Source organism: Lytechinus pictus, chromosome 13 (assembly GCF_037042905.1).
Source record: "Lytechinus pictus isolate F3 Inbred chromosome 13, Lp3.0, whole genome shotgun sequence".
Classification (NCBI taxonomy): domain Eukaryota; kingdom Metazoa; phylum Echinodermata; class Echinoidea; order Temnopleuroida; family Toxopneustidae; genus Lytechinus; species Lytechinus pictus.
In genome coordinates this window covers 20,720,954-20,865,132 of record NC_087257.1, presented here as the reverse complement: position 1 = coordinate 20,865,132, position 144,179 = coordinate 20,720,954, and the positions used below count along the sequence as shown (strand labels likewise).

General features: G+C 36.8%; 3 protein-coding genes and 3 long non-coding RNA genes across 6 annotated transcripts; 4 read left to right on the top strand and 2 right to left on the bottom strand.

Annotated features, from left to right (window-relative positions):
* Window positions 1-5,819: 5,819 nt before the first annotated feature.
* LOC135156343 (uncharacterized) lies at window positions 5,820-14,785 on the bottom strand. The gene is made up of 2 exons (XM_064108509.1): window positions 14,433-14,785; window positions 5,820-13,850 (listed from the first exon to the last, which is right to left on the bottom strand). The coding sequence occupies exon 2, from the start codon at window positions 13,572-13,574 to the stop codon at window positions 7,884-7,886; it is 5,691 nt and encodes a 1,896-aa protein (XP_063964579.1). The 5' UTR covers window positions 13,575-13,850; window positions 14,433-14,785; the 3' UTR covers window positions 5,820-7,883.
* Window positions 14,786-15,520: 735 nt separating this feature from the next.
* LOC135156344 (uncharacterized) lies at window positions 15,521-20,077 on the top strand. Its single transcript, XR_010295457.1, has 2 exons — window positions 15,521-16,572; window positions 16,984-20,077. It is a non-coding gene; the product is annotated as an uncharacterized LOC135156344 (long non-coding RNA).
* A 10,872-nt stretch (window positions 20,078-30,949) lies between these two features.
* LOC135156384 (uncharacterized) lies at window positions 30,950-36,930 on the top strand. Its single transcript, XR_010295511.1, has 3 exons — window positions 30,950-31,118; window positions 33,304-33,433; window positions 33,845-36,930. It is a non-coding gene; the product is annotated as an uncharacterized LOC135156384 (long non-coding RNA).
* Window positions 36,931-67,118: 30,188 nt separating this feature from the next.
* On the top strand, window positions 67,119-98,114 carry LOC129275137 (polypeptide N-acetylgalactosaminyltransferase 13-like). The gene is made up of 12 exons (XM_064108658.1): window positions 67,119-67,378; window positions 74,815-75,530; window positions 79,274-79,491; window positions 86,076-86,242; window positions 88,062-88,317; window positions 89,013-89,129; window positions 89,528-89,645; window positions 90,466-90,566; window positions 92,048-92,273; window positions 94,212-94,301; window positions 95,084-95,212; window positions 95,839-98,114. The coding sequence occupies exons 2-12, from the start codon at window positions 74,835-74,837 to the stop codon at window positions 95,986-95,988; spliced, it is 2,268 nt and encodes a 755-aa protein (XP_063964728.1). The 5' UTR covers window positions 67,119-67,378; window positions 74,815-74,834; the 3' UTR covers window positions 95,989-98,114.
* LOC129275136 (BTB/POZ domain-containing protein kctd15-like) lies at window positions 80,176-82,318 on the bottom strand. Its single transcript, XM_054911922.2, has 2 exons — window positions 81,724-82,318; window positions 80,176-80,826 (listed from the first exon to the last, which is right to left on the bottom strand). The coding sequence occupies exons 1-2, from the start codon at window positions 82,229-82,231 to the stop codon at window positions 80,264-80,266; spliced, it is 1,071 nt and encodes a 356-aa protein (XP_054767897.2). The 5' UTR covers window positions 82,232-82,318; the 3' UTR covers window positions 80,176-80,263.
* Window positions 98,115-107,433: 9,319 nt separating the features above from the next.
* Window positions 107,434-117,885, top strand: LOC129271900 (uncharacterized). The gene is made up of 6 exons (XR_010295497.1): window positions 107,434-107,475; window positions 109,945-110,112; window positions 110,904-111,071; window positions 113,093-113,247; window positions 114,565-114,686; window positions 115,533-117,885. It is a non-coding gene; the product is annotated as an uncharacterized LOC129271900 (long non-coding RNA).
* Window positions 117,886-144,179: the final 26,294 nt, after the last annotated feature.

Here is a 144,179-nt window from a genome sequence, read left to right as displayed (position 1 = left end):
GGAACTGTTTCCCCCTTTCAGTTGTATCCTAGATATTTTTGAAAAATACTGCAGAGAAATTTGTAAATAGTAAGTGTATGCTGTCACAAGCAACACATTCAAGCTGTAAAATATTTTTACAAATCTTGGACAAATTTCTCGCACTAATTTGCGCTCGATTTTGCGTAACTTGCATTTTTCTTGTCAGCCCTTATACCCAAATATTTTTATGTTGCATTATTACAAAATCTTGGTAAGAGTCGAATCAGGTATAGCGATAAGAAAAACACGTTACCCCCCTAATCTCTCCCTCTCTCCCCTCTCTCTTTCTCTCTCTCTCTTCATCTTTCCATCTCCCTCTACAGTATAACTCAGTCAGTTCTTTAGATCACAGAAACATTGTTCCCGCGTTCTTTTGAACCCCAAAATATAGACAGATATCAACGTCGACATACCATCGTAGTATTTTCTGGTAATGCGAGATCAAAAACCCAATTATCGGAATATTTTGAGAAGAAACAACGTCTAGCTTCTTCTTCACCATTTTCTTTCTTTTCGTATATTTTTTGTTGGGTCCCCGTGCTTGTGTCAGGGATCAAAATGTGCCTGAGAAAATAGTGCAACTTTATTTTTTTCTTTTACTATTCCCGCTGTTTTAACATGATCCTTGACACTGTGCATACTTACGTCAAATCACATGTATAAGACATACAATTGAGCAAGTATAAAGCAAGTTGACCACATGCATTTCTGAAGAAACCATATACTTCTCAGTAATAATAGATTTTGAAAAGAAGATAACAGATATAAATAAATGTTGAAAATAAGAAAAAAAAAACAAAGGAAAGAAAAGAAAAACAAACCAAAAATGGAGAGAAAGAAAAAAAGATCTTCCTTTGTTCTCTTAATCCTGTGTAATGTCAATATTTGAATAACCAGTAATAATATATTGTCTCTATTAAACATATTGCAAAATTCAATTTAGTTTTATTATTACATAAGGTATATTTCATATAATTTTCATTACCTGAACATGTAAATATTGCAACATCGAATTTTATCCTGTAAATACTTGCAACTATTGACATTCATTCTTTGGACTGCGAGAATCGAAATAGCCAATAAAATCGTTCAATCAAAAGGATTGAAAGAGTGAAATAACGAAGCCCCTAAATAAAGAATTTAGAAAAAAGATAGGAAAGTGGGGGTGGGGGTGGGGTACAGTCCCATATAAATTTCAAATTGTTTCAAATTATTCTATTTCTTTTTAACAGAGCAAAATAAACTGGCAGTATATAATTACAATGACATTTGCAAAATAAAACTTATACAAACAACGTATGAATAAGTTATTCAAATAACAAACTTATGCAAATAACGTTTCGGATACTAATATCCCACAAATTATTATCAGGGGCGTAGACAACGGGGGGGATGAGGGGGATGCATCCCCCCCACCTCACAAGGTGGGGGGGATGGCATGTACAATCATCCCCCCCAGGTTTTGGGGAATGATATTTGGTTACTTAATAAGTCATAATGATGATAATAATAGTAATAATAATAATGATAACAATTATAATATTAATAATAATAATAATTATGATGATGATAATAATAATCCTCATCATTATTGTAATTGTGTTTATTGTTATTAGCCGCATTCACACGGTGAAAGCCAATTCAGACGGTAAAAAAAAGAAAATCTTACAAGTATTTTGTGGTTATCTTGTGGTTTGGAAACCACAAGATAACCACAAGATTAATCGCGCATATTTTGCAGTGCGCGCAATCTCGTGGTGTGGAAACCAAAAGATAACCACGAGTTATTACTCCATGGAGTGATACTGTTTATGTTTTTTGTATCTGTATGTTAATGAGCCGCTAGCCAATATCCATCTATGGATACTATGCCTGTTTCTTTGAGGTAAAAAAAAAAGCATAGTATGTACGTATTCATTATGCTTTATAATGAACAGACATATTGTTATTTGTTTGTTGTTTATGTGTTCTATTCACAAATGGCCACAGAGGCTGTTTTCATTCATAACCACATACCCATATCAAGACAACAAAGACTATACCTGCGTGTACACAGTTGACATTGGTTTTTTTTCTGAAGAGGTGTAACAGCAAAATTCACAGAGATAAATAAATACGTAGTGTGGTTCAATATGCAATACTATGTGTCAGTCTATTCTGTATTCGTATGCCACGGTGTGTAGATCTTGTCGATGTATGTCTGTCAATTCAATGCGCAGTATGTGTGTGGTGCGCGCACCCGTGTGTGTGTGTGGGTGTGTGTGTGGGTGTGTGTGTGTGAGGGTGAGTATGTGTGTGTGTGCGTGCGCGCTTGTGTGTGTTATTCTACCTCATTAAGTATGCATCAGATTGCACGATTTCAAGTTCAAAATTGCAAAAGCTCCCTACCGTGGGAGGGGGGACACCCCCCTCCCACACCCTCCCCCCGCTCGGTCGCTTCGCTCCCTCGCTCGGGTGCTTCGCGCCCTCACTAGCGTTGGCAGCCCAGTCATCCCCCCCAGGTGTACGAACCTGTCTACGCCACTTATCCCACTGAATGCAGATTCCTGTTGTCATCATTGCATACACGTTTACATGAAAAGTATGATGAATCAATATAAACCAATTAAAAAGGGAAATTCATGGAATTCATGTGGTATATTACCACATGACCTTGTAGGTGCATGGTGCTGCTCGCATAATTTACGTTGCAAAGCTTCAACCTGAAAAAAAACATCCATGGCATGATGGCTATGCTATGATTAGAGGAACTTTCGATGAACCTTATAAATATATGATTTTTATTGAATAACAACTCACCATTTAATAGAGTGAATTTTCCATATCATTTTCCCTGCCTGCCCCTGTATAGGCCCTTGAAAAGAGGCATATAGTGGTCAACGTTCATGACGTCCTTGGGGTTTAAATAGGACATTTCCTAGAGATGAGCGAAGTGAGCGAGCAAAAATAACCCCTAAAACAAACAGAAAACACGACCTTTTTAAATTGAAAGAAGTATGTAACGCATTGTAACTTAGCATCCAGAAAATGATTTCATAAAATTTCCCCTCTTTTATCCCCTTTCATTTGTCTTCTTTTTTAAAAACCTATTTTTCTCGGTTGGAGGACTTTTTTGGGTGGGGGGGGGGTTAAATGCCCCAGGCCCCAAATTGTATTTACCCCCATCGACCTATCACATGTCCATGCTATTATAAAGATGTCTCCGCGTACATACCCAATAGAAACAGACATCTCGTAGTGTCACGTCTATGGCGCGCCATCTGTTTCATAAAGGCGATAAACTCAGTTTATCGCCGAAAAACCTAGTTTATCAATCGAAAAACCTAGTTTTTCAATTGAAAAACTAAGTTTTTCGCCGATAAACTTAGTTTTTCGCCGATAAACTAAGTTTATCACTTGAAAAACTAAGTTTATCAAGAAAAACTAAGTTTTTCAATTGAAAAACTAGGTTTTTTTGATAAACCTAGTTTATCAATTGAAAAACTAAGTTTATCGGCGAAAAACTAAGTTTTTCACCGATAAACTAAGTTTTTCAATGAAAAACTAAGTTTTTCAATGAAAAACTAAGTTTTTCAATGAAAAACTAGGTTTTTCAAGTGAAAAGCAGAGTTTCTTGAAAAACTTAGTTTTTCGACTGATAAACTGAGTTTTTCTAGATAAACTGAGTTTTTCAAGTGATAAACTTAGTTTATCGGCGAAAAACTAGGTTTTTCAAGTGATAAACTTAGTTTTTCAATTCTGATAAACTAAGTTTTTCAAATCTGATAAACTGAGTTTTTCTAAGAACGCCATTTGTCCCATAAAGGCGATAAACTAGGTTTTTCAAGTGATAAACTGAGTTTTTCTAAGAACGCCATTTGTCCCATAAAGGCGATAAACTAGGTTTTTCGCCGATAAACTAGGTTTTTCAATTTCGATAAACTAAGTTTTTCAATTCGAAAAACTCAGTTTATCGAAATCGAAAAACTAAGTTTATCGAATCGAAAAACCTAGTTTATCGCCGATAAACTTAGTTTTTCGCCGATAAACTAGGTTTTTCGATTTCGATAAACTAAGTTTTTCGAATTGAAAAACCTAGTTTATCGAAATTGAAAAACTCAGTTTATCGAATTTGTGAGCGGGCGCGCGCACTTACTGCATGCATTTACACGGCAAACAAAGCTGCCGTTGCGATTATTACAAGAAACACAGTATTTTACCACTTTTACCACGTCTGAAGTTAGTTTTGGACGTCAAATTCATCAACGCCAACTGTACTGCTGGATAACTGAAACTAAAGCCAAGGTAAGTTCCAATTATATATTTTTTTATAATACAACGGCAGCCATGGTTGTCGGCTTTCATGGTGTTACTGTTAGTGTTAACAAACCTGACACTCCAACCTGAGCAGCGGATACCGCTGATCCCTGCCCCGAATATCGGGGGAGAACAACGGAGAAGATGATGGTTCGATGCTTTCCGTGCCGCTTGGTTGCTAACCCAGAGAGCCCACACCCGCGAAGCTGCCCGGCGCGGCCGCGGTGTGGATTCTCCCTGCTGCCTGGGTACGATTACGATTCTGCTGCTTTGAGTATGATATTGATAGCTAAGTAAGAAGAACTTTTGTCCATGGTGACTCGATGCTAATGTTGTAACTTAGGCATGAGCGCGAGTGCCTGTTAAGTGTTACCATTGAGGTTATCCAGCACAGCAAGAAGAAAAAAGCACGGAAGATGTATTTCATTTTCAACACTGAAAGTATAATTGATCATACCCAGGCCCGGGAGCGCCGGCATGCTTCGCGGGCCGGCGCCCAGGAGCTCACCGTGTATTTACCCATACTCACAGGACAAGGGTAGATTATGTTCACTATAGTCTATATCTATTAATCTAGCAAGATAAATTGTGAAAACAGAAATTACCACGATGGATGAAGGTCTATCGAGTGGTACATGATGTAGTATCCTGACATCGAGGCACGGACTGGAAGTTGGAACCTCAAAAAAACGAGAAGTTCTCCCAGGTCAGATCGAGCTCACCGTGTATTTACCCATACTCACGGGACAGAATACCTCGTGATACATCTCCTAATTTTTTTCAAAATTCATAACAAAATGGCTGATCGAGACTGGGGTAGCAGGAGATAACTTATTCGTTTTTTTGAGATTCCAGTCTGTACCTCGATGTCAGGATACTGCCACACGATTGACCTTCATCCATATAATCATGGTAAGTGCATAATTTCTGTTTTCACAATTTTCTTTCCAAGTTATTGAGACCACAATCTACCCTAGTCCCATGTCTATGTTTAAATGCACTTTGGACTCCTGGGCTCTGGCCTGCTTCAGGCCAGCAGGCATGTGCAGCAGGCATGATTTTAGCTGTTTCGCTGTAGTTTTTCAGGCAAATTACACCATTATGTTTCATTCCTGACTTTCTGAGTCATGGTACTTTCCACCAAGAAAGTGAGTAAAGTATGAGATAAATAGGTATATATATGTAACATACAAATGTGAAAATTTGGAACGGAAAGTGCACAAGTCAAATGAAAGTTTTAACGCATGTATTAAGAGCCCATTACAAGCGGCTAGGTTCAATGCTTGTATTTTCTGGTAGCCACTTTTGATGACAACAAAGGGCGATGAAATGTCCAGCTCCTACGTCACTCTCAATGGGACGGTTCGCCGATGAATATTCATTGGATCATGTGCATGGGTGTGTGTGTGTGTGTGTATACTATACCGAGTGTAAATAACGAGAGTTTTCAAATGGTGAGTGTGACAGCATTCAAGGTACACGAATGAAACACAGACAAAGGCTTCTACGGGAGCTTCGAGACTTTATTCTTGACTCATCTCATTTCGATTAATCATCTTCAAACTCTGATATAGCTCCAAAAGCTCCGTGAAAACTGTATCAATGAAACATACAAAAAGGCATCATAAATACATTGTATACACTTATGTGTGATCATCTGATAATTCACTCTTTCTTCAAGCAACAAACTAAACAATTATTGTGAAATGTGCTTATAATCTGATAATAAAATGTGTATATTGACACATTGATTTACACAACAATTAGAGTTACCACTATACTATCAATAACTTCAGGTGTATCTTTGTGTTTTAAATATGAAGCTACCATATCTTGACTTTCTGCTGACCTACATATAGTGTAACCTTTCTGGTCATTAATTCCACAAAACAAATCCTGAATTATCTTATTTTCAGTAAACTAATATCAAATTCAGTGAACATACATGAATCTCCTATTCATCACTATGTCATCTTCAAATGTGAGGATCCAATGTATAAGCTATAGACTTGATCTTATTTCTTGCTTACACAATCTTATAACACACATGTGAATGTATAATTGTTATGTAATCTACATGCACAGTAGCTGGATTTAGAACCTAAAATAATTCAACTTATTTTCATCTTTAACATTTATAATTTCATAAAATAAAGACTTCCTATGAGACACTAACCTCTTTGCCTCCTTATTGTATCAAATCAATAACCAGGTTTCCAGAATTCACTGGAACATGGATGATTGTGTCACCTCAAACCTGTCAGTTCTTCCATGTTTACATACAGTGATTGGTGCAATGGAAAACACTGTCCTAGAGAGAACACTAGCTGGCGCTATGTCAATAAATGCCTAGCACAAGCAATATTGATAATGACATATATGCACTGTGCTATATACATGACCAAATGTTTTTATAAAACATAACCAGTGATAAATGTTATATCATCATGGAAATATGAAATATATTAAATAATGTTTCTGCAATATTTCACATCAATATCAAATGAGAAATCATATATTTTTCAATCAACTTTCACAACATGGCTCCTTTAAATTTCACAAATTTACCCAACAACTATGGGCTTGAAAAATGAATAGATTTATGCTACTTTCCGTTTAACGTATTCAACGCATAACATTTCTGGACGTGACATCAATCTGCAAAAGTACCATAATGTTTGCTGGACAAATGCATACAAAGAAAATACAAATTTACCGAATTGACTAACAACGAACTCTCCATTTTACTGTTAATTGAAAAACATCCATTCACAATTGTGTTTACTTACACATGGCTGTAGCCCATAGATACTTAAACTTTTCTCCACATATCAGAAAATACTTAATGTAGATAAATCAACCTTAATAAAAAACGACATTTGTTTTTATCATTTTTCCACGTATCAAAAAATGCATCAACTAGGCCTATGATTAATTTAATCAAATTTGATAAGACCTTTGAATTTAAAATAAAACAAATTTTGACTCAAATACTCTGCTTCATTTGCATAAATTCATTGTTCGATACCATATTTCTCGACAATGGGAATCAGATAAAAGTCTGATAAAAATTTATAAAATGAACTGTTTATATGAATTCTGTCTTTCAAACTCAAGTTACGTACAGTTTTTCAGGTCATAGATACATGTACTTGAATGGCATAAATGGTGAAAATATTTGCCCTGTTAATAACAAATTGTAATATATATGTAACATACCAATATAGATACTTTATTTTACAATATTTTCTTCTATACCTTGATTTCTTTGAAAAATTACAAAAGAAAACAACAATATACATTCCTGTACTTTGGAAATACCAGTCTTGATTTTAGACTCTTGAGTGAAATAAACATATATAGTCTTTAAATTCAGACCTTTTGCTGTTTCAAATTGTATCCTTAGTCTTCAAATTCAGACCCTGTAAGTGGAATAGATAAAACATATAGTCTGGGTTTCAGACACATATCAAATTAATACTGTTCAGTCTGGTCCATTCAAATATTAGTCTATAGTTCAGACCCAATTCAGCGATTTTCTAATTCAAGCGTTCAAGGCTCCTTGGCTAGGAATCTACCTGGTCTTCATATGAAAGTAACAGTACTAGTTTGTGAATAGGGCGATATAAGTAATTCACTGAAGTAGTTCGCTTTCCTGATGCTGCTAGTTTTCGATCGCCTACTGCTACCTTCACTTTGCGAACGCGATTGTCTTCAGATTCATAACTTTCGACGATTCTCCCAAGTGGCCATAAGTTTCGAGGTAACTGATCATCTTTGATGATTACGACATCACCAACTTTCATATTACGACGAGTATGAGTCCACTTCTTTCGTGATTGCAGTTGGTTCAAGAACTCTTTTTTCCATCGGATCCAAAACTCATTACAAAGGTGCTGAACCCTCCTCCAGCGCTTCTTCAGGTAAACATCTTCACGAAGAAACCTCCCAGGTGGTGGCAGAATAACCTTTGTCTTTTGGGTCAGTAGATGGTTTGGAGTTAGTGGTTCTGGGTGGTTGGGCTCATTGAGGAATTCCACAGCCAAAGGACGACTGTTGACGATAGCAGCTGCCTCACAGAGCAAGGTACGAAGCGAGTCGTCATCAAGTTGGTGACCATTTCGATGCAGTAGTGCATCGAGTATGGTGCGTACTGAACGAATCTGTCTTTCCCATGCCCCTCCCATATGACTCGAGGCTGGGAAATTGAACTTGAAATCAAAGTAGTCACAGCCCTCTGTAAGCAGGATAGATGCCACTTTCGTTTGGTCCATTTCCTTCCATGCTTTTGAGAGTTCAGTCGCTGCACCAGTAAAGTTTGTCCCTCTGTCTGATCTCAACTGCCTGATAGGACCACGTATAGAAACGAAACGTCGTAATCCATTTATGAAGGCATCAGTAGTCATTGAATTTAGCGTTTCTATGTGAATTGCTCTTGATGCCATGCAAGTAAAGATGAGGCCATACCTTTTCAACTCTTTTCTGCCTTCTTTAATAGTCCACGGGCCAAAACAATCTACACCACAGTAAGTAAATGGAGGACTAGGTGTAAGCCGATCTTTGGGAAGATCAGCCATCTTCTGACTTTGGACTGGTTGACGGAGTTTACGGCAGGTCACACATCTGGAGATAAACTTGGATACAAAGTGGCTGCAACCAAGGATCCAGTATCCCTTAGCTCGGACGTGGTTGATTGTCATACCTCTTCCCTGGTGAGCTATTTCTGCATGGCAATGGGCAACTAGGAGCTCTGTAATATGACACTGTGGGAGAATGGCAGGATGCTTAAGCTCGAATGGTCCCTCAACCCTTGTCAGTCTACCTCCAACTCTAAGAATTCCTTCAGTGTCTATGAAGGGATCCAACTGATGTAGACGGCTCTTAGACTTGACAAGACGTCTGCCCTTCCGAGTAGCTCCTTCTATGCCACCCAATGTCCGTAGCTCGTCTTCGAAAGCATCTTTCTGAATATGTCGTATGATCTCTGTCTCAGCATTGACAAGTAGTTCGGTGGACAGAGGTTGAATGGCGATCTTGGCTTTATGTGAATCCTTTTGCTTTTCCTGGCGGCATCTCTGGAGGTAAAGCTTGAGACGAAGACAGTTGGCTACTGCCCTCTTGACTTGATGCCAGGTAGAGAATCGTCTGAGTCTCTCAAGATCAAATTTCTCTGCATGCTTGATCGTAGTATGGGAGCGCTTCACCTCAGGGTCGTTCGGAAGAATTGTGCTTTCATCTTCATTCTTCTCATCTTCGACGTCATCCTTCCACAAGAACCCTGGGCCAATCAGCCACTTCGTCATCTCTTGTTGGTCAACTCTGATCCCTCTAGATGCCTGGTCAGCTGGGTTATCTTTGGTTTCCACATAATTCCACTGAGATGGTGATGAAGCATCTCTGATTTGTTTCACCCTATTAGCAACGAATACGTGGAAACGTCTTGTCTCATTCTTAACGTAACCGAGCACAACTCTACTGTCCGTCCAAAAGACTTCTTTGTCGATTGTGAGACCCAGTTCCGTTTTAAGAAACAGGCTTGCTTTGACTGAGAGCAAGGCTGCAGTTAGCTCGAGTCTTGGAATTGTAGGTGTCTTTACAGGAGCAACTCTGGACTTTCCAATAACTAGAGCACAGTGTACATCACCCTTCTCATTTATCAGTCTCAAGTAGGTGCATTGACCATAGCCTATGCTGCTGGCATCTGAGAAATGATGGAGTTCCACCCTCTGGATCGCACCAAAGTTGTTAGGCTTGAAACATCGATTGATTGAGAGACTCTCCACCTTTACAATGTCGTTCTTCCATCTCTCCCATCTTGCTTGGAGGTCAGCACTCAGGGGATCATCCCATTCGGCACCACCTTTGCATAATTCTTGAAGAATTAATTTGCCGGGAAGAATAACTGGAGCTAGTAGACCTAGAGGGTCATACACCGACATCACAGTTGCTAAGATTCCACGTCTGGTCGAAGGCTTCGGGTCAAATGTTATCCGAAACTGAAATGTGTCTGATTCCACACACCACTGTACTCCTAACGCTTTCTGGATTGGTAAGTCATTGTGGAATAATTCTTTGGTTGTTAGATCCTTGGCTCTTTCTGCTTCAGGCACATCTTCAATCACCTTTCGAGAGTTGGAGATAAATTTGTGTAAGTGTATCCCACCTTTCTCACATAACTCTCTTGTTCTCACGATCAGGTCAGTAGCCTTCTCAGCTGTAGGGACCGACTTCAAACCATCATCGACGTAAAAGTCATGATGCACAAAGTCTTTTACGTCTTTTCCAAATTGCTGTTCATGATCTGTTGCTATCTGTTTGAGGCAGAAATTTGAACAGCCTGGCGATGATGAAGCTCCGAAAAGGTGTACTCTCATACGCAGATCACATACAGGTTGTCGATAGTCTCCGTCCTTCCACCATAAAAATCGAAGATAGTCACGGTGATCACTTCTGACTTGAAACTGATAGAACATCTCCTGTATGTCACAACTAAAGGCCACATAATCGGTACGGAATCTACATAATACTCCTACTAGATTATTTGTCAGATCTGGGCCGGTTAACAGATGATGGTTCAGTGCCTCACCGTTGCACTGTGCACTGCAATCAAAAACCACACGAAGCTTGTTGGGTTGCTGCACTCCGTGGTGAGGGATGTACCAAAATGTGTCAGCTTCCCTAGATGAGTTTGGAACATATTCTGCATAACCCTTCTCTATCAGTGCTTGAATCTTTTGAGTATAAAGCTTGTGATACTCAGAGTCCTTTTCAAATTTTCTCTTTAAGCTGCCTAACCTCTTCAAAGCCATATTTCTGTTGTTCGGCAGCTTAGGATGTGTTTCCTTGAAAGGAAGGGGTGTTTCATAGTGTCCATCGTCTGTGACGCGAATCTGCTCCTCCATCAGTCTCAGAAACTTTGTATCATTTTGAGAGTAAGGCCGCTGTGATCTTTCAGGAGCGAAATCTGCTTCTAAGAGCTTGACGACTTGATGAGGTGCTATCTCCTCTCTAACTGTGGATTGGCATGAGAACAAGACTTCGGTAGGATGACCGTCTAGCTGCACCTCCTCAGGAAGGACCTTCACCATGGTACGATGGCTTATACCTATTGGGTCATTTTCTTTACAGTCATGATCCACCATGCCTATGACACTCCATCCCAGATCAGTCTGCATTGCGAAAGGTCCTCCATGTACCGGTGGGGGAATGACAGCTCGAGGAGCAAGTGCAGTAGGACAATCATAGCCTATAAGTAAGGCTATCTCACAATCCATCAATGGCGATAGGTGATCTTTAATGGACTCCAGATAGGTGAGATTCTCGACGACTTCAGGCGTGGGAATGTGAGTTCTATTCGCCGGCATGATATCACGGGTATAAGATGGTGGTAACATAATCTCCTTATCACCATTTAAGGCCCTCACCTTGAGACCTTTAATCTTCTCGCTTGCAACTCTTTCCTCAGCCTTGGACATTGTTGAGAGGAGTAGGTTGACCTCTGTACCCGTAACTCCCATTTTTTCCTTCGTCCTTCGAAGGATAAACGTCGTGTCAGATTGGGTATCAAGCATTGCGTATACCAACAACTCCTTTGGCGTTGAAGTATGGGATAACCATACTGGAACAATAGAAGAGGTTTTTGAAGTATGGGAGCTACTCTTGTTGCTTGATGCATGGGACGAATGAGATTCCTCTGTCTCATGCAGAGAGTCATCTTCTTTAGATTGTCGCTTACTACTCCAATTATCATCATGAAGTGCTGTAGGATGTCTTTTCTTACACCTCGAACAAGTGCTCTTATAGCGACATTCCTTCGATCTATGACCAGGCTTAAGACATCCGAAGCACAGATTACACTTATGGACAAATTTTCTCTTCTCTTCCATAGGCTGCGATGCGAAAGAAGTACACTCTGCCAGACGGTGCTGTCCTTTGCAAAAAAGACAGGCAAATTTCTTCTTGCTTCCTTCATCTTTCTTCTGTACGCCAGTAGATAGAGTCCTAGCTTTAGACGATGGTTTCTTTTCCTGAACAGACATTACTGATACACTTGCTACCTCTGCTTCTTCTACGATAAAGTTCACAAAGACAGGGAATGGAGGGAATGAGTTCGTATCTCTTCTCCATTGAACAACCTTCCGACCCCATCTAAACGTGAGCCAGTCTGGAAGCTTCGACAGTAGCTTTCTGTTCTCCCTCTCATCGTCTAGGTGGTTCAAATGATGTACAACCTGAGATGCAGCAAGACATTGACGGAGAAAATCACCATATCTTCGGAGGCCATCTGAATCCCTTGCACCTATCTTAGGCCATGCATCTAGCTTGTCCCGAAATGCATTGGACAGGACAAACGTGTCTCCATAACGTTTGTCCAATTCCTGTCTTGCGATTGTGTAAGCATGGTCGTTACTAAGGAGTGAGTATCCCTGAACTAACTCAAAGGGACGGCCCTTTAGGTACTTCAACAAGTAGTAAAACTTGTCTTCTGGCAAAATTTCTTTCTTTTCAATGAGCATGTCATAAGCTCTCTTCCAAGCCGGATACTGTAGGGGGCTTCCATCAAAGACTGGTGGCTCTGGAATAGGGAGTCGATTGAGTCGCATCTGGTCAATCAGACATGATGTGAGGAATTCTGGGTCTTGATGAAGCTCTTGTACAGGATTTGCAGGCTCCTCAAATGTTTGTTGTTGTCTAGGTCTGAGATCTTCGTTTGGAATTGGTTTGTCAGCATTGACTTTCTTTTCAACCCCGTTTTCTTGACGTACTTTATCACTTTGAACGTCATCTGTATTGTTGGGTTGTAACTGTTGATCAAGCCATTGTTGACATCTACGTTTCGATGAAGAACTTGACGTAGACAATCTCAAACTTCCTTGGGCGGCTCTCACTCTATCGTATGTTTGTTTCATTAGAACTGAATGTTCTTCCTCTAGCTCATCAAGTTTTGCTTCACTGTTTTCCTCTTTAGAAAGCATCTTTGCAGCTGTAGAAAATTCTTCTTGAGCTGTTATAGCATCATCCGTAATTGCCTGCAGAGCATCTCTATGGGATTTTATGGCATTAACTTCTGCGTCTTCATCTGTAAGAAGAGCCCTTAATTTCGTTGATGATCTTCTCCATGAAGTAATGCAGCTTTTCCATTTCTTTTCTTTCACTTCTAACTGCCATTGCAATCCCTTATTGGTAGGTTGACGAATTCGCTTGTCACCTCCGACTGCTCCAGGTTCAGATAAGCTTTCCTCGCGATGAGTAGACATTTTCAGATGACTTCCATTGATTATAATTGTGAAGACAGACTGACTCTTTAAAGGCGATAGAATTCAAACTTCAGCATGGCGAGAGATTTCATTCTTCAGAATGGGTAGACCTTTCACTCTTCAGAGTGGCAGAGTTTTCACTGTGACAGCATTCAAGGTACACGAATGAAACACAGACAAAGGCTTCTACGGGAGCTTCGAGACTTTATTCTTGACTCATCTCATTTCGATTAATCATCTTCAAACTCTGATATAGCTCCAAAAGCTCCGTGAAAACTGTATCAATGAAACATACAAAAAGGCATCATAAATACATTGTATACACTTATGTGTGATCATCTGATAATTCACTCTTTCTTCAAGCAACAAACTAAACAATTATTGTGAAATGTGCTTATAATCTGATAATAAAATGTGTATATTGACACATTGATTTACACAACAATTAGAGTTACCACTATACTATCAATAACTTCAGGTGTATCTTTGTGTTTTAAATATGAAGCTACCATATCTTGACTTTCTGCTGACCTACATATAGTGTAACCTTTCTGGTCATTAATTCCACAAAACAAATCCTGAATTATCTTATTTTCAGTAAACTAATATCAAATTCAGTGAACATACATGAATCTCCTATTCATCACTATGTCATCTTCAAATGTGAGGATCCAATGTATAAGCTATAGACTTGATCTTATTTCTTGCTTACACAATCTTATAACACACATGTGAATGTATAATTGTTATGTAATCTACATGCACAGTAGCTGGATTTAGAACCTAAAATAATTCAACTTATTTTCATCTTTAACATTTATCATTTCATAAAATAAAGACTTCCTATGAGACACTAACCTCTTTGCCTCCTTATTGTATCAAATCAATAACCAGGTTTCCAGAATTCACTGGAACATGGATGATTGTGTCACCTCAAACCTGTCAGTTCTTCCATGTTTACATACAGTGATTGGTGCAATGGAAAACACTGTCCTAGAGAGAACACTAGCTGGCGCTATGTCAATAAATGCCTAGCACAAGCAATATTGATAATGACATATATGCACTGTGCTATATACATGACCAAATGTTTTTATAAAACATAACCAGTGATAAATGTTATATCATCATGGAAATATGAAATATATTAAATAATGTTTCTGCAATATTTCACATCAATATCAAATGAGAAATCATATATTTTTCAATCAACTTTCACAACAGTGAGTGTGTATAAAACAACGTAGGGATAGGAGTTTATTTAACAGAGAATGAGTAGTATAGTGCAGAAAATAAAAGCGTACAATGAAGTTTTACAGAAGAGGAAATAATATAAATATATGGAGGACAGTGCAAGATGAGGTAAGGCAAGTACAGTGATGTTGTTTTTTCAAAAGTATTAGTAGAGGAAATAATACAAATATATTATTGAGGACAATGTAAGATGAGATAAGGCAAACTTGTGTGCAGTGAGGGTTTTTTCAAGAGGAGATAATACAAATATGGAGGACAATGTAAGATGAGATGATCAAGGGCTCAAGGCAAGTGTACAGTGAGAGCTCATCTTACATTGTCCTCTACAGTCTACATCATCATTATACATTATTTGATAAAACCTCAATGTACATGTGCCTCATCTTACATTGTCCTCTACATATTTTTTTATTATCTCCTCTTTTGAAAAAACCTCACTGTACACTTACCACAGCTCATCTTACATTGTCCTCTTTTTATCTTATCCTTATACATTCTTTGTTAAAACCTCACTGTACACTTAATTGCCTCATCTCATCTTACATTGTCCTCTAGATATATATTTGTATTATCTCCTCCTTTGAAAAAAAAACCTCATTGCAGACTTGCCTCATCTCATGTTACATTGTCCTCTATAATATATTTTTTCCACATGATTTCCTCTAATACTAATACCTTTGAGAAAAAAAATCACTGTACTTGCCTCACCTCATCTTGCATTGTCTTCCATATGTATTTATATTATTTCCTCCTCTGTAAAACTTCATTGTACACTTTAATTTTCTGCACTATACTACTCATTCTCTGTAAAATAAACTCCTACGTTGTGTTATACACACACACACCATTTGAAAACTTTCTTTGTTTTTTACACTCGGTATTGTACACACACACGTGCACACGACCACAATCTAATGAATATTCATCGGCGAACCGTCCCATTGAGAGTGACTATTTGAATTAGTTGATATTTTTGATAGCAGATATTGTTTTAACCAAAAGTAAGGTTTTGTGAGAGAAAAGGATTTCCAAAATAAGGAAAAACAATTATTTCAGAAAAAGGATAAATTATGCACCTACAATGTAGCATTAGAATGTTTTGTTTTTATATGTGGAAACTGCACAGATAGTGTGTGTGTGTGTGTATTTGAGTTTTTGTCAGACGTGTATCAATCAGATATGATTATTTACGTCTGGGACCGACCTTTAACGTCACCATCCGAAAGACGTGACCAGGATTCGAACCTCGAACTTCTGCATCAAATTGTAACTTCCCCACGTATCTTGGATTACAGGCGCACGCCACAACGCCCAGTTGAAATGCAAACATTAGTCTTCTTTCAGACGTTTAGATTTGTCTTTGGCAGAGTTAAATGCAACAAATATGCATCATTTTTTAACTGCTGCAGACACCTGTTCAGACATAGAAGATTATTTTTACCAACAATATTCAATTTATTTGTCAAGTCCATTTAATTCAGACTGTAGAGTCAAATATGCATTACATGTAGGTTCATGATGATATAGAAAGTTATGTAAACTACAATTTCAGTGATATATTTATGGTCATGAAACTGAGGATGTTTTTTCCCTCTTTTTCTTTTAACCTCCTAGATTGAATAAACACAGTTACATTGGTTCTTCGGAGGCCAGCTCAGTTGATTGTTGTACTTATACAATCCCAAGAGGAATTTGCCATCCGTAATAGTTCCTTTTCGTCAACAAGCCACCTGACTTAACAAAGGTATGTTTTATAGGGGCATATGGGTCATATCTGCAAATTGTGCAAGGCTACAAAAAATACACAAAATGCACAGGGGTGAACAATTCTCAGTATTGACGTTATCATGATGAAGTTTACAGTTTTGTAGGAAATTGTCTTCATAGTTTATTTTTGTTCGTATACATAATTACAAATTTTTAGTGTTTTCTAAGTTTGTAGGAGCAGGATGGGGATGCACAACTGACATAGAATGTAATCATGATTATAATCAAAATTGAAACACTTAGTTTCTCAATATGAAAGAATATGTCATTGAAAAAAGAAATGTATTCTACTAAAATTGAAAAACTTAACTTGCCTTATCAAAATCTAAAAACTTGCTTTTCGATATAAAAAACACGTCTCTCATTTGTTTACTTGTTACTGTCGCAGCTTTAATGAAACTTCCATTTAAAAGTTGTAAACAACGGGTCTCCTGGAGGATACAAGCACTTGGGCTGGTACCAACCTACACCATGGATGAGAAGAGGTTTCATATTCAACAAGATGGATTTTCCATTTCTTTCATTAAAAGAAAGAGTACCAAATTCCAATGACTTGGGCAGTCCTTTGATCGATGAGGTAATACAGCTTCATAGATACAATAAATAATTTTTTATGCAGTTCATGCAGGTATATCAAAGTTCAACTCTTATTTTTGGTACATGTATTTCCAAATTCTTTAAAAGAAAGAAAGAACAATCGAATTGAATGAAAAATTAACTTTTTTTTATATATATATTGTATCGTATCCGAACATCTACCCCCTGGACATCCACACCCCGGACATCCACCACCCGGACATCCACCCCCCGGACATCCACCCCCTTAGGACATCTACCCCCTAGGACATCTACCCCCGGACATTTACCCCCCGGACATCTACCCCCCGGACAATTACCCCCCGGACATTTACCCCCCCGGACATCTACCCCCGGACATTTACCCCCCGGACATTTACCCCCCGGACATCTACCCCCCGGACATCTACCCCCTGGACAATTACCCCCTGGACATTTACCCCCCCCCCCCCCCAGACATCTACCCCCGAGCATCTACTCACGGATATTTTGGATACGGGGGGTTCCAAAATTACGCATCATTTCATAAGTGCATGCAGACCCAAAATTGCACAAAAACGTAAATTTGTGTACAAATCCAATGCAAATAGAGTTTTTAGCCAAAATTCATAAATGTATAATTTTTCCATTTACTGATTGAAATCAATTAATTCCATCTTATTTATGGTCCAAATAAAGTCCCCGACAATTTCCATTGAAAAAACAATAAAAAACATAAAGTCCAAAAACAAAGAAATACATAAGAAATTTTGAAAACAGTTAAATACATGAAAAAATTAATGTGATTTTGAAATTTTTTGTTAGTACATTTGAACAGATTAATATAAAGTGTCTGTGTACCAAAAATTAGCATTTTAGGGGCATTATTTAGTTAATTAAAGCAAAATTCTGATTTCATGCATAAATTAGCATAATAAATTAGCAATGAGATTTTTCACAGAGTTTGATCCTGTAGTTTTGTATATTATGCCATTGGTAACGCAGGTGCCAAGTTTCGTCGCGATCAACGGCCGAGATCATAAGGAGGGGGGCTGAATCAGCCCCCCCCCCCACAGTCTTCTTAGGCATCGAAATAGCCTAGTCTATTTAGGTTTAATTCATGTGTAATATCTGTTTTATAAATCTTCCAAATGATACCAAGTATCGTTCAAGTGGGTTTAAAGGGGAAGTTCACGCTGACAAAAAGTTTATTGTTAAAACAGAAGAAAAAAATAATAAAAATATTGCTTAAGTTTTGAGGAAAATCCATCAAAGAATTAAAAAGTTATTTGAATTTCAATTATTTGAGTTGTAACGTCATATTCGGGCAGCATTTCTACATAATGAATTTTTTTTTTCTATACCTTTTCTATATCAAAGGACCAATCATTTTACACCCAAACATGAAAAGAAAACACAAAATAACAAAAATATGTCCTCTGGAACCATTAAAAAATGAAATTCATGCATTTTATATTACATAACTTTATTTGGCAGCTGCTCGTGTGTGTGACGCCACAAATCCAAAGGCTAAGCTTAGAATTCTAATAAATTATTTAATATTTAACAGATTTTCCTCAAACCTTCACCAATTTTTTTGTCTCACCTGCATAGCAGACTTGTTTTGTCCAAGTGAACTTTCATGTTAAGATTGAATGAGTTGCAATTATCTTAACTTTAATATATTTTAAAAAATTATTTGCTTCTAAATTGAAGACAAAGTGAAGATTGAAATAGTTTCATTTGATTTGTTTCAGTAGCAAAAGAGGTGCAGACTGCAGAGCTTCAAAATATTTGATATCGCTATAATATTGTCAGTACTCTATATCATTCTTATCTTTCCAACTATTTTGAGGCCGCCTGAATCGCAAACCCTGTATGGCCAGTTTTTGTTTATGACAAACAATGATGAGGGATGGCTGAAAATCCCTCCAGGTAAGTTGGGGTTTATGTAATTGACATGGTAACCAAATATGAATTTAGTAATTTATAACAGGATGTATATTCCTGAAACAAAGTGCAATTGTTTGATAAATGTTAATTGAATTGGCCACTATTGTAATTTTAAGATTGTCCTTATTGTTAGCTTTACATAGACACCAAAAACAGAGGATATTGTTCCCAACTGGAATTATGATATTACTATGCTATTGTCATATTTATCATCACAATAATGTATCTGGTAATGTAATGCTATCTTAAAGGGATGGTCCGGGCTGAAAGTATGTGTAGCTTAATAAATAGAGTAGAATTCACTGAGCAAAATGCAGAAAATTTCATCAAAATCGGATAACAAATAACAAAGTTATTGAATTTTGAAGTTTAGCAATATTTTGTGAAAACAGTCGTCATGAATATTCATTAGGTGGGCTGATGATGTCACATCTCCACTTGTTCTTTTGTATTTTATTATATGAAATTAGGTTTATTCAATTTTTTTTCCTCCAAGAACTAGAAAAATTGGATTGTCAACTGAATAGTGCATTAAATATTTATTGCTGCAACTTATTTCATTATAAGGGAGACATTCAGACAAGTATGAAATAATGAAAAAAATATGATTTTATGTAATAACATAAGACAACAGAACGTGGAGATGTGACATCATCAGCCCACCTAATGAATATTCATGACAACTGTTTTCACAAAATATTGCTAAACTTTAAACTTCAATAACTTTATTATTTGTTATCCGATTTTGATGAAATTTTCGGCATTTTGCTCAGTGAATTATACTCTATGTATTAAGATATAAATATTTTCAGCCCGGACCATCCCTTTAAGTTTTGAACCAGGATTTGATTTTTGTGGGATATAATATACATGTATTTTATATACACCTCAGTTCAATATGTTTTACAATGTAACTGTACATCTGATTAAGTTTATCTTATTGTTACTTAATAAAACCACTTTACTCCAAAGAAGTATTTTGAATATTGGGTTCTTTCACTATGAAGTATTCTTTATCCCGCTTAATATTCAACCTTTAATGAGAGCTGTGGTAATGAGTTCCATGACATTTGCTCTGGCGACAATTGCTCCGCTGTAAATTCTACACACTATTCAGCTTCAACCCCTAAACCTACCATGAAACCCTTACAACCCTGACCCTCGAAGACAGAATTTATCCTGGGGCAATTATCGCAGGAGCACCTGGTAATCAGATGGAAATGATTGGAGAGATGAAGATTGAATGGGGGGGGGGGGTGGTGGAGATGATGAAAGGTGGGATGGCCATGATGATGAGTGATGGAGTTGAGAAGGGTGGGGACGACGAGTGGATGGAGATGATGAGAGGAGGAATGGGGATGATGCAAGGATGGATGGAGATGATAAAGTTTAGAGATGAGTGGGTTACAAGAGACGAGCAGGGAGATGAGGTGGATGGAAACGATGTGGAAGGGTTGACATGAGGAGAGGTTAGAGATGAGAGGAAGGATTGAGATGAAAGCTGGAGATGTGAAAATGGTTGGAGATGAAAAGGGAGTGATCATCATCAACTTCATCAATATCATTGCCATCACCACACCATCATGATCATCGTCACTATCATGACCATCATAATCACCATCATTATTAATATAATTACTTTCATTATCACCACCAAATAAATTATCATTGGCGTAATGAGCCAAGGATTTTGAGAGGGACAAGATATGGCAGATTGTGCCAGTATTTTTTTTTTTAATTGTGAGCAAGCAAACTTCTCTATATTTTTATTACATAATTTTACGTTTTGATAGATTCTGACATAATACTGAAAATCTTCTCTCTTTTCTTTCTCTTATTATTTATGTTTTGTATTTTATTATCATTTTTTTCGGGGGAGGGGGGGGGGGGGGCTCTTTCCCCCAAGACCTCACCCCCACCATCATCACCAATTTCATCATCACTATCATCAAAATACCCGTCAACACCACTGGCTTCATCATCACCATCAACACCATTACTATCACTATCCTCATCATCACCACCCACCTCATCACCATCACCAGTCTATAATTATCATCTTCACCCACATCATTATCCTCATCACCACATCTTGATCATCATCTTCACGATTATTTCATCTGTGATTTCATACATAGAAACTACATGTAGTACTAAGTATATGTCACATTATTTTTTACCATGCTTGAGATTATACTTTATATGACTTGACTTTATATTATATTCTCACCCAAAAAGGACATTTCAATGATTACTAGTAGAAATCAATGAAGATGATTTATATCTCCCTTATCAAATCAGCGCGTATTGAAAAGCTTTGACAATAGAACCAGAGAATAATGTATTTCAGAACTATTTGTGAGAATTAATGAAAAGTAAAATATCAAAATGCAAACCGGCAGCAAGAGAAGTCATATTTGCGTTAAAAAAAGGAATATTTCTGTTTGTTGGAATTTTTAGAGAATTAGTATGATTAACATCAATCAAAAAGTGGCATGAATATTCATCCCTGCATAAAGACATGCAAGATTAATTTTCTAAATGTGTTGGAAACTACATTACCATGGTAATAACAAGAGGTATCCCTTTTCAGCACTGTTATTCTTTTACCTTTTCATTTTTTTCCATTTCTTTATTCGCGCCCCTTTTCCCTTTTTGCACCCCCTACATACGACCCTGACATTGATACAATAGTAATATCTATTTGATGGAAGCTCCTATACAGTCAGTGCGTCCAAAAAAAAAACTATACACTTTTGAAATGGCTGCCAAACAAAAAAATATATCACTTAGGGGGGGAAAAGCCAATAAAGTCAATCTTCAAAGACACCCATAAGTGTTTAGCGAGCACTCCCCACTATGTTGATTTGAGTAAATAGAGAAAAATCAAACTTGCTAAACGCTGAAGATTTCATCAAAATCGGATGTAAAATAAGAAAGTTATGACATTTTAAAGTTTTGCTTATTTTTCACAACACAGTGTTATGCACAACTCAAATGAGACGGCCGATGATGCCCCTCACTATTTCTTTTGTTTTATCATGACCAGTTTGGTTGTTCAAGTAAATTTCATAAATTATTAAATTGAACTTCAATGCATGAGTGAACACAAATTGTACTTTTCTGGGCAGCATTTTAACTTTATCATGTGGATCTTCATGGGGGTCGGGATAATAGGGAGTGAGATGGCACTTAGTGGGAGAATTAGGTTGATGGAATAAGGGTTAAGAGAACATTTAGCCCCCTCCCTCCCCTCCTGTTGACAGACAGATTGCTATTACATGTGCGTAAGAAAGTCAAGAGCACAATGTTGATTTAATGATAAATAATGAAAATCGGGAGTGGTGCATCAAGTTTTACCTATCAATCATTTATTAAACAATTTATCAATAAGTCTACTCATAATCAATGTGTAATGTGATCAATCAAACATTCATATTTTTCAATAAATTATTAATAAATCAACATAATCAGTCAATATCTTGGTAATCATTCCATGAAAAAACAAGTGGAGCGCCTCTGGCAGTCTCACTCGCATCAAACGATTCACACTCTGAAACATACTATGAAATAATTATTCACAAAAACACCATTCATGTATAATGATACAATACTACGTTCATTGACATTTGACCTTGATCATGTGATCTAAAACTTGTCAGAGATACTTGATTACCCCTATATCCACATTTTATACACTATATCTTTAAACTTTGAGAGGTCATGTGACCTGTACCTCACACAAGACATTCAGTGATATTCGGTTACTCTTACATGTATGTCCAAGTTTCATGAATCAGATCCATAAAGCTCTCAAAGTTATGATGGTAATTCAACAGATACCCCCATATGGCCAAAGTTCATTGACTCTAAATGACCTTTGACTTTGGTCATGTGACGTGAAATTCGCACAGGATGTGTAGTGGTACATGATTACTCTTATGTCCCAAGTTTCTTGAATCAGATCCAAAAACTTCAGAAGTTATGATGGTAATTCAATAGATTATGGCCTAAGTTCATTAACCTTTGAACTTGGTCATGTGACCTGAAATTCGCACAGGATGTTCGGTGATACTTGATTACTCTTATGTCCAAGTTTTATGAACTAGACCAAAAAACTTTCAAAGTTATGATGGTAATTCAACAATACCCCAAATTTGGCCAAAGTTTATTGACCCTAAATGACCTTTGACTTTGGTCATGTGACGTGAAATTCGCACAGGATGTGTAGTGGTACATGATTACTCTTATGTCCAAGTTTTATGAACCAGACCAATAAACATTCAAAGTTATGATGGTAATTCAACAAATACCCCAATTTGGCCAAAGTTCATTGACCTTAAATGACCTTTGACCTTGATCATGTGACCTGAAATTCACACAGGATGTGTAGTGGCACAATATTACTCTTATGTCCAAGTTTCATGAATCAGATCCATAAACTTTTAAAGTTATGATGGTAATTCAACAAATACCCCCAATTTGGCCAAAGTTTATTGACCCTAAATGACCTTTGACCTTGGTCATGTGACTCAAAATTCAAGCAGGATGTTCAGCAATACTTGATTAACTTTATGGCAAAGTTTAATGAACTAGGTCCTTATACTTTCTACGTTATACTGTCATTTAAAAAACTTAACCTTCGGTTAAGATTTGGTGTTGACGCCGTCGGGAAAGCGGCGCATAAGGTCTCACTATGCTTCGCAGGTGAGACAATAATCACTTTCAGTCACAAAAAGTTACATGATGAAAGGTTTTACTAGAAGCTACATATACATTGCCACTACAAGCATACATGGCAGTATTAAAACTCAAGTTAAGGATAGAGATAGAGAATTAAAAAAGACACTGTGGAGACAAAATTATCTCAAATTTACTTCTTATGCCAGGTGTAAATTAATGCAATGAGTCATTATACAGAAAAGATAAATAATATCAAGCTTCTATTTTAGCTTTGTTCCTTTAAAAAATACTTAAATGAGAGAACAAATTGTTCTTTTGTTTTACAAAAACAACATTGTCATAAGTAACAAGTCACACTCTGAAAAAAACCCCACAATAATGATAATAAAGCATGGAGTGGTTTTAAAATGAATTCTCTGTAAACTTTCTAACTAAGTTCTGTCTGAACATCTTTACAAATCAATGGTTATAAAACGAACCCAACATGTATCTCAATAGATAATAAAAACCTATAGATTTTTTCTTGAAGTGTTGATCCTGACCAATCACATACTTTCCATCAAAAACTTCGCATTCAATGAATTGTGCAAGAAAACATAACAAAGTACAACTTTACAACAAAAACAAAAGAAAAAACCACTCCTAGTCTCCTAATAGCTTTTCCTAGTATTTATCAAAAAACGTCTACAAAGACAATATACAATCATGTACAGTAACCAGGGCAGTATTGAGCTCTATAATACCCTATAGGCCAAGATGTTCAATTCACAATGGACTTGGAATAGATTAGTTATTATCAAAGTATAAACACAAACAAAATAATTGAAAGAGTGGCATCAAGCTATAGCTCTTAATATTTCCTTACACCAGATGTACATTTATGAGTTCTTACAAAAAGGATGATGCTTTTACAAACAAAAATGTATTGTAAAGTACAGCTTTTTTTTCATCAATCCTTCAGGGATTTGTTTAAGACATACATCACTATCCTGACTACTCTGAGAAACACAGAAACAATAACAAAAGCAAAAAAGAGAAAATTTGTATTCCATTGAACATAATTTCCATGTTTAAGCCGCTCAATGAATAGCACCATATGTCTACATAAATAATATGCACCATAAAATTATTGGAAAAGTGTATCCTGTCAAAATCCTGATTTATATGTATTTTCATTCAAATACCCTAACCACTTTCATCTTCATGAGGCCAATTGATAATGGAACCAGCCAGGAGCCCCAACAACTTGGAAACAGTCGTGTAAATAACAAATACATGTGTAGTAATATTATGATAATGGCAGATCTTTCATATGAAAGTCATAAAACAATACCTTATTTTTTGTTTCTTGTAAGAAACCAAAAATTAAATAATATGTATGAAATATAAATTGTCAGTTATCAGTTTCAACTTAAACGAAAGAGAGACATGTTGAGATATCAACACAATTCCTGTTTACCAAAGGACAGGTCGTGAAATAAAAATAAGAAAATCTCAGACAATTTTTCATCATCTAAGTTTCCTTTAACATTTAAAACTTTGCCTTTAAAATCTTCAGTGGCAAAACCCCTTTGATCATAGGAGTGGGCTATACATGGATCAAAAATACTTTTTTTGACATTTTAATATGGCAACAGTTTTGATCTATTCCTTGTAATGTATCTCAACATGAAATGACAAATATTTTTTGCCTCGGGTCCGAGAAAAAAGTGTGCCAGGCCAAAATCCAAAATGGCTGCCAACCCCCCCCCCCCCCCCCCAATCAAAGTTTTGCCCACATATAATATGTTTTTTTTTTTGGGGGGAGCAGGCAATTTGTTTTACCTGAAATGATTACTTAAAAACCATTAATTTTGGAGTTAAAAGGTGATTTTACCTACATTTACACATACAATACCCTTTTCAGCCCCAAATTAGGTTTCTTGTGGTTCTTGGATATTGGACGATACCAGTTCCATAATAGCAAATAATTTCAAATAGCTATTTGCTCTTATTCTTCTACTTTGGGTTTTACGGATATTTGCGAAAAATATATTATTGAAAAAAAAAATCTTATTATCCATAGGGGCTATACAGTATACATTGTATTGTACATACTACACTGCATTCATGTATATTCATGCATTGACCATCATGACAAGGTCTGTATATAAACTATAGTGTGATACTAAATGAGTTATTGAGAAATTGAAGATACTGTATGTTTTGTCTCAGATTGAAGACATATTTTGTCAATTATGCTCATTCAGGGGGGGGGAGGAAAATATATTTAACAATGGATTAAAGTCACCCCCCCCCCTATTATGGCACTTACACTGGCTTTCTGATTATGGTAACTTTGCCATCCAATGGTAACTTGCATGGAATCCTAAAAGCCATTGACCAGCGTTACCACATGTGGTATACCTGACTCCATAATATAGGATTAGAATACCAGGTAAAAACAAGCTGCCAAATGAAGATGTGGCTGAAAATATGATGTACATGTATGTACGTACACTACATGATGTTTACATGCAATTTATGTTCATCATCGGGTTACATCATGTTCATCAGCTAACAAGCAATCAAATTCACAAGTCACAATCTAATTCTAAACCTCAGAAGCTCACTACTACATGCATACATCTTGATAAGATGTATTTCGCAAATATCCGTCAACTCAATTTAGAGGAATAAAAGCAATATAGCTATATGAAGCTGCTTACTACTGGTCAACTGGTGTCATCTAATATCCAAGAACCACAAGACGATGGAACCTAATTTTGCTTAAAAAAGGGTCAAAAAATTTGCAAATTTAAGTTAAAATCACCTCTTAACTTTACAAATAATGGTTTAAAAGAACTAATTTTAGGGAAAACAAATTGCCTGCCCCCCCAAAAAACATGAATAGACACCAAAACCAGATAAAATGACCACCAAGAAAGAAGTTGTGGCCAAAACTGTGATTTGGGGGGATTTTGGCGGCCACTTTAGATTTGGGCCCGGCACACTTTTTTCTCGGACCACCGTGACCAGAGACAAATAATATTGTCATTTCCTGTTGAGATAAGGTTAAAGGAATACAAAACAAGTGGAGTGCTTCTGGCAGTCTAGCCTGCATTACGCGATTTAATATAGCAGCAGTGCTAACTTTGAAAACTACTATAAAATAATCATTCACAAAAACACCATTCATATAAAGACATTATACCACGTTCATTGACTATAAATGACATTTGGACGGTGAATAAAACTTGTCAACTACACCCATGTCCACATTTCATTCACTCTATCCATAAGCTTTCAAAGTAATGATGGCAATTCAACAATTACCCCAACATGGCCTAAGTTTATTGACCTTAAACTGACTTTTCACCTTAGTTTTGTGTCCTGAAACTCACAGGGGATGTTCAGTGATACTTGATTACTCTTATATCCCAAGTTTTATGAACTAGATCCATAAACTTTCAGAGCTAGGATGGTAATTCAACAAATACCCCCCAACACGGCCAAAGTTCATTGGCCTTAAATGACCTTTGACCATGTTCATGTGACCTGAAACTTGCACAGGATATTTGGTGGTACTTGATTAACCTAATGCCCAAGTTTCATGAACTACATTGTAGATCCATAAATTTTCAAAGTTATGATGGTAATTCAACAAATATCCCCAACCTGCCAAAGTTCATTGACCCTAAATGACCTTTGACCTTGGTCATGTGACCTGATACTCAGGCAGGATGTTCAGTAATACTTGATTAACCTTATGTCCAAGTTTCATGAACTAGGTCCATATACTTTTTGAAGTTATGTCATTTCAAAAACTTAACCTTGGGTTAAGATTTGATGTTGACGCCGACGGAAAACGGCGCCTATAGTCTCGTTTTCTATGCAGGCGAGACAAAAACTGTTGGCACAGTAAAACCAAAAATCACCCATTTATAGCACACTCCTATTGATAAACACAATGTATTGATGATTTTGATGATTATTCTTGTAAAATAACTTTGTAGATGAATAAGTGGATTCCTTTTCTTTCTCATCACAGGAACACGAGTGAAATAATAAATAATTTGAGAATCGCAGACTTCACTGTCAAACTTTCTCGTAATCCTTTGTTATGCCTTATGGAATTATTCTGATAATATCGACCAATTATCTCAATTAATCACTGCATGCCATGGTGAAGATGATCCCTTCTCTTTGTACTCTACATGTACTATGTAGCTGGAGATTTGTACAAATAAGCCTGATGCTCGTAGATTTGTTCTCACTTTTCCTCAAACGATATACCTGTTGCCCGAACAAGAAGCGCTTTTTGAGCGATGCTGGCAGATCCGTAACAAAATGGGCGCTATGACGAGGGGCTATCTGGCCTTCACAATCACGGGTCGTTGAATGTAAACATGCTTTTTTGCTGATATGACTATGAGGTCAAAACACGATCTCAATCCATCATGGCCCCAAAATGCATTATGATTGGGTCGTGACCACGGCCGACATTCTGCTCACTTCCATGACCATGTGTACATGTAGATCTTCTTGGGCTTGGCAACCTGTGGCCGTGTGGGCATTAGTATTTGAACATTCTCTCCGACTCTTCCTTTGACAGGTCAATGCTTTGAGAAACCCAACTCTTGAATCGCATTTCTCACCACCTAGCTGTAGCACTTTCTCATCTTTTTTTTCTCAACGCCATATATGAGCAAGTTCATTTTTCTATCGTGAAACTCTAAGTTATAGATCCAGAATTATTTGTGTCAGATCTGTCTTAAGCTTTTTTTGGCGAGCATTGCCCTTGCACTTGCAGTCAATGTTAGAACGAAATTCATCCATGGCCATACCCTTTCTCATGGTAGTGATATTTAGTATTCAGTACCGTAGGTCTAGTTTTTCTATAATCTTATCCATAGGCTTTACCAATTCTGCGGACTCCGGCTTGGCTGTTTCGGCTCACCGACAGTAGCTGTAGCAACGTTTTCGACCGAACTTTCGCCCGACGACGCCCCGGGCTGCTCTGCTCAGGCGCTGGTATGGCCCACTCACACGTACCATTGTTCATTGCACCGGCTCGAGTCACCGACGAAGATTGGGTTAACGTTAGGATTCCTATCCCTCAACAAATAAGGTCGCTGGCTAATTTCTTGAATCTTGCTCATAATCTTTTCTATTAAATATACAGAATCATATCTTGTTCTCCGGTCCGGTAAAAAGGGGGGAAAACTCAAAATCAAACTTAGAGCCTTCCAAATCCAATATTCTCCATTTCCAGGGTCGAATGGCGCCCACTACTGGCTTACAGTGAATAACCCTGATTATCGAAATTGAAAAACCTAGTTTATCGAATCGAAAAACTTAGTTTATCGAATCGAAAAACCTAGTTTATCGAATCGAAAAACCTAGTTTTTCGAATCGAAAAACCTAGTTTATCAAAATCGAAAAACCTAGTTTATCACTTGAAAAACCTAGTTTTTCAAATCGAAAAACCTAGTTTATCGAATCGAAAAACCTAGTTTTTCAATTTCGATAAACTAGGTTTTTCGGCGATAAACTGAGTTTATCGCCTTTATGGGACAAATGGCGTCCTTATGGGACGCCATTTGTTCCATAAAGGCGATAAACCTAGTTTATCGAATTGAAAAACCTAGTTTATCGAAATTGAAAAACCTAGTTTATCAGATTTGAAAAACTTAGTTTATCGGCGATAAACTAGGTTTTTCAAGTGATAAACTAGGTTTTTCAATTTCGATAAACTAGGTTTTTCAATTCGATAAACTAGGTTTTTCAAATCGAAAAACTTAGTTTATCACTTGCAAAACTTAGTTTATCAAATAACTCTGTTTATCAAATGAAAAACTGAGTTTATCGCTTGAAAAACTAAGTTTATCGAGAAAAACTAAGTTTTTCACTTGAAAAACCTAGTTTTTCATTGAAAAACCTAGTTTTTCATTGAAAAACTTAGTTTTTCATTGAAAAACTTAGTTTATCAGTGAAAAACTTAGTTTTTCGACGATAAACTTAGTTTTTCAATTGAAAAACTAAGTTTATCAAGAAAAACCTAGTTTTTCAATCGAAAAACTAAGTTTTTCGGCGATAAACTTAGTTTTTCTTGATAATCTAAGTTTTTCAAGTGATAAACTTAGTTTATCGGCGAAAAACTAAGTTTATCGGCGAAAAACTTAGTTTTTCAATTGAAAAACTAGGTTTTTCGATTGATAAACTAGGTTTTTCGGCGATAAACTGAGTTTATCGCCTTTATGAAACAAATGGCGCGCCATACACGTCCCTATTCATTAACTCGCACATTCCTATGGCGCGCCATCTGTTTCATAAAGGCGATAAACTCAGTTTATCGCCGAAAAACCTAGTTTATCAATCGAAAAACCTAGTTTTTCAATTGAAAAACTAAGTTTTTCGCCGATAAACTTAGTTTTTCGCCGATAAACTAAGTTTATCACTTGAAAAACTAAGTTTATCAAGAAAAACTAAGTTTATCGCCGAAAAACTTAGTTTTTCAATTGAAAAACTAGGTTTTTTTGATAAACCTAGTTTATCAATTGAAAAACTAAGTTTATCGGCGAAAAACTAAGTTTTTCACCGATAAACTAAGTTTTTCAATGAAAAACTAAGTTTTTCAATGAAAAACTAGGTTTTTCAAGTGAAAAGCAGAGTTTCTTGAAAAACTTAGTTTTTCGACTGATAAACTGAGTTTTTCTAGATAAACTGAGTTTTTCAAGTGATAAACTTAGTTTATCGGCGAAAAACTAGGTTTTTCAAGTGATAAACTTAGTTTTTCAATTTTGATAAACTAAGTTTTTCGAATCTGATAAACTGAGTTTTTCTAAGAACGCCATTTGTCCCATAAAGGCGATAAACTAGGTTTTTCAAGTGATAAACTGAGTTTTTCTAAGAACGCCATTTGTCCCATAAAGGCGATAAACTAGGTTTTTCGCCGATAAACTAGGTTTTTCAATTTCGATAAACTAAGTTTTTCAATTCGAAAAACTCAGTTTATCGAAATCGAAAAACTAAGTTTATCGAATCGAAAAACCTAGTTTATCGCCGATAAACTTAGTTTTTCGCCGATAAACTAGGTTTTTCGATTTCGATAAACTAAGTTTTTCGAATTGAAAAACCTAGTTTATCGAAATTGAAAAACTCAGTTTATCGAATTTGTGAGCGGGCGCGCGCACGTATTGCATGCATTTACATGCACGGCAAACAAAGCTGCCATTGCGATTATTACAAGAAACACAGTATTTTACCACTTTTACCACGTCTGAAGTTAGTTTTGGACGTCAAATTCATCAACGCCAACTGTACTGCTGGATAACTGAAACTAAAGCCAAGGTAAGTTCCAATTATATATTTTTTTATAATACAACGGCAGCCATGGTTGTCGGCTTTCATGGTGTTAACAATAACAAACCTGACACCCCAACCTGAGCAGCGGATACCGCTGATCCCTGCCCCGAATATCGGGGGAGAACAACGGAGAAGATGATGGTTCGATGCTTTCCGTGCCGCTTGGTTGCTATCCCAGAGAGCCCACACCGTACCCGCGAAGCTGCCCGGCCGCGGTGTGGATTCTCCCTGCTGCCTGGGTACGATTACGATTCTGCTGCTTTGAGTATGATATTGATAGCTAAGTAAGAAGAACTTTTGTCCATGGTGACTCGATGCTAATGTTGTAACTTAGGCATGAGCGCGCGTGCCTGTTAAGTGTTAACATTGAGGTTATCCAGCACAGCAAGAAGAAAAAAGCACGGAAGATGTATTTCATTTTCAACACTGAAAGTATCATTGATCATACCCAGGCCCGGGAGCGCCGGCGGCATGCTTCGCGGGCCGGCGCCCAGGAGCTCACCGTGTATTTACCCATACTCACAGGACAAGGGTAGATTATGTTCACTATATCTATTAATCTAGCAAGATAAATTGTGAAAACAGAAATTATGCACTTACCACGATGGATGAAGGTCTATCGAGTGGTACATGTAGTATCCTGACATCGAGGCACGGACTGGAAGTTGGAACCTCAAAAAAACGAGAAGTTCTCCCAGGTCAGAGCTCACTGTGTATTTACCCATACTCACGGGACAGAATACCTCGTGATACATCTCCTAATTTTTTTCAAAATTCATAACAAAATGGCAGATCGAGACTGGGGTAGCAGGAGATAACTTTTCGTTTTTTTGAGATTCCAGTCTGTACCTCGATGTCAGGATACTGCCACACGATTGACCTTCATCCATATAATCATGGTAAGTGCATAATTTCTTGATTTACCTTGATGTTGGGCATAAAGTATAGAAGACTTATTTGCCCCTCTGCATCTTCTTAGAACTTGTCCTCAGTTATAAACGTAACAATTTCACATGCATGTGTGGGTTTGGACGATTTGTGAAAATTCTGTGTCTGGGTCGAAGCGATTATACTTGGTTATCCAGGCCTTCTCTAGATTTGATTTGAATGAATTTATACTGCTACTGTTTACGACCTCAGAAGGTAGGTCATTCCATAGGTTGATTACCGGTACTCGTTGCGAGAAATCCCTTTGCCTGAGTGTTGAATGTGCTCTTAGCTTGATTATTTTTCTAGAATGTCCTCTTGTCCGAGATTGAGTGTCAAGTTTGAAGAAATTTGTACAGTCTAAATCATCTATGCCCTGAATAATCTTAAACGTTTGGATCATATCCGCTCTATTTCTCCTATAGGATAACGTTGGTAGATTTAGTTTCTTCAGTCGTTCCATGTAGCTCAAGTTCTTCAGATGTGGAATTAGCTTGGTTGCTCTTCGTTGGATTTTTTCCAGTTTTATGATGTCTTTCTTGAGATAGGGGTGCCATACACTACTGCAGTATTCTAAAGATGGTCGTATGATTGACTTGTAAAGTTGAACCAGACCTCTTTCATCCAAATTTGAGAAGGTTCTCTTGATAAGTCCTAAGAGGCGGTTTGCTTTGGCACAAGCTTTGATCACATGTTTAGAAAATTGCAAATTGTTATCAAAGGTTACTCCCAGGTCATTTTCCTCTGTCACTTTTGGAATTACAGAAGTGTCATCTGGTACTAGTAGGTAGCTCATACCTGGATTTTTTCTTCCAATAGACATTACTTTGCATTTCTTCTTGTTGAAAGTTAACTGCCAGTCCAGGATTCGAACCTCGAACTTCTGCATCAAATTGTAACTTCCCCACGTAGCTTGGATTACAGGCGCACGCCACAACGCCCAGTTGAAATGCAAACATTAGTCTTCTTTCAGACGTTTAGATTTGTCTTTGGCAGAGTTAAATGCAACAAATATGCATAATTTTTTAACTGCTGCAGACACCTGTTCAGACATAGAAGATTATTTTTACCAACAATATTCTATTTATTTGTCAAGTCCATTTAATTCAGACTGTAGAGTCAAATATGCATTACATGTAGGTTCATGATGATATAGAAAGTTATGTAAACTACAATTTCAGTGATATATTTATGGTCATGAAACTGAGGATGTTTTTTCCCTCTTTTTCTTTTAACCTCCTAGATTGAATAAACACAGTTACATTGGTTCTTCGGAGGCCAGCTCAGTTGATTGTTGTACTTATACAATCCCAAGAGGAATTTGCCATCCGTAATAGTTCCTTTTCGTCAACAAGCCACCTGACTTAACAAAGGTATGTTTTATAGGGGCATATGGGTCATATCTGCAAATTGTGCAAGGCTACAAAAAATACACAAAATGCACAGGGGTGAACAATTCTCAGTATTGACGTTATCATGATGAAGTTTACAGTTTTGTAGGAAATTGTCTTCATTGTTTATTTTTGTTCGTATACATAATTACAAATTTTTAGTGTTTTCTAAGTTTGTAGGAGCAGGATGGGGATGCACAACTGACATAGAATGTAATCATGATTATAATCAAAATTGAAACACTTAGTTTCTCAATATGAAAGAATATGTCATTGAAAAAAGAAATGTATTCTACTAAAATTGAAAAACTTAACTTGCCTTATCAAAATCTAAAAACTTGCTTTTCGATATAAAAAACACGTCTCTCATTTGTTTACTTGTTACTGTCGCAGCTTTAATGAAACTTCCATATAAAAGATGTAAACAACGGGTCTCCTGGAGGATACAAGCACTTGGGCTGGTACCAACCTACACCATGGACGAGAAGAGGTTTCATATTCAACAAGATGGATTTTCCATTTCTTTCATTAAAAGAAAGAGTACCAAATTCCAATGACTTGGGCAGTCCTTTGATCGATGAGGTAATACAGCTTCATAGATACAATAAATAATTTTTTATGCAGTTCATGCAGGTATATCAAAGTTCAACTCTTATTTTTGGTACATGTATTTCCAAATTCTTTAAAAGAAAGAAAGAACAATCGAATTGAATGAAAAATTAAATTTTTTTATATATATATTGTATCGTATCCGAACATCTACCCCCTGGACATCCACCCCCCGGACATCCACCACCCGGACATCCACCCCCCGGACATCCACCCCCTTAGGACATCTACCCCCTAGGACATCTACCCCCGGACATTTACCCCCCGGACATCTACCCCCCGGACAATTACCCCCCGGACATCTACCCCCCGGACATCTACCCCCCGGACATTTACCCCCCGGACATTTACCCCCCGGACATCTACCCCCCGGACATCTACCCCCTGGACATTTACCCCCCCCCCCCAGACATCTACCCCCGAGCATCTACTCACGGATATTTTGGATACGGGGGGTTCCAAAATTACGCATCATTTCATAAGTGCATGCAGACCCAAAATTGCACAAAAACGTAAATTTGTGTACAAATCCAATGCAAATAGAGTTTTTAGCCAAAATTCATAAATGTATAATTTTTCCATTTACTGATTGAAATCAATTAATTCCATCTTATTTATGGTCCAAATAAAGTCCCCAACAATTTCCATTGAAAAAACAATAAAAAACATAAAGTCCAAAAACAAAGAAATACATAAGAAATTTTGAAAACAGTTAAATACATGAAAAAATTAATGTGATTTTGAAATTTTTTGTTAGTACATTTGAACAGATTAATATTAAGTGTCTGTGTACCAAAAATTAGCATTTTAGGGGCATTATTTAGTTGATTAAAGCAAAATTCTGATTTCATGCATAAATTAGCATAATTAATTAGCAATGAGATTTTTCACAGAGTTTGATCCTGTAGTTTTTGTATATTATGCCATTGGTAACGCGGGTGCCAAGTTTCGTCGCGATCAACGGCTGAGATAATAAGGAGGGGGGCTGAATCAGCCCCCCCCCCCCCCCACAGTCTTCTTAGGCATCAAAATAGCCCAGTCTATTTAGGTTTAATTCATGTGTAATATCTGTTTTATAAATCTTCCAAATGATACCAAGTATCGTTCAAGTGGGTTTAAAGGGGAAGTTCACGCTGACAAAAAGTTTATTGTTAAAACAGAAGAAAAAAATAATAAAAATATTGCCTAAGTTTTGAGGAAAATCCATCAAAGAATTAAAAAGTTATTTGAATTTCAATTATTTGAGTTGTAACGTCATATTCGGGCAGCATTTCTACATAATGAATTTTTTTTTTTCTATACCTTTTCTATATCAAAGGACCAATCATTTTACACCCAAACATGAAAAGAAAACACAAAATAACAAAAATATGTCCTCTGGAACCATTAAAAAATGAAATTCATGCATTTTATATTACATAACTTTATTTGGCAGCTGCTCGTGTGTGTGACGCCACAAATCCAAAGGCTAAGCTTAGAATTCTAATAAATTTTTTAATATTTAACAGATTTTCCTCAAACCTTCACCAATTTTTTTGTCTCACCTGCATAGCAGACTTGTTTTGTCCAAGTGAACTTTCATGTTAAGATTGAATGAGTTGCAATTATCTTAACTTTAATATATTTTAAAAAATTATTTGCTTCTAAATTGAAGACAAAGTGAAGATTGAAATGGTTTGATTTGTTTCAGTAGCAAAAGAGGTGCAGACTGCAGAGCTTCAAAATATTTGATATCGCTATAATATTGTCAGTACTCTATATCATTCTTATCATTCCAACTATTTTGAGGCCGCCTGAATCGCAAACCCTGTATGGCCAGTTTTTGTTTATGACAAACAATGATGAGGGATGGCTGAAAATCCCTCCAGGTAAGTTGGGGTTTATGTAATTGACATGGTAACCAAATATGAATTTAGTAATTTATAACAGGATGTATATTCCTGAAACAAAGTGCAATTGTTTGATAAATGTTAATTGAATTGGCCACTATTGTAATTTTAAGATTGTCCTTATTGTTAGCTTTACATAGACACCAAAAACAGAGGATATTGTTCCCAACTGGAATTAAGATATTACTATGCTATTGTCATATTTATCATCATAATAATGTATCTGGTCATGTAATGCTATCTTAAATGGATGGTCGGGGCTGAAAGTATGTGTAGCTTAATAAATAGAGTAGAATTCACTGAGCAAAATGCAGAAAATTTCATCAAAATCGGATAACAAATAACAAAGTTATTGAATTTTGAAGTTTAGCAATATTTTGTGAAAACAGTTGTCATGAATATTCATTAGGTGGGCTGATGATGTCACATCTCCACTTGTTCTTTTGTATTTTATTATATGAAATTAGGTTTATTCAATTTTTTTTCCTCCAAGAACTAGAAAAATTGGATTGTCAACTGAATAGTGCATTAAATATTTATTGCTACAACTTATTTCATTATAAGGGAGACATTCAGACAAGTATGAAATAATGAAAAAAATATGATTTTATGTAATAACATAAGACAACAGAAAGTGGAGATGTGACATCACCAGCCCACCTAATGAATATTCATGACAACTGTTTTCACAAAATATTGCTAAACTTTAAACTTCAATAACTTTATTATTTGTTATCCGATTTTGATGAAATTTTCGGCATTTTGCTCAGTGAATTATACTCTATGTATTAAGATATAAATATTTTCAGCCCGGACCATCCCTTTAAGTTTTGAACCAGGATTTGATTTTTGTGGGATATAATATACATGTATTTTATATACACCTCAGTTCAATATGTGTTACAATGTAACTGTACATCTGACTAAGTTTATCTTATTGTTACTTAATAAAACCACTTTACTCCAAAGAAGTATTTTGAATATTGGGTTCTTTCACTATGAAGTATTCTTTATCCCGCTTAATATTCAACCTTTAATGAGAGCTGTGGTAATGAGTTCCATGACATTTGCTCTGGCGACAATTGCTCCGCTGCAAATTCCACACACTATTCAGCTTCAACCCCTAAACCTACCATGAAACCCTATTGCAACCCTGACCCTCGAAGACAGAATTAATCCTGGGGCAATTATCGCAGGAGCAAATGTTGGGTCACCTGGTAATCAGATGGAAATGATTGGAGAGATGAAGATTAAATGGGGGGGGGGTGGAGATGATGAAAGGTGGGATGGCCATGATGATGAGTGATGGAGTTGAGAAGGGTGGGGATGACGAGTGGATGGAGATGATGAGAGGAGGAATGGGGATGATGCAAGGATGGATGGAGATGATGTGGGAGGGATGGAGATGATAAAGTTTAGAGACGAGTGGGTTACAAGAGACGAGCAGGGAGATGAGGTGGATGGAAACGATGTGGAAGGGTTGACATGAGGAGAGGTTAGAGATGAGAGGAAGGATTGAGATGAAAGCTGGAGATGTGAAAATGGTTGGAGATGAAAAGGGAGTGATCATCATCAACTTCATCAATATCATTGCCATCACCACACCATCATGATCATCGTCACTATCATGACCATCATAATCACCATCATTATTGATATAATTACTTTCATTATCACCACCAAATAAATTATCATTGGCGTAATGAGCCAAAGATTTTGAGAGGGACAAGATATGGCAGATTGTGCTAGTATTTTTTTTTTTTAATTGTGAGCAAGCAAACTTTTCTATATTTTTATTACATAATTTTACGTTTTGATAGATTCTGACATGATACTGAAAATCTTCTCTCTTTTCTTTCTCTTATTATTTATGTTTTGTATTTTATTATCATTTTTTTCGGGGGAGGGGGGGGGCTCTTTCCCCCAAGACCTCACCCCCACCATCATCACCAATCTCATCATCACTATCATCAAAATACCCGTCAACACCACTAGCTTCATCATCACCATCATCAACACCATTACTATCACTATCCTCATCATCACCACCCACCTCATCACCATCACCAGTCTATAATTATCATCTTCACCCACATCATTATCCTCCATCACCACATCTTGATCATCATCTTCACGATTATTTCATCTGTGATTTCATACATAGAAACTACATGTAGTACTAAGTATATGTCACATTATTTTTTACCATGCTTGAGATTATACTTTATATGACTTGACTTTATATTATATTCTCACCCAAAAAGGACATTTCAATGATTACTAGTAGAAATCAATGAAGATGATTTACATCTCCCTTATCAAATCAGCGCATATTGAAAAGCTTTGACAATAGAACCAGAGAATAATGTATTTCAGAACTATTTGTGAGAATTAATGAAAAGTAAAATATCAAAATGCAAACCGGCAGCAAGAGAAGTCATATTTGCGTTAAAAAAGGAATATTTCTGTTTGTTGGAATTTTTAGAGAATTAGTATGATTAACATCAATCAAAAAGTGGCATGAATATTCATCCCTGCATAAAGACATGCAAGATTAATTTTCTAAATGTGTTGGAAACTGCATTACCATGGTAATAACAAGAGGTATCCCTTTTCAGCACTGTTATTCTTTTACCTTTTCATTTTTTTCAATTTCTTTATTCGCGCCCCTTTTCCCTTTTTGCACCCCCTACATACGACCCTGACATTGATACAATAGTAATATCTATTTGATGGAAGCTCCTATACAGTCAGTGCGTCCAAAAAAAAACTATACACTTTTGAAATGGCTGCCAAACAAAAAAATATATCACTTTGGGGGGGAAAAGCCAATAAAGTCAACCTTCAAAGACACCCATAAGTGTTTAGCGAGCACTCCCCACTATGTTGATTTGAGTAAATAGAGAAAAATCAAACTTGCTAAACGCTGAAGATTTCATCAAAATCTGATGTAAAATAAGAAAGTTATGACATTTTAAAGTTTTGCTTATTTTTCACAACACAGTGTTATGCACAACTCAAATGAGACGGCCGATGATGCCCCTCACTATTTCTTTTGTTTTATATTGTTTGAATTATACAATATTTCATTTTTTATAGATTTGACAATAAGGACCAACTTGTCTGAACAATATAGTATTAAATAATGCTAATTCTACATGTTCAGGGAGGAATTAATCGTTGTTTCACTTGACAAAGAGGAGAAAAATAGAATATTCCATATTTCACATAATAAAATACAAAAGAAATAGTGAGTGGATTATGTCATCAGTCTCCTCATTTGCATACTGACCAGCATGTGCATAACTGTTTTGTGAAATTAAGCAAAGATTTAAAATGTCAAAACTTTCTTTTTTTACATCCGATTTTGATGAAATTTTCAGTGTTATACTTGTTTGATATTTCTCTTTTTATTCAATCCACTATTTGTTGGGATGGACTTGTTCTTTAAAGAAAGGGTATGAAAATAAGGCTGGGCATGAATTAGCCTTACAATTTCTGCCAGTTCTGAGAGGCAAATCCTTTAATTGAAACCTGAAAAATTAAGGGTGTTGTGATGAATTAATGATCAATCATGACCAGTTTGGTTGTTCAAGTAAATATTATAAATTATTAAATTGAACTTAAATCATGTGGATCTTCATGGGGGTCGGGATAATAGGGAGTGAGATGGCACTTAGTGGGAGAATTAGGTTGATGGAATAAGGGTTAAGAGAACATTTAGCCCCCTCCCTCCCCTCCTGTTGACAGACAGATTGCTATTACATGTGCGTAAGAAAGTCAAGAGCACAATGTTGATTTAATGATAAATAATGAAAATCGGGAGTGGTGCATCAAGTTTTACCTATCAATCATTTATTAAACAATTTATCAATAAGTCTACTCATAATCAATGTGTAATGTGATCAATCAAACATTCATATTTTTCAATAAATTATTAATAAATCAACATAATCAGTCAATATCTTGGTAATCATTCCATGAAAAAACAAGTGGAGCGCCTCTGGCAGTCTCACTCGCATCAAACGATTCACACTCTGAAACATACTATGAAATAATTATTCACAAAAACACCATTCATGTATAATGATACAATACTACGTTCATTGACATTTGACCTTTATCATGTATATCTAAAACTTGTCAGAGATACTTGATTACCCCTATATCCACATTTTATACACTATATCTATAAACTTTGAGAGGTCATGTGACCTGTACCTCACACAAGACATTCAGTGATATTTGGTTACTCTACTGTACATGTATGTCCAAGTTTCATGAATCAGATCCATAAAGCTCTCAAAGTTATGATGGTAATTCAACAGATACCCCCATATGGCCAAAGTTCATTGACTCTAAATGACCTTTGACTTTGGTCATGTGACGTGAAATTCGCACAGGATGTGTAGTGGTACATGATTACTCTTATGTCCAAGTTTCTTGAATCAGATCCAAAAACTTCAGAAGTTATGATGGTAATTCAATAGATTATGGCCTAAGTTCATTAACCTTTGAACTTGGTCATGTGACCTGAAATTCGCACAGGATGTTCAGTGATACTTGATTACTCTTATGTCCAAGTTTTATGAACTAGACCAAAAAACTTTCAAAGTTATGATGGTAATTCAACAATACCCCAAATTTGGCCAAAGTTTATTGACCCTAAATGACCTTTGACTTTGATCATGTGACGTGAAATTCGCACAGGATGTGTAGTGGTACATGATTACTCTTATGTCCAAGTTTCTTGAATCAGATCCAAAAACTTTCGAAGTTATTATGGTAATTCAATAGATTATGGCCTTAGTTCATTGACCTTTGAACTTCGTCATGTGACCTGAAATTCGCACAGGATGTTCAGTGATACTTGATTACTCTTATGTCCAAGTTTTATGAACCAGACCAATAAACATTCAAAGTTATGATGGTAATTCAACAAATACCCCAATTTGGCCAAAGTTCATTGACCTTAAATGACCTTGATCATGTGACCTGAAATTCACTCAGGATGTGTAGTGGCACAAGATTACTCTTATGTCCAAGTTTCATGAATCAGATCCATAAACTTTTAAAGTTATGATGGTAATTCAACAAATACCCCCAATTTGGCCAAAGTTTATTGACCCTAAATGACCTTTGACCTTGGTCATGTGACTCAAAATTCAAGCAGGATGTTCAGCAATACTTGATTAACTTTATGGCAAAGTTTAATGAACTAGGTCCTTATACTTTCTACGTTATACTGTCATTTAAAAAACTTAACCTTCGGTTAAGATTTGGTGTTGACGCCGTCGGAAAAGCGGCGCATAAGGTCTCACTATGCTTCACAGGTGAGACAAAAATCACTTTCAGTCACAAAAGGTTACATGTTGAAAGGTTTTACTAGAAGCTACATATACATTGCCACTACAAGCATACATGGCAGTATTACAACTCAAGTTAAGGATAGAGATAGAGAATTAAAAAAGACACTGTGGAGACAAAATTATCTCAAATTTACTTCTTATGCCAGGTGTAAATTAATGCAATGAGTCATTATACAGAAAAGATAAATAATATCAAGCTTCTATTTTAGCTTTGTTCCTTTAAAAAATACTTAAATGAGAGAACAAATTGTTCTTTTGTTTTACAAAAACAACATTGCCATAAGTAACAAGTCACACTCTGAAAAAAACCCCACAATAATGATAATAAAGCATGGAGTGGTTTTAAAATGAATTCTCTGTACACTTTCTAAGTTCTGTCTGAACATAAAGTTACAAATCAATGGTTATAAAACGAACCCAACATGTATCTCAATAGATAATAAAAACCTATATTTTTTCTTGAAGTGTTGATCCTGACCAATCACATACTTTCCATCAAAAACTTCGCATTCAATGAATTGTGAAAGAAAACATAACAAAGTACAACTTTACAACAAAAACAAAAGAAAAAACCACTCCTAGTCTCCTAACAGCTTTTCCTAGTATTTATCAAAAAACGTCTACAAAGACAATATACAATCATGTACAGTAACCAGGGCAGTATTGAGCTCTATAATACCCTATAGGCCAAGATGTTCAATTCACAATGGACTTGGAATAGATTAGTTATTATCAAAGTATAAACACAAACAAAATAATTGAAGAAGTGGCTACATACATCAAGCTATAGCTCTTAATGTTTCCTTACACCAGATGTATGAGTTCTTACAAAAAGGATGATGCTTTTACAAACAAAACTGTATTGTAAAGTACAGCTTTTTTTTCATCAATCCTTCGGGGATTTGTTTAAGACATACATCACTATCCTGACTACTCTGAGAAACACAGAAACAATAACAAAAGCAAAAAAGAGAAAAATTTGTATTCCATTGAACATAATTTCTCAAGGATAACGATGGTACATGTTTAAGCCGCTCAATGAATAGCACCATATGTCTACATAAATAATATGCACCATAAAATTATTGGAAAAGTGTATCCTGTCAAAATCCTGATTTATATGTATTTTCATTCAAATACCCTAACCACTTTCATCTTCATGAGGCCAATTGATAATGGAACCAGCCAGGAGCCCCAACAACTTGGAAACAGTCGTGTAAATAACAAATACATGTGTAGTAATAAATTATGATAATGGCAGATCTTTCACATGAAAGTCATAAAACAATACCTTATTTTTTGTTTCTTGTAAGAAACCAAAAATTAAATAATATGTATGAAATATAAATTGTCAGTTATCAGTTTCAACTTAAACGAAAGAGAGACATGTTGAGATATCAACACAATTCCTGTTTACCAAAGGACAGGTCGTGAAATAAAAATAAGAAAATCTCAGACAATTTTTCATCATCTAAGTTTCCTTTAACATTTAAAACTTTGCCTTTAAAATCTTCAGTAGCAAAACCCCTTTGATCATAGGAGTGGGCTATACATGGATCAAAAATACTTTTTTTGACATTTTAATATGGCAACAGTTTTGATCTATTCCTTGTAATGTATCTCAACATGAAATGACAAATATTTTTTGCCTCGGGTCCGAGAAAAAAGTGTGCCAGGCCAAAATCCAAAATGGCTGCCAACCCCCCCCCCCCCCCCCCAATCAAGGTTTTGCCCACATATAATATGTTTTTTTTTGGGGGGGGGAGCAGGCAATTTGTTTTACCTGAAATGATTACTTAAAAACCATTAATTTTGGAGTTAAAAGGTGATTTTACCTACATTTACACATAAAATACCCTTTTCAGCCCCAAATTAGGTTTCTTGTGGTTCTTGGATATTGGACGATACCAGTTCCATAATAGCAAATAATTTCAAATAGCTATTTGCTCTTATTCTTCTACTTTGGGTTTTACGGATATTTGCGAAAAATATATTATTGAAAAAAAAAAATCTTATTATCCATAGGGGCTATACAGTATACTGTACATTGTATTGTACATACTACACTGCATTCATGTATATTCATGCATTGACCATCATGACAAGGTCTGTATATAAACTATAGTGTGATACTAAATGAGTTATTGAGAAATTGAAGATACTGTATGTTTTGTCTCAGATTGAAGACATATTTTGTCAATTATGCTCATTCAGGGGGGGGGGAGGAAAATATCTTTTACAATGGATTAAAGTCACCCCCCCCCCCTATTATGGCACTTACACTGGCTTTCTGATTATGGTAACTTTGCCATCCAATGGTAACTTGCATGGAATCCTGAAAGCCATTGACCAGCGTTACCACATGTGGTATACCTGACTCCATAATATAGGATTAGAATACCAGGTAAAAACAAGCTGCCAAATGAAGATGTGGCTAAAAATATGATGTACATGTATGTACGTACACTACATGATGTTTACATGCAATTTATGTTCATCATCGGGTTACATCATGTTCATCAGCTAACAAGCAATCAAATTCACAAGTCACAATCTAATTCTAAACCTCAGAAGCTCACTACTACATGCATGCCACTGGTATATATATAAAGTCCTAGTTGTATGCCATGGTGGTCAATGCATGGATATGTATGCAGTGTACAGTTACTACAGTATGTACCATATATTGTACACCGTGCCACCCCTATGGATACCGTAAATTACATTTTTTCATTTGATAAGATGTATTTCGCAAATATCCGTCAACTCAATTTAGAGGAATAAAAGCAATATAGCTATATGAAGCTGCTTACTACTGGTCAACTGGTGTCATCTAATATCCAAGAACCACAAGACGATGGAACCTAATTTTGCTTAAAAAAGGGTCTAAAAATTTGCAAATTTAAGTTAAAATCACCTCTTAACTTTACAAATAATGGTTTAAAAGAACTAATTTTAGGAAAAACAAATTGCCTGCCCCCCAAAAAAAACATGAATAGACACCAAAACCAGATAAAATGACCACCAAGAAAGAAGTTGTGGCCAAAACTGTGATTTGGGGGGATTTTGGCGGCCACTTTAGATTTGGGCCCGGCACACTTTTTTCTCGGACCACCGTGACCAGAGACAAATAATATTGTCATTTCATGTTGAGATAAGGTTAAAGGAATACAAAACAAGTGGAGTGCTTCTGGCAGTCTAGCCTGCATTACGCGATTTAATATAGCAGCAGTGCTAACTTTAAAAACTACTATAAAATAATCATTCACAAAAACACCATTCATATAATGACATTATACCACGTTCATCGACTATAAATGACATTTGGGCGGTAAACTTGTCAACTACACCCATGTCCACATTTCATTCACTCTATCCATAAGCTTTCAAAGTAATGATGGCAATTCAACAATTACCCCAACATGGCCTAAGTTTATTGACCTTAAACTGACTTTTGACCTTAGTTTTGTGTCCTGAAACTCACAGGGGATGTTCAGTGATACTTGATTACTCTTATATCCCAAGTTTTATGAACTAGATCCATAAACTTTCAGAGCTAGGATGGTAATTCAACAAATACCCCCCAACACGGCCAAAGTTCATTGGCCTTAAATGACCTTTGACCATGTTCATGTGACCTGAAACTCGCACAGGATATTTGGTGGTACTTGATTAACCTAATGCCCAAGTTTCATGAACTACATTGTAGATCCATAAATTTTCAAAGTTATGATGGTAATTCAACAAATATCCCCAACCTGCCAAAGTTCATTGACCCTAAATGACCTTTGACCTTGGTCATGTGACCTGATACTCAGGCAGGATGTTCAGTAATACTTGATTAACCTTATGTCCAAGTTTCATGAACTAGGTCCATATACTTTTTGAAGTTATGTCATTTCAAAAACTTAACCTTGGGTTAAGATTTGATGTCGACGCCGACACCGTCGGAAAACGGCGCCTATAGTCTCGTTTTCTATGCAGGCGAGACAAAAACTGTTGGCACAGTAAAACCAAAAATCACCCATTTATAGCACACTCCTATTGATAAACACAATGTATTGATGATTTTGATGATTATTCTTGAAAAATAACTTTGTAGATGAATAAGTGGATTCCTTTTCTTTCTCATCACAGGAACACGAGTGAAATAATAAATAATTTGAGAATCGCAGACTTCACTGTCAAACTTTCTCGTAATCCTTTGTTATGGAATTATTCTGATAATATCGACCAATTATCTCAATTAATCACTGCATGCCATGGTGAAGATGATCCCTTCTCTTTGTACTCTACATGTACTATGTAGCTGGAGATTTGTACCAATAAGCCTGATGCTCGTAGATTTGTTCTCACTTTTCCTCAAACGATATACCTGTTGCTCGAACAAGAAGCGCTTTTTGAGCGATGCTGGCAGATCCGTAACAAAATGGGCGCTTTGACGAGGGGCTGCCTGGCCTTCACAATCACGGGTCGTTGAATGTAAACATGCTTTTTTGCTGATATGACTATGAGGTCAAAACACGATTTCAATCCATCATGGCCCCAAAATGCATTATGATTGGGTCGTGACCACGGCCGACATTCTGCTCACTTCCATGACCATGTGTACATGTAGATCTTCTTGGGCTTGGCAACCTGTGGCCGTGTGGGCATTAGTATTTGAACATTCTCTCTGACTCTTCCTTTGACAGGTCAATGCTTTTTGAGAAACCCAACTCTTGAATCGCATTTCTCACCACCTAGCTGTAGCACTTTCTCATCTTTTTTTATCAACGCCATATATGAGCAAGTTCATTTTTCTATTGTGAAACTCTAAGTTATAGATCCAGAAAATTATTTGTGTCAGATCTGTCTTAACTAAGCTTTTTTTGGCGAGCATTGCCCTTGCAGTCAATGTTAGTTACTAAATTGTAGAACGAAATTCATCCATGGCCATAACATAACCTTTCTCATCATGGCAGTGATATTTAGTATTCAGTACCGTAGGTCTAGTTTTCTATAATCTTATCCATAGGCTTTACCAATTCTGCGGACTCCGGCTTGGCTGTTTCGGCTCACCGACAGTAGCTGTAGCAACGTTTTCGACCGAACTTTCGCCCGACGACGCCCCGGGCTGCTCTGCTCAGCCTCAGGCGCTGGTATGACCCACTCACACGTATTGTTCATTGCACCGGCTCGAGTCACCGACGAAGATTGGGTTAACGTTAGGATTCCTATCCCTCAACAAATAAGGTCGCTGGCTAATTTCTTGAATCTTGCTCATAATCTTTTCTATTAAATATACAGAATCATATCTTGTTCTCCGGTCCGGTAAAAAGGGGGGAAAAACTCAAAATCAAACTTAGAGCCTTGTCCAGGCCCAGGCTAGGGTACGGTCAAATGGCGCCCACTACTGGCTTACAGTAAATAACCCTGATTATCGAAATTGAAAAACCTAGTTTATCGAATCGAAAAACTTAGTTTATCGAATCGAAAAACCTAGTTTATCGAATCGAAAAACCTAGTTTTTCGAATCGAAAAACCTAGTTTATCAAAATCGAAAAACCTAGTTTATCACTTGAAAAACCTAGTTTTTCAAATCGAAAAACCTAGTTTATCGAATCGAAAAACCTAGTTTTTCAATTTCGATAAACTAGGTTTTTCGACGATAAACTGAGTTTATCGCCTTTATGGGACAAACGGCGTCCTTATGGGGCGCCATTTGTCCCATAAAGGCGATAAACCTAGTTTATCGAATTGAAAAACCTAGTTTATCGAAATTGAAAAACCTAGTTTATCAGATTTGAAAAACTTAGTTTATCGGCGATAAACTAGGTTTTTCAAGTGATAAACTAGGTTTTTCAATTTCGATAAACTAGGTTTTTCAATTCGATAAACTAGGTTTTTCAATTCGAAAAACTTAGTTTATCACTTGATAAACTTAGTTTATCAAATAACTCTGTTTATCAAATGAAAAACTGAGTTTATCGCTTGAAAAACTAAGTTTATCGAGAAAAACTAAGTTTTTCACTTGAAAAACCTAGTTTTTCATTGAAAAACCTAGTTTTTCATTGAAAAACCTAGTTTTTCATTGAAAAACTTAGTTTATCAGTGAAAAACTTAGTTTTTCGACGATAAACTTAGTTTTTCAATTGAAAAACTAAGTTTATCAAGAAAAACCTAGTTTTTCAATCGAAAAACTAAGTTTTTCGGCGATAAACTTAGTTTTTCTTGATAATCTTAGTTTTTCAAGTGATAAACTTAGTTTATCGGCGAAAAACTAAGTTTATCGGCGAAAAACTTAGTTTTTCAATTGAAAAACTAGGTTTTTCGATTGATAAACTAGGTTTTTCGGCGATAAACTGAGTTTATCGCCTTTATGAAACAAATGGCGCGCCATACATTCCTTGAAAATCGCAGTCCTTCTTCACTGCTCAATCGTCAAAACACAACTAATGGTTTCCCTCAAATCGGATCCATTTAGATTGTAGACTCATCTCCGGCAATTCCACGCTTTCGTCCGGCTATCATCATTGAAGAGAGTCAAATGGATTCTCTGTAAGAGCCTGGATAGGCAGTCTAAAATAAATTGCATAATTCATGCGACGTGTCGCACGTGAAGTCACGTCTTTTGTATTCATCTTATGTTTTCCTTTAAAAAAAATAAATTTCCTGTAATTTATCTCTTCTTCATTCTCATTTGCTTCAAGTTCTTTTCTCTTTCTTTCTTTCTTTGTTTCTTTGTTTCTTCCTTTCGTTCGTTCTTTCTTTCTTTCTTTCTTTCTTTCTTTCTTTCTTTCTTTCTTTCTTTCTTTCTTTCTTTCTTTCTTTCTTTCTTTCTTTCTTTCTTTCTTTCTTTCTTTCTTTCTTTCTTTCGTTCGTTCTTTCTTTTTTTCTTTCTTTTTTTCTTTCTTGATGGGCCCCCCCATCAAGAAAAAAGAAAAGAAAGAAAGACCTACAGGTGACGTCACATTACAACCAGCTTGCTAATCTCGCGGAAGACGAGTTGGCGGGAGACGAGATTTCTAATCGGTGGCAAACTGTTTATGCTGGTGATTCATCACGTTAGAGAGCAATTTATCCGAATTAGGTTGTAACTTGATAGATCTGAGTTCAATATAGGTTGAGAATGCACTCTTTTTATAGAAACATTCGTGTGGCTACTTCGCCCCCCCCCCCATGATTTGTCCTAGCCCTTGGACAAAATTCGCCCTCAGCTAGAGAAACGTGTCCCCTTCACAGGACATGCAATCATGTACAACCGATAAAAGCGGTAAAAAGGAGACGATAATTATGAATCAGCGGCGGATGGGTTAAGAATGTTAAAATAGAAGGGGCGCAAAGAGCACGGATTGGAAAATAGAATGATGGAGGCGCGTTTCTCTAGCTGAGGGCGAATTTTGTCCTAGGACAAAGGGGGGGGGGGCGCAGATATGAATTTATTGGATTTCACTATATTAATAAGTTTGTTGAATTGTTGATCCTCAAAAATATGCAGGGGGGCGTGCACCCTTTCGCCCCCAACTGGATCCGCCCCAGAGTGTCCCCTAAAACATGCGAGGTAAAAAGTAATATTTTCACAAGTGAAACTTAGCATTTTGCCCCCTTCTCCACAAAGCTTTGATATACTGGAGGAGAAAAAACTTGATCTATACTAATGCAATATTTTTTTAAATCTACTAAGCACTACAGTGCGTCCCACAAAAAACGAAACCGAGATTTATCGATGATTTATCATAACTTTATCGCAAATACAATAGACAAATGACCTACCATTTTAAAGCTTAGAATCTCCTCTTTCATCTGAAACTACTTAGATTATTTCTCATTCACGCATGAGTGAGCAAAAACAATTTAAAAAGGGGATACCAAAAAGTCACTTGGCGGGCCGTATCTGGGTTTTAAATAGAAAACCACATTTTTAAAAAGTTCAATATCTGCTCTTTAATTTGATACCTCAATTACAGAAAATGGTCAGGAAATAACAAAGTTCTGGTTATTTGAAATAAGGCTTGAATTTCAATAATTTCAGAAAATGAAGAGGTTTTACAGGCGATAGCGTTCAAACTCACGCGACACTCCGGTTTGTTGACGATCAGCCATGCATTAAGTCTTTTGTTAACCGTGCGATAGCTTCTGTGGGAAACCGGTGAAAACGCGTTTATTTAATGAAATTATGGAAATACAAGCGTTGTTTCGAGGGAACATAACTTTTTTACTTCTTGATCATTTTTTTGTGATTAAGGTATCAAATAAAAGAGCAAATATTGAACTTTTTAGGCATGTGATTTTATTTTTGAAATTCAAATACCCCCCGCCAAATGAGTTTTTGGTATCCTTTCTTCAAATTGTTTTTACTCACTCATGCGTGAATGAGGAATAATCTACGTAATATCAGATGAAAGAGGAGATTCTAAGCTTTACATTGGTAGGTCATTTGTCTATTGTATTTGTGATCAAGTTATGATAAATCATCGCTTAATCTCGGTTTCGTTTTTTCTGGGACGCACTGTATACAACATTTCATGCACATTGAAGGTACATGAGCTATAGCACAGCGAACATGCAAGACAAATTCAATTTTCAATAGTGAAATCTATGAAGCACTTCAAAACCTCAAAACCATTCTGTTTTGATTTCATTTCAAAGTTTCAAAGGACTGTGATTTGGGAAGGTAATTATTGGTGGTGAAGTATATAAAGTGGACACGATCAGTGGCGGACCGTGACCCGGAGGAGACAATTGATTGGAGGGGCACTGTATTGTTTGTGAACACTGCTGTGCCCCTCCAATGCTTTGTCTCCTCCGGGTCACGGTCCGCCACTGGACACGATGACCCACCCACTACCCCTCCCTCTCTCTTAATTCCCTTCCCCTATGTTGTTTTGCTCGCTGATCTAATCGGGGCAGTGCCCCCTCCCTTCCTCCCCGTTCACCGACTCCGCCATTGTCGCCACCACTCCATCGATACAGGCCCCGATCGAAGTTTATGCACTCTATATTTATTGACGCTTGGTGAAGATCCTCTATCTCAAGGGAGTTCAGAAATGTCAGACGATACTCTCGCAATCACTTAAAATCGGATATGAAAAGAACCCCTATATTTGTCACTAATTAATGACTGGTACGCGTACGTCACCAGTTGTAATTGCCTCGCATTGATTATAAAAAGTCTTTGGAAGTTTATATAGACTGTAAGTATTTCAGTTACAAATTTTGATAGTATGTTGTATTCTAGCAATTCCACTCTTCATCTATTTTTTGTCAGCTATTTTATATTATCCATGTTTCAGTATTTTCTTGTTCCTGTAAACACAAATTTCATGTTGTTGACAGTGATATGTGCTGTACTGGTGATATAAGGTTAGCAGTTTAATTGAATAAAAAAAACACATTTTTTACTAGAAATTGTTGAAGAGAGTTTGTCTCTGTTTCATCTCCTTAGCGATTTCCCTTGCTTTTTGTTTGTTTGTAAATTTTCATTAGAAGCTGCAAAAATGATATGGATGATATTTTTTCCTGCAGTATAGTGTATTCTATTATAGATACCAAATGTATAATTTCCAACATTTTATCTGTGAATATCATTTAATCTGCAGAAATTATACATACATTGTTGCAATAGAGAAAGATTGGATTGAAAAACAAAACAATCAATTTTGCCATTTAGGCCTATCTTTAATATTCATTTTGAATTTGTGAACTTGTTTTTCAGTTTCTTTTCTTCGTTTTACTTTGTTCTACTTTCATTTCGAACTTACAGCCATCATGGTTGATGTATGCTAATGTTCCACTCTTTGAGAGATGGGGGTTCTCACTGCTATGGACGTATCAGGATGATTATAAATAATCACCTAACGTATTGTCTTAGAGGGATCATCTCTTTTAGTAAATTCAAACTGACATCTCACAGCGTGTCATAAACAGATCTTGCGGAGATGGGGTGACCTTTTTTTTTTTTTTTTTTTTTTTTTTTACTCCATTTTTGGTTCTTGTTTTTCTTTTTCCTTTCATACAAGATTAAGATAAATTATGTTTCTCTGGCTCTCTCCCCATCGTCTGAATCTTCTTTCCCAATGATGTATTCCTCCATTTTCTGTGTGTGCTTTATAATCCCTACTGTCTTAACAATTTATTACAGCAGTTATCATGTCATCAGCGTTATTATAAATGTTTTTTTTCAATGTTTTATGCCCCCTCATTTCTCTCTTTTATCAACGATTATTCGATTATTATTATCCTCCTCCTCCTCCTCCTCCTCCTCCTCCTCATCATCATCTTCATCATCGTTATCATCATTGCCGTAATCATTGTTGTCGTCGTCATCATTATTTTCATCTCTGCCATCATCATACAGGCTGAACGCTAAAGAGACAAACAGATATTCACGGACCAATTGGGGATACACCTAAATGAACTTTGACGAAGCTGTTTCAATAATTACAATTATTGAACCAAGGTTGGTTTTGGAATCAATATATCACGCCCATGCACTTGCCTTCCATCGGACAATGCGCTAGACGAGTCCTTTAAACTATTCAAGTAGTGTCATTTGAAACTTCCAGATCAAGTTCACGTTTTACCTTAAAGCTTAACTTTTCAACTCTTCTGTCACTTAAAGAAAACACCCGGTCCCATCGGGGTCACTGAAGATCTTATTTTCTCACACTGAAATGATTTGAGGAGATGCAGAATTTGACTTTGTAAGTTTGTACTTTTCCCTGACGAAAAAGATATCGAAAAAGAACTAGAAACCCTCCCTTTGGTCAATAAGCTCGTTGAATTTTACATGACACAATCACCATGATCACAATCATCATTACCATCATCGTGATTATTATCATCATCGTCATCATCGTCATCATCACCATCGTGATCACTATCATCATTATCATCATAATCATCACCACCAGTGGCGTACCTAGGATTTTTCACAGGGGGGGGGGGGCAAAACCGTCCGCCAAAAAATTTGACAAGCAAAAAAGAAAAAAAAAAAAAAAAAAAAAAGTCTTCAATCACAAATGAAGGATTTCGTACCACAAAAAAAATTGGCAAGCAAAAAAAAAAAAAAAAGAGCTTCAAGCTCGTCAGGGGGGGGGGGGCAATAAAGGTCTTCAAGCTCGTCAGGGGGGGCAAAAAGGCCTTTCAAGCTCGTCAGGGGGGGGCAGGGATACGTCCTTTGCATGGGTTGTGGCTCGTCAGGGGGGCAGACTGCCCCCCGTAGGTACGCTAGTGACCATCAACACCATGCATGATCACTATCACCATCATTATCATCATCATCATCATCGTCGTCTCCTTCATCACCATCATCACCATCATCATCACTATCACCACCACCACCATCATCATCATCATCATCGTCTCCTTCATCAACATCATCGCCATCACCATCAAATGATCACTATCATCATCACCATCATCATCATCATCCTCATCACTACCACCACCACCACCACCATCATCATCATCGTCTCCTTCATCACCATCAATAATTATGATCACTAACACCATCATCATTATCATCATAATCATCATCATCATCATTATCATCATCATCATCATCGTCTCCATCATCACCATCATCATCATCATCGTCACTTTCATAACCACCATCACCATCATGATCACTACCACCACCACCATCATCATCATCATCGTCTCCTTCATCACCATCAATAATTATGATCACTATAACCATCATCTTTATTATCATAATCATCATCATCATCATCATCGTCTCCTTCATCACCATCATCATCATCATCATTATCATAATCAACATCACCACCACCACCATCTTCATTATACTAAAAATTTCGTCAACTCTTTTAAAATCCCTAAAAGTGTTATTTTGTCTGTAGCTTTTTATCCCGTCCATCATCTGGCTAGCAATATTTTTTTTGAACTTGCTAAAAATGTTTTAAGAAACTACAAAGCGTTTGCCCCTTTGCCAAAGAAAAAAAAAGAAGAGAAAAGAAAGAACAAAACCCTCGTGAGAACGGCTAAGTTGAGGGGTTTGTAAGCAATCTCTTTTGTGTCAGATAAAAGCTAAAGTTCGGCTATTTTGCTTGCCACTTTCCTTTGTCACGTTTGTAATGATAGGCCTACCAATGTCAGGTCCTGTGGGTTTTTTTTCTTTCCCTCTCCTTTTGATAAAATTTACTTCAGGTTTGTCAACGATCGTTACAAGGTGTTTTTAATTACTTCAAATAACTATTTCATAATTCGCTTTTGTTTTTCAATGACAATGAACGTCCCTAATCAAATTTTAACTTGAAGTATATTCAAGTAAAGACAAAAGTATTATGTTTTTTTTATAAGAGTAATGGGCATTAAAAAAATGAGAATGGGAAACCGGAATACATTTAACCACAGCGGCGAAGACGATGATGATGATGATGATAATAATGATGGCGCCATTTTTGCAGAAAACATTCGAAGTCGCGAAACCGTTCCAAAATTATTTAAATGACTAATTAAAAAAAGACATAATATTTATGTTCTGCATCTGTGTACAATGGAAAAGTAGAAAAAGGTAAGTACAAGTCCCATAATGCAACTGCCCTACATCTTGCAACCGGAAACCAGAGCGACATGGAATCAATTTCCAAACGGCTGGCGATTTATGGCACATCTCCCTAACATAATAGCCATCATTCCAAATCAATTAGCGGCAGCGGAAAGCAAATGGGAATATGCTGTTTCCTCATAAAACTCACGGGGAGTTCCGGCAGGTGACGATATGAACTTCCCATGTACCCCTCCAAGTCAATGACAAACATGATTATTAGAGGAAGATGAATTATTTTTGTTGAATATCGTTAGAAAAATATAAAATTTGGTTACCAGGAAAAGGGTCGTGCTTTTTCTTTTCTTTTCTATTTTTGAGGAGGGGGGGGGGGGGGGATGGGATGCTTTTCTGAATAAAAAATAATAATTAAAGATTAATAGGCAATTTTTCTGAAAATCTGCGAGCGAAATTTAAATTATCGTTATATAATGGGTTAATAAAATAGGTCCATGGTAAGGAAAAAAAGGTCGATATCCAAGCAAATTCGATTGATAATAACGTTTCATTTTACCAAGGGTAGCCGCTTCAGTTGTGACATTGCTCCACCAGCGGACCATGCTTATCACAATTATCCCCTAAAATGCTGAGCGTTTAGCAAGAAATCACCCACAATGTCAATATTTTTGTATGTTTTGTATTGTTGCTTTACGAACCCACGACCTCCCGTTTAGGTGCATGTCCGTTCTACCACTGAACCACCGTGCCCGGTCATTGAAATTGTAATGTTGAATTATGCAATACGTTTATTAATCTACGTAATGAAAAAAATGCCAGCAAAATTGAACATTCAAGAAAGTTCGACGACCATAAATCTGAACGGCTGAAGGAAATTTCCTTTAATTCAATGATCTATAACAAAAAAGAAAAAAAATCAGTTCAGTCAATTTCACGGGCTGCGGAATGGCTTTGAAAGTGTGTGTGTGTGTGGGGGGGGGGGGGCTGACCATGCAAAAAATTACAATCAGGGTTCCGTAACACAAAGGTTAGCGATTGATCGTACGCTTAATTTTCACGATTGATTGTACATTGTAGTCAATGGAATCAATCGTAGAACAATGTTCTACGATCATTGCTAAGCTTTGTGTTACGGGCTCCAGATGATGATTTTTAAATTTTGTACACGGTCTTTTGAAAAAAAAGTGAGGGAGGGGGGGGGGGCTGAAGCTCAACAACCCCCCCTCCCCCGTTTCTGCGGCCCCTGAATTTCAAATCCATTCAATAAAAAACCCCATCTTTTTCTAGGAAAATTATGTATTCTTCCCGAACCACTATTGGGCGGTGGAAGAAATCTCTTTCCCCCAATCATCATCATCATCTGATGAGTGATATTTACATAATCCGTGTTTTATTACCAGAACGAGGGGTTACGACAGATATGTGAGGGGGCGATGATATTTGAGTTTAAACTCAAGCCCAATTACCATCTAGATGATGCAGCTTTGATCCTCGTACAAATATACTTTCGTATAATCAGACCTAAAGTGACTGATGATTTTGAAATGGGGAAGGATAGACATTTCCGCACTGATTACATTATAAGTAATTATACTTTCAAATATATTCCTGGGGCTTAAGGAGTGTTGGGAATTATACATCTTGCTCTTGAAAAATAATGAACGAGGTGAGTGATACAGCGTTGCACTCCTGAATAATAAAAAGGTTTAAAGTAGTCGAAAACTCATGCCTTTTCTTATCACTTTCATCATGGTATATATATGTGTATGCCTTAATATTCTCCTTTACTCTATGTACCTGTTAATCTGTTACATGCGTTTAAATCGATTTTTTTCATGTTTGTGTCATGTCTACACTATTTCGACTCATACGAAATTGTGGATTGTATATTGATATTATTTCAGCATTAAAGTATCCTTTAAATCTTGTGCTTTTAAAGGACAAGTCCACCCCAACAAAAAGTTGAATTGAATAAAAAAAGAGAAAAAATCAACAAGCATAACACTGAAAATTTCATCAAAATCGGATGTAAAATAAGAAAGTTATGACATTTTAAAGTTTCGCTTAATTAAAAAAAACAGTTATATGCACATCCTGGTCTGTATGCAAATGAGGAGACTGATGACGTCATCCACTCACTATTTCTTTTGTATTTTATTATAGGAAATATGAAATATTCTAATTTTGTCCTCGTTGTCAAGTGATACAACGATTAATTCCTCCCTGAACATGTGGAATTAGCTTTGTTTAATACTATATGGTTCAGTCAAGTTGGTCCTTATTGTCAAATCTATAGAGAATGAAATATTGTATAATTCAAACAATAAAAAACAAACGAAATAGTGAGTGATTGACATCATCGACAGACTCACCTTGTTGTGTATATCACTGTTTTGTCAAAAATAAACGAAACTTTAAAATGTCAAAACTTTCTTATTCAACATCCGATTTTGATGAAATTTTCAGCATTATGCAAGTTTGAATTTTCTATATTTATTCAAGTCAGCATTTTCCTGGGGTGGACTTGACCTTTAAACACGTAAATATAAATAATCCAGAAATGAGAGCAAGAGAAATAAAACAGAGTATGGTCATCATGGTCAAGATGAATTTGACCTTTTGATCTTTAATTCACATAATTTTATCATAGATTTGCAATCTCAGTTCCTGACGATGATTTAGATCAAAGATCGAAATTCTTAACTGAAATAAACTGTCACATGATTCTTCTCGGAGTTCTTAATGGATATAGAATGCTCAAATAACCATGGTAACGGCTGTTTATAATGTGCGATTATCGGTATTTGCATCATGTTTTGTTTATCAATAAAAACATTTTGAATTTAATTGAATAGTGTAAAAAGTACAGGACATATGACTTAATTTAAAGGGGAATCCAACCCAAATAAAAACTTGTTTTTATAAGGAAAAGAAAAATCAGACAAGTTGATAGGTGAAAGTTTGAACAATATTGGACAAACGGCAAGAAAGTTATGAATTTTTTAAAGTTGTAAATATTGGTAATCACTATATCAATGGAGACTTCAAATTGGCCGCATATGGGATGTTATAGTGATGTAAGGCAAGGACTACTCTTCCATGTACTCCAATACATATTATGGCTGAAATTTCACTTTTCCCAAAAGTTTTATTTCAAATTATATTTTTCTTTCATGAGGACATAAACCAATAAACTACCTGGATTATATCTAGATTACTGCCCCAGGGGAATGGATACTTAGGAGAAAACCACAAATCACTGATAATAAAGTACATGGCCTATGGGAAAGTTGTCCTTGCCCCTTGTCATAATTTACTTACTCGGTTGCCAATTTGAAATCTACATAGTATTAGTGATCTCAATTTTAAAGCAGCTATAACTTTCTTATTGCTTGTCCGATTTCTTTCAAACTTTCACCATTCTGTTTAATTTATTTTTCTCCTACCCAACAAAACATTTCATGGCCAAGGCTGGATTCCCCTTTAATATCGATATTTTCCTTTATGTTGATGTTTTTAACATCATTTTCATTATGTGTTTGTCAACATATACTTTGTTTGATTATATTTGAATGTTTGCTTTTTTTATAACTTTTGTATTGTTGTATTTTCTTTTAATCACGGCATCGCTGAAAAACAGCTTTATGCTGATTGCAGTCAATTTATATCTTGTTTTTAACCGTGAATAAATAAAGTTAAACAAACAAACAAACAAACAGACAGACAGACAAACAATTTTACCGCCTAGTTTATATCCATAGTATAGCTTTAACGTTAAAACACCAATTCTCCTCATTGCAATTAAACATACACACGCCTAATTTTTTCAGGGCAATCGTGGGTGTTTTTGACGGCCATTTGAACCAAAAATCCCGGGGTCGTTTCAGACGAAAAGTTCATGACCTAACAAGCATATCATCCTGGATATAGACATGATGATCAAATTAGGGAGAGACAGAGGGAGAGGGGGGGGGGGCAAGAGAGGGAGAGAGAGAGAGAGAGAGAGAGAGGGAGGGAGAGGGGGAGAGATGGGCGGGGAGAGGGCCGTGTAGAAATAGGGAAGGGAGTAGTTTCTTTGTGCCAAGATCACCCCTCCCTCTAGAAAATCATTCTGCTTCTCAGATTTCATTGGTATAAATTTATGACCAATTGGGGGAGGGGTAACTCTTTATTTATTATTTAGTTCCTAGTAGTTTTAACTGGGTTTAATTATTACTATTATTATTATTCATTTTTTAAATTTCTTTATCTATTCATTTATTTCTTTATCTATCTATTTATTTTATCTTTTTTATTATTTTTTTAGGGGGGGGGGACGGACGATAATTGACAGGGGAGAGGGTTGTCATCGAATTTTGACAATTACCCGATACCCCCACCCTTTATGTCATTATGTTGTTGATGACCAGAATTATCAGTTGATGAACCTGAATGATATAACATTATGGATATGATTTGTGATGCGTGTTTAATAACTCTAGATATCAGTGAGCGAAGATACTATGTTAAAACACAAAACAAAACAAAACTAACGATTAACATTGACAATCGTTACCAAACGTCAAACTTCCCGGACAGTATATGTTAATGTGTAGAATTTAATGAAACAAAATCGAGCAAGTTGTTAAAATGTGGGAAACATACAATATACTTTAAGCAAAATACAACAACAACAAAGAGAAGGCAACAAATTAGTTTCATAATTATATGAACAAAAAAAAATCTTTTACGATTTGTTCCTCATGAGCCTCATCTTTTTGAAACCCCCGGGGAACTGCTGCTCTTTACCCAGAGGAAACACCGGAGTAGTGATGTCGCTGCTGAACCTCCAGATGAAGATGAACTTCACCATAAACCCTTCATGATACAGATGGGAAAATGTTGATTGTGATGGCAGGAAAGACTCCAATTGATCGAATTACCGACATTTTTATGCCAAGAATAGACCCGTTGTTGTGCTGTGTGGTTTAACAGATACGTCTGCTCTCAAGGAAGAGAGAGAGAGAGAGAGAGATGGACTTGAATTTCATTCCTTAATATGACAAGAGACATCTCCAGATTATCAAAGATTGTAAAATGAACTTTGAAAATGAATTTTCAGCTTTAGTCCTTTCCCTGTCCATATTTCTTTCAATCTTTCTCCCCCACGCATAGAAAAGAGTAAGGTAGCATTGGATATATCATTGAGTTTTCGCTATTACGATGGGGGCGGATTCTAAAACAAAATATTTTGAAAATGCCCGTCAAATCACAATCATGACAATGAATAGCTGATGGGACTTTGTCGAAAGTTGGTGAACCGGGGCAGTTGATCGTCGTAAGATTCTAAGCTGACGAAAAATAAACTTCTTAAAATCTTCGAACAATGTTTGTTTTATTGATAATTCTGATTTTAATGTTATTGAATTCATTCATTACTTATATAGAACCTAAGTTACACTTTTATATATATTGTTATTCTATATGTTAACAGGACCATGCTGAAAAATAGTCAATCTGAGCTTGTTATCCTGTATAGATATATTTTAATGAATAAATACAAAAAATAAATAAAATGGCAAATGTGTCATTTGTCCAGAGTGACAAGTTCAGGAAGAAACTGCTGTTTTGATTCACCGATTTTCGACAAAGACTGATTTGTCATGAAGTGTTTTTTATAATAGATTTTCTGTGTTGTAAATTCCGTCCCCATTGTGTCGCGCAAAGTAACTGATGTTAAAAATCGAGCACAATACTTATTAGTCTGTCGCTCATCTCCCCCTCTTCCCCCCCTCTCTCTCTCCCCCTCACCCCCTTGCTCACCACCTTCATTCATCAAAATTTTAATTTTGATTGATGGCGTTGCTCGTGAATTGAATTTCTTAAGGGCTTAATAATTTCAGTTTTTTCAGATTTTCATATGAGAGGAATAATGACATATTCGATGTAGGTTATGTGAACAAAAATGAATAGAAAATATGCAACTTTAGAACATAAAATGGATATAGATAAAATGGAATATCGTGCAATTGGACGCATGAAAAATAGAAGGGGGGGGGGGTAGAAGAGAAGAGTTGAAGAGAGAGCGAGAGAGAAGAAGAAGAAAAAAAAAGCAAGTACAGTAACCGCAGTCGGCAATCTTGTACAGATATTCAATGTCGTCCTCCCACATACATTTCTATTAATTACACAACGGGAAGCCATGAAGTATGTTGCCATAGCAACGTATCCTTGTCTGATCTGTTTTTGTGAGTTTTTGTTATTTATCGGATTGCATTGTTTCGTCCCTGATTTTTTAGAGGAGTCACGATTGAGCCACACCAACGAAACCGACTCCAAACCGACCGATAGTATGTCATTGGTAATAACGTAATATATTTGGTCGGCTTGAAGTCTATTCGGTCGTTGTGACTGGGGCTACTCGGTTTTTGTCTATTCCTGCTGAAAGTACAGGGGCCCCAATGACCTCGTTCTCATTACAATCATAAAACTAGTTTAGTGGAAACCGGTATATTGGAAACTAGTTTAACGTGCGATCTTCCAAACTGATTTCCTGAACCGATTTCCATTAACAGGGTCAATGATACATGTTACCATGACAATCTCGACATCGGTAATACATTATGGTCGTTGTGGTGATGATGGTGATTATGATGATGATGATGATGTTGGTGGTGGTGGTTGTGGTGATGATGATGGTTATGATTATAATGATGATGATGATGATGATGGTGATGATGATGATGATGTTGATGATACTGATGGTGATAGTGATGATGACAGTGATGATGATAATGATGACGATGATTATTGTGAAGGCCGTAAAAAAACGAAGACGATGTAATATTGACGTACTTGATTGTATCGTATTGTATTTATTTTCCGTCAATTAAAAATAATAACAACGATAGATATATTTACAATTACAAAGAAATGATTATTAAAAAGACGGAGTGATTATCCTACAACGCTGTTTTACAGAGGGGTCCCTTACATAGATATACATGTAAATATAATACAGGAAAAGAAAAACTTAGTTGACTGACGATAAAGACGTTGACAAAATGTGAAAAAGTAACTTGATGTTCGATCATGATTGTGATGATGATGCTGACAATATTGGAGATAGTGTTATTCATGACAATTTATAGTGATTAATGATAGGAGGGCATTAATCATTAGTAAAATAATTTTCTAAGCTCCAAGGCGGGAAATATAGGCCTACATGTGCCTTTTTTAACAATCCATTTTGCATGTGATTTTTGTACTTTATCATTAATGTCATATTCAATTAGAAACATTGCAATAACATTCAAAATGCCTAAACCAACGTCAGAAATTAACTTATATTTTTGCTAATTTGAAACTGGTAGTTAGAAAGGGGAAACACGTAAATCCCAAATCAAAGAGGGCGTGATCAGTTTTCATGCATAATATGAGTCTGCAAATATAGCACAATGAAAGTCTGATAAATTCACAATCATGCCAACACGACAATTTCTTCACCACTAAACGAAATGGAAAAGGAGTTATGGAGTTTTAAACGTATTTCCAATTCGATGGGTAGGCCTATATTATGTTAAGAATAAGATTTCTTCTGTAATGCTTGAATATCGACAATAGTTTACCTGTCTTAGTGAATAATAATGCATTTATTCAAAATTCGAACTTTACTAATGAAAACTTGGCATAAATGATATTTGCAAAAACATCTCTGTCGTATACTTTTTTTCATTAACTTATTGTCTACTACAACCTTTTGTAAACCAGGTGATCCTGCATGTGCAAAGCCTATGGGGGCTACACAATATTCAGTGGTCAACAGGTTAACCAATGGCCTACTGGAACCAGGTGGTCCCTATACAAAGCCTACGGAACTACATACTTCAGTAGTCAATAGGTTAATTTCTTATATTTTATCCTTTTATTTTACATATAACTGTATTTCTCATGAATCTTGCCATTTAGATGATTTCCCTAGAGTGCAGACTCGAATTATGTACAAAGTAAATAACAATGATGAATCGCCACCACCAAGTTACTGTGCTGTGCAAATTTGTGAGTCTAGTCTGGATAAAATAAGTAATATGAAATGGTACAGGGGAGAGCGGGGGAGAAAGAGAGACAGAGAGAAAAAAAGGAGATAGACACATAAAAAAGCAGAGAGGCAGAGGGAGGAGGGGGGGGGGAGGGAAGGGGAAAGAAGGGGGTAAAGAGAGGAGAGGGACAAGCGATCGATCATGTCGATTGCGGGTGGATGTGATTAAAGTTCCAAGTTATCTGTTATCATCAGTTTAAATTCCTTATTCAATGTAATTCTTTAAGACATTCATCCCAATATCAGACATAATATTAGAAGAACATCCGATTTCTTTTGATAATCCATTTTTATAAACAAAAAGAAGAAGAAGAAGAAACCTCCCCCCATGTATTCTGTTATGTACTTGCCTATGGTAATTTGTTGCAGCTGGGAATCAGCCAAATCACCGAAGGTCTTGGCGACGTTGGTTGCTTTGTCCAAAATTGGAGCTCAAGGGACCGATAATCGCCGAGGTTCTGGATAGCATATATAAACAAATTACAAGAAAGCAAAGCGAGAAAGCCCAAGTATTCACGTTATCAATAGATTAATAATTTACAAAGCAGGGGCGTTATCATGTAATTTTTTTCATAGGGGATGGACTAGAGCCGCTTGACGACATAATGGTGTTGTATTACTTGGTCAGTTGGCTATTAGAGGTACCATACGGTAGATTACGGGGAGCGTTTCATGAAAGGACTTGTCGGACATTTTATCGGTCAAGTCCCATTTTATATTACAGTTACCATAGTAACAGTGCTACACAGCCAATCAAAATCAAGAAAAGTTATCAGATCTGACAATTTGTCGGACGAAAATGTTGATGGACCAGGACCTCGATTTATGATACTCCTCTTCTTCCCTTTCCTTTCGTCGTCTCTCTTATTTCTCCTATTTTTTATCCCCACCACTTTAGAAATCGTGTAGGGGGCTGTCGCTTCTATCCGTGCTATATTCTTTGGAGTTTTGCAGAAAATTTGAATTATCTCGTTAAAATTACAAAAGATGGGGGGGGTGTCTGTAAACTAACAAAATAAAAGACGGTTTGACGGTTTAGATTATGATAAACATCATGATATTGAAAATGGATAGACAAGTAACAAGTTGTAAGATATAATTTTATCAAAATTACGATGTTTAAAATACCATAGGGTTAACCCGACTGGCCTAATTTTGGTTATGACATGGCCATATGCAGAATTTTTGTTTCCAGGGGCGGGGGCGAGGGGCAAGACGCATACAAATTTTCAAAGAAACTTGAAAACGAAAGAGCGAAGCAACCGAACTTGGTGCATTGGTGCGATTTGGCACTTTCTGAAGTGAAATTGAAGGATTTCATGTACATTTTTGGTTAAATTTAGAATAATTTTTAGTAAAATAATTCAGGGGAGAGGGGTTATTTCCCCTATCGCCCACCCCCTCCCCGCAGCCTACTGCCATGCTTTATTTTATGAATACGATTTCCCTTCGTTTTAACGGAAGAACATGTATGTGCTCCATCACGAATGTTTTTTCCTGATTGAAAGTGAAAATTGACTTTGGCATGTGTAACCTATACACACAGGACGTGACCCGTCTAGTCACATTCAATCAAAGCTCGTTTCTTTTCCACCTTCTCCTTCTTCATCAATATTCTTCTTTTAACATTGATTATTAACGTCTCGGTTCAACAATGCCTAAATTGTCATAATTATTGGGATTCCGTTTGAAAAAAATCTTTGGTCTTCGTTTAGCCATGAGCCTAATTCGATGGTTAATTTTTCTCCCTATCTTTCATCTTCCCCTCTCCATGCCTTCCCCCTCTCTCTCTCTGTGTTTCTCCCTCATCTCTACCCCTTCTCATCGCCCCTCTTCATCCCATCCACACCCACAGCTTTCTTCTTTACACATGAGCTTTAAGCGCAACATTGCCAATGTTCGTTGCCAGAATAATCATGATAAATTAAATGTCGGCTCTATTCTTAGTGCCCCAATAAGCGGTCTGAGAAACGTAATCATTTTCTAATTCAAACTGTAAAGTAGGATGTATGCTCTGTCGAAAATCCTACAATTACGTACGTGTCGTAATTAGGAATGAGGCTAAGTATTGAAAGTTCTGGATATCTTATGCTTTTTAATTTAATTTTCTTTTTAAAAAAATCTGAATATGATATTTACTTGACCGATATTACGAGCTTTTAAAAATTTAGATAATATTATGTTTATGTTCTATTTTATCTTTGTAAATGGGGGGGGGGGGGGGGCTTCGTTGTAAAGCAGTTTTATAACTGAACCGAACTACCCTGCTCCTTATTTTATCATTTGTTGTAAATAAAACATGAATAAATAATAAATGATAAATAAATGAAACAAATGGAAGGAGGCGAATATCAACATTGCGCTACGATTCACCAGCGCTGAAGTAGCGCTCGTGATATTTAAGAGTGGGGGTCTTACGGCTCTACTCGCATGGCCATGATGGTGGGAATTTATTCAATCTATGAGAGTTCCACTATAGTAGGCATGTGATGAAAAATCGATCGAAATCTATCAATTCGATTTTTAAAGGGGTAGGTAAATATTGCTCATGGTCTTAAAGCACATAGGCCTACCAGTTTGAGGAGAGGAAGGGGGGGGGGGGGTCGTTTAATAAGAGAGACAAGAGAGAGGGACGAAAAAAAGGACTGAAAGTGATGAGAAGACTGAATAAGGAGAAAGAGAGGAAGGGATTGAGTAAGTGAGCGAGAGAAAAGGTGAAAGATAAATAAGGAAAGATAATGGAAGAGAGAGGGATAGATAGAGAGAGGAGGAGAAATAAATGGAGAAGAAAGAGGGAGAAAGATCATGAAAGCAAGAAAGAGAGAGAGATATATATAAGGTGGTTTCAGACCGCCTCGAAGTTCGCCAGTTCCAGGTATTCTCTGATCGGGAAATTTACCCCGATCAGAAAATACCAGGTATTTTGGCGGTCTGAAAGCAAACTACGCGTAATATCCCCGAAAGAAAATACCCGATAAATAGTAGGTACTTGGCGAAATTACGAGAACTTTCGCGGGGATTTTTCCAAGGTCGTGGGTATTTTGGCGGTCTGAAAGCAAATTACGGGAACTTTTAGCCCAGCGTGTCGTTGGGTGCGGCGCCGTGCATGGGTTGCTGCTGGGCTAGTGATTTTGAATTTCGCGCCTTGCTGCTTATCAGACCATACTGCGCATGCTCGTAACTTCAGGAACTTATCCCGAAGGGTATGTTTCAGGGCGGTGTGAATGCAGGAATAATTAATGGGTATTTTTCAGCCTAAAAAAGTTCTCGTAATTTAACGGGGATTCTTGTGATCGAGGCGGTTTGAAACCACCTATAGATGTATATAATGGGGTAGAAGAGAAGAGAAGTAAGAGAGAGAGAATAAATATAATGCACAATGTAAACAAAACCTGAACAAATATATTACAACGCCACGATGGCATAGATAGACTGATAAATAAATCCGTGCCTTGCTAATATTGGAAAGTAAATACGATTTGTAGTTCAAACTACAGCAGGAGGTTTGCAGTGTATTGATCTTGAACCAGATGGTATGGGATTGAAAAAATACACATCGCGGCTACCATTATGATGCCCAAGTCACACCAACGAAACCGTCTGCAGACCGATCAAAGCTAATACGTTATTTTGAATGGTGTACCAGCCAGTTTGGACATAGACTCGATCATCATGTGACTGAGCATAACTGCGATCTATACATTACACTCTTTATCAAGAGGTGACGGCTCATTGATCTAAGGAAGATGTAAAAGTAGTAGCCCTACAAAGCTTAATGAGTGAAAGTGTTTAATATTAGATTTATAAGAGTAAATTTTAGAGTGACTGAATTGGAAAAGTGTATTTCCACTCAGGGGCTGATTGACTATTGTTTGTTGGGGGTGGGGTGGGGCAAGGGCTCTTTCAAATCTTGATCTGTCCCTCGGATACAATATTCACCACGACATTAGACAATTTGACCAGTCGTTTTTTTGAATAAGAATAATGTATCCACCCATGTCCTTAATATGGAAGGCATAGATATATCAAAGTTATCCTGGATGTTACTCCTTAAGGTACTCCGAAGTCCGCAATGAGCAACAGTATGTATATTCAATATTTTAAAGCGACTCTTTAGATATACTTCCTAAAAGAATATTTTCACATTTTATTTTAGAGAGGCATGGAATACGAAATAGGTACAGTACGCTATGAGGGGGCTGGTGTGTTTAATTAGGTAGGAAGACATGGTATTGCACGGAGAAGAGTGGAATGGATACGATACTATATACAATCTTTTAGGGGTAAAAACAATATCATTATGGTGATAATCAATACCACATCACCGGTCGGTCGACACGTGTTTCGTTCGTTACTCTTATTATTAACAAGCCTTCCCCATACATGATAAACAATAATGTGTAGTTTGCCCGTGTATGCCTATTCATTAAAATCTCGTCATGGCTAATTCAATTGATTTAATAACGCACGCTTATGGTAGGCTTTATGCATGGACGGACAGCCATGATCGTGTTGATATTGCAATTAAGACGTCCGAAGAGCTTCTTACCATTTTCTTTATCCCATTTGAATGTTTTACGAATTATTCATGAAACTCATTTTATGAATACTAAAATTTTTAATTTCTGATGACAGTCCCTTTTTATTCACTATTTGGTCTGAAAATGAAAAACGACTTTTAAATGTAACCAAAGAAAAAAAAATTACGGGGGAAATTGCTTAAATCATTACCAACAGTTTAGTTAGAATCTGTCCAGCTGATCATGCTGATGTTATTAAACTTGTTTCCATGGCTTTTGCCGTCTCTATGATCTTGTTCACTTCATCACACACTTTTGCACAAATGATGATAATAATTAAAAACGGGTTAGATGGAAATTCTGATGCCCTTCGTTGTTTTTACATTCTAAAAACAGAGAGTAAAAATTTACCCAATATTGGGTAGAAAGGGAACATGCATGTTTGCTGGGTAATTTTCCCCCAATATTGGACAAAATGCATGCTTGAAGGGTAAATTTCAACGCAACATTGCGTACAATTTACAAAATATTTGGTATCTTTTTACCCAACAAACATGCATGTTCCCATTTTACTCAATATTGGGTAAACATTTTTTAGAGTGTATAATCACGAAGACTGCATGCAAATCCATATCTGATGATACGCCATTCTTAAGCATGTCTTTCTTGTCTTTCTTTACGTTCTGCATCGCAGGTGTGCGCGGGAACCAGAAAACATGACGTCACTCTCTCACACCGACGGTCGTCTGCTGAAGGCTGATACGATATTAGAACGCCAAAGGTTCAATATATTTATCTTTTCATTTCTGCAACGTGTCGCCACTGGCTGGAGCAGCGGCATTTCCCTGGATTTAACTATGTCGCTGACGAGATTTGTGAGATTTGACCATACTCGCATATTATTCTAATGAAGGTTTTCAGATCATTCTGGTGCTCAAGTTATCTTTAAAAGGTGAGAATATCGTGACTGATTTGTAAAATTAATGTAGAATTTCTCTCAAAATTGATTTTTTTTTAATGACTAATAAAGTTGAATAATAAACAATGGTAAAAGTAGTAAATATATATATACTGGAATATACTCGAATGCATTCAGTTCGTTCGATTCGTCTTTTATGTTTTAATACAGGGAACATTATGGATGTGACTTGTCTCAGATTTGTTTTCGTAAAACGTTTCATACTTTCTCTAATTGGAAACACAGTAACAATTTCACGCTAAACTTGACATTTAAGGTTGTACGTTGGCGTGTAACCGAATTATTCCGTTGAAATAATCTTGATCCAAGTTTCAAAATATATTATGCCTCCTCCACATGTATTTTGTTAAGAAATAAAGGATATGAAAATAATAATTTCTTCATGAATAAATATATTATAGTTTGATGGCTCAGAATGGGATATCGGAAATATTCCACGAGCTTGGCTATAATGCATAAATTGTAGATGAGTACAATATTGCCCCTAACTAGTAGAATATGGTATCACATAGATAAATATAGATCCAATATAATAATTATTAATATCTTTAATGATCATTATTCGTTCGACCGTGTAAAGATGTCGGGGCATCGTGCAATATATACGCTTTGATATTGCACAGGAAAAAAGAGTGCAGACCAAACATACAATTTTTGTGATGCACCGCGCAAACGCCCTATATATTGGATTTCAGATTGAAAATTGATTAATCATTATCTATTTGTGCTAATTAGGAGCAGATGTTTTATTTCATACTCTGTTAATATCCGGATCGGTGTTTCTCATTAACTCAAAGGCGGCCAATTTTTTGTTTCTGAGCGGAAGGTGATATTTTCACTTTAAAAAAAATAAAACGAATGCTGTGTTGCACCATCATAATGGTTTAAAAACTATTAAATTTAGGGAGAAATCTTATGTTTAGAGCATAATGATATGTTAAATGAATAATATTAATTCAATAGATCACTTTCTTCATGATATTGAACAAGAACAGATGTTTATAAATAATTTTGATAATATAACGGTCACCTCCTGAAGATGGTCTAAATTTATTAACTTCAAAATGAAAAATATGACTCTACTCGGAGTTTTCTTTCTGTAATTTTGCTTATCTAGAGTCAAGATTAAAGATTATTCTATTTGCCAATGTATGCATAAAAATAAATTTGGTTTCTAATGACCTTTAACTACATTTACACAAAAATGAAAAATGCAATATCATTATAGAAAACTGTACGTGAACAAACATAAATAAATTATTGATAACTTTCTGCAGTAACTTTTATGCCCCTGGCTATGATAAGATGTCTGCATAGTGCTATAACACTATTCATCGTAGTACACCCACACACACACATATTATATATGTATATAAATATATATATATATATATATATATATATATATATATATATATATGCGGAAGATAATAATAAATTTTCGAAAACAATAAACGTATAAAAAATAAGGGTATATGTACAAGACAAAGGTGAAAGTAAGTTGGTGGGAAGTAGAGGAAAAAGAGGAAGAGAAGAAGAAGAATGGAAAAAAGAAGAAGGAGAGGAGGAAAAGGAAGAGGAGGAAGAAGAAGGAAGAAAAGAAGAAGACATCATCGTGTTACATTTGAGTTCTTTTTAATCTTCACCTATACGTCTATATGAAGCAATGTGCAGAAGGTCAACTGCTTGATTTGTTAAAATCGAATTGAATTAATTGCCCTTGCATTTTTCCCTTTTGTAATTTGAATTTCTCGGGAGATAGTAATGAAGAAGCATCGTAATTGCTTCTTATTAATAAACGAGCGGACCAAGCCTAATCGTTATGATGAAGTTTGTGGGATTTAATTACACAGGATTCACTGCAATGATAACAAAAGAGTAATAATGCAGAGAGACTGTGATTATTGAAGTATTATGAAAGATTGGAAAAGGAAATGAGAAAAATCCGAAAAAACCTTGACCATCTACAAGTGTTAACTTATTACCTCGATGTAATAATCAAAAGGTTCGTGTGAAAAAAAAAGTATATTGAAAATATTAAACAAGGACTCGGTCTCTATGTTATATATTCATGGAAGAAGAATTTTACTTCATTTCCTAATTGATCGATTGATTAATTGATCCAAAATTGATTTCATTTCAAATTTCAAAGTAAGGGAAACTGCCTGGCAGCATTATGAAATGTAAATGGAACCTGCTAGAAGACATAAATTCTTTATGTAGGTTCCCTTGAATGAATAAATAATTGACATTTTGAAATGTCTCTAATATTATAAACATGATTCCAACATATCATATCTTGGTCTAAAATACACAGGTGAAACCGTGTTGTCGATTGGTGTAAAAACGGGTGTAAAACATGTAAAAAGAAGAAGGCACCAGTCATTTGACTCTGGTGTTAAATTTTTGGCGTTAGTACAACACATATGGGTGTTATTATAACACCTTTGGTTGTTGGTGTTACAGGTATATGTGATCTGTATAGTTGTTTAAATTGAATATTTCAGGTTGTGGTCCTCTTTTCAACCAACTGACACCAATTTCAACACCTCATTTTTACAGTGAATGAAATATAAATGTATTTTCGTTGATTAATGTCTTATAGTAAACATATAAATCTCTTTTCGTTGATTTATGTCTTATTTGTAAACATTTATTTGTGCATTTTATGAGTGTGTGTGTTTTTTTATTGTGAATTAATTTGTGTAATTTTCAATCATAAAAATCATCACACCCAGCTTTTAAAATGCTGCCATTTTTTCAAAACCCCAACCTTATTATACCATCTCCCTTCCCGTTAGCAAACACAAGGCCATATTTTCCGCTTCATTCCATTTCCCTTCGATAGGATTGTGATGAATTACATATTCATTAAATAAACACCGTCTAGAAGCGCCCTTCCTATAATAGTTCACTTGTGAGTGGTTAACTGATATTGACGGAATCGCTATTTAACCTACAACAGCTGTAAAATGGCTGCACGAGATCGAAGGTATTTTACTAAAAGAAAGAAAGAAAAAAATACCACGTTCATCCATTAAGTGCTGAGCTGTAAATAATTTTCAATATCCATCAAGAGAATATTGATTTTTTCCATAAAGAGTTCTATGATTAGAACGATTTAAAAGAAATTAAACTAAACCAGGCAAAAGGAAGCGGAGGGTGGTGGAGCATTTTTTGCTGCTGCACCTAACAGTTCACCTTCATTTCGTCATTTTAAAGAAATAAAATCTTATCTTAAAATCATTACGTCTCATAATTTTCCGTGACTACATCTATATCGAAATAGCGCAATATGAATTTATAATTGTTATCATTACTGTAATTATTATTATTATTATCTTTATTATGTTACACTATTATCATCATTATTGTTATCATTATCATCGTGAATAGTATCATCATTACTATTAGTATCATTATCATCATCATCATCATCATCAGTATCATCATCACCATCATCATCATCATCATCATTCTGTATCTTTGGAGGTAGTCAATTGTATGTTAACGGAGTGGGTAATATTTTGCCAACAGTTTTTAGGTAACATTTTTGGAATCTTTTATATGTTCTTAATGAGAAATGATCGTGATTGTGTTCGGTGCACATGTTACTACGCCTTAAGCACTCTACAGAGTCGATTTGGTAAGATATAAGTACAATTCATTATCATCATTATTATTACAAATTTCCCCATTATACGCAAGTATAACGTCAAGTATAGGGATGTAGATACACCATTGAATTGGCAGTTGAATAGGCCATCGAGGGAACTATTCTCAAGTGTATACCTATATTGAGTTTATTCTCGATATTGCCATAAACACGCTATATAAGGAAAGTCACACCGATGAGTCCGACCAAAGATTATTATGTTTTTCCCAATGAGATACCATTGATCGATTTGGAGTCTATTTCGTGTGTGTGACTGGACATTACGCAGCATGTGCGTGGGTGCCTGCTTATAGGCTACGTGTATGAATAAGGCCTCTGAATATTTTTTGAAAGAAAATACATTATTAAATTGGCTGACAAATAACTTACCTCGGGGAAAATCTTCTGAAAGCACCTTCTTATTATTACGTAACAAAGGGATTTTACCCAGCATGAACTGGCCAATCTGGCCATGTGTGCGTTGGCGTATAGTCCTGATTTTTTTTATTTATTATTGAAGTGATATTGAAGAAATGAAAAACAAACCTTGTAGGAAAGATAAATCGAAGTCAAGATGTTTTGGATACTATCGAGCCTTTTGGAAGTACAAAGTAGAGTAGGCCTATATGATCCCAGAAAATGGATACAATTAGCACAGCGTGAGACATTCAGGAGCATTTCACGAAGCACATCAGCGATTCTCACTGCCGAATGTATACCGAGATCCTTGCTTTTGATTGGCTAAGATTATATTTGCTTCGTGAAATAATCCCAATGAGACGAATCAATGGAGCCTCCAAAGTAAGGCCACAAACTGTCACACCAGAGGAAACGGTCTCCAGACCTACCGAATCTATTACGTTATTTCCAATGGCATACTGTCGATCAGTTTGGAATCGGTTGTGTTGATGTGACTGTGTCTAGCGTAAAGAGGCGCCATCGTATGAAGAGCCAGACACCATGTGCAAACAACATACAGTTTTGTCTGATGTCCCATGGATAAGTGAATTCGCATTTGAGCGCAGAACAAAGACATAATTGAAATCATGAATTTCATGTGAAATGTTCCCATGTTTGTTACTGCTGATTTACAATTTATTTTGCATTACAATAGTATCCATTTCAAAACTGTGAAATGGATAGCCACTAGGAAATTGACGGTAACAACATACCATCTCTATATTTTATCATGTTAATTGGCCGTTTCATTTATTTTTTTGTATTTAATCATTTATTCTTCCATGTACATAATTTACATACTGTATTTTGATTCATTGTTTTTGTACTATAATTATTCATGTTATTATTGATTTTGTATATTTTACATGAAAACTGGATAAAATGTCAAAACGGAAGAAAACTAAATGTTTAATTGAACATCAATCTAATACATATATGTGTTGTGTATGTGTGTGTGTGCGTGTGTATATATGTATGTATATCTGTTTGTCATATTGCATGTGATCGTTCCACTGATCTACTATACTACTACTACTGCGAGCTTTACCATTACTTACTTGTACCTCTATTCTATTTGCTAATGGACACAACTACAAATCCACCCAAGCATACAATTCTTAACATATACTTTCAACCTTAACATTTTGTCCAAAGAACTCACAAACAAAAACATGGAAAGGTAGGCAGACACATTAAACACATTGACGTAATTTTTTTTGTAGTACTCATGGTACATACATCACACTCATTTTAGTTATTCAATGGTAACTAATGTTAACCCTGTTAACGTTATTCTTATTCGTTTAATTGCATGGAGTTTGTAAAATGTTTCACTTTTATGCAGTAAAAATATTTTCCATAGCATTCTTCAGTTATCTTTCCCCTGTGTAATGCCTATTGCCTACACAATGCGTGGTCTGTAAGGCAAATCTTTATTGATGCACATGTATTTGTGCCATTTGAGGATCAGGAGGTTAAAACACTTTACAATTTTTTCCTCATTAAGTCCAGTCATTGAACAAATTAAACTATTTCATAGTGGAGAGATTTAGCAACGGTCGTGTGAACACTTAATAAACGTTTGAAGGGTGATGAAGTCAACGCTCGCGGGACAGATTGAAAGTCATCAAACTGACATTAGTGTCATCAACACCTAAATAAAAAAACCAGGCTTTTACTAAATGTTTAATCACGCCTCCTTCTATATAACATAATTCCCTCGGATATTTTACACAATAATGACACGTGTATTATATCAGCTCATAGTGAACTGAATTGTAATTTTACGTTACTATACATTTATAGGAAAGTTTGTCTCACGCTGTTGCTACGTGTATCAATTTGACCTATAACGATATCCATTATTCACTATGTTCATAGCGATAACCATTTCTGGTTGCACAATAGTAACAACAGTCATAGGATCTCGGTATAGTATGGTAATCCCGAGGTACATGTTTAATCTATGAGAAAAAAAATATTGTCCTTGACCTTGATAGAGACTAGCATTGTAATTGATTGTGATAATTCACGATCACACTTTCGTTTAGGGCGTCAAAACGAGTGCATCGATTATTAGCAAGCCTAACACGCATGCCGCTTCTAAATGAATTAATCTGTGGTCTCTATAATTTTGTATAGGCAGTGGCTTGGTTTTCATCTGCCATAATGACTTTCTCTCTTTCTCTCTTTCCCCCTTATCCTTTCTATCTCTCCTATCGCACCCCTTCTCCCTTTATTAGTTATCTCTTCTCTTTTTCTCTCCATTTGCACTTTCTGTCTACCTCAAACTCTTTTTATTCTTATAGCCGCCTGTATCTGACATGTTATGCTTCACCTCTTTTCCCTTGCACACACACATACACACTCCTTCCACACCTCCTGTTTTTCCCACACGTTACACATACACTCAAGTTGGCTACACGACACCCACCATCTTATTTACGTAAGTTCACACCTACTAATCACCCCCCCCCTCTCTCGCACATACACATAATACACACAAATGCACCCCCAAAACTCACCCACACGCTTCCGCCCTCCTACAAACCCACATATCATATCTCTCCAACACATAATACACATAGTCTCACATTGACTCCACGGCATCCACCATCGTATTAACATCAGTTCACAAAGACAAATCACCCACACGCACACACCCACACCTCCCCTTCCCCTCATTCACCCTAACACTCCTGCACATCCGATGAGAAACACCAACACGAGGATGCACACACCCGACTACCCACATGCACATCCCATCTCTGTCTGTCTCTCGCACACACACACACACACACACACACACACACACACCCTCATTCGCTCTCACCTCACACTTACACACATATTAATGAAAATACCCTCAAAAAGGATACCCACATCTGGACGCTTGCATGTGCGCACACGCACACACCCCATGTGAAAACGCACTTATACACACGTACATCCCAACATCATCCCTCTTTATCTCACGCGCGCACACACACACACACCCTTATACCAGTACTTCTTAGAGCTTTACATCTCATTTATTTAAATACTTTGTGTTTGTAGGCATACATATGCTGCTTTCCTTTTTCATTACAGTTCTTTGTCCTATAAGCTGATTGCCCTAATTATACTGGATGATACCACATCAGAAAAAGGTTTGAAAAGACTATCATATTCTGATATGAGAGAATATCGAAACAAAAATGTGTTAGAGTATTCCGGTTCGCTTCATGTCCAGCAAGAAAATTACGCAAATAAGCTATTTCATTTGATTATCAATTTTCTTTTTTTTCTTTCGCAGTGATAGTAACCACTACCACCATGTCGCTGAGACTCAAAGGAATAAAGGGCTCATCCAGTCGGGTCTTCCTTGCCATTCTCTACACATCCATCCTCTGGTTTGCTCTCGATGTGCTGTTCCTTGTCATGTATTCCTCACTGTCCGAGGACAACGATCGTTCAACACATAAACTTCCCACAAACGACGGACACCAGCGAAACGCGCGGGGTGGGGAACCACTGTACGCGCTCTCAGGAGAAGCTGCGTTGGACAGTCAGCTTCGGAAGGACATCGTGCGCCATGCTATGAAAACCCCATCCGACGCGGAGAGAATGTTAGGTGCGCATGGGGAACAGGGGCAGCGGAAACAAAGCAGATTCTCGTGGGGGAAAGACTTGAAAAATAAACCCTTACATTCCAATACATCAAAAGAACATTTGCAGCTGAGTAAAGACGATAAGGTTGGCGACTCCCTTGAAAAGAAACTCCTAGAAGTCAGAGGAGAGATGCTAAAGGAGATCGAATCCCTTAAGAAAGAGCTGGACCAAGCTCGAAAACACGAAAAGGGGAGCAGCGAAAAGGTCCAGGACGAGAGATCATCCAAAAATAACTTGAAACCCAATGACATCCGTCCAAACTCACACCAAAGTACCAGTATTGATAATAAACGTAATGCCCAGAAGGACACGGACAAATCTAGAGAAGAACAAAATAATGTTGTAACGCAAAACAAATTGGTAAGTGTAATCAGGTTTCTTATAGTAATAGCAGTTTCCAATTCTTTGCATAATTCATGATTGTAAAGAAATACGCCATTATAATTGCACTATATTTTCCCTTGGAATATCTTTAGATATAAGAGCGCCCCAACATCGATATAAATAGTGGTTGAGAGTTTGAGTGCCTTGAAAGTATGCACATTAAAAGGGTCTATAAACTTCTTATTGTGAAGTAGATTTGCCGTGAAGTAGATTAGGTCGTAATAGCTAATATTATTAAGGCGACCGCACACCTTACGATTGGTCTGCGACTCGATTTCAGAATAAATGTAGTAGAATTTGATACTAATATTGAGACTTGGAATATCTTACTGTGTCATGTTCTAAATCATCGTACAAATAACTTTGTTCAAAATATGTGACTATGCTATCATCCTTCTTAGAATAAAAGCGAATTTAATATATAGTCGTAATGACGTCATAGCAGTCGTACGATTGGCTACGATTTGAAACTAATTCGGCCTTTCCTCCAAAATAAAGGCTTGCAATCTTTTAAAATGGTTATATTAGTATTCTTTCAATTAATTTTAAACTAAAAAAAATTATATGTTCCATTCACATTTTCAGAAAATGAGCAAAATGCGATTTGTTCCAAAATCGGATCGCGAACAGTCGTAAGGTGTGCGGTGGCCTTAAGCCCCTTTCACAATTGACGTACGACCATTTGCGACCTTTTGGTCGTGCGACAGGCTGCAACAGGCATCAATCGCTAGTCATCTCATAAGATCGCACAGAGGCTTTCACAGTTGCAACAGCTGTCGTACAACAAAACAACCAGTAAACCCCGATGCACGAGTAAGTCGCATATACTCTTATTGTGCTCGTGCGATCACATGCAAGTGTTGCACGAGGGATTGCGAGTGGAACGGTCGCATACATGCGAATGAAACGGTAGTGCAATGTTGTAAGCCGTTGCGATCGGTCTTGCAACAGTCTTATGGCCCATATTATTATCGCAACCAGTCGCAAGACAGGTCTCTGTACATGTAGGTCGCTTGCACATGTGCAAGTGTTGCACGACCTCCAGTCAAGTAAATGCGACTACTTAGTTGTGCCACCTCTCGCACCAAGTCGTACAACGTTGAAAGACACTCGCACGATGATCGCCCGACCGATGGTACGACCCCGGGTACGGTCTGATGCGAGTGAATCGATCGTATTTGATCGCGTTCGGATTTTGAACATGTTCAAAGTTCAGATGTGACCAGTCACGACCACCAAGAGTTCGTGCGACCGTCTACAACGACTGCGAGTGCTCGCAAGACACCAAGAGATCGATCGTGCAACAACAAGAAAAAACTGTTGCAGGCAGTCGTAAACTGGTCGGACGTCAATTGTGAAAGGGGCTGAACGGTCGCATACATGCGAATGCAACGGTAGTGGAATGTAGTAAGCCGTAATTTCGATCGGTCTTGCAACAGTCTCATATTATCGCACCCAGTCGCAAGACTGGTCTCTGTAGGTCTCCAGCACATGTGCAAGTGTTGTACGACCTCCAGTCGACTAAATGCGACTATACTTAGTTGTGCCACCTCTCGCACCAAGTCGTACAACGTTGAACAACACTCACACGATGATCGCCCGACCGATGGTACGACCTGTTGCGAGTGAATCAATCGTATTTGATCGCGTTTGGATTTTGAACATGTTCAAAGTTCAGATGCGACCAGTCACGATCACCTCCGACCACCTCGAGTTTGTGCGATCGTCTACAACGACTGCGAGTGCTCGCAAGACACCATGGGATCGATCGTGCAACAACAAGAAAAAACTGTTGCAGGTGGTCGTAAACAGGTCGTACGTCAATTGTGAAAGGGGCTTTAATTAGAGTCTCGATAAGATCAAGCTGGTGGTATATTTCACCGTTATTTATTGAATGTGGTCATCTCACTCAGATCCATAGTAGCAAAATATGCAATCATCATGGTAAAATCACACGTAGACGCATAAAGACACAACCGAGACTATATATCATATTATTAATCATATAATTCTTCATCTCTGATTGATATGTTGAAAATCATTCAATGTAATTATTCCAGTCATAGATATTGCTAGGAACATTTCCATTGTAACTATATAGACAATTACATTCTTTTAAATTGGATGATTTCAAGTTCAGTGTTGATCTTCAGGTGTTGGTGTTAGGTTTACACGATTTATAACACCAAACATAAAATGAAGATGGTCACGAAAAGTCACTCACTAGTTGTTGAGATGTCAATAATGTGATCTGGATCAGTTTTACAAACTCAGAATAGATTTTAGAGCTAAGGGAATCAGTCCAAATGTCAAAACCAACACCAAGGCCAACACCGGACTTGAAATCACCCAATATATAACTAAACCTGAACAAAGTGGAAAAGAATGTCGAACACGCTAAACAGAGGATTAACAATCGATTTAAACACGTCTTATCTAATAAGAACACACGCACAATAATATATTTGTCGAATCCAACCATTGCTACAGTTGTAAATATTCATTCCTCAGTGAGATACACCCTTTAAGACACTTGAACTTTTTCGTGTAGTTTTCCAAACCATAGATAGTGTACAGAATAATGATGAACACTGAACACAAAAATGTATGACAGTACACAAATCTAGCATCAATATTTTGTAAGAATTTTGTTACTTTTTTTTCGTAATTGATATTATTACAGATGAACCGTGTAGTCTAATCGAACAATTTTGAAGGCCAAAATCGAATTGACCTTGTCTCTATATTTGAAAATCAAAATACTACATGAACTTCCAGTTAAACTCAAATTAGTTTCTTGTGATTTTTAAACAAATGAACTTATTCAACATTGTACAGTCACTTTCCTTTGACACGGGTAGACTATGAATGTAGGCCTATTCTGTAGGTCTACATTAATAAATCTGGTGTATTGAAACTGACACCAGTTGGTGTCAGACCGCATCCGGAGGTGTTAAAATTACCCCCTAGAGATTGTAATCTAACACCATAGAGTGTAAAAGTTACAACCAAAGGTGTCGTAGTATCGCCCATGGGTGTTGAACGAGAAGGCCGCACCATGAGGTGTTAAAATTACCCCCGAGATATTAAACATAACACCATAGAGTGTAAAAGTTACAACCAAAGGTGTTGTATTATCGCTCATGGGTGTTGAGCTAACATAACAAATTTAACGCTGTAGTAAAACATTTGTAAAATGTCTTTGTGTGGTCGTCTATGTGAATCTCCTACCTTGAAAAATCTAATACCCTGTACAATAATTAAATTCAAATCAACCGAAGCAACTTACTAACTTAAGATATTTTAGATTCAATCCAAACCTAAATTATGTAAATAACGTTCTTTCTTCACAGGTATGTAAACTGGTCAATACAACAGTATTTGCTGTTATATAGTGCCTCCTAACTTGTAAAAGCCGACACCCTGTGCAATAACGAAATTAATATGAAAAGAAGCAACAACACTTAAAATGACTTATATATTTAGCTTCAACTCAAAATTAATTTATGTTAATTACGTACTTTCTTTACAGGTATGTAACCCGGTCAACACCACAGTTTTTGCTGTTATAATTGTAGTGCCTGCTACCTTGATAAATCCAAGACCCTGTTCAATAATGAAACTCAAATCAACAGAAGCAACAACAACACTTAAAATGACTTACATTTTTAGATTCAACTCAAAACTAAATTTAAGTCAATATCGTTCTTTCTTGACAGGTATCGACTGCTAAACAGGGCAAGCACCTCGTCCGCAATATCGATGTCACCTCCAAACCGCGTGATCCCCATGGTCCCGGTGAAAATGGCGCCGGGGTCAAGACCAAACCGGAAGAGAAGGAGAAGGTCAAGATAGGTTGGGAGCATGCGTACTTCAACGAGTACGTCAGTGACATGATCTCTGTCGAGCGGTCACTCCCGGACGCCAGGCCAGATTTGTAAGTTCAAAGGTCAACCCTTTTCACAGTCTAGTCCAACTTCGAGAAATTAACCCTCGACAATTGTGTGATCCTTATCGATTACATGAATTTATGGAAACGAACATAAACTAACACAAAATCTTTTAAGTAATTTTTGTCCAAGATGATTCTGGTATATTGTATTGCCAAGTTCCGACTTTCCTGAAATATTTGTCGAGTTTTGAAATTAAACCTAATGGCATTAAACCTAATGGCACACCGATTTGAATACACGCAAAAGAGATAAGTAATGATAGATGCCTGTGAAGATTTTGGATACTTTAACCAAACCATTGTGGGGAAAAATCTTAGGGTCCGTTGTCAATCTGTTTGGTCACATTAAGCATGCATTAATGAAGTTGGGAGCTTTCCATGTCAAGTACGGTTAAACGAAAATCTTAAATGATGTACAGCCGTGCTTACCAATACGTAATCTGAAATATAAAGTGAATATGAAATATATATAATTCACCCAGGCGAATTAGATATATATTTATTATATATATATATATTTTATATAAACAGTAGATACACCTAAGTTTGCGTAAGTATAAAAGCGTGTGTTCTCAATAGCCTATGGACATGATGGATGATTACTGCAGTTTATACCGTGTCAGCTTACCTAAACACCGCAGGACTCGCGATCTTCCCGCATGAAGTAGGACAGACCTCTTCACTAAAAGTTGGCGATATTGTGGTCGACCAAAATCAGAGTAAGGCTAGTATTGTTTATTTTGATCAATACAACGTATTATAACGTTGTAGACGTGAACAGGTATCTAAGCCAAGTGATTTTGGCACTGTCTACGTCAGCGATCTCCAAAGAGTCAGAGGTGTGGAGCTTGAAACCGATGTCGAAGATGTGATAGAAGAGAGTGGTCTTTGGGAATCTTCTATAGGTGTTCGAAGGGAACATCGGATGCTGCGTGGTGAACTCAAGGCACTGGCTTCCTTTCCTGTAATTATGCATGTAGTCAGTCAGGGTTGGAATCTTTGACAGCAAGCCGAGGCTGCCGTAGATCCGCCATGACTGAGGTACGTCGTCGTCTTCTCTGACGTAGATCTCGATGACATACTTTGACGTCTCTGGGGCTGTCTCCACCTTCACCTGTGCTTGTGGCAAGGCCTGACTTGGAACAATTTGCGACAAATGTTGAGAGACGAGCTGCTTGAGGTCTGGTAGCTGGAAGAAGGCTGCTTCCTCATAGAGGAGACGATACTCTGCGAAACCCTTGGGTAGGGAGAGGGTGCCACGACGTAAATAATTCAGAATGTATCGGAACATCTGACCGTCTGCATCTATCATATAGTTTCCTGAAGTACAATTGAAAATGATGAGAACTTACTTGTATAATGAATATATTGAGGTTCATTGATATTCATAGAGATTTTGTTAAAGCCTTACCATGTTTATTAAGCTCTGTATTTTGGAATAAGACACACATGTGTTAAACTTGAAACCTGAATTTGTGAGAGGATCCCTGAACCTGCATGGGGAGGCGCAAGGATGATGTGGTAGGGGACAAGATTATACCAAAAGATGACGTCATACATTTATGATGGGTAGAGTTAAGCGGTCCAGAGTCCTCTTAATTTTATCTTCTTCGTTCATTTTTCCTTGCATTCTTCCTCGATTTCCCCACTCCCCCTTTTTTATTTATGTTTTTAATTCTTGGAAAAAACACCATTCATGCCATGAGGAGGCGATTGCCCCTCTGTCCCCCTGTAGTGCCACCCTCAGCTAAATTGTGACAGGCAAATAGATTTTTCTATGCGGAAAATATTTTCATGTTCGTGCATGTCGTGTTCGTAGGTGACTTTTTATTGAAAACGGGAAGTGTTGAATAGTAACAATATGAATTTTATTTTGATTTAAATTTGAATAAAAGTTTTCAGTGGTTAATTGCCACTGTGAGCATAACTTGAATGCGCGAAATCCCTTGAAAACCATTCAAAAGTATTTATCATATCAACTGTCTTAATGTACGAGTGCAGTTGCATTTTTTGGGAGGGGGGGGGGTAGGGGGCTGAGGAGGGGACAAGTGCTTGGTCCTTTCGTTATATTTTTAGTGTTTTTTTCCTTTTCGGGAAATATGTGCAGATGGAACGTTTCAGTACATAAAAAAAATGATTAAAAAAAAAAAAAAATTTAATTACTTGCTTCCTGTCGTATAAAAGGGTAGTATTATACTAATTTTATTACAAGCTTACCTTGCTTATCCTTGGGGGTCGGGACCGCCGCCGTAAATATCACCCCCAGCATCGAGTCGGGGTATCGAACCAGTGTACTGCGACTTGTCGTGTAAACCACACCACCGACGTTTAAGCCAACAAACTCCTCTATGGTTCTCGGCTCGGGCTTCGGCTGGACCTCGGGAGATTCCGAGCCCTGAGAAGTGTTCTCTACTGGTTCTTCTTCTTCTTTCTCTTCGTTTGTCACGTTTGTTCGATCTTGGATGGGTTCCTCTTTATCGACGGAGTCTTGTCCGTTGCGGTCGTCCTCTTGGTTTATTCCCTTTCCACCTTCATCTTTGTTTTCCTCTTCTTCCTGCTTCTCGTTTTCTTTCTCTTTCTCCTTCACGATCTCGTCCTCTTTCTCGTTCTCCACATCTTTCTCCCGCGTTTCCTCGATACTTTCGGGATCCTGTATCTTGCGAGATTTTTTTAAACGCCACTTTGTGTTATCATCACTCACAAGCTTGCCGTGTGTATTCCCCATGCCTGGCTTTGAAATAATATCGGAATGCAGATTGGATGAACGAGATTCCCTTTTCACGACGGTTCAAATGATTTTGCGTTTTCTTGAGCTAGCTTTCGCTTATTTATATCACTTAATTAGTAATTGTCCTTCTCTTTTCAGCGTAGACCTGAAGAAACCGAACTAGGATTGTCGAGTAGAAAACAAACTGTCATGAAGTAAAAATGTGCGAAACACAATCGTTTTGAGAAATTGGCACGAGCGGAAAAGAGCGATTTTGTAAACATTGCGAAATGTGTACAGGGTGACGCAGAAAACTGATTCTGACATTACGCAATACCTCACCGCTACAGTGAATTCATGATAGCGGTTACCCCCGAAATAGGCACTATCCTGCACCCGGATCCTGCATTAAAGGTCAAGTCCACTCCAGAAAAAGGTTGATTTTAATAAATGGAGAAAAATCTAACTAGCATAACACTGAAAATTTCATCGAAATCGGATGTAAAATAAGAAAGTTATGACACTTTAAAATTTTGCTTATTTTCACGAAACAGTGATATGCACAACTCAAATGAGACAGTCGATGATGTCCCTCACTCACTATTTCTTTTGTTTTTTATTGTTTGAATGATACAATATTTCATTTTTTATAGATTTGACAATAAGGACCAACTTGACTGAATCATATAGTATTAAACAATGTTCATTCCACATGTTCAGGGATGAATTAATCGTTGTTTCACTTGACAATGAGGAGAAAAATAGAACATTTCCTATTTCATATAATAAAATACAAAATAAATAGTGAGTGGATGACGTCATCAGTCTCCTCATTTGCATACCTACCAGGATGTGCATATAACTGCTTTGTGAAATTAAGCAAAACTTTAGAATGTCATAACTTTCTTATTTTACATCCGATTTTGATGACATTTTCAGTGTTATGCTTGTTGGATTTTTCTCTTTTTATTCAAATCAACTTTCTGTTGGGGTGGATTTGTCCTTTAAACAGATTTGATTCTAGAAATGTGTTTGTACTAGAAAAGCAGACTACACTCAGTAGGCCTATTAAAATACCATGCATAATACTTGTGACTAAGACAATGATGTAGGCTTCTTTTCTGCTAGACCTTGGATCAAAAGAAGGGGGGGGGGGAATCAACGGATGCGGGCCTAAAAAAGAGTTCATTTACTTTCTTTCAATCAATAATAATCATGTTGTGATTAGTTTTTGTTCAAAAATAGAAGGAAATATTTTCTTTGATAGATCATATCCGACGACGGATGAGTTTTATCAGATGGAGGGCCCCTAGTTTATAGCCTATATCATTTTCATGGGTAGTGTAATAAAGATAATTATGACTGCTAGCATGAATTTTACCTTTTTTTCATGTATATTTTTTAAATATCATTCTGCGAAAGCTATGTGGCATGAATTATTAATCGCTTTTATGCTACACGCTCACTCGCTATAAGCCAGTTCACAGTTCCTTTCTGTGCATGATCAAAATATTCTACGCATGATCAGAGGAAGGTCATTTGTACTAAAGTGACATGGTGGTTTAAAATCTAATGAGATAAGCACCAACTTTGATGTCTTGATTATTCATATATTCTTTTGAATTGCGGTTTTCATTTACATCCACAAAAAACAACAATGCATCCACGAACGACTGGTATTTCACAGTTTGCCAAGTACATTGTGCAACATGCTATGATATGCATTCAAAGTAGGAATGCAACAAATACCTTCATAAAGTGTTCATTGGTGTGCTATTCTAGTCATCTGGTCTATTCAATTTCTTCATCCTGATATGTAAGGCAAGCTTACGTAATATCTTGCTTTGAAATCTGCCTATCATAATGAAAGAAATGAAAGGTCATTTGACCAAAATTGTCCATGAAGTATCTACGAACTGGTCTATTAAACGCCACTACTTTTTTTTTTTTATAACACACCGTGTAAATGTCTGTGCGGAAGACCTAGCCTGGGAATTCCCCACACAGGGAATCCCCGGACATTGTCACAGTGCACTCGATAATCAGAATCATATAAATCGGGGCCCGGTTCCCCATGATAAGCAATTAATCGTACGCTTGATTTTCACAAATGATTGAACATAGTAGTCAAGCAATCAAAGTATCAAACGTAATGTCTAGGATGATTGTTAAGCTTTGTGTCACAGGCCCCACAATGATAGATAATGTACGATGACGTAAGAGCCTGTCAATATATAACGATAAGTCAGGACAATAATAAGGTTGACATTACAAAGTTCTCCTTAAAAAAATCTATAAATCTCTATTTTGAGGTGCGTTGTATTTGATAATTTGACATTGTTCGTAATGGATACAAAAATCAGGGGAAAATAAATTCGTATAGTCATTGTCAATATTTCACGGAATGAAAATTTAAAGTTTATGACATGGGCGTCTAATTGTAACACAATGTAGTAAATGGGACTCAATTCGGGCAGTAAACTAGCAAAAACATGCTAATTAAAAAAAGTTTATAGCGACAGCGATTGCATGAATGGCCTGCACGTCTAAAGCTTCTTTGAGGCGTTCAAGTGCAGTATTTACAAGACAAGACAGTGTTTCTGGTCTCTTTATTATTTTCTATTATTGTCTTATTTTTTACTTATTGAAACAGTAAATACTGATTTTCGGGTGATTTTTTTTTCTGGGCTTCATTTTTGCAACATATCGCAGACACAGGGAACAAATGGGATATTGCAGTTCAGATTTCGTGAAGTCAAATCAATGTTCAACAATACACTTGAACATGATGAATGTGGATAAATGCTGAGTAAATATTTAATAACTTGCGAGCTAGGAAGTATATTCAAGCAGAGAACGTATTGTTTGGGTGGGAGGGGGGGGGAGAACTATTGTGTTACCCCCAATAATTTTAGTATGACATCACGATTGTATTTACGCCAGTATACTTAACCATAATTAGGGGCAGGGCTATAATTCCAATATTCCTTGAAATAGAGGTACACATTATTACTGATGACGTCAGACATTCACCATTTCTTTTCGTATTTTATTTTACATGAAATATGAAAATTAATATGTAATTTTTTGATCGTCTTCTCATTATAATGTGAAACAAAATTGATATTGTCATTGGGGTAACCTATTGTGATTCTCTGAAAAATGTCCTTGTCATACTTTTTGTCAAATGAAATAAATCAGGGTATAATTCTCACAATAAAATACAATGGAAATAGTGAGTGACCGACATCATCGACTCTCCCATTCATGACCACGCTGTGCATATAACAGCTTTTTTAAATAAGCGACTATCATAACTTTTATATTTTACATATGATTTATAATGAAATGTCGTTATGATTGCTTGATTTTTCTTGTTGTTATTCAAATAAACACCATGTTAGGAAGCTCCCTCCCCATCCCCTTTAATTAAAACAAAATATGAATGTATCCTGCTGAAAGAAATGGGCGGAAATCCCAGGGGACAGGGAGGACGCGCCCCCTACCCCAAATAGTAGGGGGGGGGGGGACACAATATCAAATGTCCCCCTACTATTTTTGGTCTTTTATGATGGAAAGAAATACATCATCCGAAATCGAAATTAAAAAAATGTACTTTAGACGAAATGATCTTACTTTTTGGGTGAGACCCTTTTTTTGGCTTGTCAAATGTCAAATGTATTTTTGGTCGAAATTACCTTACATTTTGAGAAATAACCTTTTTTTTGCTTGTCAAATTTACCAGCCCCGGGTCCCCCCCCCCCCCGACCTTTGGGGAGAGATTTCCGCCCCTGCTGAAATAGAATACAATACCCGGTTGACTTAGTTAAGTTGATAAATTTACTACAACTTCGTCATACAGGTGCAAAACGAAGGAGTATTCCAACGATCTCCCCAAGACCAGCGTCATCATCTGTTTCACGGAAGAGTCGTGGTCGACCCTCTTACGGACCGTCCATAGCGTGCTCAATCGATCTCCGCCAGAGCTAATCGCCGAGGTCCTCCTGGTCGATGACTTCAGTCAAAGAGGTAAACCGGGTTTACCTCTTAAATCCAATCCCACAGGGAAAGGGGGGATGGCGTAAAGAGCAAATAAATCACTCTTTCCCTTTCCTTTTCTTAAGTTTTCTCCATTTTGTCTCGCCTGTATAGCAGAGCAAGACTGAGGCCGTTCTCATTACGCTTTTTACTGGAAACCGATTCAGGAAACCACTTTGGAAGATCGCTTTGCTATTTTTCCCACTTGATCACACGAAAGTGGTTTTCAAAATCACTTCACGTAAAGCGCTCTTGTTACTATGGAAACGCTCTCAGTGGGGTGACACGTTTCGCGCGAAATTCGAAACCGCAGCATAGGCATTCTACACCTGTCGTGTGGAGTAGCGCGCTCAAAATGTGCGAAGATCGCTTCCCGAAGAACGGTTGTGTCCTCACTTACGCTAAAACCAGTTTAACGAGGGAAAGCGATCGGAGGCTGTTCTCACTCAGTTCCTTAAACTAGTTTAGTGGAAACTAGTTTAGTGGAAACTAGTTTAACGCTAAGTGAGAACGGTCGAAGCGCTCTTGGAAGCGCTCTTCCAAACCAGTTTGGAAGACCACCTCGCGATGTAGTTTTCAAGATCGCTTCGCATCGGAAAAGTGGTTTTAGCGTAAGTGAGGACACAACCGTTCTTCGGGAAGCGATCTTCGCACATTTTGAGCGCGCTACTCCACACGACAGGTGTAGAATGCCTATGCTGTGGTTTCGAATTTCGCGCGAAACGTGTCTCCCCACTGAGAGCGTTTCCATAGCAACAAGAGCGCTATACGTGAAGTGATTTTGAAAACCACTTTCGTGTGATCAAGTGAGAACGCTAGCAAAGCGATCTTCCAAACTGGCTTTCTGAACCGGTTCCCAGTAAACTAGTTTTAGGAACGTAGTGAGAACAGCCTCAAGCGAGGTGGTTTTCCAAACTGGTTTGGAAGATCGCTTCCAAGACCGCTTCGACCGTTCTCACTACGCGTTAAACTAGTTTCCACTAAACTAGTTTCCAGTAAACTAGTTTTAGGAACGTAGTGAGAACAGCCTCTATAGGTGCCGCTTTTCTGACGGTGGTGGCGGCGGCGGCGTCGTCGTCGTCGTCAACATTGAAATCTTAACCAAGGTTAAGTTTTTGAAATGTCCTCATAACTTAAAAGTGTATAAACCTAGTTCATGAAACTTGAACATAAGGGTAATCAGGTATTACTAAATATCCTGCTGGATTTTCAAGTCACATGACCAAGGTCAAAGGTCATTTAGGATCAATGAACTTAGACCATGTTGGGGGAATCAACGTCAAAATCTTAATTAGGTTAAGTTTTTGAAATGCCGTCATAACTTTGAAGTTTATAGATCTAGTTCATGAAACTTAGACATAAGTGTAATGGTATAACACTAAACATCCTGTTTGAGTTTCAAGTCACATGACCAAGGTCAAATATCATCTTGGGTCAACAAACTTTGGCCGTGTTGGGGGTTTTGTTGAATCGCCATCATAACTGTAAAAGTTTATGGATCTAGTTCGTGAAACCTAGACATAAAATCAATAAAGTATCACCAAACATCCTGTGCGAGTTTCAGGCTACATGACCAATGTCAAAGGTCATTTAGGTTCAACGAACTTTGACCATGTTTGTCGTATTTGCTGAATTGATCTATATAGTTCTTGAAACTTAGACATAAGTGTAATCAAGTATCGTTGAACATCCTGCATCTTCTGGCTGTATTTTCTTTTTTAATCTTTCTTTTGTTTTGCATATTTTTTTCTTTTTTCTTTCTTTCTTTCTTTGATCCATTTCACCTTTTTTTCATCTTTGGGACATCCAGAATACCTCAAGGAACAACTTGACAAGTACATGAAGAGATTTCCAAAGGTTAAGGTCGTTCGCCTCGGCCAGCGTGAAGGCCTGATACGCGCCCGGATAATCGGGGCGGAGATGGCCGAGGGACCGGTCCTAACCTTCCTCGATTCGCACGTCGAGTGCAACGTCGGCTGGCTCGAGCCGCTTTTACAGCGTATCCACGACGACAAGACCAACGTAGTATGCCCATCCATCGACGCCATCGACGAGACCACTTTCGGGTACGAACAATAACCACGCCCATTTATGCTATACAGTCAAACCAGCAACGAAACCGACCCCAAGAGTCCGGTTTTATGATTATCCGTCAGTTACTATAGTAACAATGCTTCTCAGCCAATCAAAATCAAGGAAAGTTGTCAGATCTGACATCTTGTACAAAGATGTTAAGAATCGCTCCCCTGACGGATATTTTTACCAATGACATTCAGTCACGTTTTGGAGTCGTTTTCGCTGGTGCAACGGTATACCATTACATTTGAATTATTCCCCTTTTAATATTTCCCAATTCAAATTTTAAATTATATCTATGATTATTAAAATGCTTTACGTAATATATCGATTTCTGATCGTTCTATTCGTTCGCTCGAAAATATGGTACAGTATTCCAAAGTTATCCTTTCAAAGTTAAGGCTACTCTAGAGTCATGGATTATTATTGTCATTGAATTTTTTTCTTATACGCAATACCCAACGTAATACATTGATTTCTGATCGTTCATTTCGCTCGCTCGAATAATTCAAGGAACAGTGATTACAGCATCCAAAATCTAGCCCATCAAAATTCTAGACTCAATTTGTCACCGATTATTTTTGTCATGGTAATTCTTACCTTCAAATTATGACGCATGACAGTGCAATAGCATAAGCAACAGCAGCATGTTTTGAGAATTCCGAATGCAATCTCTATTTTTCAGTTATTCGAACTCGGGACAAGGAATCATTGGTGCTTTTAATTGGGAAATGAGATTCATTTGGAATGCAATGCCCGATTATGAGGCGAGGAGGAGAGAGGACCAATCATGGCCAATCAGGTAATTTATTGGTAATGATGATAATAATGATAATTATGATAATAATAATAATGAAAATGATAATAACAATACGCTACTATAACAACACGTTGTTTAAACTTGCTTAAAATTGCTATTGTTGGTCCCCATGGAAGACCAGTATGGCACATTATTGGTGCAGCTGATAATGGGATTTCTAACTGTCTTTTGTCTTTGACATTTTGCCTTTTATCTTCTTAAGAGCATTAACTTTATGCACATGTCAATGTCGAGAATAATTCATTCCATCATATAATGTTATTCATGTTATTTTTTGTGTTTTTTAAACATATATATGTTGTATAATTTTTTGAGGACGGAAAGAAAACCAATGAGAAATAATCATAATAATTAATATTCTTTCATCTTTATCATCCCAGATCGCCAGCGATGGCGGGCGGTCTGTTTTCCATCGACAAGAGTTTCTTCTACAATATAGGCACCTACGACCCCGGCTTTGATATATGGGGAGCTGAGAACCTCGAACTCTCCTTTAAGGTATACGACATCATTTATGACGTCGTAGTAATATTCCCTTAGAACCGTTTCCGATTCTAAAGAACTGTTTTTCCCCCTTTTCTGCTTCTTTGAAGAAACTTAAGAGGTTGCCAATGTAGGAAAAAGGTTGGTTGATTTACTGGAGTTTGCGCACATAGACATGAGCCTGGGAACGATTTTGAAGAGGGGGTGCTGAATTCGAAATAAAATACAAGCCCCCCCCACCCCCTAGAAAAAAAGGTTCCGCTTGAAAATGAAGGGGATTTTAATCAAATTTCTACATGATTTCTAGTAGCTGCTATAGCTGCCTATGGTGTATAACAGCATCCCCAAAACAGGGCCATGCACACACATTAATTTGAGGGCCAAATTTGTACACTCTAAAAAAATGTTTACCCAATATTGAGTAAAATGGGAACATGCATGTTTGTTGGGTAAAAAGATACCAAATATTTTGTAAATTGTACGCAATGTAGCGTTGAAATTTACCCTTCAAGCATGCATTTTATCAAATATTGGGGGGAAAATTACCCAGCAAACATGCATGTTCCCTTTCTACCCAATATTGGGTAAATTTTTACTCTCTGGTTTTAGAGTGTATATACTTTTGGTGTCTCCAAAGAACATTTTTGCACCAATCACATTGTCGAAAACTGGTAAGAGTTTAAAAAGAAGCTGCTCTTTGTTTGAAATGGAACTGGAAAATTCAGCAAAACCTTAAGAAGACAGAAAGATTATAAGCGAAAAACTGAAGAAGACAGAAAAGCGCAATAACTGTTATTTGTGTTACCTTTTTGTACCATTTATTTATTAATAAAAGATCTGGATGTGCGGCGGCACCCTAGAAATCCATCCTTGTTCTCGCGTGGCGCATATATTCAGGAAGAAACAGCCATATAAATTCCCAGGAGGAAATCTGAAGTAAGTACACATATAATTTTCGCGGCAATGTATTGAAAATGTCATATATACCGGGGTTTTTCAAATCATCACTCTATTGTTCAGAATCGTGCAACAAAATAATAGGTACATCCGTCCAGAAGCACATCAATTTGACTATATTATATGCAGGGCATTAAAATCCATGCATAGATATCAATTCAGAACACTATATTGAGGACCTGTTACATATTCCATTAATAGCAATAGAAAAAAAATATATAAAAGGATCGACTATTACAGATTATTTTGAATTCATATAGCTATCAACTTGATTAGAAAACAAAATCAATCGGTATTGTAATCTGAATGACCTTTGCTAGGTGTTTTCATTTACATTTTAGTATGCAATGCCAAATTTATTAGAAGCATTACTATACACAGAAAAGTAAGGTGTTAGGAATCACACCAGTCGTTGTAAGTGAAGTGTCATATCCTTCGGTGTTGGAATTATTACCTTATCATGAGGTTTAAACACATTCAACACAACATCAAACAGTGCCACAATGGGTGAAAAGGAGATAAGAATAGGAAACGAAACGAAAAGGGTTGAAAAGTGATTTTATTTGTTTAATATAATGTCAAAATCTTTAATCTGTTACGAAATAAGATTATCTTTTTATTTGTTTAGTTATTTATTTTTATTTGTAGTTTTATTTACACAGGGTGGCTTTGTCGGTTTCAAAACTGCTTTCCACAACGGCCCTGTCATAAAATACAATTTGCTATTGTAATCAATATAATTGAATCAGTAATATTTACATAATCAATAGCACAAATTAAATACTCACTTATATATATACATATCTATATAAATATGGAACCCAAACGAATTGGAAAAGACTAACAAACACAAAAATATGCATTAAAATCTAAACAATGAATCAATTAGTTTCAAAATAAACGAAACTCTCAAAAACAAACCCAATAAACGATTTTTTTAAAAAGTAAACAAATCATATGAAGTTCGTCCTAATCCAATAATTAAAATAAAATTAATATCATACTATCACACATTTTTGTTAAAACCAGGCTTTAAAATGACTATTTTCCATCATTTATTTTGATTGTTTTATACGATATACGGTAAATCATAGTTTCCTTCAATGTTGATAATTAAATCCTTATTTAAAAGCATTTAACGACCGACTGTCATTTTTTTTAAGTCCGAAAAATATCCCACAAACGTCATCGTGCCCCCTCAAAATATTTTTCTCACAATAATCTATAACACCGCTGTTTCAGAAGCGTGAAATGCCTGTCATAGACTGAACTGAATGGTGTTATCAAAATAAATCCATCGGTGCTTATTTTTTTCTCCTGATGTATACTAACACCAGTACATACAAGCATAACACAAGTTTGGGTGGACACCAGATATACCCCATGACTTTCAAATGAATAGTGTCCTCAAAATTAATAGGCGTTTATTTATTTTTTCTCCTGATGTATATTAACACCAGAACATACAAGCGTAACACCATGCGGCTGGTTGAAGTTTGGGTGGACGAGCCCTTCAAGCAGATCTTCTACTCCAACAGGCCCGAGCTGATCGGGCAGGAGTACGGCGATGTGTCCGAGCGAATCACGCTACGCAAAGACCTCCAATGCCACGACTTCAAATGGTATCTGGATAATGTTTTTCCCGCCTTAAGAATCCCGGATACAAACGTGCGCGCAAGAGGAGAGGTGAGTGATAATCTTGAAAATTAAACGCCATTTTCTATTTTGGGTTGCTTTCTGGCATGAAAATTACGCGCCATTTTAGTGGTTGTTTTCCAAGTTATCAAAAATAAGGAGTAATTTCAAATTTTCTGTTGTTTTCCAACAGAAAGTCCAAAATTACGTACCAATTCCTATTTTAGATTGTTTTTCCAACATATCCAAAATAGGTTCCATTTCATGTTTTGATTTTTTGAAGAACAAACCCAAATTTTGCGCCGTTCCCTTCTCTTTTTGGTTGTTTTCAGCATAATATCAGAAAATTACGCACCATTTCCTATTTTTTGTTGTTTTCTAATACAGTAATCAAAAAATACGGCGCCATTACCGATTTTAGTTTTCCAGCAAACCGAAAATCAGGCGCCATTCCCTATAATGGGGTTGTTTTCCCACCATATCAGAAGATTAGGTGCCATTTCCTATTTTTGGTTGATTTCAAACCTAACCCAAATTACATGAATTAGGCGACATTTCCCTTTTTTCGGTTGATTTCCAACATCCTTCTCGAAGTAGGCGCCATTTTCTATGTTTGGTTGTTTTTCCAACATATCCCAAAACAGGTGTCATTTTCTTGTTTCAGTTGTTTCCAAAATTCCCAAGCAATCATAGGCGTCATTTCCTTTTTTTCCAACAAAATTATTCCAAAATAGGCGCCAGTTCCATTTTTCCAACACATCTAGAAATAGGCGCCATTTCCTATTCTGTTTTCTTTCCAATATATCAAAAAAATTAAGCGATTTCCTATTTTTGTTGTTTCAAAATTTCCCAAAAGATGCAATTTCCTATTTAGTTGATTCCCAACATATCCAAAAATAGGTGTCATTTCCAATTTTTTTAATTCTTTGTTTTCCAATACATAACAAAAAATCAGCGCCAGTTACATGTCCCCCCATTGTATCCAATAATAAGCGCCATTTCTTAGTTTTCCTTTTCCCAACATATTCCCAAATTAGGCGTCATTTCCTTTTTTCTTCAAAATTTCCAAAAAAAGGAGCCACGTCCTATTTTTTTTTCTTGCTTTTTAAATGTATATAAAAAAATAGACGCCATTTCCACTTTCATAGATTGCTGTTGATACAGAGATATGATTGAAAATTCGATTTTATTATGAATCAAGTCGCCCAAGTTGTTTTGTTTCAAACCAAAATATGTAGACACTGTAAAAACGCTGTTTGAAATTTTAAGCACGTTGTTTAAGATTGTCACCCTAACAACTACTGTTTAAACTGTTTAAACAAGTTGTTAAAAACAGTAAAAACAATTACAAAAAAATTTAAACAACTTGTGAAAGTGTTGGGCTTAAACAACCGTGAACGTGCTTTTTTTTTACTGCGTGTAATCATGCGCAACATGCATGTGAATTTGCACAAAGCAGTGGACCGTCCCCAAGTCGATTATTCTCCCAAGTTGAAATACTTTAAGACCAGGTTATTGAGTTTCTCCTGTATCAAATGTGTATCAGCTGAACAGAGTTTTATGTTCCTTGTAGATTCAACGTACATGACTAAAGTTATCCATGATCTTACATATTCATGTGGTCCTAGATATTCGACATAGGCAGATTCATCATATTACATCGAATGACTCGTAACTCTGGGCCCCGTCTTAAAAAGAGTTAACGATTGATCTATCAACCCCAACTGTATGGAAATCCATCAATCTCATAATTGTTTTCACTGGAAGTTTGCGCCATGTCCTATACAGAGAGAAGCACACTCAATGTTTAAGAAATTGATGAATGTATGAAAATGCAGCACATTAATCTAGAAAATATTTTGAACAAACAAACATGCATTTTATACGTTGATGTCGTTGCGCTGGCTTTCCATAGTTGCGGTTGATCGGATCAATCGTAACTCTTTGTAAGACGGGTCCCTGATATTAGGTTTCTTCTATTTTATCAAGGTCAAGAATGCTTTAACCTTGATGTGCCTTGATTCCATGGGCAAGGGGGTACTGGGAATGTTTCCTTGTCATGGAGAAGGAAATAACCAGGTAAGTTACTGAAAAATAAGTCATTATTCAGGGGCGGATCCGGGATTTTACAAAGGGGGAGGGGCACATTTTTCCGAGGAAAAATTTGACAAGCAAAAAAAAACCGGGTCTTCACTTTCAAAAGCGGGGGGGGGGGGGGGGGGCACTTCTGTTTTGGCGGCATTTTTGCCTTACAAATTTTAATTTTGCTTCTCAAAGGGGGAGGGGGGTCAATGGCCGGTTGTGCCCCCCCCCTGGATCCGCCAGTGACTATAATAAGGAGATCGCATTCTACATGTTCTAAACATGCTAACAATGTTTTTATGTCGTGAAAATGAGAGATGATGTATGTATAACTGTTTGCGTTTGAGTAGGAAGGGGATTGTGGGATTTGTCGATGCCACAGAGAAGAAAACGACCAGGCAACTTACTGAAAATTAACGAAAACCTGAAACTCTTTTATAAAAAAGAAATGACAACTGACAGAGTTACAATTAATGATAACGAAGTCTCTTTACTCTGTAATCAATGTCTGAAAATGGCGTTTAAGTGATCTAATCCCAAAGAGATTACAGGCCTACATTCATTAATACTCGGAATAACTTCAAACCAATGATAAGGGAATATTTTTGTTTCTGATGATAATGATAATAATCCATTTATTTAAAAACAAAAGGTACATACGCTATGATCAATAAGTGTAATGTATTAAATGCTATAGGGCCTTTAGCGATTGCATTTGCGATAAGCATTCATTTATTTTATTTGTATGTTTTTGTTTGTTTTTGCTTTGTAATATACAGCATTTCACTTTAACTTGGGACGATGCTTTGGAACATAAAGGTCAATGTCTGACCAAGACTCCATTTCCCGGTCGGGTCCGGATGGCCAACTGCCAGAAGACAAGTTCTCTTCGCCTTGTACATACTAAGGTAGGTGGAAACCAGCTTTTATATAGAGGGAAAGTTCACCTTGGTGATAGTTTGGTTCTAATAAAAGTAGATAATTTAGATAAAAATAGGTGAAGGTTTGAAGAAAGTCCGTCAGAGACTCGGCTGTTACTTTAGTCTTTATTACACTATTCGGTGACATGTTCAATCTCTACGGTGCAATTTGAGACCTCATGGTATGGTGTTCTCTCTGATACATCCGCCGTTTCGGAGGATTTTTTATTTTCATTTTCTTACTTTTTCGGATTTTACAACTGTATGTTCTCTTCTTGGAGGGAGAGAGGAGTTGCCGCGAAGCCGGACGGAAGTGTCAGCGGAGTATCGTGAACGAAATAGACTGATGTTTTGTCTAGGTGTTCTATTGACACCAACTGGGGTCATTTTAAAAACACAGTGTGTACAGTGCAGTAAAAGTATATCATACTCTCATTTCATCTTTTCAATCTTATTTATCATTTAGGTGCAAGGCCGGTACTTTCCTCTCCCATTGACTTTGTACGCGGGTTCCGGGCCGAGGCCAAGACCGGCAAAATGCTGTATCGAGGCCGGCCCCCGGGACTACACTACATCCCTGCCATTAACCCTTTCTCTCTCGCTCTTCATTGCAGGGAGGAACCATACAAGACTCGGGTACTGGGAAATGCCTTGACATTAGCACGGATCACACCATGGCTGTGTTCAACCATTGCACAGGGACCACGGCACAGAAATGGAGCTTTTCACGGTACTACAACAGAAAAGGGCACGCACTTCCATGAGGGTCCGCCGGGGAAGTGTTCACTCGATTTTTTTTTAAATGCCACAGTCACACTGCCAAAACCGTATCCCAGACCGACCAAAGATGTAATAAAGCGCTTTTTGCCTGAGAATACAAAGCGCTGCTATTACTACCCCGGCTTTAGCTCGAGCTACCATCACCGGCGCTCAGTGTACGCAAGGAATTAATCCTGCCGGGTACCCATTCACCCCACCTGGGTCGAGTGCAGCACAGTGCGGATAAATTTCTTGCTGAAGCAAAACACGCCATGGTTAGTATTCGAACCCACGACCCTCTGTTTGAAAGGCGAGAGTCAGAACCACTAGACCACGACGCGCCCGCAAATGTAAATGATATACCATTGGTCGGTTTGGGGTTGGTTTCGTTGGTGTAAGCTAGAATCTGGTAAAGAAAATGAATCACGAAAAAAAACTACGGGCGGAGAGCGTGCAAGTGATTTTCTTCAGCGCGGAGCAGGTTCACCCGAAAGTGCAGATAAACTTGGAGTTAAACATGACCAGGGAATTTAGAGTAGATTAACCTGACTATCCGGAAGCAGGCTGCGATGATGACGTCACGAAAACAATGATTGATATGTTAGTCGGTTGCGTTTAAGCGATTTTTAGCGACCTTGAAGGTTCTTCAGAATCGCATTTCCGTGCTTTTAGAAGATAACCTTTTAGCTTTTCATTTGTGTTTTGAAAGTACTACCGATGAAAGGTCTTTTGTAGGCAATCGTGTCTTATATTCTACATTATGTGTTATGATCATCGCTTTAAAAAGTATAAAGTCTGAGACGTTTTTTGTCAATCGAACCAATACAATAAAAATAAGAAATTTTCTGTAAGAAATATACATCATAGTAAAATATGTAAATATCTTAATGTCTGCAAAAATAAATTGCAAACAAACGTGATTAGACCACACTTTTTTCATGTGCAATTTTAATATACATATTGACAATTTAAAAAGCCTTATTATGATTACTTGTTATTTACCAATTTGCTGACGTTCTAATTTTATAGACACATTCCGAAGAGAAAAAGCTTGCAGTAGAAATATATAGTTTTTATATTGATGTCAAGGCAGATTTAAATATACACAGTAAATCTGTTGAGTTATTTGGTGTACATATAGGAGACCACATCAGCCATTATAATCCGGAGTTAAATTGTTGGTGTTAATCAAACACATATGGGTGTTATTACAACACCTTACATTTTACACTCTTTGGTGTTATGTTCAATATTTTGGGTGTCATTTAAGCAACTCTGGGTGTGGTCTTCTAGGTACACCAATTGGTGTGAGTTTTAGCTCCTAAGTTCTTAAAATGTATGTGAACATTTATTTCATAAGCTGGGGTAGATAATAGATAATCACTAATTTGACCGGGACCCTGTTACACAAAAACTTACTCTACAAAACAGTGGTGTTAGCAGTCTAGACTAGGTGTGCTATTCACAGAACATCGTATTGTTTACAGAAATAGTTAACTGATTAATCGTGCAGTTATTTGTTAGATTGATTTTACAGAGTTCTTGATGCAATCAAAGTAAAATAAATCAACCCAATACAATTTTTATGATCGATTAGAAAATGCAGTCGTTTTTGCCCGTTTATCATTTACTGTTTATTATACGCAGTTTATATACGCGTGTTTTGTTGAAAAAAAGTTGTAATTCATAAACGTGTTTGATGTAATATTTATGTCCAAATTAAGTGCAATTTCAACTGAGGAACTGTTATTTTGAAGGAAAATTATCAGTACTTTGTGTAAACATGGTTATGTATCATGATGAAATATTGTAAATATTTTGATAACGATGATAATAATACTGAATTTGAATTTATATTTTGAACCTTTTTTGTAGATTAAGTTAACATTGTTCATTTAGTTTTCTTTTTTTTCTCATTTTCAACAAAACAGTATATTATCCATTGAAATGCCATTAGAATAAACAACTGAAGAATGAAACAAACCTGCAATACATACAAACATATCAAGGAAACTATAATTATTTGCAAATCAGATGGATTATGAAATGCTGTAGCTTAAAACACTGTTGGAAATGAATAAGTCCACTTTAAAGCTGTGCTTGTAAATCATTGCATTCTTGCCCGGATACTTAAAAAGAAACCCACACATTTATCTATGTATTTTTATAATCAAATGTGATTATGATTGGGTTGATCTTTAAAGCCTAATATATGCCCTAAAACTGTAATGATGCGGAGTATATAGGCCTATAGACATTTTAGAATGAAAGTGATGCGGACTATAATGTTAGTCTGGGCCTGCATGATGCAGACCAAAAATCATGAGTTAGGCCATTCCACAGAAGGGAGACCTTTGAAGGACCGTTGAAAAACAACATTGGCAAGGTCTTAAAGCAGTCTCCAAGATCACTGAAATTTGTCATCTCTGTGGAATGGCTTTGGAATGTGGAAAGACCCCTCAAAGAACTCAAAAAGACTGACTGATACTTCTTTGGCTTAGAATTGTCCTATAGGGATCTTTCAATGGTCTTTCAGAGTTCTTTTATGCAACAATCAGAATCCTTTCCATAGACGTTTCCTGGTCTTTCAGTGATCTTTCAATGATTTTTGAATGATCTCTCATGAGTCTTTCAGCGATCTCCGCAAAAATCTACAGAGACTGTCGAAAGATCATGGAAAGACTAATAAGAACTTTGAAAGTTTATCAAGACAATACTGAAAGACTGCTAAAGACCATCAAAAGATCATTTTTCCTGAAAGACTGTGCTGAATTGTTTCAAAAAGTTCTGGAGATCATGAAGACCACAAAGACCACTGAAAGATCAATCGGGAATCGTGAAAGACCTTCGAGATCTTTGAAAGTTCATTGAAGGACTCTTAAAAAATCAAGCAAGTTTCTTGGTCTTACAGCGATCTTTCAGAGTTCTTGCTCTCTGTGAAATGGGGGTTTTACTGAAAACGGTATAAGATGGTAGGCTAGGGGCTTTAGGGGCTTTTATCAGTACACCATAGATATACATTGCCTAAGTTTAGTGGTGTAATGAGCCAAAAAAATGAGGAGGGCAGATATGGCGTTTCGAGCAAAATTACTTACGAGATTTTACGTTTAAAAGAACACCAATAGGTATGCGAGTTTTATTCTGCACTGTTTTCTTCACCGAATAAACGATATTTTGTCTGATCATTGTCACATGCATGGGAGTCCATTTGGAATTGGTTTGGTTGATTAGTTTTGTTTCATTGAATCCTATTTTATAGCGTTCTATTCCTGTATCACTTTAATAATATAGGGTATTTATATTGCGCACATATCCACCTTGTTAGGTGCTCAAGGCGCTCCTATATTACCCGGCTAAGCTAGGCGTTCATAGCGCACACAGCTGTTTAAGGAATTACTTCCTACCGGTACCCATTTACCTCACCTGGGTTGAGTGTAGCACATTGTGGATCAGTTTCCTGCTGAAGGAAATTACGCCATGGCTGGGATTCGAACCCACGACCCTCTGTTTCAAAGTCCGAAGACTAATCCACTGGGCCACAACGCTCCACTTTAATTCCCCAACATTCCTATCCAGGACCAGATTTGAATTGTCATTCATTGTTTTTGCTCATTCCATTAGAATTCATTTTTTGTTTGCTTGTCTCATTTTGTCTTCCATAACACGAAGTGCATCGGTGTTCATGGCGATAAAAAACCCTAACGATTATCAGTTTTTTCTCTTGATTTGTCTCTTCCAAGAAAATTTACGTTTCACTTTATCAAGACATAGCAAAAACAATTTTAAAGTGCATTTATGGGTGTGAATATAAGTGCAACTTTGTCAAAATTATGTTTGGATGCGGATCGGATCCGGATAGGATGCGGCGTATTTCGATTCAAGAAAGGTCGACCAGAATAAACCCCGTTATTATTTTGAGTTTGCTTTTTGGAGGACCCGATCCGCACTTCATCTCATTTTTTTCTTAATTCATGAACGAAATCTAAAAGACACCGAGGTATGTTTTGAATTGATAATACATGTACATCGAAAGATCTGAAATAATAAGTTTACAATGATAAGTTAACAACGCGGTTTTATGAATGAATTCACTTTGTGGATAAGCAAATATTGAATCATACAATCGAAAAGACATTGATGTTCTAATATACCATTATTTTATCTGCTTATTTCCCACGGGATATTATCATGCAGTTCTTTCTCCAATGCTTGTTCCCCCCCCCCCCCATTTATTCATCATTTGTAGGTCGATAGAAGGAAGTTTAATGGTATTATTATAGGATGGCTTAGCTTTAGTTAGATCATGTATGTAGAAAGATAAAGACTAATTAGCCCCCACTTATGGGCGGAAATCCCAGGGGGACAGGGGGACGTGTCCCCTCTACTCAAAATAGTAGAGGGTACACAATATCAAATGTCCCCCTACTATTTGTGGTCTTTTATGATGGTAAGAAATAAATCATTCAAAATCGAAATAAAACATGTTTTTAGGACAAAATGACCTTAAATTTGGGGTGATAACCTTTTTTTTTTTTGCTTCTCAAATTATTTTTCGTCGAAATGACCTTAAATTTGGGGTGGTAACCTTTTTTTTTTTTTTGCTTGTCAAACTTCCAGCCCCTTGTCCCCCTACCTTTTGGGAGAGATTTCCAAGTCCGGTTATATGGTTCATTTTTAAGTTGAAAATAGACTTCCCGAACCAATCATTGATTTTACCATGTTAAACTATCATAAACATGGCTGGTATATAGGCAAAACAAATTTGGTATCATTTTTTCGGTCTCTGAGAGTAACGGATTTGGACTCGGTTTCCCCGCTGACCGGAATTGGTGTGACGAGGCCTTTAAATTGTATAAATACACTAAAATGCACCTTGAACAAGCCTAAGATTTGGTGTCTTGTGTGTCAAATAGTACTGTCATTCAGCATATTAAAAAAGAACAAAGATATCGTGGTGATTTTTGTGCCTTCAATCTTATTTTCGATTTTGTAAAACCCTTTAAAACGAAAGTGTGTGTGTGTTAGTGTGTGTGAGAGAGAGTGTGGGTGTTTGTGGGTGAAGAAGAGGGGGAGAGAGGCAGAAAGACAAGGGTGATAATGAGAGGAGGGATGGGGCTGCAGATTGGGTAGGGAGAGACTAGGTCTACAATATGGAATCGTGTAATAATGTTTTTTTTTTTTAACAAAAACACCTAGTTACCAAGAATGCGTATAGCATTTTCATTATTTGAATGCAAGATAATTAAGCGCATTGTCGATTAAGGACTTCCCACATTTAAATGAAATCCATGTTATTTTCACCAAATTTTGCAAATAGTTACTTAAGAACCTGACTATTCCAAATATGCAAAAATTAATATGCTTTCATGTGCTTGTTTTTTTTTTGCTATCGAGCTTCAAATTTCACCGAATTGGAAGTTCTTAAAATTACAAAACATCTAAACAATTTTTTGAAATTTCTATAATAATTTTGAGAAGTACAATAAATGGTGCACTTTATTCAAAACACATGTCGTTCCACTAAAATTTGCAAAGTTGTAGAGAAAAGTATATACTTAATAAGCGTAAGCGTTAAAAAGAATAGGGGTCCGTGATTGTGATTGCTTTCAAACTATATCAGCACTTTTGTTTATAGAGCAAATGTGCTTTTTTTAAACAACAAAAATGCGCCAAATGCTTTGTATCAAATTTAATGTGAAGAAAAACCTCAAACCACACTACCATTTATTCAAACTCGAGGTCAATATTCATCATACATTGCAGCACTTCAGAGTTAAGTATTCTGAAAATGCAGAGGTATTACAAAAAATTGGTCCATTGAATTTTTTCGGCTAATTAGGTTCATAAAATAGCACATCGGATCTGCAGTTGGAATGCATATAATGGGGAAATTCAGCTAATAACTTGTACAACTTCAACTTCAACTTCAACTTCAGCTGAGTAATGACCAGTTCATCCAATGTGACGTCCAATGCGCAAAGTGTGAAAATATGCGCAAATCATGATGCCCACAAACATTCAATTCATTCTAATTCAATTCATTTATTTCTATATCAAAATTGTACAATATGAAAACATGATGAAAATACAAACAAGAATTAATTAAAAATGATAGAATACAAAAAAATACCAGTATCAATAGCTACAAAAATACAAAAAACAACAACCAAAGAAGCAGAACATAATGTTACCTGCATATGGAGGGATTGCCAAAAAGCCAAAGACGCTTATCGAGGGCAATCCCAGAATAAGAGTAAAAAATACATTTATATCATGAGATACAGGGAGTGCGAGACAGACAGGCAGAAATTTAAGAGAAGGGGATTGGAAAGAAAAGGGAGAGAGATAGGAAAAAGATGAGAATAGAAAATTGATATGAAAAAAGAAGAGTACGAAGAAGAACATAACTATGGAACGTTCTTAAATGCCTTGCTCACGGGCATAGGTGCCACTGCCGTGGATCGAACCCCGGACTTTCCATGTACAGTCAGGTGCCTTAGACCACTCGGCCGCGGCATCTCCAATGGTGGCAGTAGCCCAAACTATCGAGGCGCCCTCTTAAGCTCTGGGTATATGCAGTAGATCTTTTTTTGGTGCCAAGCGCGTCAAATTTCGTTTGTTAAAAAGGTACTTTAAAAACATTCATGAAAAATAAGAATGATATTAAGAGGGTCGAATCTTTACTACCAGTGGATAGGATATAAATCTGACATTCCATTTCTGCCAGAAAAGGGTATCCTTGACAGACTCAATTCAAAATTATATCGGCATTTATATGAAGGCATCTCCTGACGGGATCAGTATGAAAAATAATAAACGGGGAAATCATGGATGAGGGGAGAGGAGAGGGAGAGAAAAGAAGATAAAGGAAGAAAGTAAGGAAAGAGAGAGAGAGAGAGAGAGAGAGAGAGGGGGGGGGGGATGAGGTGATAAAGGGAGAATGAACTTTTTAGTCTGTTTTTCTCCGGTTTTGTCTACATTACAATGAAATCACTCTGATATGAAATTGAATTGCGTATTGTCACCAACAGGTCAAACAACTTTCGTTTCGCTCGACTGAGATTTTTTTTTAAACTATAAAATCAGAAATCTCATTTAATTTTGACAATCTAGGTTAATCTCAATTTTTGTGGTTATAATTACGGTAACTGCAGATAATTTTATTTGTATCTACTATACTGCTTTCTTCTGCAAAATGGACGCATGTTTCCATTAGATATTTGAACACATATTCAACCTTCTTACATATATCTCTCAACAACTTGCCAATGTAAAGATACGTTTATAATTTATGAAGGCATTAATCGTTTATCTCTTCACTTTTAAACTCAGTATTCACATTTCAAAGCAATAATTGCTATTGATAATGAGCCTCTTTAGTGTAGGCTTACGTGACTGTATCTACCGCTTGAAATTTCCAATTAGCTGTTGTTAGTATTATCATTGAATGAAATTTGGTCTTATTATGGAGATACTCAATTATCGTACTGTAAAAACTCTGGTGTGAAAACTGACACCAATTGGTGTCCCTACGGGACCACACCCTAGGGTGTTAAAATTACATCCTGGAGTTGTACACCAAAAAATGAACACCGGAGTAAAATGACCGATGTACACTAACCAACATCATGACTCTTGCTGTACTGGTTGGCAATTTATTTTTGTTATAATGAGAAGATACTTCGAACTTTTATAAGCGAGAAATGTGGAACTTTCGACCAGCGCTTTATAAATACAAGGGGACGGGGTTTGTATCGTCAGTTTAATACTATGAAAACACGATCTACACACCTGCCTGTTCGTGTTACTCAAATGTTTTGGTTATTTCATAAATCGGATTATTTGAATTACGTGAATCAGAGACTCACAGAAACGGACAAATTTTGACAAATATAAAAGTGCATGTCCCACTAAAAGAGTTACTTCATGCAGAAATAAGTTGTTTTCTAACTAGTTTACAATAGCATGAATAGTATAAGGAATTTTAAGGACCGCAGATCAAAATCCAGTAAGAGCACTTAACACCACCGTAGGTGTCAAAATATTTAAACGCTGTTGAGGAAGAGGTGTTTAACCATTAAACCGCAACGTTTTTGTTTAGTTTTTAACAGGACACAGGAGTCGTTTTCGGGTGAATCATGATAATTTGAAATCGTTCGCAATGTTAACTGAAGGCATATACATAATTATTTTCATACATGTATAACTGTATATAAAAAAAAACATTTAAGGACGTTCCACAGTTATGTTTGTGCGCATTATGATCTGCGCATAGTTTACACTCTGCGCGCTGACGTCACAATGCTCTCTTAATTCGCGCGATTACAAATAGTACTCTAGTTAGCGATTACAAAATATTGTAAACTATTTCGGTTATATTTTGCCGTTGTCAATCCGAAATGGATTAAAAATCGACGAATTCGCGCGCATTTAAAGTTAATCCAAACAAAATTACAAAATACTCAAACTATCTACCAATGAAAAGGCTTACAGTTTGTCACATGACCACGCCGCGGCGCTCATCAAGCTTCTGTCGACTTTTTGTACCGTACCGTACCTTACCGCACAACATACTGTGCAAGTGAGCTGTTGAATCTAGGCATACCAGGATCAGGATGGCCGAACTGGAGTACATTTCATAGGCGGATCCAGCTTTTGGCGAAGGGGGGGGCGCACTACCGAGCGGCGCACTATTTTTGCACTTCACCGGCGCCATAAAAGAAAATGTTGAAAAAGGGGTAAAGTCTGACCCTGTCAAATGCTCTTTTCAAAATGTAGGATTTCCAGTCATGCCATTTTGCATGACCACACGCAGATAATATTTCCGGGGGGGGCAAGACTCGAAAATTTGGTGCACATCTCACATTTGCACATTTTTCATAGTTTTCATGAAATGTTAAGGGAAAAAAAATGTTTTTTCACAACAGCAGATCGCGAATGTGTCCCCCCCCCCTTCCCCCTTGCTGCGTACGACCATTCCCTGAAGTCCACTTCATATCTCAATATAACAGAAAATATACATCAATTTAAACATATAATCTTTCTAAAACATATATAGAGAGATTGAAAAACTAATTAAAGAAAGAAACAAGCAAAAAGTACCACAAAATTATGCATGTTATGTGCGATTTCAAAATCTCGTGTATTAACCCTTTTATTGCGATGAGGCCAATACTTTTGTATATTAATAGAGATACAAGTTTTTTTTTATTATATGAATATATATATACACAGGGGCGTCGATCCTTTTTTAAGATTTGGGGGGCAAAATCATGACTCAACTTTCCAAAAGGCGCTCGATATCACACAAAACAAACAAACTCACACAAACACACACACACATATGCATATATATTTATATGACTCATGAGATAGAAATACATATCTCACCAACAAATTAATGCGAGCGCGAAGCGCGAGCTGAAATTTTTTAGTATACTGACCTGAAAACAGGAAAAAGGTGCCTGTTTAGGACTGTTAATTTGTAGTAACTCATGAGGAGGATACATATCTCACTACACAGATAATGCGAGTGCCGAGGGCGAGCTGAAATTTCTTTATATTCTGACCAGAAAGCTTGATATTCTATGCATTTTTGGTACCAATGATTAAGATGGGTATCTAAAAAAACAATAGATGCGAGCGCGAAGCGCGAGCTTAAAATTTTGATATTTCGATCTGAAAAAATGACAGTTTAATGGACGTTTGTAATAAAGAACAAGATTATATCCAGCAAAAGATTATTGCAAATCGAAGCGGGAGTTCTTTTGACGTTTAGTCCTGAAAAAGGGACATTCTATTCACCTATTTAATCATGAAATGTATGGGGTTTTGCTACAGAAATGATGCGAGCGCGAAGCGCGAGCTGAAAATTTTTATATTCCAATCTGAGAAGCGGATAATTTAACCACGATTTTAAATAAAGAACGAGTTGTGTAGCTCAATCTCAATATACGACTGGTTGCGTAATTATACACTCCCGGTACTAGCAACGGGTTTTAGCAAAGTTTTGGGCTAAAATATCGAATCATCTTCATAAAACACTATATAGAAGCTGTCTTAAACTAAAGGCCATAGAGGTGGCACAATGTGGAATGTGTAAAGAAGAAAAGTGACTGACCTTCTTTTTATTAAAGCATTGGAAAATAAGATCAAAATTAAAGGATTTGCTTTACGCTTTTGTATGATTCTGGGATTTTTTATATATATATAAATATATATCTGTCATTCTGTGGGCAACTGCCCCGCCCCAGTCCACTCTGTAAGGGCATGCAATAAGCTTTGTTATGACCATTCAACAATAAAATGTATACTCAGCTAGGTGCCGCTGATCATTCTTGACCGGCGCCGATCTAGATTTGGTTGGCAATAGGCCCTTCTTCATTAATTTACCGGCGCCTATTTATTGGAACCAGGGGACTCTGATTATTCTTGACCGGCGCCGATTTAGAACAAGTAGTGCTGATTATTTTTACCGACGTCACGTAAGATTCAGGCAGCGGCAATTCATAATGGACTGGCGCCTATTTAGAACCAGGAGGCGCCGATTATTCTTGACTGGCGCCGATTTTTAACCAGGTGGTGCTGATTATTCTTGTCCGCGGCGCCGATTTAGATTTAGGTGGAGCTGATTATTCTTGATCGGCGCCGGTTAAGACTCAGGCAGCGCCGATTTATAACCAGATGGCACTAATTATTCTTGACCAGCCCCGATTTAGATATAGGTGGCGCTGATTATCCTTGATCGGCGCCGGTTACGAACTCAGGCAGCGCCGATTTTTCTTAACCGGCACCGATTTATAACCAGATGGCGCCGTTTATTCTTGCCCGGCGCCGATTTATATTTAGGTGGAGCTGATTATTCTTGATCAGCGCCGGTTAAAAACTCAGGCAGCGTCGATTTTTCTGTACCGGCGCCGATTTATAACCAGATGGCGCCGATTATTTTTATCTGGTGCCGACTTAGATTTAGCTAGGTGGCGCAGATTATCCTTGATCGGCGCCGGTTAAGACTCTGGCAGTGCCGATTTTTCTCGACTGGCGCCGATTTATAACCAAATGGCGCTAATTATTCTTGTCCGGCGCCGATTTAGATTAAGGTGGCGCTGATTATTCTTGATTGGCGCCAGTTATATGCAGGCAGCGCACTGCTGATTATTTTTAACCGGCGAAGTTGTTGGGAAAAGGGTAGTTAAAAGAAAAGATAAGGAAGATGATATGATTGTGCTTTGCTGGGGGATAGTCTTTCCTTACTGTTGCTAATGTTATATCAGTGTATAATTTTTTAAGCGGCGCCTTTTCTTTTCTTTCCTTTATTTTTATTTTTTCAAGCAGCGCCTTTTCTTTCTTTTACTTTTCTTTTATTTTTTTTTGAGCGGCGCCTTCGGCGCCGCTCAAATATTAGGGGGGGCGCGCGCCCCCTGCGCCACCCCCCTGGATCCGCCACTGCATTTTACAAGATTTCGGGGAGGAAATCATTCAGATTTTGAAAGGTATGTGTTTATTGAATTGTACAGATCAAAGCTGAGGAAGAATGGGCTAATGACTGCAATTTGCAACTGTGATTGATTGAGATTGAAAGTACGTTTCAATTGACGCTGTAACTTTCGCGAACGAGATCTACGTGTACGTGTGAGTTGAACGTGAGATTAACACAACTGTCCGTCGCATGATGACGAGATCTAGTGGTCTAGTGTGTGTGAAGGGTTGGACCAAAAGTCAAGCACATCATAAAATTCAATATTTTGCAGTACTATGTTTACCTACCATCTGTTGCTATATACTCTGAATATTATTTTGTTGCAAAAACACGGCATAAAGCTAACAGTAATAACGAAAATCGCAGCGAGATCGAGACCCTACTAGCTCTCCTCAACCTCGGCTTTGTTGCCTCCAATCCAGTTCCAAACGCAGGTTGTGGACTGAAGAGGTCTATATCTGCGCCGGCCCGAACGCTGCAGACGTTCGAGCGTTCGGGCTGTCGCAGTTAATTCTGGGCAAGAATTTCGCATGCAATTAAGTTACAGTAGGCCTGAGACCAATTAGGTGCCAGTGTGAGTGTACCTCGACATTTCGTGCAGGCTCCACTTCACTACCTCTACATTACGCTCCACCTACCCGAACTTCGAGACCGTGAACTCTATCAGATATTCCAAATTACAAAGGTGGGATTTTATGGGGGAAAAATATAAAATTCATGCAACATCACGATGTTTAAAAACAAAAATAATATTCTTACTTTACACCAAGTTTCACTTCTTTTCCATGCTTCTATCAGTCTCAAAATTGGTGATTTAGAGCCAACATGAAGTTCCTCACACATATAAATAATTCGCTGCCGTATCGCATGAGATGAGCTACCGGGTCCGGTCCGAGCTCGGACCCTCGCGCGCGCATGCGATGTTTTGAAATCGGCAGCGGATTATTTATACGTGTGAGGAACTTCATGTTGGCTCTAAATCACCAATTTTGAGACTGATAGAAGCATGGAAAAGAAGTGAAACTTGGTGTAAAGTAAGAATATTAGTTTTAATTGTTTTTAAAGATCGTGATGTTGCATGAATTTTATATTTTCCCCCCATAAAATCCCACCTTTGTCACTCGGAATATCAGATAGAGTTTACGGTCTCAAAGTTTGGGTAGGTGGAGCGTAGTGTAGCGGTAGTGAAGTGGAGTGGAGCCTGCACAAACTTAATTGGGCCTTACGGCTGTGAATATTGTTATTGTTAGTGACCGGCCAAGTAGTCTAGATCTAGACTATACTTAAAATCTAGGAGATGGGTCTAGATCTAAATGTAAAAGATCTAAAACTAAAAGCTAATGTAAGTACAGGAACCATAGCCTTTACACATAATGTGGAAATTGATTAATTGCTAATTAATGCAAATTAAAATCACCAAACAATGCTTTTTTTTAACTGTAGGTCTAAGTCCAACTTGACTCTAAATCTGGTAGAGCTAAGTACAGTGATCATAATTTGTGCATAGAATTTGGAAATTCATTAATTTGGCTAATTTATGCATAAGTAGGCCTGCACAGTTTTCCTTTATTGTGCCTTGAACTTTTAGCAGGTGACACGTGTGTTCTGTTAACACTCCATTAAGCGTTTAACCGCCGACCGTGCCTGCAGGCACGCTTCCGTGAAATGGAAGCATGTCTTCATGTGACACATTATAAACAGAGTAAAAAACACCTAAGATCTTAGAAATTGGTATCAATAGAAAGTATCTAGAGTAAATTCCTGTTATTTTGATATTTAATTTGATGATTTTTATAAAGTATTTGTTTATCTTTTATGTTAACTAAAAACCAGTAAAATTTTGGATCAAAATGACGTAATAATGTACACAAAATGCATACAGATAGGCAGGTCCAGTATAAATGCAATTTAGTATTTATGTTGAGTGTGTTACCGTAGCAACGATTATTGATATAATAAAAACAAGAATTCCAATGATAAGAGTAATTCGTATTATTACTTATTTGTTGATTTACAGGATGTCTAATTAAAAAGGAAAAAAAAAGCAACTGGCCGACCCCGCCCACCGCCCCTAAAATAGGATTTTTCCAATTTTGGGGCCCTTTTTTTGCGTGCCGATATTATCTTCATAACTCCAGTTAGAATCAATGGTATTTGTGATTTTGGTTTACATAAAGCTGACAATAAGGCCAATCTTATTAGTAGAATCACAAGCTCACAAATTTACATCTTTATCACTAAATTGCATATTCTTTTAAAAATACAAAAATTTTAAAAATTATTATCTGTTTATTTGGTTACCATAGCAATACACTGAATGAGTTTTCCTTCCAAGAAGATTCTGCTAGGATCGAAGGCTCAGGCCCCTTTTTGACTCAGGTTATTTATTTATTTTTACGAAGAATGCATGATTTTGCCTTTTGAAGTACTGGATCTCATGATATCATGTGACTACTTATGTTTTATACTTTCGACATGACAGGAGCATTTCTTCTCAGAAAATGAAGGATTCATTGAATACAGATTCAAGAATATGAGGCCGAATGGCAAACAGGGTAAGAAGAGGAAGCATGCCAAATCAGATGATCACAAACAAGAAGATGTGATAGTGGATGAGGAATTACTTCAAGATGAAGAATTACAAGAAAAGGTGTGAGAAATGTCAATCTTGTTACAGTGTTGATTCCTGCAAAATAATATGTGAAATAAGATGGGTGGCTGACTGAAAGACTTGTCTGAGTTTAAATAAACAAAAGATAATTCAAGATATTCTTAAAGCACAAATATAGTTTTGGTAAGGAAAAAGTAGAAAAATAAAACTTGCTCTATATTTGAAAAGACATCAAAAGTATTTTCGAACAGCTTTCACGCTTTGAACCGAAGTCAGATTAATGATTTTACAATAATTACACCTTGCAAACTGTACATGTAGTTATTATATGTATATATTTGTTCGAAAGCCCTCCGAACAATTAAAAAATAAGTCAAATAAATTATTAAAATGTAAAAAAAGAGATTCAAAGCAAATTATTATTGGTCAATGATATGCCTTGATAATCATCATTCTTTCATTCTCAAGTTTGTTTCATCAATCTGAGTGACAATGCACATTTGGAAAGCTCTAATAGGTGATTTCATGCAGTTAACATTTAACGAAATTATATTGACAAATGTTGTGAAATCTATTTCTCATGTCGATATTGGCATGGTTTCTGTCATTTTGATGATGTAATTGCCATGTCGATGGCATCCCTAGTACGCATGCACATCTGTGTAATGTATGAAATGCAGAATAGCTCAAAATACGAGATCAAGGGGGCACCAAATTAAAGGCACGTTTAGAAGTAATACAAAGAGTATGTCCAAGGCAATAAAAGTGCCTTACATGTACATGCAGGTTATTTTGATGGTTGAAATAATACAGTAACTTCTGTCTTTCAGGTTAACTGAAAGAAGCACACAGTTCCCACTGCAGCAAATAAGGGGAAAATTATCAAATTTTTCAAAGACACTGCTGCTTATTGTCAAATGATGCTAAAGAAGAGGACAGACATGACCATTACAGACTTCATCACCACCTTTCCAAGGATACAAGAGATGCCAGAACTTGTAAGTTAACCAAAACTTTCATGACGACTTATTTAGAGGCCTATTTGATCACCTTTTCTTCTGCTAATTGGCAACACTTGTATTTTTACTTTAATGCTCAACGTGTTAAACAAAACATTTGCTTATAATATATCCACTAAGACTTAAATATGTTTAAAATTGTTATGATTGCCAATTTGTACTGAAAGAACACAGATTCTCACTATGTCTGATTGTTGTCAGTTTAAGGATTTTGATGCTCAGTTCCCTTATTTTTGGCCCATCTAAGTGAGCTATTGTGACCGCTGTTTGTCCGTTGTGCCTACACTGTTTACATTTTAATCTTCTCAAGAACCCCTGGGCGGATGTCGAGCAAACTTGGTGACGATCATCTTTAGGGGGTTTATTCATATGGAGCATGTGCCCCCCCCCCCCCCCCAATTGGAGAAAGTGGGTAAACTTTAAAAATCTTCTCCAGACCCAAAGCAGTACAGTCATGATCTGTTGAATGTAGATACCTTTATAAATGGAGAATATAAGTTGTTTATGTCAAGACCTAGGATGGTCACCTTGGGCTCCTAAAGGGGATGAAAGATTGGAAAAAGGGTCAATTTGGGAAATCATATTTTCATATTGAATTTCTTTAGAACCAGATATCAGATTTCAACCAAACATGTAGATCGTCCTTACGTGGTAAGGACCTGAAGTTGTTCGTATATGGCATGTGGCAACGTGCCAGGGGTGGTGGAGGGGGGGGGGGGTCAATTAATTCTTCAGGTACCCAAAAGCTCTACAAACAAGATATGTTGTATAATTACCTTTATGGAAGAATAAGTTTTTCATGACAATATCTAGGCAAGCTACTTGGGCCCCTGTAGGTGTAAAAGAAAATAAATGGGGCCGGGGGGGGGGGGGTCTGGTAAATCAGATTGTTATCATCTTCAAGACCAAACGTGATGAGGATCATCCATAGGGGTAGGGACTTAAAGTTATTCATGTGGAGCAGGGTAATATTTACTTGATAGCGTTAAAGATAAAGAATATATGTTGTAATTTTAATGTAAATGACAAAATGCATGCACTTTTCTCACCAAGAGAGGAAATTGTACTAGGCTTTCCCGTTAATGTTAGAGTTTTTCCCATTTTCTCCAGGTGTAAATAGGGCTTTTATTCCAATCATATTTAGGGTAGATCCAAAGTTTCTCAAATCATGCATGTTAAAGGAGAATTAAACCTTGTAGCAAGTTAGCTTGTGTGAAAGTAGAAAAATCAAAGAATGAAATCAACGAAAGTTTGAGTAAGATTTGGCAAGTAATAAGAAAGTTATGAGCATTTGAATGTCAAGATCACTAATGCTATGGAGACATTGCCATTGGCAATGCGACCAATATCTGTGATGTCACAGACGTACAACTCTCCCCTTTGGACACTGAAAATATACCCCAAAATATCTTATTTTGCTCATTCTTATGATATGACAAACAAATCATCCATGATATAATGCTGTGAAACCTCTGTACTTGTCCTCTCATAAAAGAACACCTCATCTTGCAATAGACTCTATAAAAGAGAGAATTTAAGTGAAATAAGTATTAAAGTAATAATAATGATATAGGGTATTTATATTGCTCACATATCCACCTTGTTAGGTGCTCAAAGCGCTCCTATATTACCCGGCTAAGCTAGGCGTTCATAGCGCACACAGCTGGGGGGAGTTCTAAGTCTGTGACATCACAGATCTCGGTCGCATTGCCAATGGGAGGATCTACATGGCATTAGTGATCTCAATATTCAGATACTCATAACTTTCTAATTATTCATTCAATCTGGCTCAAACTTTCAACAATACGTTTCTTTGATTTTTCACTTTGATATGAATTCAACTGGTTTCTAGGGTTTCTTTCTCCTTTAATTATCCTTATGTGGGTTATGTCCATGTTTCATGAACTAGGCAAAATGTATGCATTGAATCATGGACCCAATGTTCTATTATTACAATCATGAATGTTAGGTTTACAAAAATATACTGTTTGGTTTTACAGATCAACATGGACTTTGAAACAGAACATGGGCACCTTTCTGACAATTTTATTTCAAAGTGGGAGTCGTTCTACCGAGACCGTATCATAAAATTAGGTTTGAGCGGGTATCCAGCGGTAAAAGAATCAATTCAACAGTTTTGAGGAAGGAGACAACAGTGAGTAAAGTTTTTATTTTTAAGGACTCCAGGCTGAAATTCAAATGATTTGAAAAAGTAGAGTAAAATATAAATCCATTCGGAAGGTATTTGCGGTACAACAATGTAAGAGTTGGAAACGCCACATTCCGAGCTGAACTGCGCAGCTCGTCGTCAGGAGAACAAATGAAGATAAGAGGAAGATACAACAACTTATGTACATGTATGATGCTAGGTTTAGGCTGAAAAAAAAGAAATTGAAAACAATAGTAAGAATAGAGTTGAGGTGAAAGAAGGAGGATGTGGCAGTGGAAGTAAGTAGGTTCGTGCATAGGAAAGAGGGGGAAACATCAAAGGGATTACTTCCATGAATATAAGAACAATGGGAACTGAAGGGGATATAAAAGGTGCATAGAGCATAGAGGAGATCAAAGAAAGCGCCTTGGCATATATTGTTATATAAAAGAGTTTAGTACATCAAAGATATACCTTCAAGTCTTATAGAGTAAAATATAACAAGCGCAACACTAAAGATGTCATCAAAATCGGATGAAAAAGTAACAAAGTCACTTTTTTTTTTTGGTGGGGGGGCATTTTTTTTCTTCAATAAAATGGTTTCATGCATATTCAATGAGCAAGCTGATGATATCACACCTCAACTTTTTATTTTGTATTTTAGTATGTGAAATAATTATTCAAATTTTCTGCTCCAGACATAATAAACTAGGATGACTGACTCCTGATGGAATGTTTATGATCATTGTTGTTACTGAGTTATGTCCATATAAGGGATAGATTTTTTATACACATATGATGTGTTGTACTTGTTAAATTTTACTCTACTTTCCAAATTATCAGATTTTCAGCCTAGATTCCCCCTTTATTTCTGATTTATATTTATTGTCAGTTTGGTTGTGCAAAGAAAATTTGTTTGCTGCTTTATCTAGGTGACAGCAGACAAAACATATTAAAAGTTATCCGTTTTCAAATACTTAAGTGGCACTCTCCATGATTATTAAAAAGATGTTCAGAGATCTAATGATCCAAACAACAGTTGTCTCCACACTTTTTTTGTCTTGCCTGAACAAAGTTTGGCCGAGACCTTGTAATCTCTCTCTCTCTCTCTCTATCACACATGAAATTGTGATGAAAGGATGGTACAATATATGCATTGCATTACAATGAGGAGATGATGCAATGTACATGTATGTACATCATTGCATCAAAGTGAGCAGATAAGATATAATCTTACCTACTATCATTACATGACAATAAGGGAGTGTGCCAAAGTTAATTAAACATATTAAATTATAATATCATAATATTTATCTTTTACAGGAGACCTGTGTGGTTTAACTGCACTGTTGCTGATGTTACATAAGCCACTGACAAAGACCAAGAACCCCACCTCGAGTTCAAGAGCATCGCCGAGTTTGGAGCACTTCATCCAGTACAGACCTGTAAGAAGTCAATTAGTGAATATGCGAATTTTGGGTTCCCTACCAGACATCAATTTATCCTTAACTTCCTGTCCCACAATGCTTCTCTTTTGGTGTGTGTTTCTTGCTATTTTCACAAATTTTTTTCCCTATCTTTTTTTTTCTGTCTGTCCCTCTTCATTGGGTTTTTCTCCACCCGGCCCAATTAGTCTATGTTAGTTTTTTTCTTTTGTTCCCGGGCTTTGTGCCACCTCTTTATGAATCTTCCTCTACATTGGTTAATGCCTCTCCCCTTGACTTTTCACTATGAAAACTTTTCTATTTTTCTGTGTATCCTATGTATTAAGAATTGTGTGATCGTTAAAAAGAAATTAATTGTAGTATTTATTCATCCAACAACAATATCAACTTCATGTATAATAACAAATGCAAAAATATGAACAAAGAAAAATTATAATATGATTACAAATTGCAGAGCCAGAACTTGAAAGAGGCCATAGAAATATAATGCAGTGGTGTATGTTATCCTGAAGATGCATTCCAATATCTTATGTAATGCAAATTCCAGCTGTGCAGGCATGTTTACATGCAGTCATTAATCTCTCCTTCACTGGCAAAACCTCATTGTTGGCTTATAAATATTGTTGGCTGTTTATGGATCATGGCAGCCTCCCAATGCTTCATTCATGGGGTTGTTTCAAATATACTACAGGTTTACATCATGTAAATTTTTTCCTCCCTGTTTGAATACGAGAGTAATTAGGTTCTACATTTGTTTGAATATGATATTGTTGGGGCCTATGCTTTTAAAATTTGTAGCTCATGTTGTCAATGCTCAACTATCACTTCTTTCTGCTTCTTTGCCAGATTGGGACAGATGTTCAAGCGACAGCAGCTGGGAAGTCTGCTGAGTTTCGGCAGCCCTATATTCTAGCCCTTGGACACAGACGCAAGCCACTACAATCTTGCGGATCGAACTACTTCTTCAGTTTTCAGCCAATATTCATGAAATTTGGCACATACATTGGTCTGCTTGTGAGGATGTGCAGACACATTTTTCACAAAAGTAACTAGAAAACAAGGTGATATCTAGTTTGATATTACATCGCTGAGAGTGATTTATTATTCATGAGTCATAAGCTAAAGAATCAAGCAGAATTTACAGGGTCTTGCATTAAGACATAGAGACAAATTTAACCCTAAATAGACTGGGGAGGAGGAGGGTGAAAGGCCCCCCCCCTTGAATTTTTTTTTGCCATAAATCTGTCGATAAATCTCATGCAACTTTTGAGACCAAATTTGGGACGCCTGGGTATGCAGTCCGAAATTATGCATAATTATGTAGGTGCATGTCAGTCCCAAAATTGCTCAAAATGCAAATTCTGTTTGTAGCCAAAATTCATACTGTTCTCTTTACTTTTACTGATTAAAATCAATTAATTTCATGTTGTTTAAGATCATAAAATTATTGTCAACAATTTCCATCCAAAAAAAGTTGAAAACAAAGAAATACATATGAAATTTCAAAAACAATTAAATACTTAAAACACTTTGATACTGATTATTTTTTGATGTGCATTTGGTCAGAATCTCACGGGGAGTCTCTAAAAAGATTAGCGGTACAAGGGCCTTATAATTTAAAACAGTCAAATTCTAATTTCATGCATAAATTAGGATAATTAATAACAAATTAATTTGAATAATTTTGGAACAATCAAATAGTATACAGTTTTGTAGATTAAGTCATGGGTGACGTGCATGACTAATTTCGATTGCGTGATCAACAAAGCCGAGATTGGGGGGGGGGGCCTTAAGGGCATTTAACCCCCCCCCCAAAAAAAAAAGTCTTTCCATCCTCCAAAATACTCCAGTCTGATTAAGGTTAAACTTTCATTTTCATATTTATTTTGCTCTTTTTGTCTCACCTGGACAAAGTTCAGCAGAGACTTAATCACGGTCCCTGTTGGTCTGTTATTCTGTTACGACAATCTGAAAGTTTTTGTTTAACTTGCTCTCATTTCTTTATTTCTGCAATTTATGAATTTGAGTACACATGACTATAATTAATTATGCCATGAAATTATTTACTATGACACTGATTAGCGCTGAAACAAAACTTGCATTGTAAACTCTTTCAATATTATACATTGCCTGGTCACTTATCCCTTCCTTATTATATATGATATAACTTATTCTGTGTATTTTTATGAATTCATATCAAATCACAGCACTTAATATCATAATTATACCCCCGCCAAATGAAGTTTGAAGGGGGTATATAGTAATCAGCGTATGGTCGGGCGGGCGATCCGTTGCAAACCTTGTGGATCAAACTACTTCCTTATTTTTCAACCAATACTTATGAAATTTGGCACATACATTGTTCTTGGTGTGAGGATGTGCAAGACACATTTTTCACATGTGTCGAAAACTGCGTTGTCATGGTAACGTCATGTAATGTCATAAAATTTGGTTAAAAATCTTGTGGATCGAACTTCTTCCTCAGTTTTCAACCAATACTCATGAAATTTGGCACATACATTGGTCTTGATGTGAGGATGTTCAGGACACATTTTCATCATGTTTCGGAAACTGTGTTGCCACGGTAACGGCATGTTATGTCAGAAAATTTGGTAAAAATCTTGCGGATCGAACTACTTCCTCAGTTTTCAACCAATACTCATGAAATTTGGCACATACATTGGTCTTGGTGTGAGGATGTGCAAGACACATTTTTCACATGTGTCGAAAACTGTGTTGCCATGGTAAGGGCATGTTATGTCATAAAATTTGGTAAAAAATCTTGTGGATCGAACTACTTCCTCAGTTTTCAACCAATTTGGCACAAACATTTGTCTTGATGTGAGGATGTGCAAGACACATTTTTTACGAGTCGAAAATCGTGTTGTCATGGTAACAGCATGTTATTGATGGGGCGGGGGTATTAATCACCTTCGGTGATATTTCTGGTTCACCTTATAATTGTACAGAATATTTAATGTTTCTACTTTCATTATATTGATTGTACAATGGTCTTCATAATCATATTACACTCTGATGTGTATTGTTGCAATGTAAATAATTATTTGAAAGCACTGAATTTTGAATGTTAACTGAAATGTGTATTGTTGCAATGTAAATAATGCTTTGAAAGCATTGAATTTTGAATGTTAACTGATGAAATGTTATGAAAATAAAGCTGTAAAAGCACCCATTTCTTAATTTCATATTGTGTACTGTTTTTTAGATTGTGAAAGTGTTAATCTAGAAAGGGATTTATAGTTAATTCATAACTGATTAGTTTTTAATCTAATTTGATTATGATTGATGTAATCTTCCTGAAGATTAAAAATGAGTAATCCAAGAAAAGTTTACTTTTTAATCTGAAGGGATTTGTCCCTCAGGACAATCTGAGCTGGATTAAAAAGTTAATCTATTTGATTACAATTATAATCGCTCGAATTTAGAGAGTGGATGAACAGGTGATTAATTAGCTGCGGGTATGAGCTGATTTTTGTCATCTTCTGCACTTTAACTGCAGATCTGATGCATTATTTCATGAAGCTAAAAAATGAAATTATTCCATGGACCATTCAAAAAATATTCTCTACAATTTCAAAATACAGTACTTTACTCTGCAGTGCTGCCAAGAATCACGAATATTACCCCGAGTTTGAATAAATGGTAGAGTGGTTTTGATTTTTTTCTTCACATAGATACAAAGAATTTGGCGCATTTTTGGTGTTTTAAAAAGCACATCTGCTCTAATAAAAATGCTGATAGTTTAAATACAAGCACATGAACCCCAATTTTTTAATGTTTGTACCTCTTAGGTATACCTTCCTCTACAACTATGCAAATTTTGGTGTAAATGACATGGATTTTGAATAAAGTGCAGCATTTATTGTACGTTTGTAGTGTGTTACTGAAATTTTTACATTTTTTAGATTGGGATTTTGTTAACTTTTACGCCATTTTTAAGAACTAACAGTGCTGTTAAACTTAAAATTGCAAACAAATAGTACTGTAAATAGATTCTCCATTCTAACGATACAATCATTAACTCTCTTGCGAAATTTGATGACTTTTTAATGTATTTTGACTGAGTAATAGAGGTTTAAACTCATTGTAGTAATCTTGGGCGGTCTAAAAATGCCAAATTCTTGTGAATGCGCGATTCTTAAGAACATCAATTTGGGTGAACTTTGAAACTCTATAGCAAAAAATCAAGCACATGGACCTATGTTATTTTTTGCATATTTCGAATATTAAGGTTCTAAAGTATGTATGTGCAAAGTTTGGTGAAAATGACATGGATTTCACTTTGAATGTGGAACGTCCTTAAGGTGCAATCGAAATAAATATTCCTGTAAATACTTTAATGTAGGCCAATACTTAAACATGTGTTTATGTTATACCATCCACATCTAAGAGGACACTAATTGTTATAATAACGTAAAAATGAAATCGAACAGAGACAGACGTGTATTTTCAGGTTATTTACCATATCCAAAAAAGGACTTCAAAAGTGATACTCTTCTTTTTCTATGTGTCTCTAGAATGTTATGGAACCCATCATACCTTTCTTTCTTCAAAATGAATATCTTGAAAATGTATACAAAAATCATGCGCAATGATGTGAAATGACTTTATCCAGCAGTCCGGGACTTATTGAAATTTAAGATAAACACAAACAAATTACAATGAAGAGTGTGTGTTGTGCACGAAATTGAAATACCATAGTTCAAAGAATTCTGGTTAAAAAGTGCAAATAAAAACATTTGTTGTAAAACAGCGAGATATTTTTTCATGGTTTCCGTTCATGCTGGCATAATGCAGTGATACAAAGTGCAACTCACCCTTAAAAACCATATACGTTCCTGAAAATGTACCCCAATATTTCTTTCTCTCGTTCTCTTTCCTTTTTCTTTCTTTGATTAGTAATCTTTTCCCACTCTGTCTCCGTGTGTCTTTCTGTCTCTCTATCTGTCTTCCCTCAAGTTATATGTCTTCCCACCCCTCATTTCTGCCTCTGTCTCTGCCATCTATAATAAGGTCTCTCTTTTTCTTTCTCTCCTCCTTCTCCCGTTCTATTTTTCTCTGTCTTTCTATCCCCATCCCTTCCCAATTTTTCCTCTCTTTCTCTTTTGTCTCTCGCCCCCCCCCCTCTCTCTTCTATCCACGTTCTCTCTCTCTCCCCCGGTTTATCTTCTTATTTGTATCTCTTCCTCGACCAATAACACCCAAACCCTGATCGATCACCATACAGAATCATACTCATGATAATACCTGTTCTCGGAGCATTGAATGGGACATTAATTTTCCCCTTCGGGCACCTTTGCGATAAATAGCCCCGTAAATCGGTGCTCGTTAACTCCATAACTCTACTTCCAGATACAAGGAAAGAAATATATTCTCTTTATTATCCTTCGCAGTCATCATAACTCGAACACGAATCCATTATCTTTCAACAGACAATCCAAATCACCAACAAAAGTCATTACACTTCTCTGCCCTTCATAAATAGTCGCGGAGTGTAAACTTCACCTCTTATTCCTTTCATCTTACTCGATGAGCTATATGGATAGGTAGGCGACGTGATCAGGTGTGTAAATTCATATTGGTTTTGGCGTGCTCGAATGTCGTTCGGAGAATGAAGAGTGGTCCGTGAATGTCGTCTGGAGATCATCGATACATTTATTACTATACTTTCGAAATGTTTCATTGACAGTGACTTATTATTTTCAACAAAGAAGAGAAGAGAAATTGGGGAACTTTGGAAAAACGGTGAGATTATCTGCGAACAAATTATTTTTTACATTACATTTATGAAGAAGGTTGAAAGTTTAAGAACATCATGTCTATATTGCGTTATTTGCATTGTGTCGCAGAGGCAGCCTTTGTACCAAATGAACTTTGCTCATTGGCCTTATTAGGTCTATGGTCAATACTAGGCTCCGTAACACGAAATAAACAATCAACTGCAAAATACGCAATCATCCGATCAAGTTCCTTGTTGCTTGCGCATTTTATCCAGAATACTGACTTGAAACAGCAGGGTAACAGGCGGGGTAACAGGTCAGCATTTCTTCTTGTTCCGTATGTTCCCCCAAGATAGTTATGTGTCGTCTTTAGCTTCTCTTTATCTGGTCATTCCGGAACTCTTGATAGCGTGAAAGAGTTTAGGTGAAGGGGAGGGGGCATATTCATGACAATGTCGTAGTGTTAACGGCGAAGGGGAGGGGAGGTAGGCCTACAATAGTTACTATCTCTGAGTATATGGTTGGTCCTATTCCTATAGACATACGAACTTACATTTGATCGGTGCGTGCGGCGCTACAACAAGAAAACACATAGTGCGGGGGTATGTAGCCTTGGCAATACCCCCCCCCCCCTAATAAAAGAAATGAAATAAAATGCAGAACGGAGTGTGTTACTCGTAAATGTCAACGCGAACCTCATCCGCCTCTTGCCTGGACTATGAGCGATCGCTGCCAGGAAGCATGAGTTTTACGAGGGAACGCAGCGAGCGACAATAATGATATTAATTCTGTACTGAACAGATTGTAAGTTTTATCTATATAAGAATGATGATTGAGAGTAGTTTTGACGTTGGATTATGAATTCTGAACAATTACGATTCGCCAGACAGTTTAGACCGTCGTGTATACTATATCCATTTTGAATTTCACATAATCGCCCCCTTTTTATTGGGGGGGGGGGATGGGTGGGGGCATCCCCGTATAGCATCCTTACCGTACAAAATGTCAGAAGACGTTTATATTTCAGGACTTGTCCTGGGACCTAGTCATATTCCACCATATTCATTTTTATATACACCAATACTTTTCATGTACTGCAAAATAATGTCAAAACTTGTTATTGTTACTTGAAGCCTCGGGTTATAAGCAAACACCGAATGATAGAAAACAGAAAGGGACTGATTTTGTTTGTATGTGGCTGTCATTGTCAAGATCAATATGTCTAGACAAACATCTTTCATCACAGCACGTCAGAATGTTTATACACCATTCCATGTCAGTTGTAAAAGCTCTTAAGCTGCTGATGGCGTAGCGACAATATAGAGGGGGCGCACGCGAGCCCATTCCTCTTTTTTTCAGAAGGAGGGGATGGGGTGGTGTTTCTTGTTTTCTTTTACATTGGGATGATATTGGATTACAGTCCAATGACGATTAAATGTCTTGCCAACCCAAGCAACACGTTCGTTTAAATTATATAGAAACTGAGAGAAGAAAATAAAGACATATCATGACCATTTATTAAAAATCGGATGTAAAATGTGAATAAAAATTATTATGGCAGCAATTTCCAGGTTTCACGTAGGTCTACGAAAAGTATTCTATTTGGTGGAATAAAAGAACGTTTGTAGTAATCATGGTCCTCGCTTGCATTCGACTGTAATTGGTTTCGAATACGAATTATTCATCAGCTAGGTCCGGCCCTCGCAGCACATACAGTTTTAACAATAAATGTCTTTTGTCCTTCCGACGTATGTTACCATCACACAGATGAGAAATGGGTCTTGGGGCGGCATGGACCCCCAAAGTTTCACGACCATAAGAGAAAGAAGGGAAACGAAAGGGGAAAGGGTAAAACGAGATATCATTTTTTAAATATTATGTTAATGTCTATAAAAAAAATTGTATAAGAGGTTAATTTTTTGCTAGCTCACTTCGCTCGCTCGCAGCTTCTTGGAAATTTTGCTCCATATGCCATTTCAGGCCCCCTCAAAAGTTTCGGCTCATTAAGCCACTCTCTTCCACTTCACTCTGTGTATCACTTCGTTATACATGCCACATACCGTGTCTGTCAGCAAAAGAAGAGTTTGATAAATACTCGATTTCTTTTTAAAAGGGCTCCATGACTTCAAGGTCACAGGTTTTGTCAGATTTAATGAAGTAATTATAAGCGAGCGTGAAGGATTTATCACACAATGATATTCAATAGTGGGTTTTCGCCCAGCGTCGTACGACGCTATCTACGACGTAGAACGATCTCTTTGTTCGTGCGTCCGTCGCGCTCAACTCTCGCTTGTAAGCAGTTTCGCAAATCGCTGAACGCGGCCGGATCGACCGGCTGGCATGGTTGGCATGTAATGTTGACACGCCAACATGTGCATTGTATATGTTCCTACTATGTGCACACAACTGGCAGTGCCATGTGTCTTGCAGTCGCGTCGTCGACCGAGCCATGCAACGGCTTTTCAATCATATTTCAATAATCATACTCGTTTAAACTTCTACTGTAACATTTTGAAATTATACTTAGCTTGATTTTAGTATAATTGAAATGGTACTCACCGAAAAACTCGCATTCGAGTCCATGTTTTGAAGCTTTCAGCTATCAGTGTAGTCAGAGTAGAGTACAACATGTGCATGCACGCGATGGGCGAATGTGTTTACATCGATCGGCTCAGCTTGCTCGCTCTACAAGCGATCTGATTGGCTGTTGACGGCTGTTGACAAATCCTACGTTCTAATGCGGACGCCCGCTAATTTGCGGAAGAACCGTCCGTGATTTGAGCTCAAGAACGCTCGGGCCTCTGTTTCCATGAAAGTTGGCGATTTTTGCACACGTACGTTCTACGTCGTACGACGCTGGGCGAAAACCCACTATTTAGACTCAGACCACGCACTAATCGAACTTCTTTCTTCACAGGGAGTACATTGAAATCTATTTCAATTCGGCTGCTGATTTTTCTTTTTGGACGTCTCCCCCTCCCCCCGAACTACAAACATAGGAATGTGGATGACAAATCGATTTTGTTATTTATTGCAGTGTGTAACAAAATATTGTTGATAAATCTTGAATGATTTACTGCAAAACGTGTATACTTCGGCAGTATTTTGTTATAACAGGCAACTCCCCGTTTCGTTTGAGTAGCTCCATGGTCCTTCTGTTGAGGAAAGATATATATCGAATGAAAATTAAGTTTAAAGTGACAAAATTACATGGAAAAACAGCATTTAATCATTTCATCATGTTCATAGAGGTATGTGATTTATACATCGTTGGTTATTTATCTGTAAGTTGGGAGAACGACAGCTTGAAATATCATATAAAGTTATAAATATTGTCAAACTGTTATGTACAATGATAAAAACGCGTTATAAACATGATAGGATACAAACCTGAAACCTACTTTACGGACTGATAAGGCATACTGTTTAGATTATATCAAACATTTTCTAAATTTAGTTAGCAATGTTAAATTGATATCTATGTATTAATTAAAAATATTCCTTCATTTCAGTTCATTCATTTCCACATCCGACAAACAGATATAATTCAAGTATCATATTATGCATTGTAAAACAATGCAAAGCACTAAAATTACTTGAACATTGTTGTTTATATATTTTAAATATATTTTGAAATATATCTTTAAATATAGTTTTATATTTATATTTGAATATGTATTTAAATATATTAAACATGAATATTTTCAAGAAATATGTTTAAATATATTTTTATATATATTTAAAATATATTTTTATATATTTTTAAATGTATATTTAAAGATATATTTTCAATTTTTCTTTAAACTTCCAAATATCAACCATAACTTCATATTATAGTATACAAGCTCGTATCGAAATTGTATACAAGTTGTTTAACATGTTTAAGGTTGTTTTATTTGTGAATAGTATCCTATTCATTGAAACTGAAAATTTCAGATTTTTTTACTTTATAAAGATTTTTGTAGTTAAGGTTTTATCACGCTTCGATAAGTGAATTGATGCAGTCGCAAACAGGGATATAATCTCCTCAAACGGAGGTTTTTCGTCATGTTGTGTGGCAAATAAAGGAGTGGTAGAGTTGGGGGCTTCCAATTATTCCATCAACTCAGTTGTTTAGAAGGATCATGCAAGCATGACTAAGATTTTTTTTGTATGGAAAGGCCTCAAACAGGAAATACTGGCAAATTATTCCTACAAAATCATTCCTACAAATCTGCTTTGAAATTAATAATTTGGATTACCATGCCGTGGTTACGGGGAGCTGATGAAGAAATTTAATGATCTCACGATATTGTAATGCGTAAAAGGAATCCAGAAAAAACGAGGAAAAACAGGTTGGAAAAGAGACAGGCTTCCCAGCTGGGCCTCCTAATTATATTTGGCCACAAAACAAAATCATGTGGATGAATATAATTCGATAAATCAAGTTATTTTTTTGAAAACATCACCGAGTGACTGAGGCCATGTACAGAGATAGTAGGTTTGATAACCACCATGTGTATTTGTGCCTTTTTCTGATCCGCCTGGTATACAGGAGAAGAGAGGGGGGGGGGGTATTTGAAAAGATGACAATGATATAGATATGGGGTTTTTCGGGGGGTGTACATGCTCTGTGAGAAATCGAGTGAATGAAATAAAATTCACTATAGAATGACTTTCAGTTATTGTTGAGTGGATTTCACTTTTTTGGCGAAATTTGTGTGAAACATTTGTAAGTTCCGCTATACTTTCACTCCAAACTGAGCGATCCTCGATGTCACTCCCAAGGTAAGAGAAAGGCGAGTGAATATTCACTCTTTTTAGAGAGGGAGAGAGAGCAAGCGAAAGATAATACCCTTTTCCCTCTCTTTCTCATGTTTGTTTATCCATTTTTTAAAAAGAAAATTTCAAATTTCACGTTGCCTCTCTCTGTCCCCACTCTAAAATCCTAAATCCGATTACCCATTAAATCCAATTACCCACCCCTCCCTCTCATGCCTATGCAGCACTAACATAAGGAGCCAAACTTTTGAGGGGGTCAAACATGGCTTATCGAGCAATATTTTTAAAAAGCCGCTAGCGAGCGAGCAACATTTTTTACCCTTTTGATAGGATAAGCTAATTAGTGATGGATTTAGAAGATATATCTGGAAAATAACATCATATTTCACTTGCATTTCTTTATTATTTTTTCATTAAAAAACCCCTTCTGGTGATGGAGCTTCTTTTTTTTTCAGGGCATGCCCCAACACCCCCCCCTTATCCCCATCTGTACGCCATGCAGTGCTGTAATGAATATTCTTGTTGTGCGCCTTCTTCAATAACAAATTGATTTTATTATGGTTATGACGGGAACCACTTGTAAACTTGAGAATCTTAAATGAAGTGGCAGTTCTGTGGGCGTCTTTAAATTGAATTATGATGCAAATCTTTGAAACGCTGGAACAAAATATGAAAACACCTACGTACAGCGCTTATCTCTGAATTCTTATCTCTTTCACATTAAAAAAAAAAAAAACAGATGTCCCCATTTCAGAGCATCGTTGTATTGTATGAAAGGGGGGGGGGGGTGTCAAAACAGACAACAGTAAGTTAATAATAATAATAATAATCCGTTTTTTATATAGCGCTTAATACATCGGAACGACGTGTCTAAGCGCTTTACAGCTATATTATTACCCCGGTCATCGGATTCAATCAGTCATTCCCGCACACAATGTGTGCACATCCTCCACTCCCTGGGGAGTATTCCAGTCAGTCGCCGGTGAGGCGCACACAGTACTGGACAAGCTACAATGACTTTCACATCCTACCCGGTACCCATTTAGCACCTGGGTCGAGAGTGGCAAAGTGTGGATTAACGCCTTGCCAAAGGACGCCAGACCGCGGTGGGATTCGAACACACGACCCTCTGTTTACAAGGCGAGAGTCAGAACCACTAGACCACGGCTCCTCCTCCAAGTTGCTGTACATGGAGCACCACATCCTGATGTGTTAAATTGAACATAACACCAACAAGCGTAACCAAAGGTGTAACTAACACCAAATATCTAAACACCATGGCAAATGACTGGAATGGTTCTCTATGTACACCAAACAATAAACACCACAGTTTTTTTGCGACTATAGGACCTGGTAACCTGGTGGGAGCCGGGGGGGGGGGGGGTTCTGGACAAACTTCGCAATGTTCTGAAGGCATTGTAAGATCCATATTGTCCATGCATGCTGTTCGTAGACACGGTAGACGGTCGATTTCTTTTGCATTCACCGCTTGAAGATATCCATGGGGTTCCTGAGAGAATAATAGTATTTTTGATAGATTTTTTTGTTGGTTTTCCGAACGAGTTTGGAGTAATGAAGAGCCATTGATTCTGAGTGTACTTCCAAGTCATTATACCAACAAGTTTGAATCACCGAGTGTGACTTTTGGTAGATGGTAGACTCGTTTATCATCTTATGACGGTTTTTGGTTGCGATTTCTTGGAGCATGTTTCCAGTGGCTGATAATATATATATTTGACTTTGGACTCATTTCGGGTATTGATTTTTCAGGTGAGTACACTGACTGTATGTTAGTGGATTAATGATGTTAATGCATGCATCCATATTGACAATATGTTTTTTTTTAACTTGCTAAACAATTTCATCTGACAGTGTCTGAAGAAATACAGACTATCACTCCTCCTAAGAGTCCTATATATTCGAGCATGAAAGAATTAAACAACGCTTCAAACATCTTCCAAGTTACATGGTTTTAAAAACACCCCTCCCCTGTATACAGACTAAAAATAAACAGCTGATATTAAGAAGTAAATGAATTTTCTTTTCAATTAACGCTGGGGTGATAGTTCTGTTTTCCATCTTATACGTTCTTCAAGCAATTTCTGATTTGGAAACTTCAAGTTCGAGCTTTTGGGGATCTTGTATTTGCGTCCCCCAGGACACTAGGCAGGGTCGATGTAATCATAATTGAATCAAGAATTCAATTTCACTCGGCTTCCCTGTCACTCAATGTCATGGAAGTTTAGGGAGACGATGTGAATCTTGCCCCATGTAAGGATTTATTTGACTTTCTGAACTTCTGTCCCATTTTGTTAGATTTACATGGCCCGGTTATTTATTTGATTGTTTAATTTATCACGTTATTTTCATATACCTTTCTTTACACTTATTTTTAATAAAAATTTGATTGCTGTCAGTATCCTTTATATATATAATTTTCATCTTTTTATTCATTTTTTTTTCATTTTCGTTTGTATTTTTTCATTTGTATACATTGTATAATTGTTTTTATTTTATATGGTAAATAAAACCAAACCTAACAAATATCCCCATGTGTAAATGTAACTATTGTAAAAATAAAGAAAGGAATTAGTAAGATTGTACACTGTTACAGATTTCAATCAGAAATACAATATCCGTATCCCTCTGAAAAATGTTATATTCAGTTCTACTTTTTTCAAGTTTCAAGATTTGTTGATCAAAATCCGCACATATTGGATTCTCAATTTGACAAACAATTTCATGAACAATTACAGTGAAACACAAAATTAAAAATCAATTACATAAACATAAGTGAATTTTATAGACAGAGAGAGAGAGAGAGATGTATAGAAACTATGCACACCATTTTTGTTGGTGGTGGGGGTGCATTGTTTCCATTTCAAAGATCTATATAGTTTTGTTTATGTCTGAAGTGTTATAAACAGGGCCTCTTCAAACTTAAATCTTTTGAGTAAAAACATAGACTTAATTTTGGTAAAGGTGGGGAGAGGGGGGGGGGGGGGGGACTTTGGGCGCGTTAACATAATAAGCCTATTTAAGCGTTTGAAAAGCACTCAAGATTTGGGGCAAAAGTGCTTTCAAAATGTCACCGTGTATCTAGTCGTTCTTTACCTTTAACAGTATTTAAGTCTTCATCCCTAACGTAGCAGTTTATATTTCATTTTTCGGAGTATAATACAAGCATCACCTCATATAATAAATACGATTACACGTTTCATTTGTTTTTGTGTGTGTTTGCTTGTGTGATTGTTGGTTCATGATTTAATTTTAATTTTTTTCTGATATCTAAAACTGAGAGTTAAGTAAACCCTTACGTTAATTTTGATTGTTTGGTTAACCGAAACCGTAAAAATGAAAATGAAAATTAGTCTCGAAATCTGGTTTGTTGAAACCTTGCATCTTAAATTAATGTATTTTCTACCGCTGATTTTTTTTTTATATAAGTCTCTCAGAAAGCAGAAGCAAACCAATCATGAGAAAAGTGGAAGGAAAATAGATTTTCCCATTACAACGGGGATGGATTCTAGATCATAGTAAATCCGTAGAAAATGCCAGTCAAACGACAATGAACAGCTGAGAGGTCTTTGTCGAAAATGTTTGAAACCTGTACAGCAGATCGTCCTAAGATTCGGAGCTGACGAAAAGTTGTAATGTCGTTTGTCCAGAGTCACGGACGAAACTGCTCTTTTGATTCACCGACTTTTGACAAAGATTTCTTTGTCATGAGGGGCTTTTGACAATAGATTATCGAAGTTCCAGTAAATATCTGCGTAGTGGTTGCAAAAACTCCCCATTCTCCCGATGTAGTGGCTTTTGAAATGCGACACGTTTGAAATTATTCATAACAGTTTCCGTCTTTGCGTAGTTCTGCTGGTTATAAATGCCATAGTTGATTACATGTGATTTATCGGATGACTTCTCTATCCACACCAGCTTAGTGTATTAGTCATTTTGATGACTTAAAAAATCACTCAACACCAATAAAATCACTATAGTCTCATTATATATGACACACACAAAACCACTATAGATGATCTTTGAAAACCACAGCCAATTACCAGAACAAAACTTGTGATTAACCGGTTAAAGAGATACAGAAGGTCTTATTCGAAATAAAAAGATAAATGATATGTGTAGTTTTTAATGTTTGTCATATGGATAAAAAGAAACCTATAGGGAAAATGAAATTCGGATACTTTCAAGATTAAATGTGACTGAAAACAAAATCATCATTTAATTTATCTCCTGTAGAGACTAATAACACACTAGTACAGAATGATATTGCGATGGGTTTTCCATTTTCTCAGGGCTTTAATTTCTTTTTACAACACATCACAAATTGAGATGAAAAATGGAAACCTTGAGCTCAGTGTTCATTGTAAATGAAGGAAGAAGAAAAAATATTTTTCTATTCAACCATCCCTAAACAATACGCCTCTCTTCTCCCCCTCTCTCTATCTTCATATTTCACTTTATTTACTGTCATAATATTTTGTATTGTTTATGTATAAATCAAATGTATTTATTGTATTATCTTAATTTTGTGTTATCTTGTGAAGTATGAAAATAAATTTAATTCAATTCAATCTTCCTTTCTTTCTCATCATCCTTTCCTCCGTTTGCTCCAATCTATCTCTTCCCCTCTACTCTCCACCTTTCCCCCCTCTCTCTGCCCCCTCTCTATCCAGCCGGCCCGTGCCCCCCCCCCCCTTTTGAGAAGCAAAATCAAAATTTGTAATGTAGAAATGCCATTAAAACAGAGTTGTGCCCTCTCTTTTGAAATTGAAGACCTCTTTTTTGGCTTGTCAATTTTTTGGGTACGAAATATCTTTAATTTGTGGTTGAAAACATTTTTTTTTTGCTTGTCAAAATTTTCCTCCGAAAAATTTACCCCCCCCTTTTGGAAAATCCTGGATCCGCCCCTGCTCTCTTGCTCTCTCTCTTCCCCATCTCTATTATCCTTCCTCATTATAGGGATCTATCTCATTAGTCTGCTTTGGATTACTTTTCACAAAAGGCCTCTTCATTTGTACTCTCAGTGGATTAAGCTGAGATTGTGTTTTGGATTGCTATAGAGAAAGTCAAATGGTCTGAGCCCCTTCAAACTTTTATCCACACAGCAAGCTTTTATATTTTGAAGGGTTTGAAATTGCTGTATTCAGTCTTTAAGATTCCCTCTTCTCTTTGCTCTTCATGCTTAGTCTTTGGTCTTGTCAGTCAGGGAGATTTTGCGTAAAGTCGAACCAATCATGCCAATTGCACAAGCACAGAATGTAATGAATGATCATGACACCAACGAAAAAAAACCCCTCCAGATCGATCAAAGCTGTTACGTTTATTTTCAATGGTCATATGTCGGTTTGAAGTTGGTTTGCTTGTGCATGGGCTGTATGAGAAGGCTTTGCACCCTTTAATGATTATTAGGAATAGAGTAACAATATGAATCACTTATCCACGTATAAAACAAAATGATGTCAACTCCTATACAGAGACTGTGCCACTAAAATTTAGGAAAAAATAATGAAAAAGACAAAAAGAAAAGAAAAAAAAAAGAGGAAAAGATAAATCAGTAATTCTCCGATTTTTTTTATATTCGTATATTCATTGATTTAACACACTAGACTTTATTCCTTTGTATATTAAAAAAAAAATGTTTTTGAATGTGTCCATGCACTATAACAATGAAGGGTGAAAAGCGGTAAATCACCCATTAAACGCGACGCGCGGGTGACAACGCTTCTATCATGTTTATAAAGACTGAAAACTCTCACACTCCTCTGTGTTTTACATCCCTTCCCTTTCCGCCCTTTGTGATGTTAGAGTGTGGTTTGAAAAAAAAGATATATTGGCAAACTAATGACAATGAAGGAAAAGGTGTGATATCTTTAAAAAAAAAAGGTAAAACATAAAAATAATAAATGGGTCAGAAATGCCAGTGTTATACGGAGCTTAACCCCAAAAAGTCGAGCTTAAGCTTCGTGATAAAATTCAACTTTTACAAAATAATGCTTGGACTGAGAACTCATGTTTGGTGCGTGTCAATACAGGCCCAAGAGACCTTCGGCAAACATAAAGGCGTCCTCGAGTGTTTATTTTTCAGATTTAAGAGAACTTGAGCTTGAAAGTTGTGATAAGCTTTATCAAATTAACGGAACCCCATTCAAGCAAGTTTGTGTTGCCTTTTTTCTGGACCTAAATGTACATGTAGGCCTATATTTGATAGATGTATACATGCATATTTTCAATTTATACTTCTTCAGTGATATTTTCGAGCGAAATGTCGGCGAGGCTTGTCTGCACTGGGTCTCATCCATCAAATTTCATTTTTTCACAAGATGTAATATTTTTTATTAAGCCATTCATCGTACTTTTCAACATCACATTTTTCATCGAATTTCTGGCCGATTTGATTCTCTACACATTACATGTATAGGTACATTTTTATTACAAAAGTACTCACTAATTTAATACATCGCTCACTCCGCTCTTCCAGAAATTTTAGTAGTGCAGTCTAAATAGATGTATAGGCTACAACACAGCCCTTTCAATTATTTTTTCCTCATCATTTTTTTTTTTTTTTTTTTTTTTTTTTGGGGGGGGGGGGGTCCATCCTGGATCAAATCCATAATTTATACGGCGTTTGGTGTTTGATACTGCAATTTGCATTTATATTATATGTGGGACTATAATGCGTATTGATCTGTGGCACAGTAGTTACTCATTCCCCAAATTAAAGCGATCCCCCAAAAATGGCAAAAAGCTCTTTAAGGATCTTTTCATGAATTATTTATGGCAATCGTCCTTCGCCTTTTGATAAAGTGAGGTTTTGTTAAATTTTGCATTCCTTAATTTATGATTGATGACGTCCATGCGATTTAATTTCAATAGGGTGCTTTTCAAATACAATCCTTATTTCTATGTTAATGGGGTCATCTATGTCAACAAATAAGTTAATTCCCAAATTGATTATTTTTCGATGCAATTCCCTCATCAGTGATTAGACCTAAATCGCATTTCAATTGTGTAATCGTCTTTTTAATATCAAATCTCTGAATTTAAACGGAATCAGTAAACGGTGAACATCTACACAGACTGGCGTACCTAAGTATCTTAATTGTGATTTATTTTCTTTCGAAATGTGCAATTCCCGTTTTATTTCATGAACCCAGAATCTGTGTGACAACAAACAATTAGTTTTCCATAAATGCTGTGATGGGGGGGGGGGGTACCCTTTTAAAGGGGGAAGTTCACACTGACATAATATTGGCGAAGGTTTGAGGAATATCCATCAAAGATTTAAAAAGTTATTAGAATTTTAATATTTTGATTTGTGAAACAATATGCGAGCAGCTTTACATGTATCAAACTATCATGACTTAAAATTTCAATGACATGTCATTTTCTCAAAAAATTGAAAATGGGCTTTATTGTACCTTCAGTATATCAACAGACAAATTATTTCACATCCGGGTATCCTGAAAAAAATGTAATCATCATGAACCATTACAAAATTGAAATTTATGCATTTTATATTACATAACATATGAGGTAGCTGCTCGTATATGACGTCACAAATAAAAAATAAATTATATAATAACTCACTTAATCTTTAAATTGATTTTCCTGAAACCTTCCCCAATTTTTTTAAATTATTTTTTCTGCTATTTTTGGAATAAAATTTCGGCAGGGTGAACTTCCCCTTTAAATGTATTCTCTAATACTGAAACCTCGATATTTCGGGAGCACAAAAAAGAACGAATCATTATGATGAAAGAGTGTGTATTCATGTGCATACAAGTGAACATAAACAATATCTTTTTCATCAATAAAAGAGGAGTCATTTAGAGGTGAATATTAACGGATGGATAAAAATGTTCTTAGATGAATTGAGTTCACAATGAAATATTTAAATAAAGATCTTCCGTGTCTGCACGGTCAGCTTTCTTCCTCATTAGGGGCGTAGTGAGCGTATGGTGAGTATTAGGGGCGGCACTCCGCCGCCTCGTATATACTTACGACCCTGTTAAATATTTCCGACGTTTCGCAGATTGTCTTCTATTTATTATAACCATTGACTCACCATCTCTACACACTTAAAATGTTGGGCAACATACTGTCCACTGTGTTGGGTAATGTATGTTGTTAAAAAAATTATTACCCAATTCGGGCAGACTTTAATCAATAGTTGTTTGGACGGTATGTTGCCCAGGGTTGGTTAAAAGTTGGGCATTTTTTGCCCAACTATTTTAAGAGTGTATGGTTTAATCACGGATGAAGAAATAAATTTTGTTTTAAGAAGAAAAAAGTTGACACCGCTGCAAGAAGAGCCCAAATCGGAATGTTCATATATTTACAAAATATGAAAAGAAAAAAAAGTTACAATTCCAGATCTTCCTCTCTCGGGTTTTGTTAACGACCCTGTAATATGAGTCTACGACCTCTTCAACGAAATATGATATTTTACAAGCTCCAGAACGAGCAGTCAAGTTATGGGTGAATGAAAGGTTTCTTGCGAGTTTTTGTCATGGCTATTTGACACCGTTGGTGAGGGTTTATGATGAATGAGGGTAGGGGAGGGAGACATTATTTTTTTCCCATTTGATATTATTTGTTTTCATTCTATTCTACATGCATGACGTACATAATTCGATTAAAGTCCTGTGTCGACGAATGAAAAATGTATAAAACAAATTAGATTTGTTATAAAATTTAGGAAGAGTTAATTTCAATGCTTTCTTGGGGAGGGGGGTGGTGCGTGTTTGTCAGAGATTTCCCTATGATATTTCTATGGTTTTTACACCCCTTCTCCAAACCGCTAAATGTAGGGATCTACCTCACTTCTGTTACTCGCTGAACTGTTCAGATGGGGATCGGCAGAGGGGGCGGGGGACGTACCCCATCCTTGAATATCGAATAGGAGAGGGTTGTCTCGTTGCCCCCCTGGCTTGAACTACAAAGATTACATGAAATCGCCGCGTATGGGCTGGAGCAAGTGGGAGGGGAGAAGTGATTATGGAACTCAAATTTGACCACTTTTTACATGTTTTACACCAAGTCAATATAGGAGCAGAGTCACTCCCAATAGTTCGCTTTTGAATGCTCTCAAAATACAGAGACCTCGGAATTCGGGACTCTGCTTTACAAAGCATTAAGGTGAAAAATAGGTCCCATAAGTTGTATAACAGTCATAATGATAAATCTTTGCCCTTTTTATGAATTTAAAGGGTATAACTGAATTCTATTCCGTCCAGGTCATGGCCGATCTACACTTAGTATGGTGTGGTAAGGGTGACAAGAGGGCAAATAGGCGTTCAATTTATCAATCAATACGATTCTTAAACTTCTAACAATGATATAGGCCTTTATATTTTTTCCATCTTGAACAACATTGAGAGAAGGAGAAATGGAGAGGGAGAGGGAGAGGGAGAGAGGGGGGGGGGGGGGAGAGAGGGGGAGATAGAAATAAGGGGAAGCGAGAAGGGGTGGAAGGGGATGAATGAAATTAGATTTTAATAAAAGACACGAGAGCTAGATCGAGTGGCAGGGAGATTAAACAGACGACATTAAAATAAAGAGAACGGATTAGTTAGACCATGTAGGGTCCATGGTTAGACAGGGAAGTGTTATTTAGAACATGTACATCCAACATTATTTTTCGCAAAGGGATTCTCCTTGCTCTTATCACTTTATACATGTAGCAGGCTTCTAGTTCTGATTTTGGATATAGGTCTTCATACTCATGTTAAGTATTGCATTTATTTCTTCCATTTTGGATTTTGAAGCTTCCGCACACATTTTTCATATTTCGGTAGCTACTGTCTGGGGTATTCAGCTAACGAACTTGTAATACAAATCTTTTGACCCCAAACCCTGTAAGCTATCCAGTAACCATTATTAAGATGTCGGCATGCACCGAGTGTGCTGTTGCCATGGTAATTGATCCTGAAGAATAAGGGTGGGTCTGGAAGGTAGCAATACCGCCCCAGAGTAAATCAAGATGACAGAAGCTGGGTTCTCTTGTGGATATTGGAATCTTGTAAGAGTGAGAGATATACGACACAATATTTTCTACAAGCATGCCAAAAGTAAGAATATTAAATGCAAAAAAAGTTAAGGTAAGGTTTTATTATATAAAATATGTAAATCAAATAAATTGTTAGTTGACATAGGATGATTGCAATGATACACAGTGTCGTAATGAGTAAGACATGTTGAAAGGGGCGTAACATGAAATATGGGAAAGTGAAGCAAACGAGCAAAAATCTTGTTATTTACAAAATGTCAATTTCGTTTCGTGATATATTTTGATCTAATAATCAAATAATCTGGAATGATGTTGAATGTCCCACATAGGTCTATAGACATTCCAACCAAACAATAAAGAGCCTATATAATTAGTCTCTGATACCATTTATCTTTTATGTTTTTAGAGATGCATGGGTCAGGTCAATTTTACCAACGACCTGAAAACATCCGTTGCAGAAACCTTGTAATTAACATTTTCCCCTTTTCATTATTCGGTGAATTAGTTGTGAAGCCATTACTGATGTCTTCATTACCAGACTTGCCGTGTGACTGTATTTTCTCTTTATGTTTTGTCTGCCTTGCAGGTAAACAGATTGACAGATTGGGATAGCGTTTGTACAGGTGAGAATCAAAAGAAGGTCGATGGCTGCAGGAAAATGGAAATACAAATATGAGCTCCCCATGAACAGTTTACAGCCCGGTGTTTGCGTTCGGGCCTTGAAAGAGGAAGAGGAAAGGCGATAGCGATTGTTTATTGTTGGAGGAGGGAATGTTTGGGCTGGGACCTGGAAAATCCTCGACCGGGGAAAGACGCGCGGCGTTGACAGACAACGGGCTAGGCCAGGCGGCAAAACCAACAAGCAAGCGCACACTAGTAGCTCCATGATCAGAGCAAGCGGAGCCTCTCACTCGTGATGTGTTGTGTGGTGGAAGTGGAGGCTGGCAAATCATCCCGCAAATCATCGACCAAGTTATCACGGAAGTTACAGGATTTATAACTGGAAGCTTTTAATGTCATACTTCCAAGGTCAGATGTATTGTCTCCTTTATAATTTCAACGAATGCCAACGTTTATTTTGTATGGAACAAATAATTAATACCGATTTCACAGCATGGTGTTTGGCGGAGCTGGAGCTGGAAGCAGACGGGAAGCAGAGTTTGGAATTTTGCGAAGCATCGGCAAAGTCTTCACGGAAGTTTGACATGTTTGATGATTTCTTAACAGCTTTTAACATCATACTTCGAAGATCATATAGAGTGTATCGTCGACTGCCACATTCGTAATTTCGATGAATGGGAACGTTTATTTCGAAAGGATCGACTGAGTGATACCGGGGCATAAAATGCTCCGTATATATCATACTTCATTCACAACGGGAACATGAGCACTCACTCAATGAACCCCTGCTTTTTGTTCTCAAGGCTTTTTGAATTGAGGGAGAGCCGGAGAGCATCTCTTCCCTTTTATATTGGACTCCACTCGCACAGCCACGAGAAATCTGGTAAATATTGGGGTTAATTCGACTTCCAAACAAGCGCGAGTGTGAGCTGCAAAAGTTTGTGGCGAATATAGAAATTCAGGCCTGAAGAAAATCTGCCAAGCCAACGCGTATACTATTACCTTTTTCGAAACGGAGTCACAAGAGTTTGAGTGAGTTCAGAAAGCAATTTGTCGGCGATTAGTCGGCGATAAAAATTACTACTACGATTTCGTTGCCTTAATTATTTCTAAAATGATAAGGCTTCTCTTTGTGTGTATTTCCTCCTAATATGTTGCTGATTTGGTGATTGCTCCTTCATAGCTTCGTCCGGAGTTTCGTCTACATGAGCTGAAGCCAGGAAGAGTCTCTGCTTTTGATGGTGCACAATGCGGTGGGGTTAGAGCTTTGACGCCATTTGGTATGACTTCGAGTCAAAGAAGCCCTTGCAAACCATGGGAACACATTCGATATAAAGATGATCATTCTTTGAATGTTACCCTTTTAAAGACAAAAGACGATTCTGTTTTTTTTTGCTCCATGGACGAATCTATGTTGGGTCTGGAGCATTTTGTTCAGCCTCAGGGATGATTTTTTCGATGATAGTCTGACCTCAATGTGAGAAACATTCTATCAGTATCAATGAACCAGGGGCCCGGACCTAAGTGAAACACTCGAACCCGGACTCGAACAAATTATTCTAAATCTGAAAAAATATATACTTTCACAATGACGACATGGAGCTTTGGAATTTGCCGCATGCATAAGCTGCGAATCGCATTCAAGACCGGGTTCATCGCGACGCTATCTTTCTGCCTGGTTCAATTCGTTTGGTTACCGCGATCACCGTACGAACGTCGTGGTGGTGTCGCCATCCAGGGGGCAGCTAAAAGGAAAGCCGACGTCGTCGACTACTCCTTGGTCCAAGCGCTCGATGAATCGCATGCCCTCGCGAAGTCGACGGGTCTAGGTGGCGCCCATAGAAAGCTTTCATCGGAAAGTGAGGCCGGGGAGTTCCCGCCAAATTTTGAAAATTGGAGGCCCGGGAAATTTAATAATGGAATAAATCAAGATGAGCTGTTGCCCAGGAAACAGAAGGACCCGCTTGCCAGTTTTGATATTTCACATGTAGTTCGAATGGGAGATGGTCATCAAGAAACACAAAATGAATGGAGATATGATGAGCGATCGTTTGAGGATAATAAACAACCAAAAGGATTCCAAAAGTTTCGACATCAGAAAGTAAAGACGAAAGAGCAACAACAAAATGGTAACTATTACTTAATTTTCCTCTTTTTTTTTTGGGGGGGGGGTGCGCTTGTGCAGGGCTTTCAGAATGCAGGAAACCAGGGAAATGGGAGATAAAACATACGGATAAAAAGCATGAACAGATTTGTACCATTCGGCGATTCAACTGTTCAAAGCATTTATTAACACCATTATTCCATGGACCCTACCATAGGTCCATGGTTTAACCATTCTCTAGTTTATCTTCTTATGCCCTTTTGACGTTTTTGATTACTACTCAAGGAGGGAGGGCTATTTTTTAACAAATAGATCGGTTATTGATACATTCATTCAACAATTACTTTTACATCCTTCCAGGGTTATACGCTAAGTGGTTTATCCTTCAGGATTAACAAGAGAAGTCATGTAATTGTTGCTTACAATCAGGGAAATATCAAAGAATGTTATTTTCGATTGTATCACATGAGGAAACTTTACACGTGCACTGTTATTAAACGACTGCACCGTATTCACACGCACAAAAAAAAACATTAAAAATCTAGACAATGACATAATTGAATTGGCATATTGCCGAGGGTTTTGGGTCTAACCCCCCCTAAAAAGAATAAAAGATAGAAACGCGACATTGATGTTGAGGGCTTGTTGATTGACAATCATTTTGGATTTTTCAAATTTCATTTTCAACATGTCCATTGAATTTAAAGGTCAAGTCCACCCCAGAAAAATGTTGACGTGAATAAATAGAGAAAAATCAAACTAGCATAACGTTGAAAATTTCATCAAAATCGGATTTAAAATAAGAAGGTTATGACATTTTAAATATTCGCTTATTTTTTCACAAAACAGTAATAATTATGTACAAGTGAGTTGTACTGTACAACTCAGTAATATGCGAATGAGACAGTCGATGTCCCTCACTCACTATTTCCTTTGTTTTGTATTGTTTGATTTATACAATATTTCATTTTTTTTAAACAGATTTGACAATAAGGACCAACTTAACTAAACCTTATAATATGAAACAATGCTAGTTTCACATATTCAGGGAGGAATTAATCGTCGTTTCACTTGATGAGGAGAAAATTATAATATTTCATATTTCATATAATAAAATACATAAGAAAAAGTGAGTGGATGACGTCATCAGTCTCCTCATTTGCCAACCGACTAGGATGTGCATATAACTGTTTTGTGAAATTCAGCGAAACTTTAAAATGTCATATCTTTCTAATTTACATCCGAGTTTGATGAAAATTTTCAGTGTTATGCATGTTGGATTTTTCTCTTTTTTTTCAAATCAACTTTTTGTTGGGGTGGACTTCCATTCGCCAAAAGTATTACAAAATAATTTGTTCGTTATTTTCAAAACTGACGATTTTGTGTTTCGGGTTGCTCACTTCGCTCGCACTCACTCGGCCCATTCAGAAAGGTCGTCTCTTGATCTTGATTCCACTGGGGAAGATGAACAAGGTGATGCAAGTTCTTACTGGGAGCGTTCAATGAAAGCGTCTTGTTTGCTGCTAAGTTTGTTAATGTTTCGTTTTACATTCAAATCCTAATGTGAATCTTAATGCCGTAACATTCTGTACATACGTTATGCATTTTGTAAATATGTTTATTGTTATTCAGGACCCCACGGAAGACCACTACTTATTGGTGAATGGGCTACCCTGTCTAAATATCAGAAATAAATAAATAAATAAAAGGACGTGTTGAATATTTTATCCGACAAAATTATGCGTCTCATTATGCCAATCATAACCAAGAAGGGAGTTTAAGATTATTTTGTCGATATGTTCACCGATATCAATATCAATAATAGTCATCAGGCAAGTTGTTCATGATTCGTGATGTAAAATTTTGCAATTATGCACGCTCTATTATTTTCTGTAATCTGAATTAGAATAATAATGTTTTAAAGGTGTTCATTTATGATCATACATGTAGAATGAGATGTGTGAAACCAGAATGAAAATACTCAAACTAATGCTAAGTACAGTTCCTGCGGCAAAACCGACTCCATACCGATCAAAGCTATTAATACGTTTATAGTACATGTATTACCAATGGCAAATCATCGGTCAGTTTGGAGTCGGTTTCGGTTACAGTCACACCAACGAAACCGACTCCAGACCGATCAAAGCTACTACGTTATTACCAATGGCATATCATCGGTCGGTTTGGAGTCGGATTCGGTTACAGTCACACCAACGAAACCGACTCCAGACCGATACGTAAAAATTACCAATGGCAAACCATCGGTCGGTTTCAAGTCGGTTTCGGTTACAGTCACACCAACGAAACCGACTCCAGACCGATCAAAGCTATTACGTTATTACCAATGACATACCATCGGTCGGTTTGGGGTCGGTTTCGGTTACAGTCACACCAACGAAACCGACTCCAGACCGATCAAAGCTATTACATTATTACCAATGACATACCATCGGCCCCATCGGTCGGTTTGGAGTCGGTTTCGGTTACACTCACACCGACGAAACCGACTCCAGACCGATCAAAGCTATTACGTTATTACCAATGGCATACCATCGATCGGTTTGGAGTCGGTTTCGGTTACAGTCACACCAACGAAACCGACTCCAGACCGATCAAAGCTAATACGTTATTACCAATGGCATATCATCGATCGGTTTCAAGTCGGTTTCGGTGAGTCACACCAACGAAACCGACTCCAGACCGATCAAAGCTACTACGTTATTACCAATGACATACCATCGGTCGGTTTGGAGTTGATTTCGGTTACAGTCACACCGACGAAACCGACTCCAGACCGATCAAAGCTATTACATTATTACCAATGACATACCATCGGCCCCATCGGTCGGTTTGGAGTCGGTTTCGGTTACACTCACACCGACGAAACCGACTCCAGACCGATCAAAGCTAATACGTTATTACCAATGACATACCATCGTTCGGTTCGGAGTCGGTTTCGTTGGTGTGACTGAAGCATCCCATTCAACGAGAGCGTCCAGCAAAATCGAATTAGGAGTGGGAACCTCTTTGATAAGCTGTAATGGAGGATAACGAGGTGGATATTGGAACCATACTGACTCGCTTGATTCAATAAAATGGTGTCAATATATTTATTTGTGTGGGTGTGTAACTGAATTTACACCCTCCTCTTGATATTGGGGAACGTACGCCGCAGCGAATGGTCAGCAAATTTCGCATCCTCTCCTGATGATCGGGGGTGGGGCTGATTTGGATTACCGGTAAAAGGGGTCACCCCCCCCCCCCCCCCCCCAGTGACGCAACCCAGCCAGCATCAAAGGTTTTCTTTATGGCATTATGTCGCTCTGGGATTGCAATTTCAAATTTGGTGACTCAAACCCTATAAAACTCCCTATAAATCTAAATTAAGAAGGAAATTTAATGAAATTTAATGTTTAGTTTCAAGCTTTATTGCTGCCAGGCTGACCAACCGTGATTTTTTTTTTATTGCAGGCAGTTTGTAGGAACTTTCGTAAATCACTGCTCATAATCCTTTCTCATCGTTGATATTAAAACCTCTTCTTTGATTGCCGACTCTTGTGGAAAAAGGAATCATTCATTTTGCTGAAACATTGTGATACTGCAGGGGTTTGGTATTTTCTTTTATTGACTGAATATCTGAGACTGGTAGCCATACAGGCCAAAACAATGTTTGTACCTGTACTAGCTATGCAATATGAGGCGCCGAATGTACCAATATTATATAGAACAATTATTTGTTATATAATCATTATTTATTAAATAATAACTATTATTTATATATAATTTACATTTTATTTGTAAATAACTACTATTATATAAAATATCATTTCTAATTATTTATATATAATTCCAAGTAATACTTCATTATTTGTAAATAATAATAGTTCGACATTCCATTATTTATAAATAATGATTATTTATTTTTCATTATTTATAAATAATGATTATTTGTTTTTCATTATTTATAAATAATGATTATTTGTTTTTCATTATTTACAAATAATGATTATTTGTTTTTCATTATTTATAAATAATGATTATTTGTTTTTCATTATTTATAAATAATGATTATTTGTTTTTCATTATTTACAAATAATGATTATTTGTTTTTCATTATTTGTAAATAATGATTATTTGTTTTTCATTATTTATAAATAATGATTATTTGTTTTTCATTATTTATAAATAATGATTATTTGTTTTTCATTATTTACAAATAATGATTATTTGTTTTTCATTATTTATAAATAATTTGTTGAGTTTTCCATTATTTATAAATAATGATTATTTGTTAAATAATGAAAACGTCTACTTCATTATTTATAAATAATTTTTTCGAGTGCACCATTATTCTCATTATTTATAAATAATCATTATTTAATGTTCGAGTTTTCCATTATTTATAAATAAAGATTATTTGTTAAATAATGAAATATCTACTTCATTATTTATAAATAATAATTTTGTTTCAATATCCCATTATTTATAAATAATCATTATTTATAAACAATTTTTACAGTTTGCCATTATATACAAATAATCGTTATTTATATACAAATAACCATTATTTATTAAATAATGCCATTATTTATTATATAATGCCATTATTTATTAAATAATGCCATTATTTATTAAATAATGGAAAACTCGCTATAACATGCAAATGTGGGACCGCCCATGATATGAATATTCATAATGCGATTTCCTTTTTCGTGATTTTTCTTCACAAATTTTTGTCCATTTCCTCTTCATAATGACATTTCTTGAAGCAATTTTCTAGGGATATAGTCTGATTGTAATATTCTTCATTTTCTACATAACTTCGTCTTCGTAGAAATATCAAAAAGTGTAATTTTATTCGATTTTTCCTACAGTTCACAATCCCCATAGGCGCGCGTGTACGGTAGGGACAACCGGTGAATCGACGGAGTGCTCTTCATCGAAATACTACGTTGGTTGGTCCCCGGAAGTGGCGGGCGGAATTTAGCCCGAATCCTCGACGGAAGTCGATCAAGTGCATATTAGCTGAGAGAGTGAAATATCAGTGTACTTGTACAGGCCCTTCTACTTTTTATAAATATTTCTTGTTGCTTTTTTTGTTAAGTTAATTTTTCCTGGTGTAGAGATAAGTTTCAGTTCTAATAATGCACTTCAAATACATTTTGGAGTGTCTGTTTGAGGCGTTTGGGGCGATTTCACCCTGGCCCCAAAATGCTCGCAACGACAATACGGGGGCATGATGACCCCTAAATTTTTAAAAACTTATTTTTCTATTGAAAATTATCACAAAATTCACCAAAAGTGTGCACGAAAGCCTTCGTATTTCACTTTTAAAACTCCAAAAAGTGCCCAAATGACAATTAAGCTTGGTCGCTTCGCTGTGTCGCTTTCAACTTGAGAACGTTTACGCGTCTGCTCCCCCCCCCCCCCCCTCCTCCGAAAGAAATTCTGTATACGGCCATGCTCTAAAGAGCCTGGCACATTGATTTATGTATACTTTCATTTTCATTATTTTTATCACATCATCATCATGGCCTTACACAGAATTTTTACCGGGGGGGGGGGGGGGGGAGCAGCTAGGACGCGCGTAAAGTTTCTCAAAAAAATCTTGAAAGCGAGACAGCGACGCGACCAAGCTCAAATGACAAGCTTGGTCGCTTCGCTTTTTCAAGATTTTTATGAGAAAGTTTACGCGCGTCCTGCTCCCCCCACCCCCCCCCCCCCCGGAAAAAATTCTGCGTAAGGCCATGATGATAATGAGATAAAAATAATGAAAATGAAGTATACATAAATCAATGTGCCAGGCTCTTTAGAGCATGGCCGCGTATACAGAATTTCTTTCGGAGGAGGGGGGGGGGGGGGGAAGCAGACGCGTAAACGTTCTCAAGTTGAAAGCGACACAGCGAAGCGACCAAGCTTGTCATTTGGGCACTTTTTGGAGTTTTAAAAGTGAAATACGAAGGCTTTCGTGCACACTTTTGGTGAATTTTGTGATAATTTTCAATAGAAAAATAAGTTTTTAAAAAATTAGGGGTCATCATGCCCCCGTATTGTCGTTGCGAGCATTTTGGGGCCAGGGTGAAATCGCCCCAAACGCCTCAAACAGACACTCCAAAATGTATTTGAAGTGCATTATTAGAACTGAAACTTATATTTATAAAAAGTAGAAGGGCCTGTACAAGTACACTGATATTTCACTCTCTCAGCTCATATGCACTTGATCGACTTCCATCGAGGAT

Coding starts and splice junctions, on each gene's coding strand:
- LOC129275136 (XM_054911922.2), bottom strand. CDS start 82,231: ATGGGGAATACACACGGCAAGCTTGTGAGTGATGATAACACAAAGTGG. Junction 80,827..81,723: donor GACCCCCAAGGATAAGCAAG/GTAAGCTTGTAA, acceptor ATTGTACTTCAG/GAAACTATATGATAGATGCA.
- LOC135156343 (XM_064108509.1), bottom strand. CDS start 13,574: ATGTCTACTCATCGCGAGGAAAGCTTATCTGAACCTGGAGCAGTCGGA.
- LOC129275137 (XM_064108658.1), top strand. CDS start 74,835: ATGTCGCTGAGACTCAAAGGAATAAAGGGCTCATCCAGTCGGGTCTTC. Junction 88,318..89,012: donor ATCGACGAGACCACTTTCGG/GTACGAACAATA, acceptor TCTATTTTTCAG/TTATTCGAACTCGGGACAAG. Junction 90,567..92,047: donor TTCCCAGGAGGAAATCTGAA/GTAAGTACACAT, acceptor TATTAACACCAG/AACATACAAGCGTAACACCA.